General features: G+C 41.7%; 1 protein-coding gene across 1 annotated transcript; it reads left to right on the forward strand.

Annotated features, from left to right (window-relative positions):
- The first annotated feature begins 26,824 nt into the window (after window positions 1-26,824).
- LOC143410839 (CD226 antigen-like) lies at window positions 26,825-85,977 on the forward strand. Its single transcript, XM_076871579.1, has 6 exons — window positions 26,825-26,870; window positions 27,129-27,461; window positions 63,431-63,778; window positions 79,207-79,303; window positions 83,194-83,251; window positions 85,864-85,977. The coding sequence occupies exons 1-6, from the start codon at window positions 26,825-26,827 to the stop codon at window positions 85,975-85,977; spliced, it is 996 nt and encodes a 331-aa protein (XP_076727694.1).
- The last annotated feature ends 58,202 nt before the right edge of the window (window positions 85,978-144,179 follow it).

The following is a 144,179-nucleotide window of genomic DNA, read 5'->3' on the forward strand; positions in this document are numbered from 1 at the left end:
ATAGTTTCAGAATCATAAAATGAGAGCTACTATCAACTAGCTGGTACTGCTTTATACTAAGTTCAAGATTTAAAAAAATTACTGGTGCATAATAATAATAAATATAGTAGGGCTCATTATGCCATATTCATACATTCACAAAACATAATTTGATCTTTGTAATTATTTTGGTACTAAATTAACCATCAGAGAACTGTGGTCAAAAATAGGTTGAATTAATTTTTTTTCTGTACAATTATATATATATAATATATATACATATATATATTCAGTTTAATTTTTGTTTATAGTCTTAGTTTGATTTTTTTTGTTTTTTAAATTTTTTTCTTTTATCGTATAAGCAGTCTTATTTCTATCCAGACTTCCCCTCTACTTTTTATCAACCCCCCACTTAAATATTGTAATTAATTTATGATTCATCCTTTTTATATTTCTTTTTGCAAAAAAAAGTAAACATAAATATTCTGCATGTTTATCTTTTTACAAAAAGAGTGGCATGCTCTACACATTCTTTGTACTTCCTTCTTTACTTAAAATATATTACTCTCTAGAAGTTCACAGGGCGATACCTCATTCTTGGTACTCTGTTATATGAATATACCATAGTTTATCCAAACAGTTTCTCACGGATGGAAATTGTTTTTTCTAATGTTTTGCTCTTACAAATAATGCCACAGTTACCAAAAACTGATCCCTATGTTGTCGATGTAAATGGTGGTCATAGTTTGGTTTATACATTAAAAGCAATCTTTATATTTTTTATTCATGAATTTCTGTTCATTTACAAATTTCATATGAAAATGTATTATTTTTACAGACAAGAAATTTTAAAGGAAAAAAGTGAACGATTACTTATGGTTTGGAAACCTACAGAGGTTTATGTGCAGAGCAGACTCCTGGGGCCGAGTGGCTGGGTCACATCGTGTGTTCACCTGGAGCTCGTTTCAGTCTGTGCGAAGGCATTGCCTGCACTCCACTGCCCCAGGAGGACATGAGAAGCCTGTGCCCCACAGCTGCCAGAGGAGATATGGCTGTGCTGTGGCCCCCTTCTCTCAGCCTACCTGAGTTCCCCTGTAGCTGTGACAAGGGGTTCCCACCTTGAGCCCAGTGCCTCTCTTCTTATCCTGAAGGATAAGCAGAAGCTCTCTAGGTCCACCCAGGGGGCCCATTTCCATATAAAAGCACAAAAGTGGAAAGAGAGTGGTTTGAAGAATGGCATGAATTTTTTGCTTTGAATGTCACTAGAGTATATGCTTTGCCTTGTAGTGGCATGAAGGGCATCTCATGCCACTTTCAGGACACAAACTCAAATGTGAAGATCGACTGCCGTGTTGGGCATGTGTCTGGAGTCACGCCGTCCAGGGGAACTGCTTTGAGTTTCATGCATGTTTTTCTCTCTCTGAACTTCACTCAGCAAAGTTTATATTCCTAAAAATCAAGCCCATCCACATTCTTTTGTGCTCACCTATTTGGATTCAGGGCCGTTCAATGGATACTTAGAGTTTTAATTTTCATGTATTATGCTTTGTGCTACAATAGTAGATTATACATTATTTGGCTGTAGCACATATTAATCCATTCCATAAGTAATCATTCACTTTTTAAAAAAAATTTTTGTCTGATTGTAAAAATAATACATTTTCATATGAAATTTGTAAAATGAACAGAAATTCATAAATAAAAAATATAAAGACTGCTTTTAACGTATAAACCAAACTATAACCACTATTTACATTTTGTTAACATTTACATTTGTTTTTAATCTCTCAATAAAGTAATTTTCATGTGATAGGAAAATTCCAGATTCTTTTTAAAACATTTCCCTTTATCAGGGGCTAAAAACATGCAATGGAGGAAGGATAGCATCTTCAACAAATGGTGCTGGGAAAACTGGAAATCCATATGCAACAAAATGAAACTGAATCCCTTTCTCTCGCCATGCACCAAAGTTAACTCAAAATGGATCAAGGAGCTTGATATCAAATCAGAGACATGGCATCTGATAGAAGAAAAAGTTGGCTATGATCTACATACTGTGGGGTCGGGCTCCAAATTCCTCAATAGGACGCCCATAGCACAAGAGTTAATAACTAGAATCAACAAATGGGACTTACTCAAAATAAAAAGTTTTTTTCTCAGCAAAAGAAACAATAAGAGAGGTAAATAGAGAGCCTACATCCTGGGAACAAATCTTTACTCCTCACACTTCAGATAGAGCCCTACTATCCAGAGTATACAAAGAACTCAAAAAATTAGACAACAAGATAACAAATAACCCTATCAACAAATGGGCCAAGGACCTGAACAGACACTTCTCAGAGGAGGACATACAATCAATCAACAAGTACATGAAAAAATGCTCACCATCTCTAGCAGTCAGAGAAATGCAAATCAAAACCACCCTAAGATACCATCTCACTCCAGTAAGATTGGCAGCCATTATGAAGTCAAACAACAACAAGTGCTGGCGAGGATGTGGGGAAAAGGGTACACTTGTTCATTGTTGGTGGGACTGCAAATTGGTGCAGCCAATCTGGAAAGCAGTATGGAGATTTCTTGGAAAGCTGGGAATGGAACCACCATTTGACCCAGCTATTCCCCTTCTCGGTCTATTCCCTAAAGACCTAAAAAGAGCATGCTACAGGGACACTGCTACATCGATGTTCATAGCAGCACAATTCACAATAGCAAGACTGTGGAACCAACCTAGATGCCCTTCAATAGACGAATGGATAAAAAAAAAATGTGGCATTTATATACAACGGAGTATTACTCTGCATTAAAAAATGACAAAATCATAGAATTTGGAGGGAAATGGATGGCATTAGAGCAGATTATGCTAAGTGAAGCCAGCCAATCCCTTAAAAACAAATGCCAAATGTCTTCTTTGATATAAGGAGAGTAACTAAGAACAGAGTAGGGACGAAGAGCATGAGAAGAAGATTAACATTAAACAGGGATGAGAGGTGGGAGGGAAAGGGAGAGAGAAGGGAAATTGCTTGGAAATGGAAGGAGACCCTCAGGGTTATACAAAATTACATACAAGAGAAAGCGAGGGGAAAGGGAAAAATAATACAAGGGGGAGATATGAACTACAGTAGAGGGGGTAGAGAGAGAAGAGGGGAGGGGAGGGGAGGGGAGGGGAGGGGGGATAGTAAAGGATAGGAAAGGCAGCAGAATACAACAGACACTAGTATGGCAATATATAAATCAATGGAAGTGTAACTGATGTGATTCTGCAATCTGTATATGGGGTAAAAATGGGAGCTCATAACCCATTTGAATCAAAGTGTGAAATATGATATATCAAGAACTATGTAATGTTTTTTACAACCAACAATAAAAAAATAAATAAAAAGTAAAAAAAAAAAAAAAAAAAAAACATTTCCCTTTATCAACTAAAACTTTCTCATTATAAGAGAAAAACAAATATGGCTAATGTTATGTTGCCTAAGAAAATTTAGTGAATTTCTTCCTACTCATTTATTCTGTGCAGATGTATGCAAACTTTTGTGTTGTCAACCTTTGTGTGTATTATTTTAGTGCCTGTATAGTGTTTCATCATTACACTGTAATAAATCAGTACTAATGGAATGCGGTGGCAAGTAGCACTCCCGAAATGTAAAACTTTGAATCTAGATAAATAAGGTATTAGAAACAAATATTTTAACCCACCTGTATCTTTCATTGCACACAGTGAATTTTGTTCACAAAATATCCCTAGCATTAGAGACGTCCAGTTGGAAGTACAGAAACACCCAGTGAGCAGTGTTGGAATAGCAACACAGCAGGAGAAGAGACTCCCGAAGTAGAAGTACAGGGGGAGTTATCCACAGAGAGGGATATTTCTAGAACCCTTTCTAATGGGGTCAACAATGAGTTGAAGTAGTTTTGGACTGATATTTCTCTAAAATCTTTCACATAGAACAAGAATAACTGTGCTGCTTTCTATCCTAAAGAGCACAATTTGGCAATGATATCTGGTTACACGCTTCTTAAACCTGGATCCAGAAGAAGAAATCACTCAGCATTAATGCGTACACCTTTGCCAAATGTACCCTGTCTCCGTAGGATGAGTCTGAGCCAGACAAGCTGAATATCAGACCTTGGGTGATAAGAGAAGAAACTCAAACCTTCGCCACTGTGTTACACGCTCACATGACATCTGCCTTCCCTTCTTCTAACCAGGTTCTACTTAGCTTCCCAAAACAGCCTGGGCAATCTCCCACCTGTCCTAAAAGCTATGGAGTGAACTGCAATGTTTAGTAACTCCTGTGAGGCTTTCTGTCTGTTTCATGGGCAGCTGCAGGTGGGAGAGAGCAGGCAGTGTGGAGATCCCCAGAGCCCAAGATAAAGCCATTCCTGGTGGAGCTTACAGGTGACCAAACTCCCGTTCCAGCCTTGACAGGAGCTGCCTGACAGTGGACCAAAGGAACATAGAAGTTATGCTATGCTATTGCCTTCTCTCTCTCTCTCTCTCTCTCTTTTGAACATACATTTATTCAGAGTCATGATCAGACTATTACATTTAGCAACCAACAGCATGGGTTCAAAAAAAAAGTCTACATTGAAACCCTAGGTGGGAATGCTTTCCACTTTCCACAGAACAGAACTGAAATAACATGTAATCAATGTCACAAATACAGTTGTCAAGTATTTTTGGCTATGCACATGAGTATTATCTAAATTCATGTCTCTGAAATTATTGTGACTTGGATAATATGCATTTTCAAGAAATAATAGAGATTCTACATATCCTTAACCTCAGTTCCCCTACTGGTTACATCTTAAAAATACAGTACAATGTCACAGCCAGGATGTAGACATTGGTACAATTTACCATCTTATTCAGATTTTCCTGCTTTTACTCTCACTTATTTGTGTTGTATTAAGTAATATAAGATGCACATATATTGTATATAGAGAAAAACTATATTACTTGTATTACATCCTATACAATTTTATCACAGATTTTCTTTATAGATTTTACTTTTTATATTTTACATTTAAGTGTGATACATTTTGGGTTAATTTTGTAAAAGATGTTGGGAATAGGTCAGGGTTTTGTTTTTTTCCTCCTGTAGACCCAGTTGTTTCAGTACCATTTGTAGAAATGCTCTCCATCTCTTGAATTGCTTTGGCTTTAAAAACAAAATCCTGTAAAAACTCATTTGGTTATATTTGTGTAGGTTGATTTCTGAGTGTTCTATTCTGTTCTGTTAATTTGTGTCTGTTCTCCTGGCAATACACTGTCATAATGACTGTAATTATTTATTATTTATTAAGATTATTTTAGCTTCTCTAGGGCCTGTGCTTTTCTATATAAATTTTAGAATAAGCTTATTTGTGTCTCTACAAAATCTTGTTGGGATTTTAATAGAAACTGTATTGAGCCTATAGGTAAATCTGGGGAGAGTTGGTAGAGTTTGGATCTGGAGTGTCCCCATAGGCTCATGTGTTGAAGACGGGGTCCCCAGTGCATCAGGATTCAGATGCAGGGCTTTGGGAAGTGATTGGAACATGAGTGCTCTGACCTGGTGGATGGTGTAGTCCATTGAAGGATCCATAGTAAGGGCCTGGGGAAGGTAATGGAAACTCTAGGAGGTGGGACCTAGTTGGAGGGGGTGCATCCTCAGGAGCATGCCCTGGGGAGCTGTATGTTATCCATGCCCCTGCCCCTGCTTTCTGGCTGCCACAGGCCCAGAAGCAGGAGCTAAGTGGCCATGGACTGAGAACTCTGAATGCACGAGCCAACAATAAATCTTCCCTCCTTGTAAGCAGCTCTTCTTGGTGTTTCGACCTAGGGATAAAAAGCTGACTAACACAGTACCTTTGCTGTTTTGAGTCTTCCAGTCCGTGACCATAGCATACCTCTCCATTTATCCAGGTCTTAGATTTCTCTGTTGAAAATTTTCTAATGTTCATCATAAAGATCCTCTGTATGTATTAAATACACACAAGAACTTTAATTTATTTGGAGAGATTGTAAATGATCTTTCATTTTAAATTTTGGTTCCCTTACGTTGAAGGTTTTGTGTAGAAATGTGATTGATTTTGTAGGAGTGCATCTTATATACTGCAAACAGGCTAAGCTCACTTACTAGTTCTAAAAGTTCTTTTGTAAATGTCTAAGTTATTTTTTACGTAAACAATCGTGTCATCAGCAAAGAGTAAGACTTTCTTTCTTTCCATCTGCAGTCCTTTCCTCTTCTTGCCTTATTGCCACCTAGATCCATTTTGCATAGCAGTGGTAAGAGTGGACCTCTTTGCCTTCTTGCCAACCTTAGAGGAGGACATTCTGACTTTTCTAGCTATAGATTTTTTAGATTATTTTATCAAGTTGAAAAACCTGCCCTCTATGATCAGAGTTGTGAACTGGATGTTAGATTCTGTCAAATGATTATTTTGTGTCCACTGATATGGACACCGATAAACACATGATTTTTTTCTTCTTTAATCTGTTGATGTACTTATTGGAATGCATTGATTGATTTTCAAATGAGAAGTGATATTGAGTAGGTAACAAAAGGAATAGACTGTGTAAGACTTGGGAAAAAACTGTTTATATTTGAACTTATTGTTTAACATTTTCCAAAGTGTGCTCCATGGTAGGAGCTAATAATGGTACACTAAAAATGTAGTTCTGTGGTCAGGTTAGGTTGAGAGTCAGTGGGTTAGACTAAGTTCCATAAGTTTCTTTGCTGCTATACTTATCAGAACCTTAATATACAGTGTTAAGTGGTTTCTCTATCTCCAAATAGGAATGAATTATATAGAGTTTCTCAATATTGTTTATCCACAAAAACACACATTTCCAAAATGTCTTTGGCAATTGGAGGTTGGAATTTGGGAAACATTGCCATAGGGAATCATTTATTTTGCCAATTAACATTCCTGACCCATAGAAGAAAGGATGTTTGCTATGGTGGTGCTTACCATGGAACCATAGGAGGTCTTCTAACTTCTGATATGTTTGTTTAATTACCTACTGAATGGGGAAAAATCTGACTCCCTTGAGTGGACAGTAGGGTGTTGAGGTTTAAACCATAGGCTCTGCACTCAAGTATCTGAATTCAAATACTGGCTCTTCTACCTAGGAGTAGAGGGACATTGGGTAAGTTACATGAGAATGCTACTGATTCCCTCTTCAAGATTTTAAAAAGGATAAAATCAATCAAATATATGAAGCATTAGAGAAATATTTATCACATAGCAATAGTCCAGTGGTCATTGCCTAGGGTGCTGATAGTTGGAGGATTAAATGAGGAGATTAGCAAAGCACCTGACCATCTATATTGCTTCTCAGAAAGTAGACCTGAGGGCCATTGCATAATGAGCTAAGAGAAAGTGAATCTCTGGTCCCAGAGTGAATGTTTTGAGAGCCAGAAATGGCAAGAGTCAAGTGAGCAGCAAGAGGTTGCTCCTAGAGGTATTTCTATGGCTACTCTTCAGTGTTTGGTGGATGCATATGGGGACTCTAGAGGACAGCTCAAAGATGGCCTCAAGACAGCCTTGGCACTGGGGAAGAAGGATTTGCAGCTTCTGTGAATGAAGTGTATCCTGGATATCCACATTTATGGTAGATCTTTTAAGTTTTGGCTCAATAAGAGCAAATAAAATACCAAATTTTAGTCTGTTTATGCAAAAGCCTGCAACTTATTCAATGTGGGTAAAGGAACCGTCTGATCGTATAGTTGAGTTTTAGGAAAACTGCACCTGGTATGCAACTTTGAACCTGAGGACATCTCAGCTTTTTATTGATGGCACTGAAGTGGTGGAATAGCTCCTCTGAGAGGCCATTAAGAAGGAGAAAGGCATGCTGGTGCTCAGGATGGGGAAGGAAAACCATGCAAGGAGGAGGAATTGAAAAGGTCCCTAGAGAAATCAATATGCATAAATTAAAGAAGGAGAGAAAGGATAATGTGGTTGCAATAGCAGAGAAGATTTAAGTAAGTGGGAGACTTGGTACAAATGACTTAAAATAAGCCAGATGCATAAAATTTAACACACTCTGAATGCATAGTCATGGACTTCAGCTTGTGTTAGAATTTAGCCTGGTTTTATTTTCATCACCTCGTTTTCTTGTAATGTGCATTTCAATCCTAACTCTTAGGAATCCACAGGATCTTGGAATTCTATTATCAGAAAGAAATAGGTCTAAAAAGATTGGAGGAGGAAATAGTTTAACGACCTGGTATTTTTAGCTGATAGTGAATTAGATGCGTGTATGTGCAACTTAATTTTAGTTAACAATTTTCCTTCTATCTCTGATTTTTATGATTTTTTTTCCTTCAAATCATCTTTTCCAGAAGTTCTCAGGATAGCAAACCACAGGCTGAACACCAGGGATGACGGAGTTTTCTCAGATAGTTCTGTTATTTCTCTGCCAAGCTCTAGAGCTTTGAATAAACCAAAGTCCATGTTTGCAATGAAAAAGGAAATAAATTAACCTATTTATATTTGGTTGGTGTGGCAGGCAGAGTAATGATTCCCCAAAGATATCCACATCCTAATCCCTTGGAACCTGTGAGTGTGAGAGTTTTCATGCCAAAAGGGACCTCGCGGGTGTGATTAAAGTTAAGGACCTGGAGGTGGGAAGCTGGGGGTGGAAGGCGCTCCTAGTGGATGGTCTGAATGTACCCAGGGCCATCAGGGGAGTCCTTCAAAGTGCAAGAGGGGGCAGGGATGAGAATCAGAAAGATGCTAGTGAGAATGTGGTCAGAGAGAGGCCGCTTTGCTGACCCTGAAGCTGGAACAAGAGCTGGAAGACCACCCAGCAAAGAGGGCAGCCTCTGGAAGCTGGGAGAGGCAGGAAGACACATTGTCACCCAGAGACGCCAGAGAGGAGCTCACCCAGCTGGGGTTTGGATTTCAGCTCATTAAGACCCATGTTGGGCTCAGGTGTTGTAAGACTAGCTTTGCAGCAGTGTGTTACAATGGCAGGTAGGAAACAAGCACAGCAGCCCTGGGTACCCAAATAATGCTCTGACAGGAGGGGAGAGAGGATCTCAGAAACCACTCGATCACACAGAAGTGGGAAGAAGTGAAAGTCCTCAGCAGAAGAACTGCCTGCATTGCCAACCCAAAGAATGTGAGAAAGCCACTAATTTTGGAGGTAGGTTGTGATTTAACAAATAGATGGAATCCACGGCTGGCTGATAAGGCCTGCAGGGATCTGCTGTAAAGATCTTCCTCACCGCTAAGGGAACAGCAGGAGGCCTTTCCCTGAGGATGCTGTCCACAGCTGTGGTCTCCACTCCTCTCCTGGCCATGGGCTGTGACCCTTGGCAGCATCTTGGCTCCCTCATGGCCCAGGCTCCCCCTTTATAAGGTCAGTTAGCATTTCTCCCACTAGCAGCAGTGAACAAAATGTATTAGATCCAATGCACCCGTCAGGGATCAGTCAGGAAAATGGAAATAAATGTAGACGTTTAAGCAGGATGGAGTTGAAGACAGAGCAGTAGGCACCTGCAGGGCTGAAGTCCTGCAGGAATGGACCTGAAGGCTCTCCTGAATTGAGGTTGACGTTGAAGTTTTGAGAGTTGGAAGTTTCAGAACTGCAAGAACCCACCGTCCATCTGCAGCTGCCTCAGTGCACAGGCAGGGGGTCTTCAGGAAGATCCAGGTGGAGGCTGCTCCAAGCCTCCTAGGTGCTGCCCTCACAGCTGAAGAACAAGAAGCATGCCTTGACACAGTGGGAATCACGTGGCGTCAGTTTGACGGGACTTAGATCCTGCTTCTCTTCTGATGGCAGATCTTATGCCAGCGCCTTTTGTGGGCAAAATTTAACTTAGAATCTTGCTGGCAGGGGTTTTGGTACAGGCAGCATCCAGGGTTCTGGCTTCAGGGATACAAGGGAGAACACGGAAGGGAGACAAGCTGGCGCATCTCATCACCCTGCCACTCAACCTCCGGGATGGAGTGAGAACCCTGCAGGAGAAAGCCTTAACCCTCCCTTTGTGCCCACGCTTGCATCTGTCAAGCCATTTTACACCTCTTCCCCACGTCCTATTCTAAGAACAGATCTGCAAAATAAGAGTTAAGATTATAGTTATGCGACAGTTGTTTGCTGAGCACCTGCTTTATGCTGGACACTGTCGTTGGCATTGGTGACCCACTATTGGGGTTATCTCAGGACTTTCCTGGTGTTTACATGAATAATCCTGTGTCCTGGGAAGCTGCTAAGTCCCAAGCAGACCCAGATGTTGGTCACATTTGATACAGCAGGGAAGACAGCAGTCAGCCTTCTCGATTCATAAGCAAGTCAGATGCTGAGAGCCATAGCCCAGTCAGAATGACGCATTTTTGCCAGATGGAGTGGTTGAGAGGTGACGCCAGCAAGCCATTGAGATGATAATGATTATGTTAAGCTGTGTATTCAATTATAATATTAGACCACTGCTGTCCCCCTCGGCCTGCTACTTTGGAGTTCTCCCTGGGATTCCCAGAGAGTTCCCATTAGTTGGGGAAGTGAGGGGGGATTTCCAGTTGGGGGTTCCTGGAGGAGCCGCGTGGCTTTGGGGGAGTTCCCGGGACCGTGTGTGGAGTGTGCTGGTGGAGTTCAGAAATAAAGTTTGTTCCTGCTTCAGTGGCTCGTGATTTGTGCCCAGCCAGACTGCGGCAGTCAGAAGATTCAGAGACAAAAAACACGTTAAGACCAAAGGCACAGTTATACATAGAGTGCAGCGTCAGATCAGAAAGCATTCCAGGTATTCATGTCCTGGTTCACCTGATTATTTTGTAAAAGGGATGAAAGACAGGTTCACCTGATTATTTTGTGTGCATGGGATGAAAGACAGGTCCTCTTAGGGCCCAGCTCCTGTTCAGAAGGACCACGGTCACCTGCCCTGCGTGGGTAGCTCCTGTGAGCAGGTAAGCCTGCTTCTGTCTGCTCCCGCTTGCCCTTCCCAGGACCTAGCAGTCTTTGTGGAGAGGTAGGCAACTCTTCAAAGAGGCCAGGGGGGGACAGTGGGGACAGGCCCTGCTGTCTTGACTTTGGGCATTGTGAGTATCTCTGTGCTGGACCTGGGTAACCCTGACCAAGGGCTGAGTAGAGGGAGGGGCTCACCACCTCCCATAAGAGCTGACCAGAAGAAGGTGGGCTGGTCCCAAATGTCCTTGGTCCCTGCTCTAGCAAGGGTGACCACTGTCCTAGTTGGTTCAGGACCAAAGGGTTTCCTGGTCAAGGAACTTCAAGCCCACAACCCTCTAGATGGCTCCTGGGTGACCACAGAGTTTATCATCCAAATGAGGAAGATTTGAAAATGAAACAAGAGGCTATTAATACAGCAGTGCATCCGGGTGTGCATTGGGATCATGGTGGGGAGCCTGTGCAGCCTGAGCCCCACCACCCAGGCTACATCCACGCCCAACGCATGCTCAGGGAGCGGCAGCCCACTGGGCCACTGAGTCTGGAGACCACCCGCACTGAGCCACCTTGCTAAGGTGCTGAGCGTGGGGACAAGGACCGTGGTGTAAAAGCTCACTGAGTAGCTCAGTTGCAAATGGATCTAATTGCAGATGAAAATATTCTCTATGCTCAGGAAAAACAAGAAAGCAGCAAAAGTAACAAAAAGAGAATTCAGACATTTGCAGGAAAAGATATCGAGGGAGAATATATCTTCAATTCAACACACACAGATTTTCTGCCATTTGGGAAAATACAAATTTCTGTCAGTAACCTGGGATGCAGCAGTATTAAGAGCATGGTCGGCAAAATAAGCTTTCCCACATTAAGAGTGTTGAAGGTCCTCATGGTCCCTGCCAAGGGCAGAGCACACTTGGCCAAGGGTAATTCCAGGAGGGGCTCACCCACAGCCCAATAGTCCTCCCACCCTCCTGTGTACCAAGGACTGTAGGTCCCACAGGTGGCTGCCACACACTTGTTTTCAAGGATAGCAGCTGGTCCCCTCTCACTAAGTAGTCGCAATGAAGAGTGCAGTGTTATCAGGAATATGGAGGAGAGAAGAGTGAGCTGTGTCAGGGGACTGGGGCTGGGGGAAGGAGATAATGGATATCTACATGTCCCTGCATGTCCATAAGGCCATCTGGCTGCTGCTTCCTGATGTCTTTAGAAAAAATTTTCTCAGAACAACTTCACATTTACCCAGGTCTGATACTCAAGGTTTGGAGTCCCTGAACTGTGTCTCAAGTATTTATTTCTTTGAAACCTTGGTACCATCCAGAGAGCATAGAAGAAAGCAGAGGAAGAAGGACACTGGCCAAGGAGTTGTGGGAAAAGCGAGGTGGGCCCTTGGCAGTGCTGGGACCAGGTGAGAAGCAGGCAGGGGTGCCTCGCCCAGGAGCTTCTTGGGGCTTTGTTCATCGTCTCGTTTTTATGGGGAACATGTGTGCTGCAAAACATTCTGCACATGCAACATTGCATTCTGTCTCAACATAGATCTGTGTGACCATGACAGGGCAGCACAGTAGCCGTCATTTGGATTCATCACGACTAATTCAACTGCCCCACCAAAGACGGGCCTGCATTTCTCCAATTCTATTGATAAAAATGTGTTATAAGGATTTACATATTTTAGACATACTTTTTTTGCTAAATTTCATAAATTTACCCTTTTTTGGATAACATTTTGCTGGGCCTGAGGATTTGACAAGTGTATTTTTCATATATGTTGCTTAAAACCATGAACATACAGAATGTTTATGCCAGTTCACACTTTCACCTGCATTTGGCAAACTGTATTCTCGCTTGCTCTTTTTAACAATGGTCATCATTATTCTTTTTGTTTTTTGGGGATACCAGGGATTGAACTCAGGGGCACTCAACTACTAAGCCACATCCCCAGCCCTCTTTTGTATTTAGAGACAGGGTCTCACTAAGTTGCTAAAGGCCTTGCTAAACTGCTGAGACTGGCTTTGAACTTGCAATGCTCCTGGGTCCACCTCCTGAGCCCTTGGGATTACAGGCATGTGCCACAGTGCCTGGCCTCTTTTTGTTTTTATTTGCAAACTTGAGTGAAAATTGATATGTTGTTTTTTTTCTAAAATACTTATCTTTTAGTTGGACACAATATCATCTTTATTTTATTTATTTTTATGTGGTGCTGAGGATCGAACCCAGGACCTTGCACTAGGCGAGCACTCTAACCACAATCCCAGCCTAATATATTGTTTTAATTTTCCTTGATTACAACTGATGAGGGTAAATAGTTTTTTCTATTTTTTTCTTTTTTGTGATCTTTTGTAAATTGATGTTTAATATCCATTGTCTGTTGTTTATTGAGCTATTTGTGAATATTTTTAAAATCACTGATATGTAAATGTGTTATATTTAGAAAACATCACACTGATATTTCATGACTTTTGTGCATCCCTTTACAGACTCTCCTGGATTTCTGCTTTGTTTGTATGTGCTTGCAACATCAGAGTTCTAAGTTTTTTTATGGAAAGTCTTTTTAATATTTATAGTTTATACACATATATGCATGTGCATTAAAAATATATTCTATACATTTAAAAATACACATACATTTGGAAAACCTATCTTCATTTTTTAGGTTTATAAAACACATTTTTTAATTTTTTCAGAATGTATTTTTATTCAAATCGTAGTAAATCTGAAATTTATGCTGATGTAAAAGATGAATGTATTCATCAGGGTTCTTGGTCATCATGTTTCCAAGTCCACCGTGAGAAGGGGGTGACAGGCAAAGGATAGAGGATACCGTCTGACCAAAGGACATGAAAGTCTGTCTGTCAGGATGAATGAGTTTCGGGGTCTGTACAACATGGTGACTATAGTTAGCAACATTGTGATATTGCTGCACTCAAAAATTTTTGCTAAGATGGTGGATCCTATGCTAAAGGTTTTGCCATGAAATATAAATAAATTTTAAAAATTAAAAGAATAAAGGGGTTGAGGGACATTCTTAGAGGTGTAGGTGTTTAACACCGTCATTGTGGTACTGGTTCATGGTGCTCCATGGTTATCTTCACACTCAGTAGATTATTTGCTAAATAAGGAGGTTTTCTTTTTACTTCTTTTAATTTTGGTATCTCTGTTGTACGTCAGGTTGGTTTTTGAGAAGGATGTGGGATATGTGATTGGTCATAAAATAAATGCAGTGGTGAGAGCAGAAGTTGCCTGAGGCAAGCCAGCCCCGTCATCCCTGCCCTACCCCAGTGGCGTGGGGAGTACAGCCACTGCTTGCTGCAGACCCAGATGCCTGCTGCCGTCCCCTGGTGCCGGTGGACGATGTGTGGGGCTGTCTCTGGGTTGGATGGGGCTGCAGCCTCTGTAGCCCTCTGCCAGGATAGACTCTGTGGCACTGCTTCAAAACTTTGAGCTTCTGATTCAGATTTCAAGGGAATAAATGCATCAGGCAGAGGTGACATTCTGTGCCCTGACTCACACTGTGAGGGATGCTGGTGAAGGGAGCATCTGGCCCTGAGGTGCTCTGCAGAGATCCCACCGCCCAAGGGGTGGGCATTCTGGGTGGTGTGGGCGGAGCTGGCCTGGGGCTCTGAGTGGGAGTCGGTTTCCCTGAGGCTGTGTGTTAGAGACCAGTTCTTTCCCCACTGAACTGGAGCGTCACACTGACCAGGCACTGAAATCATGGGCTTTGCTATTCTTTCTGCATTTACATGGAGCACTTGCTAATTAGGGACATTTTCATTATGTGAGCATTTCCATAAACAGTGACAACAGCCTGAGGATCCAGCACCCTGCGTGACCTTTCAGGAGCCTCAGATGTCACTTGTGTAGCTAGCCAGTACCTCCCGAAGAGTCTGTCACAGCCTGAACTGTTCAAAGATGTGAGTGGTTGTAACATTTCAGGAAAATTTTAAAATATATATTTTTAATGTATTCTCAAAGTGGGTCTTGCCATAGAGGAACATAGCATGTACCTCCATTTATTCAAGATTTCCTTTATTATCATTCACAAATTTCTTTGTTTAATTTCTACAAGCCTCTGAGGTACACTCCTGTCTGTGCAAACACTATGCTTTTATATACATGCGTAAGCACAGTTTTGCTGTGCTTTAGGATGGGACATGAAGCCATTGGTTCATAAAATCATTGTTGCCTGACACCTAATTTATTTACATTTCTATTGGAGTCTGTGTCTTCTCTAGGTCAATCATGCACAAATAAGAAATTCTGAATAATTTTCTAGATTTATAGTTTCTATTCCTTTTTAAAAAATCTATTACACTTAATCAAAACTTCCAGAATATTTCAAAGATTATCCCTGTCTTGTTTAGGAATTGACTGGAGAGTCCTCTGGTCTGTCACTATCAAGTTTGCCTTTAGATTCTAGTCAATTTTCTTTATCCTGCTAAATAAATTCCAGAATCACCACGAGCCTTTATCAGGGAAGGATATTTAAAATCCCTGAGTGCCTTGTGGCATAGGCTGGATCCAGTGATATTTTCTTGTTAATCTTCATTGCTCTTTCTTCACTGAGGAAACCGGGACCTCTGTTCGGAGTAGCTCCTGCTCTCTGTGTTCAGTCACGGCTCTCTGTGTTGCCTCTTGCTTGCTTGCTCCTACAGGACCAGCTGCTCTGCAGGACTGGCAGCATGCCAGCTCAGCCACTGGAGAGGCTGGCCCCCTACATGGCCCCCTGACGTCTCTAGTGCCCTGAGTAGGGAAGCTGTGGTTGAGGGGGAACAGGTATTGCCTGGCAGCAATTCTTTGCTTGTGAAGTTCCCCATTCGCCCTTCACGGAATGATTTTAGCTTCTCTTAACAGTTGTCTTGATCTATTGTGTTGATCTTTTAATGGGGATTGTGAAATGATGATTTAAAAATTCATCCATGATTGTTCTTTTCTACTTAGCAGCTATAATTTTTCTGCGAAGACAATGTAGGGTCACACTGCAAAGAGTTTGTACGCTCAGGGAGGCTGCTTGGTTCTTCCCCTTCCTTACCCTTTGTTGAGACAATGAGTTGACACTATGGGACAGAGAATGAGGCAGCAAGAGTGGATGTGACGCTCCAGCCAGCAGTGTGATGACGTCTCCCGTGTCTCCTACTTCTGTTAATAAATGATAGCATTAAAGAGTAGTTTTGCTCTAAAACTGTAGAAAGAGCCCTTTGTAAGGGCCACTAAAATGTTATGGAGGGAGGAATCTTGTTCCTCTCTGTGAATCACGGATGGTCACTCTGCCTCCTTGACTTTCCACCAGGTCACCTCTGTTTGTTCTACTGGTTGGAACATTCAGAGTGACTATTTGCCAGATATGGGGCACTTTCATCTGTCTCAGGTTGCTTCTGTTATTGATCATTATTGATCAGGTCATCTTTTAGCATTTCTCCTACTTGCAGAGGGATATTATGTAGCCTCCTGTCCAGAGGACAAGTTTGGATCCCTGGGACTACCTCGGTCCTTTGGAAGGTACACAAAAAGTAATTGTCAGGTTCTTTACGTTACAAACATCCCAAATCCTCCAAGTAGAATCTACCAAATCTCCATGGCTGGTCCCCAGGAAGGCTGTCTCCCTGCTGTCTCACCGAACCAGAGCAGTGGCTGTATTATGAGATGTAGGTGATAGTGGAGGTGACAATAACAAATGTGTGTGTGTGTGTGTGTGTGTGTGTGCACATGGACACAGAATCAGGAAGTGATTACAAAAGACAGAGTCATTTGGGAAAAGTTCCTAGCCTATATAGACATGGTCTGTGTGAGTCGGAGAGAACAATGGACTTTCAACCCAAGGCCCCAGGGATGTAAGTATCATCTCTCCTACTGCAGGCTCTGACATTTATCTTGAATTGTGTGGGTAGACAGTAAGGATATACTAGAGGAGAAGTAGAGTGTAAGGGGCCCTTGGGTGAGAGCCCACCGTACCAGAGCATGGCCTTTAAAACAGAAAATATCTGGTGGGTCTCAAGTGTAGGCTAGGAGTGAGCAAAAGGTTGGTGAGGTGCTAGACCTGGGGAAATGGCAGGGATTAATCACGGCAGGCCTGTAGTCAGCAAGAAGTTTGAACAGTCTCCTGAGGACAGTGAGACATTGAAAGGAGTGACAGGAGTCCGCTGGTGTTTTGGAAAGCTACTTGTGGTCCACGGTACGTGCTCAATAAAGGACAGCTCTGCCTGTTCTAGCTTTCAGACAGACAGATGGTCCAGCAAAGAGGCCAGCAGAACTGACCGTACGGGGCAGGCTTGCCCCAGGCCTTCTCACCCACCTGCCCAGCGCTGTCCTTCCAGTAGCTCAATGAATTCCAGGAACTCAAGCCTCAGACGCAATCCTTAACCAATAGGGAGCCTCCATGATCTAGTAAAGCAAAGGAATAAAAAGCCAAGTTCACTGTTGTTGGGTACAGCTGTGACACAGTGGTGTTTCTAAGACACAAGCAGCTAAACATGGGAGACGGTTCTTCAGAAACACCAGCTTGTGCACTTTCTCACACTCTACTTCTCCTCTAGTATATCCTTACTGTCTACCCACACAATTCAAGATAAATGTCAGAGCCTGCAGTAGGAGAGATGATACTTACATCCCTGGGGCCTTGGGTTGAAAGTCCATTGTTCTCTCCGACTTACACAGACCATGTCTATATAGGCTAGGAACTTTTCCCAAATGACTCTGTCTTTTGTAATCACTTCCTGATTCTGTGTCCATGTACACACACACACACACACACACATACTTGTTATTGTCACCTCCACTATCACCTACATCTCATAGAGAATGAAAGGCAAAGGGGGGGGGAACTCTAGAAGATAGGACTGAAACATAGATAAAGGCAGAGATAAGAAAGCTTCCTGAATTTAAAAGACTGCTGAATATTCAGTGCTTTGATTGACAGAAAAAAAATGGGGAAGAAAAGGTAAAGAAACCAGCCTGAAGTCTTTGCATGTAGTTTCAATTTAGAGTCAGAGCAGAGGATGCGATGCACATCCTTTCAGCCTGTGGACTCTAAGGAGAAAGAAGAGGGACAGAAACGTAGCTGAGTCTGGAGTGAGTCCGGGGAGCTGAAATGGTAAAGATGCTTCCAGAAGCAGGGAAACTTCTTGACTTCAAAAAAGACAGCCTCATGAGATATTAATGCTTTGCTCGGCCGCTACCTGGAGAGGCTCTGGTGGAGAGAAGAGCTCAGGAGCAGGAGGAGCGGCAGCCTCAGTCGGACAAGCGCTCCCTGCTGATCCTGCCACCTGAAGAAGGGCCTGAGAACAGCAGGGGCCAGAGCCAATGCGGGTGAGCAGAGAGTGACCAGGCCAACTGGACCTTCCCAGGCACTGAGCAGGAGAGCTGCTGGGAGCACACTCACGTCTCGAGGTCAGTAGCCCCAGGAAATACTGGATGTCCAAGTTCACATGCTATAAATTAACAGTGGATAAAGGGGAGGGACTGCCAATAATACCATGTGACAAGTAGATGCAGCAGGGAGAGAGCCATGGGAGGAGACTGTAATGAGTTGAAGCTCTGTAAACCTGTGAGTTTAATGATGGGTGTAGTTTTTAGTAAAAGGATGCCATTTAAGTACTTTTCCTTAGTGTGTTCCCAGAAGAATTGTATTTAGCATAAATCCGATAGTGTCAGTTCTTGAGAATAAGACTGAGCTGGTTTTACCAGTGTCTGGGCCATTAGGCTGAGTCTTCTTTCTCTCCAGAAATACTAGGTGAGGATAAAATTAAATAATAAATGTCTGCTATCTCAGGATTAACTACACTATGCAAGCATTGGGAAACAATTTCTGTGAGAGGCAGATAGCTAAGTTAACTGTTTTGTAGTCCAAATGGCGTCTGTCCTGAATCAGCACCACCCGGCTCTACCATGGACACAGGAGCAGAACAGATCACCTGTGGACCAAGGAGGGTGCTTCGCTGTGTTATAGCTAAACTATTCACAGAAACCAGGCAGCAGCGGGATTCAGCCCATGGGCCATAATTTCTAGAACTCTGTTCTAGAGGACTCCTGCTGAAAGCAAACTGAAGATTCTAAGTTCAATGAAAGTGGGCTTTATTGCTCACTAACTCCTGGGGGCAGATCTGTGGGTTGCCTAAGTTCTAAGGGCATCATCGTCTGGAGGAGACCACATTTTCCTCATCAGATTTTCTTCACGCCAGTCAGCTGGGCAGGGAGCAGACACTTAAGCGGTAGCGCTCTGTGGAAACACGCTGGGAGCATGAGCCTCTTAACAATAGGGCACCCCAGCAGAAGAACCCAGCCAACCCCTTGCACCCAAAGGAGGAGAAACAGGACCTCACACCTGGAACCTTCCCAGCCAGCCATGTGTTCTCAGAGTGGCACGGGCGTTTCTCTTCCCAGCATATCAGCAGCTCTCTGAGCAAACACAGAAAGGTGTCAGTCAGGAACAGAATCCCCACCACACAGGCCAGGGGCTGTAGCATGAGCCTGGGACGGTGGGGTTGGGGCAATTCAGTAGGACGAGAATCCCCACATGGTGGAGACTGGTGGGGAAGCAGAACACAGTGCAGATGGCAGGAACATTGAAAGTGAGAGACAAGGCCTCTGCCTTGCACGTAGAACTCACTGTGCGTGAAGATGGTGCAGCAGGTCACCCAGGAGTCTGCACTTGGAGGCCAGCTCGTGAGATGCATTCAGACGCATGTGGTCAGCTGACGCGTTCTTAAATGGCAGAAGAATCCTGTAATATTTTGATTAATGGCTTCCTCGAGGACAAAGCTCTTTTATACAGACAGCTCTATTAGGAAAAAAAACTCAAGCCCAAACTCCTTCATAAATCATGCAAAAAATGGCTGTGGACACAACAAAAATAGCACAAGTGCAGTCTCTATTTGTCTTTGGTTAGATGTTGATAAATAGCGCTCTTCCTTGGCACACGGGTAACTGCTGAGCTGCTGTGTCAGCCCCAAGTCCTTCTGCACCTTCCGTGTAAATCTGTGACCTCTAGGTCCCTCGATTTCATAGTGCAAGTGCCCTAAGGTGGTTTTCATCTCTCAGCCACTTGGGCTTCAGAAGCCCAGGGAGGGAAGGAGTTATTATTGATTACTACCCTTTCTCAAAACTTCTCCCACACACCAATACCTTCTGCTAGGAGAGAAGGTTCCCTGAGGCTTTGGGAGCCCCTGAGAGTAGAAGATGCTTCATTATATTGCTTTCCTTCTGAGGTCCCTAGCAGAACACTGTCAAAGCTATTTGATTTGCCCTGTCCCTCTGGTCTTCTACCTGCACCTCTGCCACACTTTTCCCTATCCTGACCCCTGCTGCTTTTCTTTTGCGTGTGCACACACACACACACACACACACACACAGCCACATATGCATGTTTACAAGTTCATTTAAAAGCATTTAGGATTTTTTTTATTTCTTAATAATTTGTCTGACAACCCATTGTCTTTTGCATTATTTATTCTCAGCTGTCACCATGAAAGTGTGACATAATGTGTGCCACTGGGCTCGTAGAAGGCACTGTGAGGCTCAGTTGTACTTGTGGATCAGGATGAGTGTGGGATCAGGTGACATCAGTGAGTGAACAGCCAACAGCAAATGTGACCTCTGCTGGGTTTGTCCTTTTCCTATTCATTGGCAGTAAATTATTGTATTGAAGTGACAGTCACATAACACGAAACAACCAATTTAGAGTGCATGATCAGGTGATGTTTAGTACATTCACAAAGTTCTTTAAACTACCACCTTTTTGAGTTCAAAACATTTTCATCACTCCCAAAGAGAACCCTATACCCTAGGCCATCTCTCCCAGTCCCTCCTTCCACTATCTAGATTTCTGTAAGGATTTCATTGAATCTGTAGATTTCTATGAGAGGTATTTCCACCTTAACTATTAAAATTTCCAGTTCAGGAGCATGGTCTGGCTTTTAGACATACTTTCTAAGCACAAGTTTTTCATATTTAGGAAAAACCATGCATCTTTATTTTCTTTCAGCAATATTTTGTAATTTTTCAATGTAAAATCTTACACGTCCTTGATTAAATTTATTTATATGCATTGTATTGTTTGGGTGCTATTGTAAGTGGAATTCTTTTCTTAATTTAGATCTCACATTACTTACTGTTAGCATATAGAACAGATTTTCATGTGTTGATTTATCCTTCAACATTGTTGAACTTGTTTATTAGCTCAATAATTTCTGGTGGATTTTGCGGGGATGTTTATATATAAGATCATGTCATCAGTGAACAGAAAGAGTTTTAGTTCTTCTTTTGGTATTTGGATACCTTGTATTTCTTTTTCTTGCCTAATTGCTCTGGCTGAAGCCTTCAATACAGTATGAATAGCAGAGGTGAAAGCAGACATCCTTGTCTTCTTCCTGATCCCAGGGGCACATTCAACATTGAGTGTGATGTTAGCTGTGGGGTTTTCTCAAATACCTTTTATTAGCAATAACTTAAATTCTATGAGTATCAGTTTCCTTATCTGTCATTTGTCTTTTTCAATGAAAAATTCATTCCCTGGCCTGTTTCCATATCTCTTTAGGGGTTTCACCTCCTCCAAGATCCTAGCTTGAACCAGCAACCTCCACACTGGGTACTCCTGGCTCTCCCTGAATTCTACAAATGAATTCTTCTAATGTTCCTGTTTGACTTGTTTCCCCATCCCTGCTTGTTTTTAAATTTTTTCCTATCACTTTTCTAGTAGTTTCTCTTATGAAGTATCTCTGTTGTACCATTAGGAATTTTTCCTGACTGCAACCTGCCTAAGAAACACAAAGTTAAGGATGCCTATTGTTATATTTAAATATGAAAATAGGTCATCTCTGGAAGTAAGTTCATTTATTTTCATGTCCATGGAAATTATTCTAGTTCTAGCCATCATTCCTTTTCTTAGATATAGTAATGGTTTCCAAATAGTTTGATATTCCTTCTAGTTCCTTTCCAATCTTTTCTTCACCTAGCAGCCATAAAAAATCATACCATATCAGATGTATATGAAAACTTTCTAATTGGCTTTTAAGTCGAAAATTTTATTATATCAAACACTATGATCGCAGTCCAGAGGCGGTGGATCCTGTAGTTCCATGATGCCAACTGAGACCCAAGTTTATTTCCATTTCTCTGTCATTGTGTCTGTCCTCAAGCTGAGTTTCTTCAGATAGCTGCCTGTAGTGCCCGGAGTAAGAGTCTTCCTTGTTCACATTCATTGGAGGGGGCAGGGTAGGGGTGCATGGGAACTGTTGTCTTGGTATGGAATATAAATAATTTCTTTACTCTGATTGGGTCAATGTGGGCCATGGTTGGCTTCTCCAAGTCCTCAAATCAATCACAATCATCAGTGGAATAGCTTAGATTCATCATAATACCCCTGTGGTATGGGGAAATGAGTCGGCACCCAAGTAAAATCAAGTTCTTGTTAGAAGTATGGAGAGGGTGGTGGGTGATGGTCATTTACCTACTAAGGGTTTAAATCAGATTGGTCATGCTGGTGCTCTCATTTTCCCTGAGGACTCATATTAGGAGGTGCTGATTGGCAAAGCACTCTCACTCCATCTGATCACACAGTCAGATCTCCTGTCACTTTCTATTCCATTTCCCACAGAGTCTGCCTGGGTGCTCTTGCTCTCCTGTCCAGCTGAATTGCTGTGCTTGCTCCTGCTGCACCCTCATGTACCTAATGCCTCCCAGTTCTAGATGTCTCCATACGGAGTCCCTCCCTGAGAGAGCCTTACCCCACCCTGCCTAAAGAGGATCTGTGCTTGGTGGCCAACCCTAGTTGTTCTCTCCTATGCCAACACATTCTTATTCACTTTATAACATGAGAACTGTTTTTTTTTCCACATTTTTATTGGTTCACTACAGTGGTGTGTAATGATGGGATTTATTATTACATATTTATTCATGCACCCAATATAACAATATCATTTGGCCAATATCAGTCCCCAGCACTTCCCCGCTCCTTCCCCTGGGACCCTTTCCTCTACTGATCTCCTTTTGATTTTTAGGAGATCCACCCCCACCTTTTTTTTGCCTGTTTCTTCTCTAGCTTCCACATGAGAAAACATAGGACTCAACTTTAGGAGTTTGACTTATTTTGCTTAACATGAGAATCTCAAATTTCATCCATTTTCTTGCAAATGACATAATTTCATTTTTCTTTATTTCTGAGTAAAACTCCATTTTGTATATATGCCACATTTTCCTTATCCATTCATTCATTGATAGACACGTAGGCTGGTTCCATAGTTTGGCTATTGTGAACTGTGCTGCTGTAAACATGGGTATGCATGTATCACTGCAGTAAGATGACTTTAATTCTTCAGGGTAAATTCCAAGGAGTGGTGTAGCTGAGTCATGCGGTTGTTCCACGCCTAGTCTTTTGAGGAAGCTCCATACTGATTTCCATAGTGGTTGTAGTAATTTAGAATTCTACCAACAGTTTAAAAGTGTTCCTTTTAGCCCACATCCCTCCAGCATTTATTATTATGTATTCTTAATGACTGTCATTCTGGACTGATGTGAGATGAAATTTCAGTGTAGTTTTGATATGCATTTTCCTAATTGCTAATGATGTTGAACATTTCTCATATATTTGTCAGCCACTTGTATTTTTTCTTTTGAGAGTGTCTGTTTAATTCACTTGACCATTTGTTAGTTGTATTATTTGATTTTGGGTATAATGTTTTAACAATAACTTTATTTGTATGTCTGTTTGTCCAAAATCTGTCTTTCTACATAGACCAGGATTAGGAATTATTTTCTATAAAAGTTCATAAAGTGTATATATTTGGCTTCAGGGACCTCACTGTCTCTGTTACAAGATACCTCCTAGTAAAACATGTATGTGTGCATGGGAGTGTACTTATGAGTGTGAGCATGAGAATGTGTGTGTGTGTAAATATGTAGCTGTAAGCATGTGTGTGACTGTGTGTGACTGTGAGCATGTGAGTATATGACTATGAGCATTTTGTGCATGTGTGTGTACATGTGTGTGAATGTATGTGCATTATGTGAATGAGAATTTATGTGTACATGTATGTGTGAGCATATGAGTACATGTGTGTGTATGTGTGTGAGTGTACATATGCATGTATGCGAATGTGTATGACTGAGAATATGTGAATGTGTTTGACTTTTATGCCTGAGCATGTGTGTGCATGTGTGTATTGGAGGATGTGTGAGTGCATGAATATGTGTGCTAGTGTGAGTCAATGCGTAGGTGTGAACATGTGTGTAAGAATGTGTGAGTGCATGCATGTGGGAGTGTAAACATGTGAGTGCCAGCATGCGAGAGTGTGTATGTGGTGGGTGAAGTGACAAAGGTCTGAGGCAGGATGTGGTGGGTACAAGGGGACAGTTAGAAGGGTGCTTTCTTTAGCACTTGAGAATTCTTGGGCCTTGCTCTAACTCATATTTTGTAAGTCTTATCTTGGTTGGCACCTGTTAAAAGGAGATCTTATAAATAAGACTTGATGGATGAAATAAATTTTTCCAACTCAGACATATATTCTTGAGTCCTTGCCACTGCCAGTCCATTTTCCATGGTGACCTAAGTTATCTCACAAAATGTAAAATTGTCCAGATCAGCCACAAGAACAAGATTCTCAGTGGATCTGTTTCTTCCATAGATATGCTTACGCCACAGACCAACCCCTTTATGTGTGCCGTTGAAGACACTTATCTATCCAGATTTAACCTCATTTTTGGCCATTTCTTTACCTTTGAGACTATAATCACACCCCACAGTACAGTCACACCCCAAGACCATAGTCACATTCCCAAAGTATAGTCCTGTCTCTAGACTGTAGTCATATTTCCAGAGCATAGTCATGTCTCTGGGCTGTGATCACACCCTCAGACTGTGGTCACACCCCCAGACTCTGGTCACACCCCTGGGTTACAGTTTACACCTCTAGACTTTAGTTACATCTTTACCAGTCATGTCCTCAGATTGTAGATCCAGGTGGCAGTCACACCTTTACACTGTAGTCATACACTCCTAGGCTGTACAGATACCCCTATACTGTAGCTACACCCCTAGATAGTAGTCATACCCTTAGTCAGTAGCTATACCCCCATATATTATAGTCACATTCCTAGATTGGTAGTCACACCCCTAGACAGTTGTCACATTCCTAGATAGTAGTCACACCCCCATCTACTATATACGTACTCCTAGATTGTAGTCATACCCGTATAGTCTGAACCCCTAGATTGCAATTACGCTCCTAGATTATAGTCACATCCTTAGACCCATACCCTTTAGACTCTATTCACACCCCCTAGGCTAGAGTCACACCCCTAGACTGTAGTCTTAACCCCTAGACTGTAGTCACACCATTTCCTGAAAATGCCTTCCATGAACATATCTTTCTTCCACTTTTTTTTTCTGTGAAACCTTTCTAAAATCTGTTAAAATGAATGACTCCCTCTTTGGGCTGTCATAAAACTTAATCAGATAATTTGTATAGAAATTGTCATTCACTGTAGTCAATTGTTTTTTTGTCTTTCTGACCCACTGTGTCACCTGTGGCTGTGAGCATGGCCCTGATCTCCTCATGCTTGTTTTTCCAAGGACTAAGGGGGTAGCTGGCATCAAGGTCAGATTGGGGTGACTGTTGTGCTGAGTTACTTACAGAACAGAGATAACAGGTACCTCTTCCGACTGAAGTGCGTAGCGATACTGTGATTTCAGACGTGGGGGCTTTAGGGAAGGTAAAGGCTCTGAGTGCATCAAGGGGCCTGGTGCATAATACACGCACATGTTGAACTGATCGGGCTCTTAGACACTGCAAACTTCGTGATCTCTGAAACCGTCCCCACGTTGGCTGCCAGTGGCGCCTGTGGGACACCATAGATAAACTTCTGGGCATCAGGCCATCCTCAGTGACTGCCACTCACCCGCTATCGGTGCTGTCAATGGGCCAGATACTCCACAGCCCCTCTTCATAGAGACAGGATCTTTGTCCTGGCGTGTTAAGGTGTTCTTCACAGAGTCTCAGGGATTACAAGTGTTACTTGGAAGAAGAGGAAGAGCAGTGGTGCCCCTGGGCAGCCAGTCACATTCTGGGTATGGTCCTGTGGCCAGGTACCACACAGCCACTGGTCCACTGGGCAAAGTCGTGCAGAACTGCTCTGGCCGCCTCGCCAACTCTGGGAGATCTATGATCCTTTCAAAATAAAAAGTTGAATAAGGAAGTCAGGCAGAATGGTGGCTTTGTATGAGGTCTGGACATGGTTCTGTTGGGTATGGAGAGCCCTCCCTGGTCTGTCATCTCCACCTAAGCAAGTGCCTGAGGCCGGCTCTCAGGTGGAGGAGGAGGAAGGCTCTTATGCTGGATGGAGACTCTGTCCCCAAGACCTTGACGCACCTCCCCTTGACCTTTAGCCTCTGCTCCCATCTCCCCTTGTCACTGAGGAGTCCTTGGACCTTCCTGCTGAAAAGGAGACACTAGCTCCTGCCTGCCTCCCTTTCCTGCTGATGTTTTCTCCTGCACTTACCACCTCTGACTTGGTACACATATTTTTTACTTTGGGTTTTTTTGGTTTCTATCTCTTCCCACTAGAATGTGGGCACGGCAAGAAGCGTGTGTGTGTGTGTGTGTGTATGTGTGTGTGTGTGTGTGTGTGTGTGTGTGCACGTTGAGTCTGTCTATCCTCATGTCCTAGAACAGAGTTGGGCACCTAGAACACACTCAGCAAACGCTTGTTGAATGAATGACTTTCTGTAGAAAATGAGATCTTGAAAATAGCTGTTCCCCGAGAGAGAGATAGCTCAAATCTGCCCATCCTTGTACGAGAGCAAACCTGCCTTTGAAGCTAAGACCTTCTTCCTGTGTTCATACTTCAGAAAAAGAAGACGCTACTGATAACATCTGAAAGGAAGGAGACCGTCATTGTGCTGGGCCTGAGATGTAACGCCGTACAAATTGTTTTTTTTTTTTTATGCACCAGCCTCCCAAGCAGTTTCCAGAGATGGATTATCTTACTTTCCTTTTGGCTATTCTTCATGTACACAAAGGTAAAAAAAGAAAATCTTTTTGTCTTCATTTAACAAATTAACTCGATTTTTGGTATTTCAGTGTGATATGTGCAGGATTTCTTTGATGATTTCTCACTTGTTCCAAGGACTAGAGGAACTGCCAACATGAGCAGTAGAAAACGGCCAGTCTTCCCAAGATCTCAGCTTCCTTCCTTCCTCTTGTTAGAAAGCTGAAGGTATTTATTTGGTATTCCATTATCAAGTCTAACTGAATTTATGTCATGTTGTATATTTCAGCTCTATGTGAAGAGACATTTTGGGACACGACTATTAAATTTGCTGAGAATATGACTCTAGAATGTATGTACCCATCAGTGGACATTACCCAGGTGGAGTGGTTTAAGATCCACGATGTGCAGAAGTCCATAGGCTTGCTCCACCCCATTTACGGTGTGTTCATCCATGACCCCTATGTCAAGAAGGTTCACCTTTTGAACTCAACGACGGCTCCCAACACTGTGATCCTCTCCTTTTATAATGCCTCTGAGACCGATGTCGGCACCTATTCCTGCTCTTTCCTGACTTACACACATGGAACTTGGAAAAAGACAATCCGTGTGGTTCAGTCAGGTAAGGGCAAATTTCATTCTCCCTCTCCCCACCCCACAATATTGAATTCCACAATACTGAATTCTGTCAAGCCCAAGTGGAAGCTGCAAATGCTTTATCCTATTCTTGGGGCTTTCCCCAAACCCTTTTCTGCGCTGTATGATCTTACTGTTTCAAAGGAGTGATTCTGTGGACCAAATTCATTTCTTAGTGGGCTGTCATTTCCGCGTGGAAGTGGCTCATTGATTTCAATATGGAAGCAGAAAGCATGGGCTCTAGGTGTCTTCATGAGAACACGAGCCTAGATTCATGGATGAGGCCACACGTGAGTTCAGGAGCCGGCCCTTGGGCTAGGCACTCAGCACTGGCTTCAACCTCTGGATGGCTCCAGGTCCTTGTATCCGACGTCATCTGAGATTATTAGTGAATCCTGGCAGGGTTCAAACAGTGGCCTGTCTTCCGCCCCTTCCAAATTCACCTAGACAGGACTCTTCCTTCAGAAGTCACTAGCTATCATGTGAGAGTCTAATGATGTCTTGGGATATTTTTGCTCTGTCCCCCTGTGGTTGTGGTTTGGTCCTTCTGTAGTGGCCACATAGAGTGGATACGATTTACTGAGAAAGCTTGGGTGTTGTAGTCAGTACTTTTATATAAATTTGTATCAGTGGCACTCCCTCTCTCTCTTAATCTTGGGTTTCTGAAATGGTAAATTGAGTTAATAACAGCACTCTCTTTGTTGAATAGTTTAGGGAGACTATAAAGAACTTGGCCCATGGTCATCAGAGAATAGAAAGTATTACTACCATCATTACTACTAGCATTTCCTGTGTTTTTGATACAAAATGATTAATGTTGACATTTTCATATATAAGCGACAGTCTAATTTTGAAACCATGCATTTCTTACCTGGTGACTTTCAAATCACACTCCTTGAATATATAGAGGAGAACACTATATGATTTATTTTTAAGAGAGTCATGTTCTGTGCTTCAAACACACACACGTGTGCTTATTGCTTTGTGTGTGTGTGTGTGTGTGTGTGTGTGTGTGTGTGTGAATGTTGCAGATAACTGAAGCCAGAGCTGCTCACATGGCAGGCGAACACCCTGCTGTTGAGCTACAACTCCAGGCCAAGCAAACCATGTTCCAAAGCATAATTACAGTATTATATGAGGAATATAAGGTATTGCAAGGAAAGAATGTTTATGTGCATAGTTTCCCTTTCTCTTTATGTTTAACTCAGGACTAATTTTGTGTATATAGCTAGGACTTACAGAGTGTTAATTGGCAACACCACCTTAATTACACATTAATTTTTTGAAAGATTCCATCTTGCCATACAGAACCCATTTGCTACTGTGTGCAGACATCTGTTCAGTGCTGTTTGCAAGTATAGTCCCCTTCTGACCAGTCTTTCAAGTGAAGGTGTGGGTTGGTAAGGGTCTTGGGATTGCACATGGGGCCTGAGCCTCCAGGGCTGGAAGGAGATGGGCCCGTCTCCCTGCCATGCATGGTCCGGCCTCTGAAATTTTAGCAACAGGTCAGGTATTTCGATTTCTCTTACAAGGCAACCAATTGAAAACAGGCAGCCTGGCCTTTTCTAAATGTTTAGGATGCAGTATGGAGCTGAATTGTCAAGGTTATTGCTGTGCCACGGTAGGATTTTTAGCATCATGTGTGAACAGCTTTGGGAATAGTCCTCTATTCTTATCATCTAAATTTGTTGTTCTTATATTTTGAACAGGGTAAAAGAGAGCTTCCTGCCTGATGGGCTTTTTCATGATCAAGGGTGAAATATTCAGCTAGTTGCCAAAGAGGTACCAGTCCTCATCTGGCTCGATTCCTTGTGATGGTAGCTTTTTACATGTTGGTCTTGATCATTTTTATTTTTACAGAACAGTTGACATCGTGAACCAGTCAGGATCTTCCACCTCACTGGGAGATTTGAGGGCTTCCTTGTTTCAAACTGAGGATGATAGAGACTTTAAACTGAATATTAGTTGTATTTCAAAGTTTACGTTGAATATAACAAAGATTTTCCTTATGTGTTTTGTTCACAACATCCAGGATCTCTAATGATTGCGTTTTGGGGATAATGTCAAGGGGAACTGATTATCTATTTAACAAGAAAAAACTAAAACTTGGAATCTGAAAATTCTAATTTCTATAACAGATTATAAGAACTTCAAATGGATGAAGGAATCAAGTCCCTGCCCTCTAAGTGTGTTGACTTCTGCTACTTCTTGGTAGCTTTTCAGGTGTAGGGGATTGCACGTGTCAGTGTTACACAGATCTTCTCCCTTAGCCCCTATTACACACTTGAGTGTGGGCATTTCTTTGATTTTACAAATGAGGGCACTGAGGTCTAGTGGCCTTTCCAAGGCTTCAAGCTCTGCCTGGGTCCCACTGGGCAAAGTTGTAACTAGACATAAAGTGACAGCTTGGGGGACATGTTCCCCCACCTGGGCCCTTCCTGGGAATCATCAACCAGTGCCCACCTTGTACCTCCTCCTTCCCCTTACACTTTCTGCCTAGAGTTGGGCCAATTGAATATCTTATTCTGGATGAACAATACTGCTAATAAAAAAAAAATTCTTAAAAATGTGTGTTAGTTTAGGAATAGACATTTGTGAATTAGCAATGGATTTAGACTATTTTATAGTAATAACAGCTGCATGAATTTTAGTTAATTCATGGGGAAACCTGTTGAGGTGACTTAGGAGATAACATTTCAAAAGCAGCCCTTTTGTGCAAGAGTAGTGATGGAAGTAGGGTCCTGGGGAAAATTTCTGCCTCCCTGAAATCTCTGGCCTTACTGGTCAAAGTAAAAGAAAATGTAGTTTCTGTTAAAGAAAACATAATTCTGTTTATGAAACTTACCACCAAATGGGTGACCCACTCAAATATTATGCTACTTAACTTTCCCACGGTACCTACTTGGTATGAGGTATCCAAATGTCATCTCATTTAACATTTGAAAAATACCATGGAGTGATCATGTTTTCCATGTCATGACTGAGGGCACTGAGATTCAGGGTCGTTAACCAAGACGTGGCACAAGACGTGGTCTCAGGATGGGGAAGTGACTCTCTCCCTGCCCCATCAACAAATGGGCTCAGGTATTTTCTATATTAAAAAAGAAATTTAAGACTATGTGGGCAGCAGAATATTAGATATAAACCTGGAAAGTTACTGTGACCCAGATCTTGATGTGCTGAATGGAGTTTGAACCTCTCTAATCTAGACCTTGCTGAACATTTTTAGAGAGAGAGGGACACAGAAAAAAGACCAGTTTGTTTTTCACTTCCAGCAAGATTAAACTGGGTTCAGGTTAAGTCCCAAGCGATCTGCTGGGGTGCCTCCTCTTACTGGGGGAGGCCAGTCTTTTGTTGTATTCAGGTTTTCACTTGATTGGATGAGGCCCATCCACACGATGCAGGACCATCTGCTTACTCCTAAATCACTGATTTAAACATTAATCTTATCCAGAAACACTCTTCAAGTTTACTCAGAAAATTACTATCACGTCTATTTTGGAAAATCATATGGCATTAGTCAGGTTAAAGAATCACATATCCTATTATCCAATAATTCTACTTTTGATGTTTTAAAGATTGCTCGAATTGGGAGAAGTACCCAACAATATTTGCAATAGTGACCATAAGAGCAAAAAATTGGTAACAAGCCAAGTACCCATCCCCAATAGGATGGACAAAGACCTTGGCAGCATACATACAGCAGTGTACTCTGCATCCCTGAAAAGCACTGAAGTGTGACTCTGCTCACCAACAGGGATGAATCCCGGGAACAACGCGTTGACGAAAGCCAGCGTTACCGAAGGATACACAAGGCATGATTCCTTTCCTTTAAAGTTCAGAGACATGTAAAATCCAACAATATGTTATTTATGTGTGTCAAATGCAAATGGTGAAACTACAAAGAAAAGCACAGCTTAAAAGTGCGAGCGGGAAGGAGACAGAGTCAGGAGGGGCCACAGGTTTTCAAAGCTCATACTATTGGTTTACACTCACCTGGAGTGTTTTATTTCCCACTTGTCTCAAAAATATTCCATAACATTTCTTTCAGAACTACTGAATTCTGATAAAAATGTTGAAGAAAGATGTGATTCTGATTTTTGAGCAGTTCAAAAATAATTGTCTAAGTTAAGGATGAGATTCTCATTTGGATTTGGCCTACAGGTCAAAGAGAGGGAAGCTGCAAGAATGATTTTGAAATTTTATGATCCAAGGAAAGAAAAATGATAGTTTCAATTGAAAAGATGGGAAGTCAGGAGCCCACCACGGCTTGGAGGAAAGGAGAGATGTCAGCTCAGGAGCATTGAGTTGTCAAGTTGCCGCAGTCCGGCTGCAGCAAAATAACCGGGGGGTGACGAGCAACTTGTGTAGATTGATACAGCAGGAGTGGGAGCCGTTTATTGTAGGACAGGAGGGGTATTTATACATTCCACACAGCTTATCTTAATTAGCATAAACTAGATACAGCAGTCAACCAATAAGGAATCTCCACACTTAATGACTCGGTGGCGTTACTTCACAAACCACTCCCTCTGGCATTTTGCCAGGCGCCATCCAGACTTGTTTACAGACTCTAACATTTCTCTGGCAAAATGCCAGGCACCATCCTGACTTGTTTACAGACTCTAACATCAAGTAGCCTGTGATTGGCTGACAAAGGAACTATTGAACTAATAAATAGGAACTGGTATTGGAAATAAGTGGTTTTCCAGTCATTGGAGTGAGACTTGATGTTAAGAAAGAGGGTTGGTGAAGTCCTGTGGACCGAAGCTGCAATCCAAGTGGGGCTCGAGGAGGCTGGTGACCCTGAAGTGTGGAAGGGGTTTCTATAACACATAGAGGACACAGGGGAAGCAGGGAGAAAGCGGGGTAAGGAGAGCAGACGCGGAGCAGGTGTGCCACTGACTTGGAGCAGCGGACACGTTTAACTGGGGTTGCAGGGAGGTAGCCGTCTGTCCTGCTCCACACAGCAGGTGCTTGGTGTTGGCCATGTCAGTTTTCTGACCCTGTGAACTTGCCTGCAATCTGCTTGTCTCGACTGGGCACAGATGTTTCACCCTGTCTCCGTTTAAAGCTGCATTCTGTCCTGGGCTGGAGGAGGCTGTCTGTGTCACCCATGCTTGTTCTGAGAATGCCCCATCCCTACTCCCTAGGCCAGTGCTCACAGCCTGGGGGCCAGTCGCTCTGCTCGTGTGATCTCCTCCTGTGATCCTGCATACGTGTTTCTCCTTAGTGGCTCTTTAGTATCAAGGGCTCCAGAATAGATGGCAGGTCCGAGGAATCCCATGACAGAAGGGATTCTCCAGATTGTGCTGGCTTCCTGCTGGTTGGGGCCAGCACGGTCAGCCTTTTCCCCAACGTGGGTGTGTTGTCAGGGTGCAAAGATGGGATCTGGCTTGTATGCATGGGCTTGCTGATTTGGGGGACATAGACTCATTTATTAACTCACTCATCAAGACTTTACTAAAAACCTTTGACGTTCAAAGTAATATTTAGTGGTTGGAAGAAAGGGATAAAATTGTATATTGTAAATTACAATTTAAGGCAAATAGCAACAAGTATTACTGTGATTTATAGGACAGAATTCACTCTGTGTGTGTGTGTGTGTGTGTGTGTGTGGTGCTAGGGATTGAACCCAGGGCCTTGTGCCTGTGAGGCAAACACTCTACCAACTGAGCTATATCTCTAGCCCCAGAATTCACTTTTAATTAGAAATTCAGAAAAGATTCCCTGAAACAGTGGAATTGGAACTTAACCTCGAGGGAGGTAGGTCAGAATATTTGGACACTAAGATGGATGAAGTAACATTCCGAGAGAATTGCTTTAGAAAATCCTCTAGAAAAGAGATAGCTTTGGGTCTAGCTTAACCAACTCTGGAAGATTATTTTCATTTTTTAAAGAAGACTCTAACAATAACCCCAAACAGTGAAAACCTCTAAAATCAAATGAACACATAAGATGGATCAATAGATCAGTGAAGTTTCTTCTGGTTTACAATTCGTGGCTTGGTTTATTGCAATGTTGCTTCAGAAGGCATAGGAAGGCTGATGTATTTTGCACTTGTTTTTCACCATCTACTTTAAGATATTCGTGCGCTTTCCTTACTGCCTGGCTTGGCTTATCCCAAGTACAAAATGAAAGAAGAAAATGTACACAGATGACCTCCTTTGCCATTAGTGAAGGGGCAGCTGGGTCTGGAAGGTCTTTCCTGTCCAAAGTAGTTCCAATGGGAGACGAATGGGCCATGGAGGAGCCCCCGACTTTCCTGATATGGGGGTCACCAACAACACACTCCAGCTACACTTTTGACTTTACTTTTTATCATTTCTCTCTCTCCTCCCTTCCTTCCTTCCTTCCTTCCTTCCTTCCTTCCTTCCTTCCTTCCTTCCTTCCTTCCCTCCTCCCCTCCTCCCCTCCTTCAGGAATGAACCCAGGAGCACTTTACCACTGAGTTACATTCCCATCCTTGTTTTTTTGTTTGTTTTTGATTTTGAGAAAGGGTCTCACTAAAGTGCTGAGGCTGGACTTAAACTTGTGATCCTCCTGCCCCAGCCTCCTGAGTCTTTGGGATTAGAGGTGTGCATCACCACGCCCAGTTGTTTTTTGACATTTCTGGATGATGTTGCATTCTTTATTTTTATTATGCTTTTGTCTTTTTAATTTTATTTTTAGTTGACAGATATAATGGAATGTATTTATGGTGTATAGTTTGATGTTTCAACACATGTGTACATATGTTTTGTCCCAGTGTGGATTCATTGAGTTGTGACCATCCTAAGCATCTCTAGTGCTTTTAATTTTTTAAAAGTGGGATGGAATAATGAAAAAAATGCTCTAGATCTATGGTTTAAAGAATGAAATCATAAACCCTTCTTAAGGCCCATCCTAGCAAGCTCAGAAATAAGTCATAAAAGTTTTCCCTTTTCTATGTTTATGTGCTTGTGTTTATACATACATATATAAGACTAAAAAAGCGTGTGTTAAAGGATACATTTCAGTAGTTTTTCATTAAAAGACAAAGAGGAAAGGTATTTAATGGTGCCTATAAGTAATAGTCAACTGGTGAAACAGGAACACTTTAAAGGCTTGGGAATTGCAGGCCTTAATGAAATAAAATAGCGTATAGGAAGCCAGATAATAAAGAGCATTTTAAGACCCACAGAAAGCAAGGTTATGGTCCCTGAGCTTCTCAAGGGCACAGTAAATAGGAATCAGAGTGAGATGGTGACGATGTCCTGTGCCAACGCTGTTGTTATTGACTTGCTCTCCCTGTGCCCAGCCTGGGAGGAGACACTCCAGCAGACGTGTCACCCAGGGACACAACCCTCTGGCAGCTCTCTGGCCAAAAACCAAAGTGGGGAAAATTACAAGCTGACGTTGGTGATTGTAGCCGACACCTGAATCAATGTACATGCTCAGGTCCAGGTGTGGGTTTTGGAGTGACGTCTGTCTGGATTCTTCAGTTCTTGCTCCACTTTCTCTGTCTCTATGCTTATGAGAGAACCCCGACTTCTACACTCATTAGCGGTAGCAAAATACAGAAAGGAACTCATAATTTAGACTTGTTTGAATGCACCAAGGCCTCCTAGAGCAGGGGACGGAACTGGCTGTGATCTCTGCTTAAAACCCTTGTGTCCACTGTACAAGACCAAGCCTTGTTGACACATCTATTAGTCCCAGGATGGCCGTGGGGTAGGGCACACTGGGCAGAGTTGCTGGAGAAGGAGCCTCGGCCAGGGGGGTCTTGCCCAGCCCCCACATCCTCAGGGGCCCCTGAATGTTTCTCAGCTCAGGCGGAGGCTGTGCGGCTCTCGAGTTTTCTGCTTTTAACTCTCAGCGATCAAGACACCTCGCGCCTCTTGCACTGGTTTCCACCACAGCTGCTCTTCACCCAGCACCCAAAGGTACTGCCAACCACAATCTCTGGAAGGCGTTTCCTCTGCAGAGTAGGTGTCCGTGTGTGGGCGCTCTGCCTGAGGACGGTGGAAATGTGGCTTCGTGCCTGAGCAAGAGCTGGCGTCAGACAGTCGTGGGTGTCCACGCGGGTCACCGTGGAACATGTCCATCCCACGCCCAGTGCGACGGGTAGGCTTCCCTGCTCTCCACGATTCGTGTCATGGAAGCTTGAAAACTACAGAGGGTGGGCATCCATCTCTAGCACTTTCTCTCAGAAACTTCTCTGTAGGATGAGGAGCAGGTGTGAGTGGCCTTCGTAGAAACCTTAAAGGAATTTACAAATGGACACATATTTGTGACTGAAAGTTAAAGTTTGCATTTTACAAAATAAAGAGAGCTAGATTTTCGAATGTGCAAACAAACAAGAACATAAGTAGCTGAAGAAAGAGAGAAAGTAGAGTTTTCAGCTTACCCTGCTTGGGCTTCGGGGAATTTCCCTTAGAGCCAAAGCTGCCCCTGACAGTTGTTCAGCATCTATAAAGAGACTCGGCTCCTAAGCTCTGCTTTTGATGCAGGTCTTTGTCTTTCCTGGGTTTTATGGGGAGTGGAGGCTGCAGGCAGGATGACGCTCCCTTTCCTTCTAGAACATGGTAGGAGACTATTTGTGAAGACATTAGAGATTTTGAAGCTGTTAAGAATTTTAAGACCATCAAGTCAATCCTTCAGGGATCAATGCAAAATTACTCCCCCAGGCAACATCACTTCTACTTACTCTAGAACCTTTTAATTAAATAACTCAGCTGATGGGGCTGCTGGCACTTCCCTTGAGAGATTATTCGCAATCCAATAAATCTCAATGTGAGAAAATTTCCCCTGACTTGGGATATTTAAGCAACTTACATTAAAAAAAAAAAAAAAAAAAAAAAAAAAACCCTTCATCATCTTCCAAGAGAAAAACTCCAATGTTTCATAGAATATTGACAAAAGAAGGTTTCTGAGGACAGAGGTGCAGTATACAGCATTCATGGCACTGGCCCATAAATAGCTATGTGCATCTTACCTGCTGAATTCAGTGGTGTGCTGATTGTGGCCTGTAAGAATGAAGTCTGGTATGAGTTCTGTATGTGAATGCTCCATTTAACTAGCAGGATACGGAAGAAATGTAACATTGTCATTTCAGATGACTAGTGACTAGTTCCTAAGCACAAATTGTCCCATTTCTTGGCAGGTCACATGGATTCTTTATGCTACCAGCACTGTCATTTCAGAATAGCTTAGAGAAGGGTGTGTGTGTGCATGTGTGTGTGTGTATGCGTGCATTCTGGCGGGCTGGGAATTTCCTTCATTTATTAAATGAAGAGCATTTACTTAATTCAAGTCTATAGAAAACTTTAGATCCTATTCCTAATTTATTCCATGAATGCATAAATTCATTGTTCCTTACAAACTGGATGCTACAATTGGATATATACTCTTTTCATTTAAGAAACAGTCAGTAGATTCAATTATCATCTCTGAGACAGAGCTTGGGTATATTAGTGCATGTCCACAAATGAGACCATTTAGTGTGTCCCATTAGCTCGTGAGATCAGATTTCTTAAGATATCTCTTTATATTCTTTTAAGAAATAGAGTTGTCCATTTAAATTAAATAAAGGTCACTTATTTAACATAGGACTTGTAGCTTCCTTATTCTATTTTTATTAAGTCCTAGAAATGGTTTCTAAAAGAATGAGCATTTAATAAGATGGAAATATTTCCAACTACAGGCGTTAAATTTCTTTCAGCTGCCACAGTGTTTGAATTTTGATTCTTAACATAGTCTGACCATTATGATTTTAGTGAAAAAAGAAGAACTAATCTTAAGGGAAAATCATTAAGTCCTGTTCCTGAAATGATACTTTGGAGTATAGAATTCACTTTATTAGATGAATGTTGACAACAGTAATTGAAACACTTGTGTGAATTTTGTGAATCCTTTCTAAATTAATTAAAGAGACATTTATTTTATGCCATGAGGAAATGAAGAAAAAAGTAGAAAGGTCTCTGTTTTTGAGAAGTTTATAGTCTCAAAGGGGAAGTACCCACCTATATGCCATGTGAACTTGTGACCCAGGTGACCATATGGCTGGGTGGAAGCTGGTAGAGAGTACAAAACAAAGTTTGGGGAATTGAGAGGTGGCTGCGATTGCTCCTACTTTGTGGAACCATGACCTACAAATCGGGGTAAGTTTGCGTGGGTGGAGGTGAAGGATGGCAGGAAGAGGGGGGCTCCAACAGGAAGAAGCATTATCAGAAATATCACATACAAGGGAAATTCTCTGAACTTGGGGCATATGAAAAACACATGGGGTTAGAGGCCTGAGAGAAGGTTGATCGGTGGGAGATCTAAATTTTGGATTTCACCCAGTGGTTAGTGGCCAGGTTGGCCATGTCTGGAGTTCTTACCCTAGCCACAGCGCGTAGGATGATAAAAGGTGAGAAAGCAGAAATACCGGCAAGAATAGGGGGGGTCTGGAGTCCCCAGTGAAGCAGGGCCGTGTCCCGGGCGTGGCAGGTGATGCGACCTCCGCAGTGTCCTCACTCACCTTCCTCAGGAAGAAAGCTCTCCCCAACTTCCTCCTTTCCATTTTCCCTTCTCTTTCAGCAAATACTAATAGAATGTCTGTCAGGTTCTGGGGAGCTGTGTGAGGTTGGGGGCACTCAGAGCAATGTCCCAGCCCTGATCTCAGGCCTAAGGCCAATGACAAGGCCAGTCGTGCTTGTTGAATGACTGTGGAGGCACAGGACAGTTGATGGTGATGCTGGGGGTGGAGGTGGCTTGTGTGTGTGTGTGTGTGTGAGTGTGTGTGTGTGAGTGTGTGTGTGTGAGTGTGTGTGTGTGTGTGTGTGTGTGTGTGTGTGTCTTGGAAGGACGGTGCTGGGAGGAAGGAAGGGGCATTCAGGAAGCTTCAGAGACCCAAAGACTCTTGAGTTTACTCAAGAGAAAGGAGATTAGAACTTCCTGGGTTAAAGGGGGTTGTGCTGTCAGCCCGGGGGACAGTCCTGCTGGGTGGGGGACGTGAGCATGAAGGGCGACGGGAGTCTGGTGTGCTTGGAAACTGAGGCTTCAGAAAGCTTGAGTGGAAGTTTGTTTCGTGGTCATCGCTGCCAGGTAGTGACCTTGGAGGGGTAAATAGAAGAAATTTGGAAGAAGCTCCAAATTTTTGTTTGAAGAGGGGAGATTGAGAACCCTGGGTTTGGAACTGCGTGTGCATGGCAAGCCCACCTTCTTACTTAGCTGTGTTTCCTTTGCAGCAGAATGGGTGTGAACTCGGGTTCCCTCTAGTGACATTTTTTTGTGCCACAGCTGTTTTGACTTATTCTTTAGGCAGTGGGGTGCTATTAGGGAACTTGACTGGGCAAGTGAGTTGCGATTTGGAAAGCGTACTCAGGCAGGAGTCTAGAAGGGGGATCAGATGCAAAGGAGACAAAGGGAAATCGAGTCAGGAGGCTGTGGCGGGGGGTGAATTGTGTCCCCACAAAATCATATGTTGAAGTTCCAACTTGTTGTATTTCAGAATGTGACTTTTTGGAGGTAAGGTCTTAAAAGAGGTAATTAGGTTAAAATGAAGTCATTAGGGTGGGCCTAAGACAACTGCATGGCTGTCCTATGTCTCTGGGGCACAGAGAGAAAACCAGGAAGACGTGGAGAGGATGGTTTCCCGTGAGCCAAAGGGAAGCCCTCCAAGGAAAACAGTCCCAGGGAGCCTTGAGTTTGGGCTTCCAACCTCCAGGATTGTGGAAAAAGTAAGTGTGGAACCTTGTTACGACAGCCCTCTTCACTAACTCAGAAACTTGTTTTCTGGGCTTGATGCTATCAAATATGTCACACTCACTTGGTGGGGACAGTGCTTGACACTTCCAAGACACACTCAACAAAGCAGCAAGAGCCATGAGAATCATCAGCATCAACCCTGATGGGACCCGAGGAAGGTGCTGATTCCATTCGCACTGAGGTGGAACAGAGCAGCCTGCTGTGTGTATCTCCCAGGAGGCGAAAAGCATTCCCCCGAGGGGTAACCTGTGTTCAGCACATCACGTTTACAGAGGGGTTTTGAACATCAGGGGGATATCAGATTGATGGCCTTGCTCAATTGTGAACAAGATTGGAATACAGTCAGTGGGGAGGTGTCTATTTGAGAAATAAGGTAGGAGAGAAGATGATTTGGGCCAGGATGGAATGGTGGGGACAGAGTACATGTTTGAGAAAAAAAATTATAAATCAGATTGAAGGACCCCAAGACTGATTGGAGTAGCGGGTAAGGGAAGAGAAGTTCAGAATGACATCAGTTCCTCTACAGTGCCAAGAAATGGGAGGGAACCAGTCTGGAGAGGGAAATATGGCTTTGGATACCTGTGAGTAAAAGTTGGAGAAAAGTATCTGAAAATCTGAGGAATGTCGTGGGGTTCTCCTTTGCCGTCTCCAAGGAAATTCTAAGAAAGTGGTTAGGTGTTGTTTTTCCTTGCAAGATCGTGATGCACTCCCCAAACTGTATTGTATTCGAGATGTTCTGACTGCCAGAACATACCCCCAGTTTTCTAGATGAAGTGGGTGAAACTTTCTGGCCTGTCTAGAGCTCCCAATTGGATGGCACCCGTTGAAAAGATACTTGTTCTGAAACATGGTGTCTGTTTGCAAATCCCAGATGTGCCTCTTTCAAATAAACAGGAGGTTGCCTGTTTCTGGCAAGAGGATCTTGCCCATTTTCTAAGTTAGATCAAGGACTCCTCATTTCTTTCGAGCAATGTACGTTAGTGGTTCTAATGGGAATTTGGGGATTCTCTAATAGTTTCCTTCACAGAGAGGAGAACAAATAATTCACTAAGTGTCCTTGTCAGTCTCTCTTTATTCACTGAAACATTGCTGTGGTCTACACTGTTTTCAAAAGCTATCAAGTTTCTTTCACTCATTTTGTCTCCTTGATATGTGGGAAAACTCTTTTATCATTCACCTGAGTGTCTTTTATGGATATTTTTCAGATTCTCCTTTGGCTTGTTGCTCATTGGCAATTCTGGGCCTATGACTCTTCCCATTTGAACATTCTTTTGCAGTTTCTGGTGACACCGCCATCTCACTGTGGCACTTTGACTTTGCCATGTAGCCATGAAGGGTTTTATTTAAAGCACCCAGCCCTTTAAATCTGTTAGAAAATATGTCTCTGGACTTTCAAAATATGTTTTTCAGTATTCTGGGGGTTTCTTTGGGATTGTTTTGCCTTTTTAACTATACGTTTTATTGTTTAACCAGAATATTTGCATTTTATTATAGTTTCCATTTGTAACTTTGCAAAAATTTCCAATGAACTCTTTCGACTTTGCCTTCCTAGTCAGAGTTGCCTGTAGTCATTTGATGGCGGCAGGTACTTCAGAGGGTGTGATGTGTGTATTTGCTCCACTCCGTCATGTGTGTAAAATTCAACATGACTTTATTTCTGCGGGTTCAGTCACACAGTTACAAATGTAACCTAAATGGGGTGAGTCCCAGGCTATTTCAGAGAGGGATTCAAGGTAGAAGGTAGTAATTTAAGTAGCGTACAGTCTTTCCTCGTTTAATTCTTCTGTCTCCCCCATTTTACATAATACTTCTCTCCAGTCTTTTGGTTTGGGGTAGGTGGTCTGCAGTGTGTCACAGAGGCTAGTTTCCACTTCTTAAAGACTTTGAGGTTTTGTAGGAGCTGCTGCTTAGCTCTGAGCTGAGCTCTCCTCTCTAGGCGATGTCTGTGGTTTTGAATTCTGACAGCTCACTACTCTGTTGTTGAACTCTATTGACTGACCTTTCTGCATCTGAATTGGAGAAGTCATTTATACCAAAGCTGTCCCTTTCTGCAAGTGTCATGATCTTCAGGCCTCTGGTACTCATGAAGATAAAGTCATGAATTTCTGTCAGCCAGTTCTTGGATAAAAAGGCCAGAATGTTGGCATAAGGCAGGGATAAAAAGAGAAGGACTTTTTAGCAGCTGGTGCTGAGACTTGAAAAACTGTGAGTTGGGAAGAGGGATAAGTTCCAACCAGTCCAAGCCTCAGTCCTCCTGGCCCCCAGCCCCAACCTTGCCTTCCTGTAACCTGACCCTACTCTCCACATCGTACTGCACTTTACTCTTTTTAAAAACATTTTGAAGCTGTATCTGCCCTTCAAAACTGCTCTCGTGCCATTTTTCTCTGCTCTGGCCACTTCAGAGCTGTTTGAGGATGAGCTGGGTGGACTGTGAAAGGCCCCTTTGCCGTGAGTTGCTCTCAGCACTGACTGTCCTCAGAAAGGCCGGCCCACAGTTTCCTGGATGCTTAGGGTTAGTGGGGAGTTGAAGTCCACCCTGCACCTCCGGGGAGGCCGCAGGCCCCTCATCACTGATGTTCTGCGTAGCCTGACCCATTAGAGACCTCCAGCAATCGCCCAGGCCTCACTTCCCGACACTGAGGACTTTCCCCCTCTTATCCCAGGCCTATTATTAATGTTTGAAAACTAACAGCTATCCTTTTTACCAAGAACAAATCAAAATCTTGCAATGTATTTGCCACCTGTCCAATTCTATTCTAGACACCTTCTGTTTTGCTGCTTGGTGTGTGGCTCAGTGATTCATTTATTGAATGGTAACTGGTCATTTTTCATGGGTGGATTTCCTGTGTTTGAAGAAGCTGGTAACAATGGGTAATCAAAACAGTGAAGTTTTTTTTTATTATTATAAAGAAAAAAGGCTTATTTTGGTGTGGGGGTCTGGAGGTACCAGGTCTAGAGGCTGCCTCTGGCAATGACCTTCTTCAATGGCAGAGTCCCAAGGCAGCACAGAGACAGGGAGCAGGTGCCCATGTGTGTCCAACTCTGAAGATTTTTGGTGGTCCCTAAGTGTAGTGATCCAAAGATGGAAGTGGGAGTGTTTTTAATTTCTATGAAAACAAACAAACAACAATCCAGAAAAGCAACAGAATATCTCAAAGAAAAAATATCCAGACTAAAACAAAGCATAACAAAAGTCTGGAGGAAAGGAATCTCTAGGGTAAAAAGCCTAAGAATAAGTAACAATACCCCAGAGACAACTTTCGCCAAATGGCACTGGAGAACATTCAGAGTGTGTAGATTTGCATCCTTGACTTTGATGTATAGTTACTTAAATTGGGTGACGACAGGCAAGGCACCTTGGTCATGTTCCCAGAGTGACGGGACCCAGGAAGCGCCCGTGAGTCCCCCCCAGGCACACGCTGCTTTTCCTGGGTGCACACTGTGTAGGCAGGGACATCCCCTTTCTGATGGCATAAGGGCAGTAGAAAGCAGGGTGTCCTTCTTTGATTCAGAAGCCACCCTTCCAGGAGCCACCCACAGTCGGGTGGCACAGAAGATATGTCCTTCTGACAGATGGCCGCGAAGCGAGAAGGTGAGGATTGCGCCCTCAGAGGAGGCAGCGCCGGTCACTTGCGAGCAGGTTTCAGGGTGAACAGGGGTTTTGAGAGGCTTGGCAGAGAGGACATCGGCACCAAGGCACAGGGCAGCGGGGGAGGCCCACACAGGAGCCCAGCCGCCTCAAGGGATGGTGATCTCCGCATGGGCGGCAGGACAGGAGGCCCCGAGGCTCTAGCCCACTGGGCTGTGCGCAGCGGGACTGAAGTGCAGGTTGGCAGCCAGAGTCACGGGGGGTGGACCTCCTTCTGGAGGAGAGACTGATCCAAGCTTCCTAAAACGACTGAGCGTTTGCTCTGCCCCAGTGAGGGCCACTGGTATGGAGGTGAAAAGGGAGGCGCCCACCAGGGTGACCCACATGCCCCCAGGTCTCGAGTCTGTGGCTGTCCGTTCAGGAGCCATGGTGTGCCCTGTGACAGACACTGCATCCTGGGATAGAATGAGCCTCTTGCTCTTTCTGTTAAGGGATGGAGTCAAAGTCTTGGATTCAAATACTGACGGTAACTTCACGAGCCCATGACTTTTTCTTTTTTACAATAGTTTTAAAATGAGAATAACTTATCGATCAGAGTGCCCAAGATGTAGGGTGATTTTTGGATTACAAAAACCTTCCCTGGAGAGTGTTGGTCACATCTTATATCACATTGTAATACTTCGTATATTTTAAAAATTATTATTTTGAATTAGCCAATAATAATAATAATAATATAATAATAATAATAATAATAATAATAATAATAATAATAATAAAGACAAAGAGAAATGCAGCAAGGTTTTCTACAGTACTAAGGTTTGAACCCATGGTGCTCTCCCACTGACCTACATCCCCAGCCCTTTTTATTTTTGAGACTGTACACTGCCTGGGCTGGTCTCGAACTTGAGATCCTCCTGCCCCAGCCTCCCAAGTCGCTGGGATTACAGGCGTGTGCCACAGTGCCTGGTGAAGTCTGGTTTTCTTTTGAAGAAGAATCATGAGTAATAATGGGAAAAGGAGACATACAGATGACAGACCTGTCATGAAAGTAAAAAGAAGAGTTGAGATTTCTCAAATGATATGAAAACAAAGGGACGTGTTGGCCAGACAAGATGTGATTGTGTATCATACGCTGCTGCATTGAGTCTCCCCTTTACCTCGCATCTGAATGGACATTTGTAGGTAGCAGGGGAAATTCTCTGTGGGAAATGCCTATGTTTCAAAACACATGCCGTGCTGCTATGATCATTGATGTGGCAGTATCCCTGTAGTACGCTCTTTTAAGGTCTTCAGGGAATAGTCCGAGAAGGGCGAAAGCTGGTCAAATGGTGGTTCCATTCCCAGCTTTCCCAGGAATCTCCATACTGCTTTCCATATTGGCCGCACCAATTTGCACTGCAATTTGTATTTGGGGTAAAAATGGGAGTTCAATACCCACTTGAATCAAATGTATGAAAGATGATATGTCATGAGCTTTGTAATGTTTTGAACAACCAATAAAAAAAATTATATATATATATATATATATATATATATATATATATATATATATATATAAAACAACATGCCATGGGGGCTCATCGAGTGAAGAGTAGAGACCGCCGGGTGGCTTCCCTCAGGGTGAAGGCAGGAGAGGAACAGGCTGGGGGGTGGGGGGTAGCTTCCCCACGGTGGGCAAATAGCCGCTGCCTTCTTCCGTTTCCCCATTCCCAGTGTTGGTTTGTAGAAAGAGGAAGAACAGAAGTAGAGGAAGATAAGCTGGTGCCCACGTTCCTTGAAGTAGCTGATTGACTCTTTTTATGAGATAATCTCATTGTTTAAATCCTCATTCAGTAATTGTGCTGTTCAGTAAGCCACCATCTTCTTACTAGTCGTCATGAATCGGCCGTGACCAACTGTCTGTCCTCCCAGACTCCCTCCTGCCCTGCGCTGCTCAGCAGAAGGTGGACGGCGCCTTGCCCAGGGCCTTTCCTTCCCCACTGAGATGATATGCTTTCTGGGGAGGGAGCTCCGGGGTGGGGCACTGCTTCCGCGCTCAGTCCCAGGCTCTGAAAAAAGAGTTAATGCACTTTCTTAAAATTTAGATGATCTTGTTTTCAGTTCTTTAAAAAATACCATTATTAGCTTTCGTTGGCTACTGCACGTTGTTAGGTTTTATCTACCTCCAGATGATCCTTCAGATACTATGGTGACAGTAAAGTGCTCTATCTCATGTGGCCACACTCCCAGTGCAAGGCCTATTTCCTGGCACCTTCAACATTCCTTTTCACAGTAGTAAAGGTCTTTTGTTGTTGCTCTTTTCTTTTTCCGTTCTCTCCTCTGTTTGAAGAAAGCCCCCTGAGAGTTTTTCTGGAATCATGAAGCTGCCCAAGTTTGTCCAGTATATTTCCTTGCCTTGCGCATAGAAGGAACAGAGAGCCCACAGGCAGTTTTGGGTCATCCTTGAGAAATGAAGTGGCGGGTTAGCTGGGATCATACCCAGCACTGGTTGATGCAGCGGTTAAAGCCACGGTTATGCACACATCTTCTGCGGTCAGTCTTAACACTTCTCTGTTTGACGTTTCTCTCTCTGGATCTTTCCTCTTGCTTTGGCTCCCACCTCTTCCAGTAATGACAGCATTTCCTGACCATGTCTAACCTCCCCACTTCTGGGCATGGGTGGGCATTCCAGTGTCTTGTGCCTCTCTGCTTGTGCCCTATGCCTGTCCACACGGTGCACCCTTCCCAGATGGTCACCATCCTGCCCAAACCTCCCCTCTGGAATCAAGACCCATCCATTGACCAGTGGGGCAGGCCTTCTTTTCATCAGTCCCCAAGTCCTGTGGACACTCCATTTCTCTGTCCATGCTGGGATGTCCCAGGCGGTTCCCAGTAGCCTCCAGCCGTGCCCCAGCTCATGGCTCTGCTCTGCTTGGCTTATCACTCCTCTCAGTTCCCCCACAGAACCCACTGCACAGCTTTGGCTGTGGTCTTTGGCCTCCCTTTATGGCCTCCTCACACATTCCCGAGTCCTGCGTAAACAGGGATCACGTCTGTCTCACTGTCTACTCTGTCCTTAGCATCTCCTTCATCCCTTCCCTTGGATGAGGCCCTTACTGAATCAGTGATGGCTCCATCACAGTGGGGCTACGTAGGTCTTGCTCATCTTTAGAGCCCATGAATGTTGCCTCACAGCCTTTTCACAGTAGACCCCTAGGGTTGAGTTGTTTAATTGGGATTAACTCACCTTGGTGTGAAAACTAAACCGCTGGGGTGTAGGGGCAGCCTTGGGTTGGGTGCACCCTTCCCTGTGCTGGGATTGTCTGGGAGCATCGCAAGGTCACCTGGCATTGTCTGGTTCATCAGGCTGACAGTCCTGACTCGGTTTCAGGTTTGAGTGCACAGCTTCTTGGAACGTCTGCAGAGTGAATCTGAACGACTCCTGTCTTCCTTCCCCAGCCTTCCCCTGGCTCCCTTAAATGGAGGGAAATCAGTGGATTAATTATTAGGCTGGAGACTCCATTTTTGATATTTTTCAATGATTCTCCCTCCAAAAAAGTTGTATGAGGAATTAAATATAAATTATGATCATTAAAAATAAGTTACACTGATTTCAGGGAATATCTGATGTTTTGGATGATGAAAGAGAGATGAAAGTAACATTCTTGGAAAAGTGAGCTCAGACGAGAGAAATTAAAATTGGGCAGGAAAGCATGTACCTTCTGCTTCATTAAAAGCATCCACAAGTCTATGGAATGCCTACCCCCAGTAGGAGACCGCTGTGAAGGAAGAGGAAATCCAGGTTAAGGTAGGAGCTCAGAGCGGGGTGTGGGGGTGTGCGGCGTCTGGAGGAGCTGTCTGAGAGTCCTAAGGGACTCCACAGGGCAAGGACGATCAGCAGGATGGGGGGCATGGAGGAAGGGGTACCAGGAGGGGGTTCAGAGGCCTGGAGAAAAGTGTGTCTCCTGGGAGGATCTGAGAGTAAGCCCAGGGGCCTGGTGAGCATGAGCCAAAACTGAAGTGGGGAGAAGCTGGGCCCTTAGGACTCAGGGCACATGCTGGATCCTGTCCTGAACGTTCTCGGGATGCACCGGATCTTAAGCTAAAGACTTACAGGATCAGGTTCATTTTGTTGGAATTTCCCTGGCTGTGTTATGGAGACAGGTGGAAGTGAGGTGCTCATGCACGGGGAGAATAGTGGTCTCCCTGGGGAGAGGTGGTGGTGAGATCTGCTCAAGGGGAAGAGCAGAGCAGCAGGAGATGGGAGGTTACTAGGAGGGATGAAGAAGAGACCTACAACTCAGAGTTGAGTTAAAGGAAGGAGTGGTCAAGGAAAGAGTGAAGACCAAGTTTTGATCTTGGTGGCAGGGCCTCTGGGATGCTGCTTGCCATGACAGAGATGGCCACAAGGATACCATGTCACTGAGTTCAGAAGGCCACATTATTATTTCAACATCCCTTAAAGCAAAGTTGAGAATAGGTGAATGCTCACCAAGCACCCATAGGAAGAAGAAGAACCTCCTGTGTTCTTACATACGAAAGAACAGAGGTAGGGTTCAGGGGCTGGGCTTGTAACTCACGGGTAGAGCACTTTCCTAGCATGCATGAGGCCCTGGGTTTGATCCCCTAAATAAAAAAGAGTTAGAAAAATAAAGAAATTGATAAAAAGTTTGGTTTCTCTACTTAGTGGATTTATATTCTAGCTAATGAATGTTTTTTTTCCACAATAAAAGATGAGGATAAGGTCTTTAGTACAATGACTCATCAGAAAGTATTATTCTGTGGTTCAGCTCTTGTCTAAACATTAAGAAAACATCCTTTTTGTATTACTCTATGAATCAAACACATCATCGTTTCTTGCTTAGATGATAAATGTTTGGAGTCATAGCTTTCTGGAAAACATTTTATTTCATACAGATTAGTCTGACAGCTTATTTTTTACTTTTTATTTTCAATTTTTTAAGGAAGACATATTTCATTTTCAGGGTCCAAACTATATTTCGGGAAAGAGAAAGTGGGCATGAACAGATGGTGCACGTCATACTAAATTATTCCCTAGGGCTGGCATGCTCTTAAATTCTATTATTTAACATTGGCTTTGTTTTGTTTATCTTACGTGATTTTTAAAGTAGCTATGTGCCAAATTAATCCTTTCTTCTAACATACAGCCAGGCTTGTAGTTTTGTGAGTGTATTTTGCAAGGAAATCACCAATCACCATCTTGGTGTTATCCCTGCTTGTTGGAGCCACGGGTGATTTATTTCTATGCATCACTTAGATACCTAATTTAGACCAGTGAGTAAATTGTTTTTGCTGTTGAATACAATTGCAAAGATCCTTTGTTCTCCTATTATTCTATAGCAATAAGCTTCTGCACTGGAACGGCCTACTGTGATAAACCTCACCTTGATTGAAGCACGTCAGGGTGTATTTGTAATTGCCGGACTGGCTGGACACATCCTGTGATTAGGCTCAAATCCCCCAATTTTATGGCTTTTTGTTTTGCTTTGCTTTTAAAAGGCAAACCCATAAATGTGATAAATGTAATTCCAAGATAATGGAGTTAGGAAGCCATTACTGAAGGCAATTTTAGAGGAAAACAGAGAGTGTAAAATGATGACTTTAAAATATTTAAAATTATGGAGGTGGACATTAAATTGCAGACTTTGAAGGGAAGTGTGGACGGTGGAAAGGAAATGGAAGTCATTCCTAATTCAAAGAAAGAATTTATAATGAGATAAAAGAGCCAGGGAGAATGGAAAACACTGAGTTTAAATATTCAAAAGGAACCATTTCAATTAGTTTCTTCATTTAAAAAAATGGCATGTAGCCATAGATAGGACTTATTGATTCATAGGAGGCAGATTTGTCTAGCTCTGACTAACTGTAATCTCGGGGAAAAAAAATCTGTAGCTTTTATTTATTTCTTCTTTGCTTCTACTGTTTACAATTTTAATGTGGCTCTTAGATGGGTTCTAGCAAAGGGAAAGCCACAGCACCACAAAAAGGACCCAGGGATTTTGGGTTAGTTGCATTACCATTGGATTCATTCATCGGATTAAAAATACATTATATGGACTTTTTGATCAATTACTAAAATGTCCACGCATTTCTGTATATTTTAGCTTTTTCTACTAATAAATTAAAAGCAAGTGGTAGCAGTTCTCAACCCTATCAGATCCAGTTCTCTTTCATGATAACTATTGTGTAAGTCCCCTTAACTGTTTTGAACTCCTATTCATAGGGAAGAAAACTAGCTACTCACATAATTTCAAAAGAGTAAGTATGTGATCTAAGCATGATATAAAGAAGAGATAAGAAGGCAGCCACTTGTGTTGAGATGGTTTGTATTTTAATGTGTCAATGTCAGCACTGGTACATGAGAAGGCAAAACGAAGAGGAAAAGTTGTCCACCTCAGGATCCCTGTGAACCAACCACCCAGCTGGAGACCCCGACGCCTTGAAGGGTGTCATCACAAATGACGCTCTTTCTGAAATGAACCGCTCCTGGTGGCAAGTGCCAGTTCTGCAGAGTGAAATCTTCCCTTGATTTAAACTGAACAGGAGAATTCCTGGAATGGTCAGGATATGTGAATACCGTTTAAAAGCATTTTGTGGACTTTTTCTCATATCATTTTCTTTCAGATGAGTCAGGACCTTTTTTCATTATTATTTATACTTCCTTTGAGGGCTGTTAGATTTGGCTCAGAACTCAGACTATTATCATAAATAGCGCAGGCCTTCAGTTGGTGGTGTGATGGTTTCCTCAGAGCAGGGAGTTTCTGTTTTGTTGGGAGAGACAGAGTGACAGCTGAATGCACCTGAAATGGTTTTGGTTGTCATCCTCAATTAGAAGAAGGGCCAGAAGTCAGCTCTGTCTTGCCCTTTCTTCTTTTTCCAATTTCTTCCAGTAGAAATGCTTTTGTAAGAGAGCAATCTTCAGGACTTGGCAAAAAACACTGAACTCTGTAGCTCTTCAGTGAGAAAATTGGAATCTGGCAGAGCCTTAGCAAGGAACTGCCAACCACAGGTTCAAGTCAACTCTGAAAAGAAATATTCTCCCCCTGGCCCAAGATCACAGTGGATTTACTGGCATAGGGGATACATTATAAGTTTCTTTCCTGGTGGTGCTAAAAAACTTGAGTGAAGTCTCCCCTGTTCTTCCTCAAATGGCCAATGGACGCAATCAAAGAAGCTCTCAGAAAACTCAGAACTTGCTAAGGGTCCCAGGGCTGTTTTGCATGCATCACAAGAAATATTGTATAGAAAAGTAGAATATCAGACCCAGAGATCCTCATTTCCTGATGTAATATATAAAAACCAAATTCTTAGATAGTATTGCAAATACTGAACATTTTAGATGATTGCTCTGGAAAAAAAAAGTGCTAATATTGATCATAAAGACGTTACTTTCCAACCTTTACAAATATTTGTGGGAGATCGGATGCATGTCCCCTGCTCACTTCATGTCCATAAGGCTCGTTAGGAGCAATGGAAATGATGGAGAAGACTGGGGTCCAGCATTTCCTCCATGCTTCTCTAAGAAATGTCTTTCTTTTGCTCTTTCGTTTGTGGTGGTCTGTAATTTTCCAGTTCTTCTAGCCTGTCTGAGGTTTCTCCCATCTCTCTTTGGCTGTCCCTTGCTTGATAGCATGCACACTGGACGTGGATTAGGACACCTGAGCCCTGAGTAGATTCTCTACCCACAGCAGCTGCTGCCTGCCCGTGAGCTCTTGTTTGCAAAATGACCTCCACCACCTTTCCTCAACTGCCCCTGGTGCTTAATCCATGGTCAGAATTTAAATGGTGGATGCAATCTGCCTTAATAGATTTACTAAGTTTGCTCTAAAGCTTTGTGCTTTAAACAACGATTCACACTCTACTGCATAAACGTAGATTAATGAAACTCTGGAGTTGCTTTTGGCAGTTCTTGCTTTGATAAAAGTACCACATTTTAGAAAGTAAAGTGTTTATTTTGTTTTCCCTCTGTGGCCAAACCAGTCCTTTCCCACAGTGAGAAATGAGCAACAGAAATTGCCAAATCATCCTGTCTGTGATCTGTGACAGTAACAAATCCCTTAGGAGCATTTATCTCCTCAATTAAGGACTTGCTTTGTTTTCCAAGCCCTGACAGCCCGTTTTCTAAAGCATCCCATGATCCTTCTTCCCCCCTAGCTATCCCTGATACTCTCAGGATGCCTCTCCTCCTCCCCTGTCTTCATGAAGGTCGGGGTAGAGCCAGGGAAGATGCCCAGCAGGTCCAGGGGAGAGGCTGCTGGTGGCTGCCTGCAGGCCAGTTGGGAGCGAGGAGGATGGCATGCTCCACCCTCCTTGGATCTCCATCTGCTGCTGGTGCCGGAGGCAGCCCCCCCCCCCGCAGGGTGGTCTTTCCTGCTGCCTCTATTTATAACAAGAGAAGCAACATTTAAGTCTGGGATAACCTCACTCTAATTAGGAAGAACCAACCAACAAATCCAACTGTCCCCTAAATGCCCTCTAGCTCCCAGCTGCTTGTGCTACGTCCCACCTGGGGTTTGGGGGACATAGCCAGAGACTGCGTTTCTCACCAGTGGCTAGGGGCACAGTCTGAGTCTTCTCTGGCCTGTTTCATAAAATGATGTGACAATGTAAGTGTCCATGTTAAAATAGCACCTGCAGAGTGTGCGCTCAGTAACAGATAGTGAGTACCATCAGGTGAGGATCCTGTCTCTTACAGAGTGTGGGAGCTGAGACCTCAGCAATGGGATGACAAGCATTCCAGCCCTTGGGGGGAGGAGCTTTATGTCCAAAAATTTAAAGAAGTTCATGATCTAGACATTTCGGTCACAAAATTTATGCAGTTTTATTTACCCTGTCTTGGATTACAGAGGAAGAAGATGTGCTTATAAATACACAGAAAGACAGAGGAAGAAGATGTGCTTATAAATACACAGAAAGCCCGGAATGGGTTGCATTGGAAAAGAGGCTGGCCACTCTCTTCAGCATCACTGATTTTGTCTCTAGATTTGGACAACATCCTTCCCATAATAGGGCTTCACCATTTTATGTTAAAGTGAAGAAATTAAGAAGCACTTTGAGTGGCTTCAAGAAAACGAAGAGTTTGTTGAACTCAGTTGAACAAAAAGTCAAGGTCACAGCCCAAATAGGATTAGACACATCTTTTGGTGGGCAAAGGTTCTTAGTTTAATATAATTATGACCTATCTCTCTAGCTGTATGGGCAGATCTGATTATATATTAAAGAGTGTAAAAATTAAGTGACAATGTTTCGGACTCCCTTCTATGTCATTTCCCATTCAATTCTTATTCAGAGGCACACATATTTTGGCATTAGGCAAAGCATAGATACCATGGATAATTTTTTCTGTATATTATATCATAAAAATTCCCAATGTTGACACACTGACATCTTTATTCCTCATAATTCACTTAACCTTATTACATTGCTGGACATTTAGATTATTTCCAGTATTCACTATTTCAACTAATGCTTGATAGCTATCTTCACATATATAATGCTTTATTGAAAAGTATTGCTTCCTAGGATTGATTTGTAGACCTTTCCTCTAATGTATAAAGAACAGAAATTGAATGCTGACTAAACATATTATTTCCTTTTATTTTACTTCTGTCCTCCCCATCTCTCTCTCTCTCTCTGTCACACACACACACACACACACACACACACACACACACACACAATGTCCTTTTAAACTAAGGACAAGAGACATGGACACTCCTGCTTGCTTGTTTCTTCTTGCTGCTCTTTCCTTGATCGCTTCCCTGCTGGACAGATTGATGATCATAGCTATCCCTACCATGGTCACATTCACACTAGTTTTTCAATATTGTTGTATTTTTCATTTTAACTTCATTATAGCTTGAACTAAATAACTTCAGCCTCTCCTCCCTCCGAGAGTTGTGAGAAATATTGTCCATCTTTCTGTGGTTTGAACAGCACCTGGAGCTTTTGTAGAGAAGGTATTAAAGCCATAAATACTGTGGTGCTGGTTGGTGCTCCAAGGGAGGCGGTATCAGGAGGGACAGTTTCTGGGTGTGTTTCCCTGTGGAAAACCTGGGAATGAAGCTCTGAACTCCTGCAGAACCTGGTCTCACCCACTGAACTCGATATGATGTCCTCTTGGGAGGTGATTCCTCCACCATCTTTCCACAAAACTGAAAGTGCTTGGTATTGCTAAGAGTGGGCGTGCTGCCCCCAGGGACTCAATATCCAAGGCCAAGGAGAAATGGCAACAAATAAAACATTTATTTGTAGCAGGTCTAGAAGTAAAACAGAGGAGGGAGTAGTTAGCCTACCTTGGGATGAGTAATAGAATATTCGTCCACGGAGGTGCAATCACAGTTGAGTTTACAGATAAAGAGAAATCTTCCTGGAGCAAGAACACAGGAGTACAGGAGGGCTCTTGGCAGAGGGAAACTGCAGTACATGGTAGCTTCTAGTAGGAGACAAGACTGGCAAAAAGGAAGGAGGAGAAGCATGGAACGTTTTTGCTAAAGAACACGTGCTTTGTCCTGGAGTAGCAGCGGGGAGCAAGGAACTTTTAAATAAAGATGTGTCAGGATCTGATGCACATTTCAACCATATAGTTTGGGTTGCAATGTGGATTGGAGGGGGAAAGGGCTAGAATCAGAGCATTCATTTAGATAACCATTTCAATCGTCCTTAAAAAAAACGGCTTACAACTCTCATGTTTTCATTCCTTTTGGTTTAGAAGTCATACTTTCTCCTCTGCAGATCTCTCTGATACTGCTTTTAACTCCTGCAGATGAAATAAATGGAGTTAGCAAGTTGTTATTGATCATAACCTATACGCAAAGGTTAACGTAAGCTTTTTCCTGAGGTTAAAAGAAGCACAATTTACGGCATGACCACATGGAATCCTTCAGAACATGGTGAAGTATCAACCAACAAACGCATATTTTAGAAATTATTTTTGTTTGCAAAAAGCTCATGATAATTAAGAAAAACAAAAAAATCTACAAAAATTTAGACAACACAGCAGTTTATAGTTTGCAAGTGTGGTCGTTTCTTACACAACGGTTATTGAAAAGTGTGAAAAGAAAATTAAGGCTATTGGGCTCAGTGGCAGAGAAATGGCTCTGGGCAGGGCCAGGGAGAGAACTGAGAGCAGCAAGGCCTTGGAGACTAATGGGGTCAGACAGAGTCAAAGAGGGAGATCTCAGCTGACTCAACCGTGTTATCCTGAAGGTGACTGGAAGGCCTTGGGGGCCTCCCCTCCAGGTCTGACAGTAAGGCATGGTGCAGTGCTCAGTTCCAGGTAAAACTGGAGGAGTTCCAGCACTGTGTCTGCCTTGAACTGCATTCTCCAGAAACGGGGCTTTGTAGGACAAACGGGGAAAATATGTTTTAGGGAGTATTCTCAGGAAAATCCACGAGGGTCACCAGTAGAAAGGGAAGGAGATGGGGCCGGGCCTGGAATTCAGCCAAGTTCAGGTTGGTGAACTTCAGCCTGATGGGGGTTCAGGCAGAGGACTCTGAGAGTGTCCTGATGAGCGGAGGGAACCCTGCTCCTGCCAGTTGCGGGGTCAGGTCTCTGTGGGTTTGTAGATGACTGGGAAAGATGGGTTCCTTCAGCCTCAGGGGGCCTTCCAACAGACACGGCAGGTGCTAGCAGTTGGGAGAGAGCAACAGAAGTTGGGGTGCCAGAGAAGGATGAAGGGATCCCAGGGTGTCCAGGTAGCCCTGGGAGCACCTGCTCAGTGTTCCCATGAAGCCCAGCCTCTTTTGGTGCAGGGTATTTGGGGGCTCATTAGGAAACCCCAAGCTAGGTTCTAGCCTTCCAATTCTTCCCATTCATCATTTCTTTTTCCTCTACAAGGAGCACACATGTTATATGGAAAGCTAAGCCCCCAAGAAATCCTGGCCTTTCCTACCTCTGGCCTGTTTAGCACCAAATGCTTTGCTAAGTGAAGTGGGCACCTATCCATATGTTCAGGGAGAGCTCTCCAAGGGTGAATTTTTAGCTTGCTTTTCACTAAGTGTTCTCTGTATTACTGACTGGAGATCTATGCAATGCTCAGTGAGACCAGAGGGTCTTATGCTCCCTTTCTTTAAAGAAAGTGTCTTGTATTTCTTGTATGTTCTTTTTGCAGAATTTTTCAGAAATTGTTGCAGAAATTTCAGGAAAAATTAGTTTAACTCAGTGTTAATTTTGAGTAAAAGTAATTAGTTAGCAATCAGATTGGAAAGATTCATGAATCCTGGAGAACAGTGTGATAACTTTACGAAATCATTTGTTTCCATGGAAGCTGACATGTGCAAGCCCACACCTATGTGTGTGCACACCTTATGGATAGGTGTGTCATTTCTTTGTTTTCTCATTTTAACATCATACTGATGCCTTCATCATTTTTCAAATTTCATCAGAAATGCTACCTATTTGTTCTCTGTTTGTTCTCTCTTGTATTTCCAAGTGGAAATATGAAATAAATATGATAAAGTAGTTATAAAATGAACAGTGACATGGGCAGGAAATGTGCAAAGAGGAAGGGAATTGAACTTGGACTGGATGTGCTCGATGCACATAGGTAATCGGGTGTCTTGAGTTCAGGGACCTAAGCAGAGTTGTTTCTGGAAAATACTTCCATTTGGCCAGAGAACCTTTGCTAGTGTTGGTGAGCCCTGGTCAGCATGGCCACCCTGCGGAACTCACAGAAGCCCATTCTGGGGTCTCTGTGGACTCCAGCACCTCTGCTAGGAAGTCCTGGAAGCTCGGTGGTGCTCCTGCCACTTCATTCTTCTGGAAATTGTCATCTTTATCCCAACCACCACACTGGGGTCTCTTCCCTAACTCAGAATTTTTTCCTGATTTTTCTTTATTTCAATAACTGCTGTGATCTTTGGGAATGAATGAATGTGTGAATGTGGAAGGAAAGAAAGAGGAAGCCAAGAGATGAGATTTCACTGCTGCTGCTTGTGATCCATCCTCCTGCATGAGTCTCCCCACCCAGGTCACAGGCACACCCAGCTTGTCAGCCTGTTGCCCTGCGCACACTCACCGGGAGGCTTCCTGTCCTTCCACTTGGAAAACAGTCAAATGGACGACATCACACAAATGTGTTGGTGCCTGCCTGGAACGGAAATTGTTGTGTGCATTCCAGCAAGAACAAGGACAGAAAGCAGTTTCTAAGTATAGGATTTAGGTTATCAGAACATAAGATACCTAGGAACTGGGGCTTCCTTGGGGACTAGTTTGCTTCTGTGAAATCCAGCCCCACTGCAGGGGAAAAGAAACCTCTGGGTCTGTCTCAGCCGCTTTGTGGGTGTCAATGATGACAGGACTGGTTCCTGTGGCCCTGCAACCCCCTGCCTAGTGTGAACATCTCTGCCATTCACCAGCTGGTGACTGATCTGTGGAGATCAGTTGGGGTAGCACATGTCATGCTGGCTCATAGTAAGGATTAATTTCAAAGTTTGTTTTACTTTTAAAATACATTGAAAGTGTCTTCTAAGTGTCTGAGATAACCTGCTTAATGTAGTCTTCAGGGACATAATCTACCCTCTTGTGGGGATGGTTAGAGACTCTTACTCAATGTATCTTTTTCCATTAAGAACTTACTATGAAGAAAGTCTGCATTATCTGGGGGCCCTGCTGGTAAGAATTTGGTAGGAAAAAAAATCAATAGTCTTGGGCGGTATTGTCATCTTTTAGCTTTATAAGACCTCAGAAATATACTATTTAAAATTTGTACGTCCGATTCATTAGTTGTTTTTTTGGTTGGGAAAACCTCAGAATTGCTCAAAAGTCAGACTTTTTTTCATGGGCTTTAGCAACTTTATGGTACTGGCTTAAATGAAAAGCGTTGCTCTAATTGTGTCAGGGCAGAAAGACCAAAACTTACTTTTGCACAATTAGAACCTGAACAGAAGTTACAGTGAGAGGATCCCAAGTGTCGGGAGCCCCCAGGGAGCTGGCTTGGGAAACAGCCTGGGCAGTGCCCTGGAGTGGCAGGTGCCGGGAATCATGAATCTGCCCAGGCTGCGTGCGAGTCTCTTGCTCTTTTGTGCGTAGACAGGTGTGTGGCGTTGTGGACTTACTGCACATCTCCACTGTGTACGCAGGTTTGGGGCTGAGTCTCTCTCTGCGTCCAGGACGGCCCTCCTGATTCTAGTTACTTTCTTTCATTTAGACAAATGTCCCTGCCTGGCCTGCCCTTGTGGCAGCTTCGTCAGGCTACTTTATCTCTAGACTGTGCTTTCATCCTTCCAGGTTTATCTGTGCCTTTCAGGCAAGCAACGCTTTAGCTGTTTTATCTTGTTTAGTTCCTTTACCTTTTATCTGCACTCTACATGAAGGATGGGGACAGCAGCACATGACAGGGGGCTGCTGATTCTCCTAGCAGGGCGGACTTGCTGCTGCTGATTGGAGCCCCCAGACATCCTGAAACGTGAACCTGGACCATCCTCGGAGGGTGAGGTCCTGACGCCTGGATTGCCGTTACAAGGCGTCACCATCTAGGTGGTGCACACAGCAGAGATGCACTGTCCGGCAGTTAAGGAGGCTGAGAGAGAGTCAAGGGGAAGGTTGTCTCAGGCCTTTCTCTGTTTCTTCCAGGTGCTGGTAATGTTTGGCATTTGCTAAATGTAGACAGAAGCACCCCTAGTCTCTACCTTCATCTTCTCTTGGCCTTTTCCCTGTGCCCTGCCCCTGTGCTTTTTTTTTTTTTTGGAACTGAGAATTGAACCCAGGGTGCTCAATCACTGAGCCACGTCCCAGACCTTTTTAAAAAATACATATTTTATTTAGATCCAGGGTCTTGCTGAGTTGGTAAGTGCCTCACTAAGTTGCTGACGCTGGCTTAAAATTCACAACCCTTCTGTCTTAACCTCCCAATCTGCTGGGATTACAAGTGTGTGCTTCTGTGCTCAGCTGAAGTTTCCCTTTGTACAAGGAGATCAGGCACCTATGCCAGCATGACCTCATCTTAACAATTGCAACAGCCCTATTTTCAGATTAGGTCACATTCCCAGAAACTGGGGTGTGCCATGTGTATGTGGGGACATGTTCAACTCATCCCCCAATCTGGTCATCATGGAACGCTGCAGCTTTTTAGAGAAGTGTCATCCATTGTGTATCTATGCCCCCTTTTCTTATCCACTCATCTGCTGATGGACACCTAGCCATCTGACACTATCTCTGCCTCCTGTGTTTAGCATGAGCGCGTCACAGGGAGTTCTTAGCAGTTGGCACGTGTGTGGCTCGGCTTCCTGGTCACGAGCCAACCTACTGAAGGTTACAGGCTCTGATTTGTTCCCATTTTGTTCTGCTTGGTGCTGCCGCTGACTTCTTCACTTTCGGCTGTCATAGGCAGAACTCTGAGGGAGTCAAACAATTCTGGAAAAATTTAGGCTGCCCTCAGCACAGCCTCCGTACTGCATGCCCTGTGAGCTCCAGAAGTGCCCCTTCTCCACGCTCTGGACCTTGCTTGTAACTGCTTTATTTGCCTGCTTATTTTTGAGAGCTCTGTCACAGGTCATTTTAGAATGCTTCCTTAATCATTATGCATTATAATTAATCACTATGCAGTCAACATTTTATTATGCATTTATATGGGTCATTCTTAAGAGTTTTTGGAAAGGTTCTCAACTGAGCATCTTCATCCTCTGGGCACGGCTGGGAACACGTGAAGCCTCTGTTATCATTATCACTCCAACTGGGCTGGTACAGTAACAGCGCTCCCACAGAAGGCTTAGGGCAATTCTGAGCTGTTCCACTTGTAGTCTGGTTTGAACTTCATAAGAACATGTTCTTGTTCTTGTTTCAGAAGCTCTGGAGAGGCCTGTCAGAGAGGGAATTAGAGATTTGCACTTCACCTGCACAGGATAAGTGGTTGACAAGTGAAAGTAGATAGGGTCACCCAAGGATGGTGTGTGGAGGGGGAGGGCAAGGTGACCCTGGGGCATGGCCACATTGAAAAGGACCAATCAAGGAAGTACTCAAGAGGCAGTACAGGGAGGCCAGAGGAGGGGAGAGGGACAGGAAAGCCTATGTCACCAAAACCAAGGGTGGGTGGACTGTTTTCAGGAGGGCCACACAGCTGGTGCTCAGGGCCAAGGACTTGGTGACATTTGCAGTGTTGACGAATGGTCAGATGGGTGCTAGATTGCATGAGGTCCTCGTGCGAAACCAGGGGGCAGAGCCAGGAGAAGAACCCACTCCTTCCAGAAAGTCAATGAAAAGGGGAGGAGAAAGAGGGGTGGATGGCACCATAGGGTCTCTCAGGGCTGGAGAGAGACCCTACTCAGAGGTGAAGAAGCATCAGTCCACTAGGAGGTAGAGGCTAAAGACAATGGGAGGCTTCCACAGGGGCTGGGGTTCTGGCGTGGAAACCCCGTAGGGCTCTGAAACCCAATGTTTTCCTCTGGTTTTGGGTTCTGCTATTTGCCAGTACTGCACCTTGGAAAAGTTAAAGTTCTATTTTCCACCCGTGAACCAGTCCCTTATTTTGTTTTCCACCCGTGAACCAGTTCCTTATTTTGTTTTGTTCCTGGTAGTGCTGGGGATTGAACCCAAGGCTTTGGGCATGCGAGGTAAGCACTCTACCAACTGAGCCATATCCCCAGCCCTCCAGTCCCATCCTATATCACCTGATTATATTGTTTTGAGCATGAGCCGTGGTCATGGGTGAAGGTGTGTACAATAGCTTAGTCTCCGTCTTCCCAGACCTCATGGTGCAGCTATTACATCTTTTATTATGGAAATGACAATCATACACCAATGGGGAAAGAAGAGCATCGTGAACTCCGTGCGCCATCTAGGTGAACCGTCAAGTTGGGACCCATGTGATTGCCTGTATCTCAAACCTCCTCTTACTCAGTTCTTATTACATACTGAACCTCCACCTCACAGCGTCCGTTTTTCAACTCCATGCACTGGAACTGGTAGATACGTCTCTCCCCTTTAGTTCCCCCCCTCCTTTCTCCCTCATCTTTTGTTTAGGGTTTTCATATCCCATGCACTGCTTTCCCATGGGTCATTCTGCATGTTTCTCTGCTCTCTGTAAACTGGTAGTTAGACTTCAGGACTTGATCAGCATGCAGTTGGATTATGTTGGGGAGACTGCTCCTTACAGGGTGGCTCTGTGGAAACATGGGTGTCTTTTTCTGAATCTACACATACTGGTGACCTCTGTTTGGAACATAGCCATGAATTCACTCTGGCATTGCAAATACCATTTAAAACACAATTTTAATATTTATAGTTATTCTGGATGTAAATACCCTCGATCCACCCAAAGATACAGAATACTGCCTACAGAGTGAAAGTGCAAATTAATTCTTTATTCAAAAAATATTGAGTTCTTGGGGCTGGGGATGTGACTCAAGTGGTAGCGCGCTAGCCTGGCATGCGTGCGGCCCGGGTTCAATCCTCAGCACCACATACAAACAAAGATGTTGTGTTCACCAAAAACTAAAAAAAAAAATATTAAAATTCTCTCTCTCTCTCTTTAAAGAAAAAAATATTGAGTTCTCCTCTACTCCAGGTGAAGCATGGCTCTCAGCGTTAAGAAAAGAGAACTGTAAAAAGGCCTGGCTAGGCCCGGCACAGGGGTATGTCTCTGTAATTCCAGAGATTCAGGAGTCTGAGGCAGCAGGATTACAGGTGCACGAGGGCTGAGGCATGAGGCACAGGTGTGACCAGGAATGTGTGGACTCCTAGGACTGAGTGGTGCTTGAGAAAGGGGACGAAGCACTGAAATGACTTTAGGAATGATCGACTGTCATGCCAGAAAAGTCACATGCAAGGTACAGAGTGCTTCAGGATGTCGCCCCGCAATAAACTCATGTAAAAATAACCCAGTCCACACAGCTGAATGTAGGTGTGGAGTAAACTGGAGCTGTTACTTTCATTTCTGTTTTCGGCATGACATTAGAATCCACCTCCTCCTTCCCTCTTCAGTAGGATAGTTGGGTCCCTGATTTGGATGGACTCACTTTTGAACTCCCAGTGTGTCAGGGTGATGGTCTTGTTTGTGGGGGGGGCTTCCTGGTTGTTATGTTCGGTGTCATCCTTGGGTATCCTTCCATCTGGCCACGCAGGAGGGCCAGGTCACCCGAGAAGCCACAAGCCACATCTGAGGCAAGGCAGATTCTGCAGGCCTCCGTGGGTCTTGCTCTTCATCTGCCACCACCACTTAGTCACTCAGGTCATCCGGAAGGGACCATGGGGACCATTCTGTTCTTCCAAACCCACTGCCTGTCCTGGGTCTTCAAGCTCTAGTGTGGGTCTGTGAATATGTGGGCCTGGGTCCTTATACAGAGCCTGTGCTGTGACCTCCCTGCACCCTGCTCTCACAGGGCCACCTCCATCTGTGTCCCCAAGGCCTGGGTCTGTGTCACTGGGGATTCCCCCCTTACTTAATGGATCTATCCTCTGTGAAAATGCAGATATTCCTGAGGAGGACCCCCACTTTGTACCTGAGTCAACAGGTGTGGGTAGCTTCGTGGGAGCAGGTTTGTGGGAGCAGGTTTGTGGGAGAGAGGCGGGTGAAGATGGCTCCTGCGTAGGAAGAGAGAAGCATCCAGAGGGAAGAAGAAAAGCAGTTGTGAGAGAGAGCCCTGAAGTCAAACAGCAAATCCACACCGAGGACCTGTGGGCCGCTTACTCCCAGGCTCCTGCGGGGCTTGCGGACACCCCGCCATTTCCTGTGTGTCCTCTTATTCCCCAGCACGGGGTGCTGCTGTCCAACTCAGCTCGTCTTCCTGTGGCCCCTCATTTCTTCCATTTCTCTCCTCTTTCTTTCCCATCTTAATTTTCATTTCCCTTTTCCTTTCTTTGAGCTTTAATTTCCTTATTCTTTTCCCCATTTTTAAATAAATTTTCTCCCTCTCCACCTTTTCCTTCCCTTTTCTTGTGTTGGTTTAAAATTTCAGAAGAAGCGTTTCGATGTGCTTGTCATGTGGGTGAAGTGTTAACTTGGGTGCACAGTTGCATGGTCACAGACTGAAAAACCGAGGGTTGTGGCTTCTCTTGACGTTCTGACACCTGAACCACTGGCTGAAGCTGACTCTCAGTGGGGATTGAACTGTGGTACGCAGTTAGCGTAAAGATAGTGAAGTGTCAGATAGTCAGTCTTACTGTGTGTCAGACATTCCTTCTCCGAGGCTCTCACATGGCGGCCCCGTGGCCCATGCCTGGGATCCCAGCCACTCCAGTCCGGGGCGGCAGGAGGGGAGACCACATCTCTAACTGTGCTCTGTCTTTTTCTTCTTCTCTTCCTTTTTATCTCCTTCCACCCATGGCTCCTCGGTTGTTGTCACTGTGGTTCCTGTTGTAAGTCAGAGGCTTCTGGCCACACGATGACACAGATGATGGACACCTTCCCCTCAGTGTTTCCTCTGTTGCCCATGAGCTCCACGACCTCACCCCTGCTCAGGCCTCCTTCCCCTTGAGATGTCAGGTCAAAACCCTGGGCCGCAGCAGTAGCCATCAGAGGAAGGAAGGTGTGATCCCTGCAAACAGGTACACCTGCTGCTGCTCTGCCTACCAGAACTTTGAGAAATCATTCCTTCAGTTCATTCTCTCCATTAGGTTCACAAACTTCTTGGTCTCAGGACCCGTTTATACTCTTCGAAATTAGTGAGGCACGCACCCAAAAAGCATTTGCTTACACAGGCTGTAGCTATCACACTACAGTGCTAGAGGTTGATGCTGAGCACAATTCCAAACACATGCATGTTCAAGCACACATCCATGGGCTGTCAGAGCCTCTGGCCGAGTCTGCCGTATACTTGGGAGAGATCAAGAGTGAAGAGAGTCCATTACATCTTAACATTACTTTGAAAATAAGTTTGACTTTGCAGATTTCCAAAAGGAACACAGGGATACCCCATGGGTACATAGAACACACTAGGACCTGTTCCTTCAGGTATTTAGGGCAGTTCCTGAATGCTTGTGCTGGAAATTCCAGAAATGGTATTGGGAGTGGGAAGAATATTGGAGAACTTCATGGTACCAGGAATTCACTCCATGTGTAGTCTCTATCAATATTCTCCCTCTCTTGTATTGAGGCACAATATAAGCATATATGTCTAAAAAATGATTTTATGCATATATTCAATGAAAATGATTTAGTACCTTTTTAAAAAAATGTTTGTAGTTGTAGATGGATAGAATGCCTTTATTTGTTTATTTTTATGTGGTGCTAGGGATCAAATCCAGTGCTTCACATATGCTAGGCAAGTACTCTGCCGCTGAGCTACAGCCCCAGCCTCTAGTACCTTTTTTATAACCACTAAAAGCCTAGTTGGTATGACTCTAATCTGGAAATTTTGATACTCACAGTGGATCCTGAGTCACTGGCTCAGCATGACTGCAGGAGTGTTGTGAAGTTCAGACTCATGATAAAATCACTAAAGAGAAAAGTGCCAGGGGTTTTGGTTATATTTCTCATTATCTGGTTAACCAAGAAACACTGCAAGACTATGTGTGAATGTCGAGTCCTCTTTTCTGACTACCAGCATTTAAGAAGTTCCTTTCTCTTGCAAAAATGCATATAAAGTCATCACTTACCAAGGGTGAAACTCCATTAAATAACATCGCCAACCATTTTGATAGAACTTTCTGGGTGGTTTCCACCTCTGAGTCCAACAATGTGACTACCTAAGTCTAATCACTTGCTGTTTCTTTTCAGATAGTTTTGAGACAGATGCACCATTGAATTACCACATCGTCTCAGAATCTGGAAAAAATGTCACATTCAACTATCAGCTTCAGATGGATGGGCTGGTGCATCAAGTCACCTGGGAAAAGATCCAGCCCTATCAGATAGACCTCCTAACCTGCTGCAACTTGTCCCAAGGGAGGAGTTACACCTCAAAGTTCCCCAGGCAAATCCGTAGCAACTGCAGCCAGGGCAGCAGGAGCAGCTGGATCCTCATCCCGAACGCCACCACCTCGGACTCGGGGCTGTACCGCTGCCGCTTCTCTGCCCGCTCTGGAGAAAATGAAACCTTCGTGGCAAAACTGACCATCACTGACGGTGAGTGGGCCGTGTTTTCCAGGGGCAAAATGGGAAAAAGCCAACCACTGAGGATGGGTTGCTGCTGTTCTTTCTGTGGTGCCTGCATTCATTTAATGAGATGCTACTGTTCAATCATGTTCTTAATGGTTTAGTTCAGGCACATTTATCATTATTCTAGGATTCAGGATCTTTTTATCTCACTAATCCGTTCAGCACAAATTGTACAATAAAAAAAAAAAAACATTTTCTATTTTTTTCATCTTCAATGTTCCTGAAATCAAGGAAATCAAAACCAAAAGCGTGATGTTACGGGCCCTGTGTTTCAATCTCATTACTCCTACCTCGCCAGATTCTATTGATATTTTTGTTGCAGGTGATAGGGTGGTATTATCCCTCGGTAACCCCAGCAGTAACGACACAGTGCTAGGTCACGTGTAAGTTGGTCTCGGGGTGACTGGAGGCACGAGCTAGGGGATCATGCGGTTGCTGCTGGGCCAGAGCAGAGTCTCTTTTCAGTTGGTTTCAGACCTGAACACAGAAGCACCCTGACCTTGAGGCTCCCTGAGCTGACTTTCAGGGTCTGCATCTGAGTGGTCCCTTGCTTTCTTTAAAACCTGTGCTTTTGGCCAGTTTCTTGATCTTGGCTTATGTTTGGACATTTGGAGCCAAGGCTCCCTAGGTTTTGGCTACGCCTTTGGCCTCAGATGACACTGTAGGCTGATAGTCCTTCCTGAAATGGAACTGAAGGAGAAAGGCTATTAACCACAGCCTCAGCCACTGCACCTGCTGAGGCCCTTGCAATGAGGAAATGGCTGGAGGAGAGGGGATTTCCATATGCAGACACTCTGTTTATTTATTTATTTATTTGTACTAATCAGTTATACCTGACAGCAGAATGCTTTTCAATTCATTGTACACAAATGGAGCACAATTTCTCACTTCTCTGGTTGTACACAAAGTAGGGTCACACCATTTGTGCAATCAGTCATACGTGTACCAAGGGTAATGAAGACCATCCCATTCCACCATCTTTCCTATCCCCTTGCCCTTTCCCCTCCCCACCCATCCCTTTGTTCAATTCAATTTCTCCACTTGTCCCATGCCCCACCCCCATGTGAATTAGCATCCACGTATCAGAGAAAACATCCGGCCTTTGATTTTTTGGGATTGGCTTACTTTGCTTAGCATGGCATTCTCCAACTCCATCCATTTATCTGCAAATGCCATAATTTTATTGCTGAGTAATATTCCATTGTGTATATATACCACAGTTTCTTTATCCATTCATCTATTAAGAGGCAGCACACCAGCCTCCTCTGTCCATCTCGAGGATGGTGGAAGCCTGGCATGAGATACACATTGAACTTAGAACTTAATGTCAAAGAACGGTGTTAGAATATTTTGGAGAGGGAAAATGAGCAGAGTTTCCACATTTTAAATGTTGATCGTATTTCTGTAGACATAGAAAATAGTTCTTACTTAAAAAAATCTTGCATTACAGAAATAGTTTTTGAACCTGGCCAGGAAAAAAAAAGTGAAAACAGATACTAACTTTTTCTTAAAGACTAAAGAAAGAAAATGTTCTATTCAGAAAAAAAAAAGTCAAATTCATTAAAAAAAATTGGAAATAAGGCCTTGTCCATTGTGGGCTGAAAAAGTAATTAGAAACATCTTAAATCACAGAGAAAATGAAGGTAAGAGATTTTTAGGAGATAGTTATTTAACTTTTACTAATTAATAAACCTGTCTTTGATTTGTCCAAATATGACTAAGATTCTTGCAGAAAACTCTTTTTGTGTGTGTAAATTATAAACAATTTCAAAAATCTGCCAATGAAATAAAGGTGACAGTGTAATGATGGGTCCTGTAAGGGCCCATGAGTTTTGAACAGCTGCAAAATGGCTTTTTGACATCCAATTGACAGATTGCAAGAAAAACAACTGGACTTATATCCATTAGTAGAAAAGTAAAATTGATGAAGATGACAGCTATTGACTGTATGTTTTGGCTTAATTCTTTTTTCAATTATTATAAGTAAAGACCGAATCTAAAAAAACCAGTCTGAAAGCAAAATAGGTCATTTGTGTTTTGTCTGGTGCAATTTGATTATTTCAAGTCCTGAGGCTGTTTGGTCAAAAATCAATGTAGAGATTAAACCAGAAAGACAGGTATAAGATTTGGAACAGATTTAATTTATTTCAACTGTCCAGGGAAAGGTGATTGTGACACAAATTTTATAAAGTGCCATACATTCTTTTGTTAGTTCCCATCAACTTCTTTTATAGGACGTACTATTGGATCCAAAAGAGAGATTTTTAAGACTTAAATTTACACACACACACACACAAATATATACATACTCCCCTGACTGCTGCCTGCCTGTGTTTATCAGACAAGGAATCATTTAGTCAGAGGTTGCCCAAAAGATTTTGTATAATCCCCAACCAATAACTATATAATTGCCAACCAATACGTCCTATATCCAGGCCTTCCTGTGATTTGTGCAGAGGAGGAAGATGGCAAGGCGTGAATTGACTTGCCTTCGACTTCCTTCTCTGAGTGGAAGGAAATGCCAACGTCTTAGCAACACCACTCAGGGGCTGGAAATGTATGCAGTAGTTCCAGATTGACCTTTCTGAACTTGAAACTTGACCAGAAGGGTAAGGGAAGGGGGAGAAAATGTGGGTTTACTGACAACAAACCAAAATTATTTTTGGTCTTTGATAGCCTCCAGATTTTTAGTAGTCATGAGAGAGGTGTTTCAGGTAACTCCAAAAGAAATTATGGAATCAGGCTATTATTGTTTAAATTGAGCTTATTAAGTATAAAAAGATTGAGGATAAAATAAATGAAATTGGCTACCACTGAAGGTTTCAAGAGGAGACTAGTTTTGAATAAACTTCAGTTCACATACTTACTCACATACTTCTGTGATCTTCTTCCACCTATGAGGCCATGTGACCAAGCCACCATGTGTCAAATGAGGTGTGTGGTGAGTGGAGCTGATGAGGGAGGATATGCCGATCATGGAGGGGTGAGGGGTGAATAGGGAGAGGGGGCCGTGTGGGTGATGGCAATCAGATGAACAAATTGGCAGAGAGTCCAAGTTCTGGGTCAGTGTAGGATGAGGTAGGTTAAATGACATATTGACTTGGTGAAATTCTGGATTTGTGGAATAGTCAAGGAAAACCTTTGCTGGTTCTTGAGCAAAGATGGCAGAATAGCTTCAAGGAAGAGTGGGTTGTCTCTAAGTTTCAGAGTAGAAGACTTCCACCCCTTTGGTTAGGTTTAATCCTAAGTATTATTTTATTTTTGTTATTATTGTAAATGGATTATTTTCTTCATTTCTTTTTTTGTATTATTTGTTGTATACAGAAATATAATGGTTTTCTATTTCTAACCTGCTGCTTTCCTGAATCGTTTATCAGTTCTAAATGTTGTATATGTGTGGTCTCCAGAATTTTATACAGTTGTGATTATGTCATCTGCAAATTGCTCGTTTTACTTCACCTTTCCTATTCAGATGCATTCCCCCTACCCCCCATGTCTAATTGCTATGGCTAACTCGGGCCTCTAAGTTTTCATTGAGTACAAGAGCTGAGACTGGGCACTCTTGTCTTATTCCTGATCTTAGAGGAAAGGTTCAGCTTTTCACTGTAGAGTCCTTTCACATGGGGCCTTTATTATTTTGGGGTAAGTTTCTTCTACACCTAGTATAAGAGTTTTTGTCATGAAAAGATATTAAATTTTATCAAATGCTTTTTCTACTTCTTGGCTATGGATGGCTTGGTGAATACTACTGAGTCTAAGACTCTGTCCTCTTGAGTTGAACTATGAGAATGTTGAAGAAGAAATAAATTTCATTTCTTCTTTTATTTTGTTTATTTCTTTGGTCTTTAATTTCTGCTAAACTTGACCCAATTTGCTCCCTGTTGATTTGGATTCTAGAGCAGTTTCAGGTTAGAGGTAAGTTAATTTTTTTTTGAATTTTTAGGATTTTGTTAATTCACAGCCTTCTTTCCTATTCCTATAAATTTAGAATTTAGAATTTAGAATAGAGCTGCTATACACTGAGCTGATGGACACATCCATTTCCATGGTACAGTGTGATGAATTTCAGCCTTTTATAATCTTTACCTATATGGAAAATAAAACATCCACAGCAGTTAATTTATATGATAGGACCACACAACCAGAATCCCATAGCAGCAGTGACACTACTCATAATTAGAATAGCTTCTACTGAAACAGATCTGTCACAAATTTCAGCCCAATTTAGTTTGCTTTTAAAATTCTGGATGATGACTGGGTATCCAGATATAACATACTGTTTTCAACATCACAAGTGAGTTGATTCCTCAATTATGGCCTATTAGGTCATTGTACCTTTCAGTTGCCTCTGCCCAAAGCAGGGTTTTTATAAGGCATTGCATTTAAAAAAATGCAACTGGTCAGTTAATTTTCTTTATAAGCCCTACATACGGATTTATTTTTTCAAATGCACAATTCCATGGAATGTTTGTCTATAGTCATTTCTTATACGTACCCTATTTGTAGAGATAAATAAGATATTGAATTGAATAATAGTGACAAGTTAATATCAGAGAGAAGAAATTTCTGAAAGGTCACACATTAAATTGATTTGATAAGTAACACTGTTGAGTATATATAGTAATGTGTACACTAGGAATTGCTATTCTATAAGTGGGTCTTTGTCTTTAGATTGAATATCAATCTGTTTTCATGAAATTTTCTTCTCTCTTACAAGTTTTACAGGTAGAAATTTAAATTCACACAAACATACTAATTTTCTGTCCCCTTAAAATCTGTGCATGGCCACAGTTATTCAAGAGCCTTTCTAATGACTCCAACTGCAAAATTACCATTTATACTTTTTTTGTAATGCATGGAATTTTCATTCTAAAAACTCCAGGGAATTGTTAATAGCCTGTGACTGTCCCTTAGAGCTTTATTAGAAACTGAACGTGGGCGAGTGAGTAGTTTTCTCCAAAGGCAAGAAGAAAATTACTTAACATGTTTTGAAATTGATTCTTCATATAAGATTAATGGCATTTTCATCTTAACAAAAATTTTCATTGTATAAATTCTAATTCATTTAATCAGATGAAGATTGCTAACTCCATCTGAAGCATTTCAAAAATTCTTGACTTGATCCTGAAAAATATTCAAAGGCAACATAATGGTTTTGTAGAGGACTATGTTATTTAAAAGATAAGGACATGAAGAATAAGCATGGATCTGTCGTTCTTAGAATTATGTCTTTGAACCTCAATTTGTATCTTTTAAAACTATAATTTACACTGAAATGATTCAGTGATTCCTAAAAGTATTTACTCAACAGAGAAATATGTTTTCCTTTAAAGCTTTTATAAAATAAATATTTTGCCATCCTCATTGACCACTCTTAAATTTATTTCCAGAATAAATTCAGTGCACTTCACTATTTTTTAGAACTCTGAAGTGGCCATGGTGCTCAGTGATTTATTTGTCATAGTGACTTTTTATTTTATTAACTCACAAGAAATTATTCCTTTCAAAAGTACAGAGTTGGAATGTTAATGTTCTCCCTGGGTTGGTGGAAAGGTAAACAGTGTTAGCAATATTAAAATTGAGAAAAATGAAAAAACACCTTGTCATCATGATGATGGGCGTGGGCAAGGGAAGAGCAGATGTGGTTGTCAAGACCACATTAGCAAAGGATGCTCAAGGATCCAATGTGCCCATGACCCCAACTCTGAGCTAGGTAGAGAGTGAATTTGTGCATATAGAAAAAGGCAGCTCACAAAGTATAGGTGTTTGATGTTAATGGGCCTCAGTTTCTTCCATCTCATCTGGTACAGTTAGATAGACTCTTTATTCTTCATTCATGTGTGTGTGTGTGAGTGTGTGGGTGTGTGCACTCGCACACACACACATGCACACGTGTATGAATTAATAAATCTGTGAACATTTGTTAGAAGGAGCAACAGACTCATTATTCAACCTGCTGTGGTAAACAGTCAATCAATACGTGTGATTTACACCCATACTTAACACATGCATATATGCCAACTCTAAAATACTTTCATCATTTTATTTTGCTTTTAGGTTGACTGCTGTTTTGCTTCCTAATCCAATCAAGGAAGGTATCATTTTTGAAATCTCATCATGAGGTTTCTTTTAAAATCATTGGCTCTTTTATAAGACAAAAGATCAAAGGGGAAACTGGACTCTGGTGTATAAAGCTTCAGATTTAAATCATTACCAGACATCTTGTTTATTGTCAGGTATTGGTTTGTATATAGTTTTTTTAAAAGCAACTCGGTTAACTTTTTTTTTTTTTTTACAACTGCTTAAAGTTGGATAGAAATAGAACATTCAGAGGTAACGTTCGTTCAGTCCAGTGCTTTCTGTGTATTTCATGTTCTGAAAATATCTGTATAACATTCACAACAGGCTTACACACAGGTGTTTATGGTGGCATAGCTACAGTTTGGATCTTGAACTTCCCCCTCAGTCCCATGTGTTAACAGCCTGGTCCCTGGTTAGTGCGACTTGGAGGTGACAGGACCTTTGTGAGGCAGGCCAGTGGGAAGCAGTTAGATTATCAGGGGACAGCCACTGAGGGGAGTGGTGGGATCCCAGCCCCCTTCTTCCCCTCTCTTATTCCCTGTTCATGCAGTGAACACTTTTGTTCCACCATGCACTCCCCGCCATGCCCTGCTCCCTCTTCATAGGTCCCAAAGCAAGGGTGCCACTTGATCATGGGCTGGAACCTCCCAAACTGTGAGTCACAACCACCTTTTCCGCTTCACAAGTTGGTCATCTCACATATTTGTGTCAGTGATGGGAAGGTCACAAGAGCCGTGTGGTTTGAATTTTGATGTTTTCTAAGGACACCCCAAAACAGTTATAACTAGCAGCTGCAAGAATTGTCCTGGGGCTGTGTCTTGGCCACGACTTGATGAACATATGTGTTGTACTTCTATGTGTGCCAGTGGCTATTCTAAGAATTTGTGCATAATTGCTTCCTGACCTGTCACAACAACTCTGATGTATCCATGTTTCACAGATGAGGAGGTGAGATCCCGGAGAGTTCAGGCAATTGATCCAAGCTTACCGCCAGGGAGTAGAGGGGCTGGGATTCAGAGCTGTGAGACTGGCTACAGGGTCCCTGTCCTTAGCCACAGATCTGTACTTCTACTCCAAGCAGAAGAAAACTGTCATCACTGTCAGCAGCTGGTGCCTGGAGGGTCACAGAGCCTCGTGCCCTCCTTCCAGGAGGTCTGTGCCCAGGTTTCAAGCTGGGCCGACACAGAGCAAGTGCGGGCCCCGCAATGGGGCTCCGTCTCCCTCGGTTTTCTTCCTGCACAGGGGCTTCAGCTCACTCTGGTCCGCAGCCTCAGGCTCAGGCGCTGTGTGGGGAGCTGTTCTCCAGACCCTGCTGTTCTTTATTCCACGGGTTTCATGGATGTCAGGGAGTCAGATCACATGGGATAGGCTTTCCACATGGTCTACAAGTGACTCAGACAGCTTGGGTCTATGGAGCAGGTGCTGGTGCTGGTGAAGTCAAGTCCATGCCAAGAACAGATTAGGAAATCCTGTGGTTTAAATGTGTCACTCCATGTTCAAATGTTGGAAACCCAATCCCAGTTGACAGATAGGACTCTCTCTCTCTCTCTGTCTCTCTCTCTGTCTCTCTCTCTCTCTCTCTCTCTCTCTCTCTATATATATATATATATATATATATATATATATATATATATATATATTAGTCATACATGGACACAGTATCTTTATTTTGTTTGTTTATTTTTATGTGGTACTGAGGATGGAACCCAGTGCCTCACATGGTTGAGACAATCGCTCTGTCACTGAGCCCCAGCCCCAGCCAGACAGATAGGACCTTGAAGAGGCAAGGAGGTCAGGAGGGAGGTCTTCATTGAAGGATGAATGCCCTTATGGTGGAGTGGAGTTAACATGGAGTGCGTTCCTGAGAAAAGGATGAGTCTACCGCTTCCTTCTCTCTCACTCTTGCCCTTTCTTGCCCTCCCACCACCCAAGGGAGGGCGGTGCAGCACAAAGGCCCTGGCTGGACTCCAGCCACCCTGGTGTTGGACCTCAAGAAACATGGTATTAGTAGCTTAAGAAGGACTGGGACAGGGAACTCTAGGAGGAGCCTCTGGGCATCAGGAGAGTGGTGAAGTCTCAGCCCCGACATGACTTCTGGGCATTGTGAAGCACCTGTGCACCCCTTCACCGGAGCCCCCACTAGATTCTTCCCCTATGGAAAAATCTGCTCCCTTCAGCGAATGCCAGGAGTCTGCTACAGGTTCCCTCACATGCCCCTCCTTCCCTCTTCAGCTCCTCTTTCCTTCTTTCCTTAAACCCTGCTCTCCCTTTGCACTTGTACAGTAGACCTTGATTACTTAATGACTACTGCAGCCAGAGCTGGAGCGTGTGGCTCCGCAGGATAGTGAAGTCTTAAGTGTAAAACCTTCCAAGACAAACCAGAGTTTACTTCCTGTAATAACATATTCTGACCATTTGTATTCTCTCCCATTTATATAACTTCATATTCTTCAGCTAAATGTGTCAGTAGTATGGTTGCCTATTGGGTGTCTTATTGCAACTTGCAGGTGGCAGGTTGTTTATCTTGATAGCATCAGAACGTTTGAAAATTTCCTGTTGTATCCTTGAGGAGAAGCATAATAGTAACATTGTAGTATAGAGTTAGCCTGGCTAAACAACAGGGATATTAAACCATATGCTGCGGAAATAGAATCAGAAACAAAATCTACTCCCTACGAAAGAGGAAAAACTACTCCACAAGGTAGAAGGGAAAGAAAACAGTTTTATTATTGAATAAAAAAACATTGAACCAGAATGTTACCTACATCCCAGGAAGTCTACTAAGAGATTACAGGGATGGAAAGAAATCTCACTGTTTTTATAGACAAGCAAGTAGAGCCCCGTGCATGCATGTCCTAAAGGTAAATAGTAAGCAGGCTTCAGGAAAGGGACTTGAGGGCACCATTTGTCACGCACAGTTCATCCTGGGCTCACCTGGTAATGGGGGTGGCCACCTGTGTTAGCTGAATGGCTTTACCCACAGGGAATCCAAACATCTCAGTCTTCCTGAAGGAGTGGTTGCCATTCGGGGGCAGAGCCAGTGGAATCCAGCCTCCCTCCTTCCCTCCCACAGAGACTGGGATGATTCCATTTCACAGGGATGGCTCCCAAGTCCTTGAGAAAGATTCTTTTCCATTACAAAGTTGATGAGAACGTCCCTTCCATTTTAAAAAGATTTACATGCATTTCAAAGAGTTGAAGAGACCAAAACAGATTTGAGTTTTCTAAAATTAAGGCTACAGAAAAGGAAAGAGTGGAGAAATCAGCAGAGGAAAAGGGGTCAGCTGCCAGAGCCCCTCTGGAAGGTGCTTTAGACTGCAGCAGTGTTTCCCAAAGCCAGTTCTGTGGTCACTGCTGTGGAATGTTCTGGAGTGCCTCCTGAAAAACAGATTCCCAGACCTTGTCTCCGAGTCTGCAGATGAGAGTGATGTACGCGGTTGATTCCACATGATCATCAACACTTTACACTGAGTCTTGACCTGAGTGGGAGACTTGTGGAGTCTATTCCTGTGCACTTTTATTTCTAGTATTTTAATGTGCAATTATCTGAACATGCCTTGGCAAAAATCAGGAATTAGAAATTAGACAAATATATAAAAAGAGAAAAGGAAGTAGACGCAACCCGACCTGTTCTTGGTCCACCAAGGAGAATGCCTCTTGTGGGAACTCTCATCTTTGGCTCAAAACCTCCCTCAGTCCTGATCAGGATTATTTGCCCTTGGGAATCTGGCTTTCTGTTAAAATAACTTAACAATAAACTCAGAAAATTGACAAAGAAAGAAATCCCCTGTTTAGTAAGGTAAAGAAATATGTTATCCAGAATGAAATTACTTCATATTGCTCCTATAAACAAGGTATATGTATCATGTGTATATATATATATATATATATATATATATATATATATATATATATATATATATATGTTTATATATAAAAACTATATTATAAGTAACATAGATGCATAACGTATGTGTTCTTACAGTAATGTAATGAAAGTGTTGCTTTAAGAAAGGTCATTGGTATCAAGAAACAATGAAAATATGACTTCTCAGTTGGGTTTGGGTCCTCGAGGCCCTCCCTTGTGGGTCTGGAACTTGCTAGGAGGATTCACAGGACCCAGCACTGGTGGATTTCAGCAAAAGGATCCAAAGTCAGTGAAGGAGAAAGATGCACAGGGCCAAACGGGAAGGATTGACTGATACCCCAGAAGAAAAGCACGTGCTTAGCATACACCAGACTGACGTGGAGACCCTCTAAGCACAATGAGCTCCATCAGTCCAGCAGTGGTAGGAAGACACGATGAAGCCGGGTTCCCACATGCCAGCCAAGGACCAGGCTTGTGAACAGGCTCTTCTGGGGACCGTACTCTGGGGCCGCTATAGGAAGTCTTCTATGGGTGCTGACTCACTAATGAAGTGGGCAAGACATGCCCAGTTCTTGACATTCTGACTTATGGTACATTTGAACAATGTGTGTTTACAAGCAACGAGGCGAGTGTGCAGAAAGCGTAAGACTAAGATGTACTTGGGCAAGAAGGTGAGACATCTCATATAATAGACTCAGTCATGAAATTTTTCTCAATAAATATACAAAATCAAAGATGTTTACCCTGCTTTTGTCCACGTGCTGACTTGAGCACCCTCGCCATATGCCAGTCACCATGGAGCACCCATCTCATGGTACAGCGTGGTGACATGGATGGAGCCAAGATCGCTAATGCAGTCCTGCTGCCTTGTGGAGGTACAGCGTGGGCCATTCTAGACTATGTGCTTCTCGGCTGGCAGAGTTCCAAAGTGCTTAAGCTGGTTGGGAAATTGTTTTACAGCAAGAGAGGCAAACTGTTAAGAGAAATTGCACTTTAGGTTAGAAACCTGCTCCCTTTGGGTTGTTCAGTAATTATCAGATAATTATTTAGAGTCTCTGTTTCTTATGTTCCCCAGTTAAAATCTGACAACATTTTTCTTTTGGGAAAGAATATTTGTTATTTACTCAGAAGAAAGATTGGAGGTTGATGTCATGGTTTCTGAAAATCATTTATTCCCTACAACCTTCTTGCTATAAAACAGGCTAAAGTTTCTGAAATACAAAAAGCATATAACTGATTTACACAAAGACAAGTGACCTTTGAAAACTTGGGATATCACCAGGCCCATATTCATCTGATGCATATTTCATTTTTGATGCAACGAACTTTGGGCTTTCGTTATTTCTAGTCTAAGATTGTTTTATGTTCATTGATGGACACTATCTCTTTCCTTCCCCAAGACCTGAATCTTACTGCAGGAACAAGCATCCTCCATTACATGACTAGTTCAACACAACATCTCAACACAAAACAAACGAAATTATTTATTTAACTCTAATTGGGAATGTGTTCATAGAAAATGTAAGTGTATATGTAATGTACACTATTAATAGTTTATGTTATGTGCTGTTTAAAATATTTAAAGGACGTCTGTGTGTTTTAGTTCAGTCCCCTAGTGACCCTTGGGTTTTATTTCATCATCATCTCACAACTGCAAAGATAAAGAGACTGAATGTCCTTCAATGAGATCTTCCAAGGAAAGAATTAGAAGACAGGACAAGGCCCCATCGCTTCCCTCCTCTGTGTCTGTGTTTCCAGCCAACCGAAGTCTAACGGAGATGAGTTTGGGTATTTTTCTGCATCATCCAGAGAGTTAGACTGGGAATGACCTTCTCCTGCACACTCTGTCAGCTCACACCTCTCCAACCTGCGCCTGCATCGCTGGGTGCATTCCATCTGGACAGAGAATGAGAGCTAACATTTCTTTCTCTTCTTAATGAGGCAAGAAAAGAGTAGTTGTAACTGATATTTTCCAGGACTTATCAGGGCTGGTTAGAGCCTTGGAATGCATGAGTTCTTCTGGCTTGTTTTCTGGTCCAGTTATTTAGGGTATTAGTTACTCAGTGTCTTCACTCCCTAACCCACCCGTCTCCAATAAAGGAGGAACCCCAGGCATTAGGGCTGCTCTGCCCGCCTGGCTCTGCAGGAAGGGCCCGGCAGCATTTCTATCATGAACCATTTCTAAGGTTTATAACTCAGCCATAAATACTTGTCACCAACAGAAACTTAGCCTGGAGGGTCACAGGCCTGGAGTAAATTATTCATTTATAAATTTCACTGACTTGCTTTAAATTGTTTTAACTGTATTTATCTTTTGTGATGGGAGGAGAAATAATGGCTTTATGGTTCAAGACATTTTTGTCCCCCTATGAATCAACGAGCGTTGGGATGTAAGCAAAAAGTCAGCAAAAATGTGGCCACTGGAAACAGACAATGATTCTCCTTTCTTCAGAGAAGGGCTTGAGGGCCAACATCATTCAACCAAAGCTCTATTAACAGAACTTGGGGGAGAAAGTGAACGCTATGAGCTATTAACTCCCCAAAGCATCCCTTCCTATTTGCTTTTTCTTCTTCCACATGAGGACCAGCAAGCTGCATGGTCACCAGAGTCTGACAGGGCAGGCAGGGGTGGGAAATGGCTCTGCCTCGGATGGTCCATGTTCCCGCTCTGAGGGGCTGAATCTGCACCACTCCTCCATGCTTTTACATTTATTTCTTAAGGGTAAATACTAGTTCCATGCTTTTTTAAGTCACATAGGACTTTTCAAAATAATATAAATTTCATTCTCTATCGGTATTACCAGTTAATACGCCTTGAAATAGCATCCATGTAAATACTGAATGAATAAATGATCTGACTCCAGTGGTCACACATTGCTAGAAACAGTTAAAAATAGGAAACATTTCAAATTGAAACATTTGAAATTTGGATTTATAACTGACCAGTTGTGATACAAATGGTCACACTTTCAAGTGGATTCTACTTCTGAATTCATATAACTTAAAGCTTAATTAAAAATATTGTCTGCATTCTTAAGCATTCTGTCTACTTCTAAGGAGTTCTACATCCTGCTCTATTAAAAACAGTCACTAAAGTTTGGTAGAATGTTCTGTTTTACACTCAGACCTTTAAAATTTTGTCCTGATTTTTCCTGATTAAAAAAGCAAGATACCTTTTAGAAAAATTTGGAAATACCATAAAGCCTAAAGAAAACAATTGCTTTAAAGTTTTTAAAAATTGTCAAAGATTAAATATAGTAAAGGTGTATAACATAATGGCTTGATCCATGTCAATATTGTGTAATGATTACCATAATTTAATTAGCATATCTCTTACCACCCAAAAAAAATGCTGCACACTGCGTCCCCTCAACTTGCTCATCTTACCACTGAACGTCTGTACCCTCTAACATTTCCACCATCTCTGCACCCTCAGCTCCTGGAAACCACTGTTTTCCTATTATTGTTTTGAAAATTCTAGATGACACTACAGGTGAGATCATGTGGCATTTGTCTTTCTATGTCTGGCTTATGTCACTTAGCATAATGTCCTCTAAGTCCATATATGTTGTCACAAGTCTCAGGATTTCATTGTCAAAAAACACAAATAATCCAAATGAAAAAAAATGGGCACTAGACCTGAAAAAAAAAAAAGAAGACATAACACTGGCAATTAGATACATGAAAAAATGGTCAAGATCACTACTCATCAGGGAAAAGCAAATCAAAGCCACAGTGAGATAGATACCACCTCATCCGGTTAGGAGAGCTGCGATCAACAAGACCAGAGATCATCAATGTTGGTGAGAGTGTGGAAGAAAAGGAAGCCATCTACCTTGCTGGTGGGAATTTAAAGTGCGATACCATTATGGAACATGGTATGGAGGGGCCTCAATAAAAATAGAACTACCGTATCACCAGAGCAATCGCTCTGTTGGGTGTAGCCACAAAGGAACACTGTCAGTGTCTTGAAGAGACATCTGTATCCCATGTTCATGCAGCATAATTCATGATGGTCAGCTAGTGGGTATAGCCTCTGTGCCCATCTACAGACAGTGGATGAAGAACACATGGTTTATAGACACAATGAATAATATTCAGCTTATAGAAGAAGGAAATCCTGTCCTTGCAGCAACACTGATTAACCTGGAGGATATATGCCAAGTGAAGTGAGCCAGGCACAGAGAGAAAAATACTGCATGGTCGATCTTTTTTCCATGTAGAATCTAGGTTAAACAAATTTAAATCATAAAAAAGTTTATTATTTGTCATTGTAGTAAAGCTCCTAGATGACTGAGGGGGTCTAGACAGTGAGTTCTTGTCATGGAAAAACCTTTAGGTACATGGTGGCGTAGGAGGGAAGAGGTGGTCTGAGGACAGGATGGGCGAGAGTTGGTGGAGAAGCATGATTTTCCACTTGTGCTGGGTCCAGACCCCTGCAGTCACAGTCACAAGTCTTCCACTTTCCGTCTCAAGAGGGAGGGAAGCTGTTCTGTGCTCTAGCCCACGCCCTTCCTGTGTGGCAAGATGGGCAAATCTGCTGTCCCAAAGAAAGACCCAGTCTGCACATCAGTCCCATTCCCGCCAGCCATGGGGACTGATGGGCTTCTCCTCAGGGGAGGTGCCCCACAGGTGTTCTGTGGGTGGCGATGGGTGGGGTGTGCTGGGCCAGGAGGACCGGGCAGAAGGCTGAAATGGTATTTGACCTGTGTGGGCTCACGCTCCAGAGGTGACGTAGCTGTAGGATTAGTTCTGCATGCTTTGGAACGTCAGCTCATTAGAGTCCTACCACAGCCCCATGGTGTCATCAGAACCAGGTCATCGCCACCACTGGAATAAAGAGAGAGGCCCATGCAGGGAAGGTAAAGGACGCCTCTGCTGGAGGCCCTCAGCTTCACCGTGACAGGCCCAGAACGAGGCTCCAGACTCCTGCGCCACTTCAGTCCATTTCTGGGAAACTTGGAGTCGGAGTAACATGCTTTTCCTGACTTTTATCATCAACTCAAATGTAGTTGAAAATATTTTTAAACAAAATTCTGTGGGTTAACATTAAAGTTACATACTGTTGGGTGTTGAGCGTAATGAACACGTCAAACATAAAAATTGGCCTCCCTAAGTAGGCTATTTCAGTAGCTATTTTCTTCTACAAAAGCTTTTGTGCATGTGATTGGGAGCTTTTGGGAGTGTGTGTTCTACAGATTCTATTTCTTATGTTGTCGAATCCAGCTTAACAAGGAACAGAGACAAACCTGTGAGGAGTCAGAAATATTAAGGAGGCTTTAAAAGAAAATTGTTTTTTTTTTCCCTCAATCCAACCTATTTTTACTGTATTCTCTGTTCTTAATATTCCATCCTGATTGATATGCTCTTTCTTCATTTTCCAACCTTCCTTTTGTGGCATTAGTTGGGTCCCTAATTTCTACTGTAATTTTGTTTTTTCTCTTAGGTAAAGCTGATAACCAATATCTCCTCTTTGTGGCTGGAGGGGTAGTTCTGTTGTTTGTTGTGGCAATCATCACCATCACCATCTTTTCTTGTAACAGGTGAGTAGAACAAGTACCCCAATCTGGTTTGCCCTGAGTCCCTGCGTTGTTACAGGTTCTCTATTAATAACCCCACAATTTGTAAAATGGTCTCAGCATCCACATGTATTTCTTTGAGTAAGGCTCTTACTCAAGGGAGGAGGCGTTAACATCTGAAGCCAAAGCCAGAAAGTCACTCCCTGAGGGATGGGTGGAGCCGGAAGCCTGCCTGTTCCCCACCTCTCGTCCCCTCCTCCAAGGAAATAGCTGCCAGTGAAGGGGTGTGTGTGTGTGTGTGTGTGTGTGTGTGTGTGTGTGTGTGTAAGAAAGAGAGGATAATGCCTTAACTTAAGCATTCATCAGATATCTATTGTGCAAAGTGGTGAACGAGATGTAGGGAAGCTCCCGTTCTAATAAGCTGACAGTATAACTTAAAGTGGTAGCATACTTTCTGAACAGTGGTCTAGATGCTACTGTTAAGAATTACTGAGGAAGAAGAGCGGGAGGCTCACCCCAGAGTCAGTGGGCAGCCATCCTTAATCAGCAGCAGCTTCCTGGTACTCATGATGTGGCGCAGGGGATTTTCTTAGCCAGCCCTTTCTTCTCCAGACTCTCCGTGTCTGCCGACCCATTTGCCTAGCACTGGTTGTCCTTCTAGAATCACACTGGGTTGGAATTATTCCTTATACTGTGGGCCAACAACAGTGGTTGGAGTGTGTGTTCTACAGATTCTACAGGAGTCTGTGGGCCAGGCTTGCTGAGGGATAAAGGGACCATGCTTTGCACATCTCTCTCTCTCTCACACACAGGTCTGTAATGGCACAGATGTGCTTGTTGCTGTGCACATTTACATCTCTGCTTCACTCCCACGTCATGTGCAGCTCCTTAACAGGGTCTCCAGGAGGTTTCTGCATCTCCTCTGCGTGTCCTTGACCTTTGCCTCTTCTGCCACGCCCCTGCCCTCTCCAACCTGCCCTCCTATTCTCAGACCAGTCTCTCTAAACCATTCCTAGTTCCTCTTTTGTCCTCCTCCTGATTAACACTTTATTACCCTCCCAAAGCAACCAGAGTAGTCTTAACCTCATCAGCCCAGTCACTGAAGGTGCTCTGCTCTCTGACTGCAACTTAATTTTTGTTCATAGTTTCTACCTTCTTTACTTTCTCTAAAATTCACAAATTTTTATTAAAACTATGACATTTATTCTTCAAGCACACCCACTCTCTTTCATTTGCTAGGCTCGCCAAATACAGTTTCCCTGTATTTGCCCTTAATCTTGTGCATTATAACAGGCAAGACACCAGTCCCCTCTGCGAGGGCTGATTTGAATCTCTGTCCTTGGGATAGACATGATGTCACCATCCAGAATCATCTTGCACTCCTATCTGCTACTCCTCACATCCTGCTTTGTATTTTAATTGTATTCGGGCTTGTCTTCCCTACTGTGGTATTCATAATGGCAGGACTGTGTTTTGTTTATGTTTTAGTGTTTGATAGCATTCAGCAGCTAATCTTCCCAAGCAGTGGAGGGTCAGTGATCATCTGCCTAATTAAAGGGGAACAGGGCCAGTCCTTTCACCTTTCTCTGCATCGTGGCTGCCCTGAGTCTTTCCCTGACCAGAAATTAGCAAGTGGAGGCAGGGCCCGGGGTTAGTGTCCTAGAGGGTTTCTCTACTGCCTCACCTTGGCTGATGAAAATGCAGACAGGGCAGAGGGAGTCTGGGGGGAATAGGCAGCGTGACTGAGAGAACACGGGGTGGACAGACCTCTGCAGGGTCACAGATGTTGGACAGGACAGGCTTTGCTTCATGAAAACACTTTGCTTTCACATGAGTAGTTAAACTGAACTGTGGAGTATACTGTCCCTCTTGGGTCAAGGCGATGGGAAGATTAGTGGACGCGAGTGTCTAATCAAGGGTGACCTCCACAAAGGAAAGGGCACGGTTCTTCCTGCCTTGTCTGGTCTCCCTTTGTGGCTGTTACTTTGGTTGGAAATGTTTTGGAAAATGACCCAAATGTTTCACCAATGACCCCTGGACCCTGTCTGACCAACCATTTGAGATAATGCCTCAGCCTCAGATGTGCAAGTCTGACTTCAGAGGGGATGCCCAGTCACCTGCTCCACGGGCACTGGAAACGGTTCCTCTGTCCTGGGTTGGTAGGGGTCAGAACAGCAACAGTAAGAATGGAGCATGCTGGGGGTGCGCAGTGCGGGTGAGCACCAGGAGAGCCAGCTTGTGCTCTGGGCACGGACACCTGTGTCCTGGGAAGAGCTTGAACCCTTAGGGAAACGTCAGGCACGTCTCTGCAGATTGCTGTCAGTGCTATGCTTATGATGAAGGTGGCATCTGGTTTTCCTGCTTTTCCTGCCACCTTCCTGGTTTCAGCATTTCATCCCAAGGAGAAGCCTTAGTCCCCGGCAAATGGGAACAGCTGGTCAACTTAGATCAAATGGTGGTGTTTACTACCTTTATTTTACAGACAGAGGACTGATCTTTTGAGATGCAAAACACTCAGCCACTAGATAGCAGAGCACAAGTTACACAGAGTCTGATTCCAAGCCCAACCTTCTCTTTCATTCATCATGTTGCATGCTCCAGGCTTATTTCAACACACAGACACAGCGATCCGTCTGGGAAAGTTAGCTGTGTGTTACGGGATAGACTTGTGCACCATGGTTTAATTAAAGATCAAAGGTCCTAGACCTGTGCCTTGGCTTTCTCATCTGTAAACAAAAGGTAATAATAGTAGCCTTATGATAGATTCCTTTGAGGAATAAATCATGTAATTTATACAAAACACTTAGAAATGAAGTTTGCATGTTGTGAATTTACACAGAGAGTAAGTAAATTAAAGAATAATCAACATAAATAAGGATAATAATAAGTAAATTAATGTCTATAGAATAAGATGAAGACTGTTAACATAGTAGAATTTCCAAATTACTAGAAGAGATCATTAGAATCAATATCCACTTCTGAATAACCTTTCCTTGAAGAGTGACTATCATGTTTTCAAGATTTTTAATAAGGAATTGAGATCTCATCTTATGAAACACAGAACAAAATAAACCTCTATATTTTTGCATGGAATCCACCTCTTCCATTGTTCAACAGGAATCTTTGCTTTAGGGAGATGGAACAGAGGTTGACTTTCCCCAGAATAACTGTCTTCACACTTGGATATGTTATTTCTCCTTTGTTCAACTACAGTAGCCTCTTCTTTCCTTCTCTTGTGTTTGCTCTTTTAAGATTTCTCCAGAAGTTAGGTTTCATAAGCGTCATTGGAACTGTGGAGAGTTTGTGGAGTACTGTGGTTGCAGATGGTTGCTGGCCACATCAAAGTGACTCTGAGAGAAGGGAAGCCTCAGAGTTGGGTGGGAGGGTTGAGGGCTGATGCTACCTGTAACCAGCCATGTGACTCTGGGCAAGTCACCCTTTCTCTCTGCACCTCAGTTTCCTAAACTGTTAAGTTTAGAATTTTGATGAGATCTGAAGAAAATCATCCATACAGGTTATATAGAATAACACCTGGAAGATTTTATAACACTGAGCTCTGTTAGTGCAGTCACCTAAGAAGTTTCACTGTTGGCTTTCAAACATGTTTTAATCATGAAAATCTCTAAGTCCAAGATTCCATGGAGAAGGGTGGAAGCCCTTCTTACGTGGGTTATCAAGGAGAGTAATTACCATGGACACTGCTGGACAGCTATGGAGTTGTGTGCACCCTCCAGGGAATGTGGGAGAGGTGTGCAAAGTGAGTGTCAGTCACTAGAATGCTGGACAGATATGTGTGGAGCACCTGTGGCTGGTCACAAGCACATATTCAGTAGTGCACGTGGGCTGGGGACACGCCGAGGGGTACCATGCTGGATTGCAGCATCTTGATGTTTCCTGTTGACTGTGTGTTTTAGAAGGAGGAGGAGACAGAAGTCCACCCCATTTAAAGAGTCCTGGGATACAAAGAGTAAGGTGAGTTCACCTGGAATTGTCATTTTCCTCCTCTTTTATGCTTTATAAATATCTTGTAAAGTCCGCCTATTTTGCAGTTATGGATCTTATTTTTTGTTTTATTTTTAATAACCTGGCAATGCAGTTGATAATTCAAATATTGATAATTCAAGTATCAGCTTATTTGAGGAAGCACTTACTCTCTGTGCTACTCTATTAATACCTTTTGACACTAAGTTTTTTTTTATATATCAATATGAATAAAGGAGCAATTACACTGACACAGTAAGAATCAACCCTGTGCATTACCGAAATCCGCACTAGTTTTCTAGGGCTACTATTACAAAGTACACAAGCTGGATAGTTTGAAACAGCACACACTTATTCCCTCATGACTCTGGAGGGTTGAAGTCCAGAAAGAGGTGTGTGAAGACTGGTTCCTTCCTGGGGTGAGATGGTTCCAAGCTTTTCTCCCAGCACCTCCTGGTGGTTGCCTGCAATCACTGGCTGTCCATGGCTTGTATACACATCCGATTCTGCCGGTCTTCACCTGGGGTCTCCCCTGTGTGTGTCTGTGCCTCTCCTCTTATAAAGAAACCAGTCATCTCGGAGTAAGGGGCAGCCTCCTACCCCAGTGCATCCTGATGTTCACGTCACTAATTTTATCTGCAAGTATCTTCTTTCCAAAGAAGGCCACATAATGATGTTTGCAGAAGGATGTGAGTTTCAGGGGGACCCTATTCAAACCAATAAAGAGCATAACATTATTTTGATGTCATAAAGATATTGTGATGATTAAATTAATCTAACCTACATTCAAGGCTCAGAAGCAAAGTGTGCATATAAAAGGACATAATATATGATATTTGTTACTATTATTACCTTTAATTAATTATGAATTAATGAATGCTCAAATTACATTATAAACCTAAAGAACTTTCTTGTAGGTTTCAGGAGTCTGATGAACTATTAAATTTTCCATCTCGCTCTACTTTGCTACTGCGCATATTGTTTGGTTAAAGTAATAGAAACTTTGGAGTTTGTAGATAACAGCGATGCTTAATTTCATGTTCATTGCCTCCAGCGTATGTCAGATATTGCTCTCTTGTGCACATATTATTCTGTTTATTAAAACTCACAATCCAGTGCTTGTGTTAGGGTTTCACACACAGCATGAGGGTCTGATAAGGTAGGGCCTTGGGGAGGTTATTCATGGGTGGAATCAGTGCCCTTGTAAGAAGAGAGGCCGGAGCTCGCTTCCTCCTCTCTGCTTTCTGCACAAAAAGCCTGGACACAAGGAGAAGATGGCCACCCACAGATCAAGTAGGCAGCCCTCGCCACACATTTGGTTTCGGATTTCACAGCTCCAGAACTGCGAGAAATAAATGCTTGTTGTTTAAGACATTTAGTCTGTGCTGTTCTATTACAGCTTGCCTGAGTTGACAAAGGCAAACATTTTGTCAAGTGCTATCCAAAATCACATTGATTTCTTTTTGCTTTAATTATTTGCACTCGAATTCAACACGGCTAAAAAGTCAAGTACTTAAGCACCCAATATGGGTGCTTCAGACTTCTTAATAATCTGTCAACTTAAAATTTTCTGTTATTAAGCAGTTACTCTTTGCAAGTCAGATGTGTCTTTCTGACTGACTCACAGCTGGCTTCTTGGCACCAAATGCAGGCTCCAGTGGCGCGGCTCCTCCAGCTGTTGCTTGGCACACAGTGGACGCTGCCCGGCCAGGTCCACTTAGTGGCTTCTTTCTCTTGTTCCTAGCTATTTGCCTGCTAAAGTCAATCCAAAGGAATATTTATTGTTATGAATTTTGAAGAAAGGAGGATGCTTTGGGACTATGTTAGGTATCCAGTTCTTCTAGGCTTTAGAATAATGGTATTTATTATATTGAGGACAATTTAAAACTTTGATAGTAAGAGGGACTGTGAGAGAAGAAGAAGATAGACCTATTTGATTATTTTGCTATTCCTCACAGGTGATGTAAGTAACAAGGCACCTGGATTTTCCTTCTGCTTTCTTCTTGCAAACACCAAAATCATTCTAACTTTTGAAACCACTCACCAGAAGATCTCTCTTGCTTCTCTTTTCTCTCTCTCAATTTTGCTCTTTCTCACACCTGTATATTTTGTCACATGTGCACATTCATCTTGTCACATTTGCACATCACTTGATTAAAGTAGAGAATATTATTGGTTATGTACCATCAGCTTGAAGGAGAAAATTTGTTGCCTAGTTCTTTCATTGTGTTCAGTTGATTATTGTTAAAGCTAGGACACTGTGTACTCTAAGAATAGTGATTAATTAAGGCATCATTCAGTAGACATTGATGGATGCCAACTATAGGGAAATACCAACCTACTTTTGCATCTAAAAAGGAAATTCATAGCACAATACAGCATTAAAGATCTGGATTATGTTTATGCTTCATCGTATTCGGAATCCTATAAAACAAGAAAGTGATTTCTAACAGAAGTTCTATACAATGGAGGGAGTGTTTTAGAAATTACTTGTAGTGGAATTTTGGCCTACATTATGGTTCAATTGAGAGATTTATGTTGAATATCTTTACTAGCTGATGAAACATACTGAATGATTGATACCATTACTGTTTATTTTGTAGGCGGCCAACAACTACAGAAGACCCATCTCCACCACTCAACCCATGGAAGACACAAGAGAAGACATTTATGTCAACTATCCTACCTTCTCTCGAAGACCAAAACCTAGAGTCTAAGCTTTTCTCTTGATATCAGCTAACTAATGATGACTATTAAATACATGGATCTTTATAATTTCTTCCTACCACCCAATGACTGTCTTGATTCCAGTTGACTAAACTTCTTTCATTGGTAGAGAAAACACTGCATGACCTAGAGAACATCCTGAACAGGAGTGCTTCAGGACACCTGAGTCATGTTAGCTCATACATAAGGGAAACTTGCTGGATCACGCAACAGAGGAGCAGGGGAGACCAGACTTGAGTGAGCTTTACTTACCAGGGCTCTAATGTTGTGTCTAGATTTAGACATGGCCCTAAGCTGGTTCAGATCCCCTCCCACAGCAGTAGATGCACTTGTCTGGCTTTGGCCTAACTCCCATGCTGGCTTTTCTGTGTGCTTTCAAGATGGCAGCCAACCACTGAAGTCATTTGTGACCCTGTTTGCATTGGATGAAGTGTTTGTTTTTTTAACACAGCAAACATATTTGATTATTTGCCTATCATTAAGCAGGCATTGTGGTCATTAAGGTGAGATAGCTTACCTTAATTAAGGGATCACCTGTGAGAGCTGGAGGTGGGGACAAAGCGCATGAAGGGGCAATTCAGGGTATTAAAGAAGGAAAGGAACCAGGAAGCTGTGGTTGTTACTAAATGTTGACTGCAATGACATTTCACTAAAAAGTGAAACCAGATTAGTTCTCTCTTTCTCCTCTCTTCTAGAATCTTCTCTATCATCCATAGTCCAGAAAAATACCTGGCAGCAGAATGACTGAAGTCAGAGAAAGATAATGTGACAGGGTTACCATTTTCTTTTTTAATAGAAAATGAATTTATCTCTGAATCCATGTAGAATTCTTACCACCATCCTGGGCCTAGCCTAATGAGCAAGTGTGATAGAGGGTCCAAGAATAAATAATGTAAATATTTTTAATATTGATTTTTTTTTCTTTTTGCTACCTTTGAGAATTATTTTTAATATGCAAATTCTCTCAAAATGGCCAGGAACCTAGGCATTAAGTTCTCTAAAAATAATTTTGTGTGAAACTTGAATACATGAAGAGAGAACATGGTTGGAAGTGGTGCTATAAGGTTGTAGGGTAGAAATTTGAGCCTGGAGTCGGGAGAGTATGGAGAGGAAACAGGAAAGGAGGGAAAGTCATCGGGGAATGAAGTACAAAGGGAAATGTGGGCTTCACCGTTTGGACATTTACCCTCGTTTTTATTATCACTGCTTTAGAACTTCATATTTGGATTCATGAACCATTTCCATGAGTTTATCAGCATAACCCAGTGGAAAGGCCGTTCACCAGAAAACACTCTAGCATCATATTTATCCAAGATGCTAGGGCCAAATCCCTGAGTTCACATTGTGAACCAATTTAGCACCATTTATAAAATAAGCTGTTTCTTTTTCTCAAAAAGTTTAAAATGATCTGGAAGATTCTAATAACCAAATTCTCATTGATTAATACAGGTGAGAAGTAAAATATTTCTACAGTCTTAACATGAAGGACTATAAATCCCTTCAAAAGAAAATAGCTACTGGAGTGACAGGCTTTCATGATGAACCACTTATGTGTGCTAGCCCCCAGGATATCTGAAACTCATCTCTGTCTCCCTATTTTTTAATTTTTTAAAAATATCACACTCAAAATATTTATAGGCAATATTTGCTTTCCTTTAAATTTTCTATTGCTGTGATCCAATGAACTTCTAGAATCTACTGCAGTGCTTCTGAGGGAAATTTCATATCTTCAGGGTTGGTTTACATATTATATTTTTCTAGATTCAAAGCACTAACTATGTTGTAAGATGCTGTTAGAAAAAGTCTCATTTGGGGTGGTAATCCCAATCCCAAATCAGGGACGATCCTGCCTATTGTTCTTGTTTGATGAAGTTATATGGTTACCTTAATTAGAACACTGTTTCCAGTTATTTCAGATTTTCCATTTGTTGGCCATGCAAATGTTTGCCTTCATTTATTGTATTTTGTTGTTCTGAATGAATAAAATGTAGTGCACCATGATCATCAGTTTCATTTGCTATCAAAGAAGAGTAGGGAAAAATATTTCTACAGAATAAAATTAACCTTCAGAGTAAAAAATGCAGAAATGAAGTTTTTATATTCTGAACAGTTTGTAACATCTATCTCAAAGCAACATTCTGTGTGTTTTATATGCAGTGGACCAAAGAACTATAGGAAGTTTTTTTTTTTTAATCCCTTTTCTCTCTCCTTCTTTATGGCTTGATAAACCTCCATTGTGTACACATAGGACATTTTCTTTATCCAATCATCTGCAGGCGCGCACCAACACTGGTTCCGTTGATTGGCTTTTCTGATTCTTGCTGCTATAAACACTGTGATGCATGCACAGCTGCAGTGTGCTGCTACCTTATACAAAGGAGTGGGATAGCAGGGTCAAATGGTCATTTCATTCCCAGTCTTTTGAGGAATTTCTATAGAACTAGAAATATTCATAAAATTCATATGGAAAAACAGAAGACCAGAATTGCCAAACTAATACTGGCTATAATGGAGATGCTGGAGGCACCACAAAACTGATCTCAAGTTATGGTTCAGATCTATAGTAACAAAAGTAGCATGGTGTAGGTATAAAAACAGCCATTAAAACCAACGGACTAGAACAGAAGACACAGAGACAAATTCATATAGATACAGTTCCATGACAGGTGCCAAAAACATACACTGGAGAAAAGACAGCTTTTTAAACAAATGGTGCTGGGAACACTGGATATGCACATGAAGAAGAGTGAAACTGGATCCCTGCCTCTCAACCTGCATGAAAGTAAAAAAAAGTGCATCAGTGACGTAGGAATTAATGCAGAAACACTAAAACTGCTAGAAGAAAAAGGGTCAACACTCCAACATATTGGGGAAGGCACTGACTTCCTTACAAAGATTCCTAAATCTCAAGAAATAATACCAGGAATCAATAAGTGAGGTAGCATCAAATTAAAAAGCTTTTATATGCAAAATAAACCAGAGTGTAAAGAGAGAGCCTACAGAATAGGAGAAAATCCTTGATAGCTACTCTTCAGTAGGGGATTAAGATCCAAAATAAATAAAGAACTAAGAAACTTAACACAAACAGCAATCCTCCCCCAAATAACCCAATCAATAAATAGACAAATGACCTCAAAAGACATTCTTCAGAAGAAAAAGTACAAATGGCCAACAAATATATGGAAAAATGTTCAACACCTCAGCAATCAGGGAACAGCCCATTCAGACTGCACTGAGATTTCGTCTCTCTCCAGTTACGAAGGAAGCCGTCAACACAAACAATAATCAATGCTGTCAGATGTGTGGAGAAAAGGAATGTTCTTTCAATGTCGGTGGATGGCGTGTTAGGACCACCTTGGAATGGCTCAGGTATTGGACACTCTGTTCAGGACACACACTTTCAGGGCTGATATGTCCCATGAGATAACCAACACCTTGCCACACGTATGTTCCTTTTCATGCTTGTTAAGCTCCTTGTTCTGGATCTCTGCCTTTTTATGAAAACAACACAACTATTTCCTTTGGCTCATATTGATAGGGTATGTGTTTCTGCCACCCTTTAGTTTTAAATTATGTGAGTCTTGCTGCAGTCTGGCTGGGCACAAATCACGAGCCACTGAAGCAAGAAAAACTTTATTTCTGAACTCCACCAGCACACTCCACACATGTTCCCTGGGAACTCTCCCGAATGCCATGCAGCTCTTCCAGGAACCACCAACCGGAAATCCCTCCTCTGGCACTTCCCCAACCAATGCGAACTCTCCAGGAATCCCCACGAGAACTCCAAAGTAGCGCAAGAACTCCAAAGTAGCAGGCTGAGGCGGACACCAGGGATCTAATATACACAGCTTAAAATAACCATTATCATCTCAATGGCTTGCTGGTGTAACCTCTCAATACTCCATTCTGGCAAAAATGCCATGCGTCATTCGGACTCAACTATGGCTCTCAGCATCTCCCCCCTTCTGTTTAATTAAGCACCAAGCATGTGGCTTAGGGACCATGCCTGTTAGGCTGTCCAATACTACATATGGTTCTTACCCGTCATCAGATGAGCTGACCTAAAGGTGTCAGTCTCCTGTCTTAGGTTGGTACCACTGCAATTGAAACTTACCCGTCACTGACTACCGGTCCAGCCTACAGCCATACTTGTGGATAGGCCTTTGCACCAGTGGGGGGGTGAGGTTCTTTGTCTCACCTCTGTTGGCCCCCAAATTTTAGACCATCACTAGCAGAAGGGAGGAGGATGCAAAAATGCCAAGACACCAAGCCAACTGTCGGCTCCTTTGGAAAAATTGTACCACCAGTGACGCCATCAGCAAAGATACCCCAGCACTACCACAATTTGCTGCACCAACAGATAGTTCACAATGCATACAAGTGATACATAGTCCAGGCAAGTTCTGTAAGCAGTTTAAAGCAGAGGAATCTATCAATTTGTCCTTTCCTCCCAAAGTAAATCGACTCCTTGATTGAGCATCACTTGTTGAGTTACATTATTCATTGATGCATCAGTTTATACAGTTTGTTGTGATATCTATCGAAGAAGCTGTAATTTGGTTTTATCTTTGTCTTCACCGGCACTGGGATGAAGATAGGAATTCTGGCAATGATGGCTAAAAAAAAATTATGTAACATTCCAGCAGGTACTAAGAAAACAATTTTCTGAACATACATTATCCTGAACAGAATTATTAAATATAATGAAAAGGAAAGGTGAAAGTAAACAAACAGATCTGTTAACCTCCTTATTTGTTCACATATTAAAATAATCCTCAACAGCTGTTTACCCAATTTAAATTAAAACATTTAAATCATGTGAATAAAAAAATTCAGATCCATTTTTTCATGAGCGCTCCTCATATATGATATATGATAATATGCACATACAGACATACAACACAAAACAGAAGTTTGTGCACACATAACACAATAATACAAACATAACATAATATTAAAGGCCTTGTAGCTTTTCATAGGTGAAATCTCCATTGCAATGTTTAAAAACGCCACAGTCAAAAAATAGAACTGATCAGAAAACATTAACCTAGGTCTGTACGAGCTCAAAAAATAAAATAGAACCTTATGATTTGGGAAAAGGCAATAATAAAATAGATATTGAAAAAAAGCATCCTGGTTACCACCTGGGTTTGACTCTTCTTTGGATATCCCATCCTTTTTCCTGTAACTTGCATATGGGTCTGAAGGTATTCCCACAAGCAAGCCTCAAGGTTTTTTATATTTGAAATAGGCTTTAATGGTGTTCATTATTCATTAGCCTTCAGGTGTGGGAGAACCACTGTTGCAGATGTAAGAATAGCCAAGCTGGAGCTCTGGATATCAGCTGTTATAGATTTGAGTCAAATCATCTTCTTTTTGGTCTGTAGAAATTGCTTTGGTTAGTCTCTCTGGAATCCAAATTGGCTGCTATTCTCCCTGTGGAAACACACAAACAGAACCCCAACTCCAGAAAATCACTGGGTCAGGACCTTTCCATTGTCCTTTAGAATATCCTTCCAAAGTACCTTAGGCTTATGTACATTTTTTGGATACATATGCCTTTCCGCAGCACTAAGCCCTGATGAATCCAAATTTAAAAAGTTTAGAGTAAAAGGGTTATTTTAAGTTTATCTTTGGGGGATATATACCCCTTTCCAATTCCCTCTTTTTGTTTTAATAAGTACATTTTAATAGTTTGATGAGCTCTTTCAACTATGCCTTGTCCCTGTGGATTGTATGGGATTCCTGTTATGTGAGTAATGCCAAATGATGAGCAAAATTGTTTCAAAGAGGTAGAAGTATAACCAGGACCATTATCTGTTTTTAACTGTTTTGGAACACCCACAGTGGCAAAATTTTGTAAGCAATGAGCTATAATATCTTTAGTTTTTTCTCCGGCATGAAGAGAGCCCATCAAAAATCTGGAAAAACTATCAACTGTAACATGCAAATATTTTAATTTTCCAAATTGTGGCAAGTGTGTGACGTCCATCTGCCAAATGTGGTTAGGTATCAGTCCTCTAGGATTGACTCCAAGATTAACTTGTGGTAAAAAGGTCACACAATTTTGACATTGTTTTATTATTTGTCTAGCTTGTTCCTTAGTTATTTTAAAATGCTTTTGTAAAGTATTAGCATTGACATGGAACCTTTTATGAAAATTCGTAGCTTCTTCTAGTGTAGAGAAAATATGTATGTCATGTGTAGTTTTATCGGCTAAATCATTGCCCAGACTAAGGGATCCAGGCAATCCTGTATTTACCCTGATATGCCCTATAAAGAATGGATCTTTTCTGTCCCAGGTTAGGCTTTGTATGGTGGAAAACAAAGAGAAAACAGTAGAGAAAGGGGAAATCCTACCAGCATCTTCAAGGGATACTATAACATTAACTATATACTGACTATCAGAAAATAAATTAAATATAGAATCTTTAACCATCACATAGCTTGTAATACTGCATTAAGCTCTACCTTCTGAGCTGATTGTTTGGGTACTAAAAATGTAAAAGTTTGATCAGGGGTAAATACTGCTGCTGTAACATTATTTGACCCATCAGTGAATATATTTGGAGCATTCATGATAGGTGTTTTTCTTGTCATTTTTGGAAAAACTACAGGATGTGAAGACCAAAAAGACAATAAAGGATTAGATGGTAAGTGATTATCAAATGAAACATTAGATTTACACATGATTATTGCCCAAGTATGTAACTTATTAGCTAACTCATCAATTTGGTCCATAGTATATGGAGTAATAATTTTATAGGGAGAAATTCCAAACACTCCCTTCGCTGCTTTTATTCCTTTGAGTATTAATTGTCCTACAGCCTCAGGATACCTAGTAAGAATAGTGTTAGGAGAATAAGATAAATATATCCACAATAATGGACCTTCTTGCCAAAATACTCCTGTAGGAATATTTTTTGTTGGTATTACAATAAATAATAAAGGCAAACTTATATCAATTCTATCCAAATGCATATTTTCCATATATGGTTCAATAATTTTTAATGCCTTTCTTGCTTCAGGCGTTAACATTCGGGGTGAATTTAGATCTGACAGACCTTTTAGGATATCAAATAAAGGTCCCAACTCTCCTGTTGGTATGCCTAGATACGGCCTTATCCAATTTATGTCTCCTAATAACTTTTGAAAGTCATTAAGTGATTTGAGTTGATCTACTCGTATTTGAATTTTTGGTGGATGGACCATGGTTGAGGATAATAAAATTCCTAAATAATTAATTGGAAAATTTAATTTTACTTTATCTATTGCTATCTCTAGATTATAATTTTTTAATAAATTTGTAAGTGTGGCATAACATTCTAGCAATGTGTTTATATCTTTGTGTGCTAACAATACATCATCCATATAGTGAAATATTTGTAGTTCAGGAATTTGATTTCTAAGTGGCTGGATTGCTTTGTTAACATAAATTTGACACATAGTTGGGCTGTTAGCCATCCCTTGAGGGAATACGTTCCATTCATATCTCTGATTGGGACCTTCATGATTTAGTGCAGGGACAGTAAATGCAAAACATGGACTATACTCAGGATGAATTGGAATTGAAGAAAAAACAATCTTTAATATCTATAGCTAAAACATACCAGGTTTTTGGCAAAGCAGACAATTGAGGAATCCCTGATTGAGCAGGTCCCATAATAACCATCTCCTTATTAATGGCTTTTAAATCTTGCAATAATCTCCATTTACCAGATTTCTTTTTGATGACAAAAATGGGAGTATTATACGGAGATACAGAAGGTTGTATATGTCCCTCTGCTAATTGTTGTTTGACCAGGTCATGGGCTGCTTGTATCTTTTCTTTAGTCAGGGGCCACTGAGGAACCCATACTGGTCTTTCCGATTTCCAAGTAATTTTTATTGTCTCAGTGACCCCTTCTGAAAACCCAATCTATGTCTATTTATTCCTTGATCTATTTGAATTGGTGCTGCTATACCTTGTTCTTGTTCTCCTAATCTTTTTTCTATCCTAAAACTGTGTCTAGTCCTAATAGTGGGTGTATTTGGATTGATGTTATTTGTTAATGTTAAACCTAATTGATGTAGGACATCTCGTCCCCATAAATTTAGAGGAAGATGATCCAATACATATGACTGTATAGTTCCTTCACATCCTTCAGGATCCTTCCAATCTAATTCCATTGCACTTCTATGGGGATTAGTTGCTACTCCTAGGCCTCAAAGCGTTTGAGTGGCCTGTTGTAATGGCCAATGTTTTGGCCATTCTTGACGAGATATGATGCTAAGGTCTGCACCTGTATCCAGTAGCCCATTAAATTCATGTCCTTGAATATTTAGTTTTAGCATTGCGCAAGAATCTAAATTTAAAGACAGCATAGCCCAATCTACACCTGTGGAGCCTAATCCCCTGGAACCTCTTTCTATAATACTACTGGAAAATTTATCATGTAGGCTGGGTATTATTAATAACTGTGCTATTCTATCTCCTGGTGACATTACTGATATACCCTTTGGAGAACTAGCTATAATTTTTATTTCACCTTCATAATTGGGATCAATTACCCCAGGACTTATCATAAGTCCTTTTGGAGTAGAAGAACTGCATCCTAACAATAAGCCTACTGTTTCTTGGGGAAGAGGTCCTTTTACTCCTGTGGGAATGATTTGAACTCCCATCTCTGGAGTTAGTGCTGCTCTGGTGGAGGCGCAGATGTCCAACCCTGTGCTCCCTCTGGTTCGTCTGATGAGAGATCTCATGGAAATAATGTGTTCTGGGCACTACCCTGATGGTGTTGCTGGGTTCCTCCATGGTGTTTCTGGGTTCCTCCAGTGCCCCGTATTTTTGTGGTCATGGGCCCTGGAGCATTGGGCCCCCCTGTCCGTTTTTTGGCAATGGAGCTCGATGCCTTTCACCACGATATCATGGGTAAACACCTGGTCCTTGTCCATTTTTTGATAATGGAGTACTCTCTATGGTGGTTTGAGAATGGCATTAATTAGCCCAATGTCTCCCTCTAGGACATCGTGGGAAAATACCCGGTATTCTATTCCTTTGATACCTAGCTTTGTTAAACCCTCCTTCTATGGGGCAATTCCTTTTAAAATGTCCTGTTTGTTCACAATTGTAGCATGTTTTTTGCCTGGCATCTAAAGCCTGTTGTACTGCAGCTGCCAAGATTTGCCCTTGTTCATTAATATCTCTATATAATTTAATATATGTGTTTAAATCTCCATGTTTCCATGGTCTAATGACCTCTCTGCACCAACGATTTGCTTGCTCAAAAGCCAGTTGTTTTATTAATGGCATTGCTTGTTCTGTATCCCCCCAAACTCTGGCTGTTTGAATAAGCCTATCTACAAATTCAGCATAAGGTTCATTAGCTCCCTGTATTACCTTAGATAATTGTAAATCTCCATGTCCTTGTAAAGTCTTCCATGCCCTAACTGCATCTGCAGCAATTTGTGGGTATACAGCAGGATCATATCTAATTTGTTGCTGCTGATCCTCATAAAGTCCTTTTCCTAACAACCATATCTAGATTTCTCTGAGGATAACTGGCTGCTGCATATTGCCTAGCCATCTCCGTGCAAAATTCCTCATTGGCTATCTTCCATAACAAATATTGTCCTCCATTTAGCACAGATTTACACATGGTAGCCCAGTCTGCTGGCGTCATGTCCAAGTTGGTAATGGATTCGACCATGCTTACAGTGAAGTGTGCTTGAGGACCATAGGTTGTTATAGCCTCCTTTAACTGCTTCACCGTTTTGAAGTCTAAAGCACGGTGAATTCGCTACCCTCCTGCCTTCTTACGTACAGGGCATGCTAATCTTTGAGGTCCTGTCTCAGGATCCCTTCTATCAACTACAGGGGTTGAGGGCCACTCAGCTGTCTCCATAGGTGGAGCTGTTGTTGAATTCCACCCTCTGGTGATAGAATGGTTTTAGTAGCAGCCTCCTGTTGTAGCTTTTTCCCTATTAGCCCCTTTTCCTTTAAATTTTCTTCTGTCTGACTAGCTCAAGAGACCTTCTCTTTTGCTTGATCTAAAATGTCTTTCTCCATGGTCTGAACCTCTAACAATTTACTTAACACTCTTTCGGTTTGTTTTCCGAACTCCACCAGCACACTCCACACAAGTTCCCCGGGAACTCTCCTGAACGCCACACGGCTCTTCCAGGAACCACCAACCAGAAATCCCTCCTCCGGCACTTCCCCAACCAATGTGAACTCTCCAGGAATCCCCGCAAGATCTCCAAAGTAGCAGGCCGAGGGGGAAAGCAAGGGTCTAATATACACAGCTTAACATAACCATTGTCATCTCAATGGCTTGTTGGCATCACCTCTCAACCACTCCATTCTGGCAAAAATGCCATGCATCATTTGGACTCAGCTATGGCTCTCAGCAGTGTCTTTCTATGTAAAATGAATTTCTTATGGACAACCTATAGTTGAATCTTTTTTTAAAAAAATCCACAGAAACAATCTGTCTTCTAATTAGTTAATAGTTAGACCATTCAACTATAAGTGATTATTAACATAGCTGGATAATGTCTACCATGTTTGTGACTGTTTTCGATGATCACACCTATTCTTTGAATTTATATCTTCCCTTCTGTTTTCTTCCTTCCATAGTTTTAATTGTCCCCCCCCCCCGCATGTAACTCTATTTTAGTGTCTGTCATTAATTTTGGCAAGTCTGTAGACACTATTATTTCAAATATTGTCTTCCTACATTCTCTTTTTATTCTCTCTCTGGGATCTGATTATGTGCTCGTTTTGAAATTATTCCATCGTTCTTGGATGATCTTTCTCTTTTCCTGCTTACCTTTTACTTTCAGAAGTTTATAGTGACCAGTCACAATCGCTGATCCCTTTTGTCAGCTGTGCCAGGTCTAGTGATGATCCCAATGAAGGCAGGGTTTGTTTCTGTCACTGTGCTTTCATTTCGAGCAGTTGATTCTTATTTCTTCTTAGAATCCCTTTCTCTAGCTACGCTACCCATCTGTTCTTGCTGATTGACTAGCTCCTCCACAGAGCCCTTAACATGTTAAGGATAATTTCCTTGTCATCACCTCTCTGGTTCGGTACTGGCTTTGTTTCCTCACATCGTAGCTTGTCTTGCCTGTTGAGCATGCTTCACAGTTTTTTCCTTGAAAGCCAGACCTACTGTATGGCATATTGGGAACCAAGGTGGATAAGACTTTAGTTTGCAGACTTACCTTAACCTGACCGGATGCTGGACTGAGTGGAAGTCCATCACAGCTATAGGTGCTAAATACTTTCATGTCCCTCTAGTGTCCTTGTGGCTTTTGTTTATGTGCTTGGTTTCTTTTCTCTCTCTCTCTTTTTCTCTTTCCCTTTCTCTTCTGGCTTCCCAACCTACTCCCTGCTCAGAGAGACTTTCTGTTCCAGTGCCTTCCTCTGTAATTCTCTGCTGTTGTCCTGGGACCCTGTGGCCGTTTGGTGAGTCACCAAAGTGGAAGGAGAGCTTCTCTAATCTCATAATCAAGAATCAGGCTGTCAGTGGGCCTGAGACTGCAAGTTCTCTTGTGCTGTAGCTTCCACCTGCCCTTCACTTGCATTCCAGTGCATTCCCGTGAAAGCCTAACCCGTTGACTTATGATTTTTTTTTTAATTTTATTTTTTCTTTCTTAGGTGGCACAGGAGAGCTGCAGGGTCCAGGACTTGGTGTGTGAATGGGTGAAGATCTTTTCCCTGGTGGTAGGCCTTTGTTACTGAGAAGCCGCTTGGCTTATTTCCTGAAGCTTCCCCTTCCTCTGCCAGAGCTGCGAGATTTGCCCTGGAGCCTTGTAGTGAGAACCTGGTGGGTGTCCTGGAGGGGAAGCTCATGCAAGTGGGGAGACCCTTCAAGTCTCTAGAGTTCACAAGAGGTTTTACTCATACTCATGACCAAATGGCAGCGGTTCAGCTGACTTTACTGGTAGGAAGCGTGGGTGTGCTCTCTTGGTTCCTGAGCAGTCTCATTGCCCTGACTTCTTGACACTGCACTAGGATGGCTGGACCCTGTCCCATTGACTTTCTAGTCTGTGTTGCTCCTTGGCCCATTTTTATGAATGGGCATATTATTTATGGTATATACAAATCAGGTACATATTTATTTAAAAAATAAGTACAAAATGAAATATAGGAGACAATCTAAAGATTAGCATGGGATCATACTCAGTTTTCCTGATTATGTTTAGGTCAATATTTTTATTATAAAATTTTCTGAGTCCAAAAAGAAGCAAAGGTAATAAAAAAGAAATTTGTCAAACGTCACAAAATAAAATATGTCTAGGGAATACAATCAACAAAAAGTAAAGCAGATGTAGTCAGTAAAGCTCACTCACCACTGAGCACCAGATTTCAGGAACTGTTTTTAGAATTCTACTAAAACAAAACAAACAAAAATGAAAGTCATATTGCAGCATTTTACTGTATTTGATATTAATTTATTTTAAGGTTTAGTTACACAAAAAATAAATAAGCATTTGAAGACTTCATGATAGAAGGCAAAGAAGTGAGAGCATGGTCCAGAGTCATCCTAGTTTTCTCACTACATATGGCTGCATAACATAATACTGCAAAACTTTACAGACTGATCATTGAATGATTTCTCCTGAAACTATACCCTACTTAATGGGAGTAGTGTTAAAGTTGAACATTCCTATTAGTGTCAACTAATAAACCACCAGAAAACCTAGTGCCCAAAATATGTCACATCTCTTCCAGATTAGGAAAAAGCATGAATAATAACAAGCAGTAAGAATCACATCATGCAAGCTTCAGGGAAATGTGGTGTCCGTGGAGGAGCACAAAAAGACAAGTGTGATCTACTCTTGTCTTGGGTTCTACTCAAGAGTCAATAGCGACGATCTGAACTAAGAGATGTCATAGTATTCTGATATACTAAAAATAACATTCTAACCCCAACTCACTAACCCACTGAAACATGGTCAAATATAGCTTCCACTGGGATTGTTTGTTTCCAATGTCCAACACCATGCTCTAATGTCTCTAGGCTGTAATGTCTTTTAGGTCCCTCTGCATATTGCATCTGGGCTGAAGGGGTCGGAGGCACAATGTCCCATGAAGCCGGGAGTCACGTTCTGCTGGTGAGTAGAGTGCGCATTGTGTCCTCTGTGTAATGTAATGCATGTTTCACCTGAGATACCAACTCTCACCCCAAAGCAGTCTAGGTTGTGCACATATTGAAGACATCAGTGAGTATTCCTTACCACTGAATTCCTAGTCATGTCATCTGTAAATTCTAAACTTAAGACAGCCTCCTTCACTTTCTTTTCCCAGTCTAATCGTGCCCTTTTAAATGGAGAAAGCTGTCCCCTTCCATTGCTCAGAAAGAGGGTCAATTAGGTATGGGGAGCAGGGGCCCTACGGGAGGGTGCCGAGTAGAAGATTTTAGATATATTACTTATCACGTTTTATTTATATTATACTTCGGAGAGTGAGGTGACTGGTTAGAATGAAGTGGGTTATTTCTAGGCAGCAGCCTTAATATTTATTTTTTTTAGTGGAAAGTGTATCAAACTTCTTCACTCAGCTCTTCACTCAGCTCCCTGAATTGTAATTAGATTTGTTTTTAAAAAATAGACACCTTGAAAACAGCACCTAAAAATAACATTTCATAGATACTGGAACAAGAAAGGAATTTATTAAGCCAAGTGGTCCTCAAAGGACATTCAATGAACAGGACTAGGTTACATATACCTCTCCACAGGGTGAGCTCCTTAAGGGAGGGATCAAATCTTACTTTTGGATCCCTGCGGCACAAAGATTAAATTAATGCTCTTCAAATTGAATTTTGAAATAGTATTTCCTCCTTTGACCGCCTCACAATGGAAGTTTGATTTATTCAGAAGAGTATTCTGTATTTGGAATCAGCCTCTGTAATTCACATGTGTGTAGGAAGTGGCATGAGTGAGAATATCCATATGTATATTGGTCTTACATGTAAGTTTGTGTTAAAAGAGGAAAAGAGGATTTTTTAAAACAATGATTAAAAAATGTATAGCATTCAAACAGCAAGAGATGATTGGGAATTTCATTAGACTATACTGTGTAATAATTTTCTGTGATTAAAACCAGTCTATTCAGTGGAGGAGAGGAGGAGAAATTCAGAGAGAGCTCTGAGAAGTGCATCAGGAAGCTGGTGTGACAGTGTCTCCGGCCTTCCTCACGTCCCGTCTCTAGCCATCTCTGTGTCTCCTGGGGCAGCCACATGCCCTTCGCCTCAGAACTACTCTTGATATTGAAGTATGTCAAAAGGAATTAAGGGAGGAAAGGACACAGACTGAGAGAGGTGGTAGATGCTTATTCCATGTACTGAAGATGACAAGAACTCAGTAAACAGCGACTGGCCCTTGAAATCAGCGCCTGATAGCCTCAAATACCTACATATTGGGATAATTCATGTTTCCACGAGTGTTTAAATATTCAATCCAGTTCTTGTTCCACATTTATTTTAATAATTCATCATATGGATACCAAAATAAGATAAACTTTTCTAGCTTGGAAAAGAGAGAGCTGATTTTTTTTGTACATTGCAAAAATAGCAGAGTAATTGCTTTGGGGCTGTGCCCTGTGACATGTATTTATTAAATATCTCCTTTGATGTCAGCTCTAAGCCTGTATAGACTTTTACACTCTTTTCAAAGACACATTTTTCAGTAAATATAGTCCTTGTAATTTTAATAGTGACAAAAGGGAAAAGAAAATCCACCAAGTCCATATCACCAATTTGTTACAAATGTGGCATAAAAGTTCATATTCAGAATAAACTGTATTTTATTTGGCATCAGGAAAGCAGGGCTATTTTCATTCTCGTTGCTACTCCTGGGTATTTTATAAACTTCTTCTGGCTCAGGGGATGGAAAAACCCATACATTGTTCATGACTTTGGTTGGACCCACCCACAGGAGGACACGTTAACAGGACCGAGTGCCGGATCCAGGGTGCAAAACTGAGAAATCCATTGTCTAGTGTTAGAGGGGTCCCCACTGTCTTTAAAGGCTTGAATCTCTAGGAGGAAAGAAACTTGTAAAACAAATTCATCTAATAAAGTAATCAGGAAACCCAGCCAATGCTGTTTGAGAAATGGATTTTGTAAATGTACTTCTAGGCAGGTCTAAATCCCAGGGACCATGGTTGATCACAGGATAGAACATAATAAGGGAAGCCACATATTGCTAAATCAGTGTCTAATTGCATGCATTTACCAAATATTTATTTTCAATATTTTTCTTTGGTTATTAAAGAGTGAGTAGAGTGTTGGAAGCAAACCCATTACCTAGTTGTATCCCAAAATAAAAGTCACTTACATTCTCTGGCTATCTCTTCACTAGACAATAATGTGTTGATCTCTAATGTCACCTTCAACGTAATATGCTATGATTCCACCAAACCAGATTCAACATAAGAGAAGTTAAATTACATTATAAGATAGGGTTGGGAAAACACTGGAAATACATAATAAATTCTCAGTAACCTTACATTTAATAAAGGGCTTTCTTTTACTTTATTTTGAAAATAGCAAGCTAATAAGTGAAGGAATGAGTAACATTTTAAAGGTCAGCAGAGTATGATTGTCAGAATTCTGTTTAATTACATAGTTACATGTCATCACATAATAACAGAAATGTAAGAAAATCATTTAATATTATAGTGCTAGCAATATTAAATAACCCATGGGTTTTGTAAAACCACCAATTTAGTTGTTCAAGGTCTCAACCATGCAAAATGTTGGTGTAAAGTAATATTTGGAACTGCTTTATCTTTTTTTTAAAGTGGTGAAGCAAATTTTGATATTGAACAACTATAAATTTTTCTCCTTGTTTCAATATCATTTGTAAATTTCTTGGAATTATATAAGAATATAAGACATTGAGAACAATAGATTAGGTTTATCAATTAAGGACTGATATATGTATATAGGTATATACATATATATGTATACTATAAATTCAGAAGAATGTAATTCTTCAACTATGTATTTCATGTATTTTAATCAAGGGGAAAAATCACACAGACATATTTAAAAATAATTGAATTTCCTAATTTTATTATTGCCTCATTATTATTTTCTGTTCTGCCAGAAATTCACACTTAGGTTCCAGGGACAGCTATTCCTTTGCATTTCATTCCAAAAAAAGTGGCTCAACTAGTATTTAAGTACAGAGTTCCCCCAGCTGTCATTTATTTGGAATAAATTAAAACTGAAAAGAAAGTGTGCCCGATCATATATTTTCCAACAGAAGAAAATTTGTAATGGGCATTTTATTTCTTGATAAAGGCTTAATTTCCAATGCCATTTTAATCAAAATGATCATCAATATTTAGCCAACCACAAATGACATCCCTTTATAATGTACAATATACTATTTCACAAAGTATACATAAATTAATTAAATAGAGCTTTACAGAAAGCAAACATATATAACTTAATACAGTTTGGAGATTCCTAGAGATAAAAATTTTGCCAAGATAAGGTAATTCTATGTGGATCTAAAAAGAAAAAAGATAACTACAGTGGAACATAAGAGTGGGTCAAAAGCAAAATGTGTGTGTGTGTGTGTGTGTGTGTGTGCGTGTGTGTGTGTGTGTGTGTGAGAGAGAGAGAGAGAGAGAGAGAGAGAGAGAGAGAGAGAGAGAGAGAAAGCTGGGGTGCAGGGTGCTGAGGTGAAGCAGCCACTGCAGATCCGGGGAGGTCTCCTGTCCTCTGTAGTGATGACATCACTGGCCTCCATGTCAGGGAGCGGACTGACTCTAATGTACCGCCTGGTGTAACGGAAAGATAGAGTGGCTCCCAACTGGAAAGAACCATACACTCCATTACATGGGGCTCCTCCCAAATGTGGAGCTGCAGCCCCCCTCCTTCCATTCTTCACACACACACACACACACACACACACACACACACACTTTTGGCAAGTGTTAAGCATTGTTTCTTGAGCTACGCAATGGATTTGTGAATCTGAATTTGAATCCCTGAATTACTATTTCTTATTGCCCTGGATTATCTGCTTCTGATTCGTATTTACTCTCAAGGGTACTCCTATCTTTTAGTTCTTCCTTTTACTCCCTTTTCAGCACCTCTGTCAAAGAGTCAGTGGTTGGGACCACCACAGAAACCCTCTCAAGGTGTTTTCTTAGAGAGAAATTCTACAGGGACTTTGAAAGATTAAGTCATATCTCAATCTTCTTCTTTGCCTGAATTCAAGTTTTTAAACTTCAGCTGTGTGGTAAGAAGCAATGCTTTTGAGACCGTGGGTCTCTGGGGGGAATTAGGATTAAGTTCCAAGGATGGCACCCTGCAGAATGCCGCGAGCCGCCCTGCTCTGCTGGGTGCAAGGTTCTGCTTCTACAGAAAGGGTGGGTTTCATGCTCAGTCCCTCATCACACCATAGGTGGGAAACAGAAAGGAAGTTAATTGTAATAGCTACTAAAAGTGGGCCCCAAATAATGATTAAAAAGCTTATATCCAGTTATTCTCCTGACAACCAGGATGTGGAATACAGACTTGGGAAATAAACATAGAAGATACATTAAAAGAAATCTTTAGTATGTAAATGGAATTATTAAAAGGAATATTTCTATAATAAATGAATTTTTTCCTTTCCATCAAGTATTTACAAGATATTAAAACCTTAAATCAGGGGAATATGTCTGAAAATTACAAGTTAAATATGTTTTCATGTTATTTAGTAAGTAAACTAATTTTAACATAGTTCTTATTTATACAAACTTCAGTTAATTTAAATAATTGCTTAGTGAAGTTTATAAGGAAAATTTGATGTGTAAGGTATTTTTTTGTGTGTAAGGTATTTGTAAAAAAATTCATCTTTCAAACTTCTTTTGAGAATGAAATATTGTGAAGTTCTCATGAAAAAATGTAGCCCTGATTCATCAATTGTCTAACAAAATTATGATAAATATCATAAATAATGACATCCTAAAGTGCTGTGGAGGGATAAATATGGCAAATAATAATCATAATTAAAATATGAAGAATTCGTAGGACTGAGAAATACACACTCCTATTTAATTTTTTTTTAGTTAAACTATTACTTTAGGATAAACCAGAAGAGAGAGAAGAAAGGAGGTCACAAAAGGGTGTAGGAGGTATTGAGGAGTGAAGCTGATCAAATTATATTTTTATATATGACTAATATGCCACAGTGAAACCCATAATTTTGTATAATTGATATGCACCAAAATATCATATATTGATCTGCGAAAAATAAGTTTGAATGTTAAATAAATAACTGGATAACAATTTGAAAGTAATAAAGCTTATGCCAGTCATTCACAACCTACAAGGTTAACGTAATGTTCCAGAAATTCTCTTTAGGGATATAGCTGGTAGTATGTTCAAAAAGAACAAGAACAACTCAAAGACTTAAAAGGACAAGGCTTATTTATTATGAGACCTCGTGGCATTTCTCAACTCCCACTATGTCTAAATGGGAGACAAGCTGGGGCCGAGGAAACATTTTTGGACCTGGAGCTTGGACCTAGGTTGTTTAATTTTTTGGCACTGAACAAATTATGGGTTTCAACTCTCTCTTGAGGGAAACATAAAATGAGACCTTTATGCTGCATCACCTTTAAGATGGCCTTAAGAACTGGCTAACATTCCACCTGTTTCAAGAATGTGTCCAGCATCTCATGATACTTCCACGAGTGTATACACACTATCTAAAGCTTCTTCTTTCAGAATGATGGTACAAATGGTACAAGGTAATAGTCTTAATTGAGAAAGTAGGATTTGCCCAGTTCCACAGATTTAAAGGTGGGTAATCTTGAGTATGTTTATGAAGATTGCACCCATGAGGTTGCTGATGTCTTCCCACATGTTTAGACTCTCACCAGGCTCACTGATAATGTATCTTCACAAGCTACCCAATGAGGTTGTCCAAGGAGAAGGTTTTCCATGGGGACCCATTCTTTTGTGTTAAATTTTTTTCACAAATGGAAAGAGGCATATTGGCTGGCAAATTGCTTGACCACCTCCCTGTGGTCAAGGTGTAATGCAGCAGCCATGTCTTCTTTCAGCAGCACACTTAGCAGCAGATGGCACTAGAAAAGAAGGCCACACCATGACATGAAGCTAGGTGAGAATGCTAGGAAAGTAGGGTCCAAGTGTTACTCTGGACGTTTCAATGGACTCTTTATTGTTTTGTTTTACCAAAATTGTCCTCCTGAATAGTGACCACCCTCGTTATTCCTTCCACAGGAAGTTTCATAGCCTGCAGATACATTTTTTATACATTTCATAGGCTAAAAATTCACTTGTGTGGCATATCACCCATTGTCATAACTACTAATGCATACCCAGAGGCAAATTTTTACTTATTTTTGAGAAGGTGGTGTTCCAGAACTTATTTAATTAATGATTGATAAAGTAAATAGAAATTCCAAGATATTGATAGACATGTTAGTAGAATTGGGGAAAATTCATAATCTTCACTTTGGACAGTTTTTAATGTAATTTTTTTGTGTGAAACATGAAGTATTACAAGGCCTAAAGCTCACCCCCATTGAATATTGCCTGCTGATTGTGCTGTTATGATGGTCAAATCTGGACTATGTTATAAGAATATAATCACTGTAGCTTGTTTTCACTATAGCAATAAAGGCTGGCTTTTGTAAAGGTTCCAATAATCAAGGGAGTAAGGTACTCATGCTTTTTTACAAAGTTTTCTGAGGTATTGACCAAAGACTGGGGCTAGACGTCAACCTTTATGAAATATTTTTAATATCTACTATAAAGATACCACATGCAATAAACTGGATCAGTAGAAAGCACTACTAACAGTGTTAAGTTGTTTATCAGTCCATTGTGTCTATGTTGGACAGAAGATATAAGTGACTGGCCATTTTATTGGTGATAAATGATTTTCAAACATAATTGCCTGATGAAGACACAGAAGAATTATACAAGATACCAGGACTAGTACTTTAGATACTGTTTGGTGAAAGAAGTTTGGCTTAGTTTTAATAAATAGATTTCACTTTATTTTACATGCTCTATCAAACGGCATCTTCCCTAATATATAGTAAATATATATTTCATATTTTGTCAAATTCAAATTGTAGCAGTGGTCAAAACATTGATTCATAAATATTTCCAACCTGCATAAATAAATTAGCTCTGAGTGCCTATCGTTTGTTCAATAAGTAAGTGAAAGATCTGTTTTATTCTCCCCTTTCCCCAGAATAATGAACCATGGGGTCAAGGTCATTTTGTTCTATTCTGCATTTTAAATGGAATGTCATGTGTTGGCCATGTGTACTTTATAATCAGAAGAAAAAAAAACTAGGAACATAAAAACAAATCCCCTCATCTAATCCTTCTGTGAACTGTGTAGGTATGCTTCTAGTCTTTCTCTGCCATTAGAAGAGACTTCACTATGTACCCTGAATTCCTTCATCATTGGTCTTTTCCAACCAGGTGTAAAAATGGTGCCAGCTTCACTCATCTGTACAGATCTGGGAGAAACCCCAACTGAGTCACTTTCAAAAGGAGCCCAAAGATGTCTTTGGTTCATAGCAATCCCTCTCTTGTAACAAAAAGCCGCATGTATATTAAAGATACAGTATCTAAAAGGAGAAAGACCTTGAAAAATTCAGTGGCATCTTCATTCACAAATGTATGAGCTCAGTGGAATTGAGCACACGTCCATGGGCATTCTGTCACTCCAGTGGAACTGATTCTATGAAAGTCCAAGAGACCAGTACAAGCATCTTGCCATCTTTGGTTTTGTAGATGATTTATCGGCTTGTCATTTGTATTTCAATGACAGTGCCTTACATCAAGTGTATTAGGTTACTGCAAATTCTCTCTCCATAGCAGTTTTGACTTCACTGTAATTGTAAATATATTTTGAGGAGGATGCTAGAATAAAGCTCTAAAAAAGTATTGTGAGGAATTTTATAGCATTATTCTCATTGTGATGACATTGTGCTAAAGATTTGGGAAGCCAATTTCTCTTTCACAAACTCTTTTGGTGACATTATTTTCAGAAAAAAATGGCCCAAGGTTGCGCCTGATCTTTGGTGCCTTTTACTTAATGCTTACTGGCAACGATCAGAACCAAACTGTGTTCCTGAAGGAACTTCATGCCGATGTTTGTCTCCCACCAAAGAGACACAAGAGCAGACTCGTGTAATTAGCAGAATCCCCCTGGACTCGCTGTCTGTGCTTCTGCCACATTAGTAAAGCTGAGACATGATCCAGGACCCCTGAGGGCCTTTCCCCATAAGTCCCTTGTAGAAACTTGTGGTTGTCTGAGCAACAGCTCGACTGAGTGAGCCGGCCAGAGCCCCTGTGTGTTGGCCGCACTAGGAACTGTGCTGAAGTGGTCTCAGCTGGGAGCTGCTCTGGTGGATTTGACCAACCGGCATTTCTAAGGCAAATGCCATGTGCTAAAGAAATTCAGAGATGTTAACCCCGAAGGCTGGAATTTCAGGAAGGCCGTATCCTTGAAAGAAACCGGTCATCTGCTCCTCTGCTGTATCAGCAAAATTCGCAGTGCGGGGTGTTTGGGTAATATTTTTCTCTCCCTGAAAGCGTAGTGCAATTATTTTTTGCAGCCACATTAACTCTTATGATTAGCATCTTGATGGGGTTTTCATACCTAGTGACTGATTCAGAATCTAGGTAGTGGCTTAAGTGCACGTTTATCAAGGAGGAATGAAGACCATTTTTACTCAGTAATGATTCATTGAAATGAATTGCCAATCAGCTCTTAAGCTATGTTTAGGGATAAAAAAGATTCTAGCAGAGATTAGCAAAAATGTACCCTTTCTACACAGATAAACCTCGATAGTTTAACATATTTTACTATTAAGAAAAATAATCAAGTTTTCATCTTGCCTAATTGGACTTGCCAGTTTTTTAAACCCACCCAGGAGTCCTTGAGAAATAACCATCTTAGAAACATAGCGTCTGATGACTCGGGCAGAATAATTGCTCTTTTTACTTTAAGACTCAGGACAGATATACCAATGTCGATCTGAATTAGCCAAACTTCCTCAATTCACACAAAAATCGCCACTTTCCTTTAAACCTTACAAGTCTATTTAATGCAGGGCTTAAACATTTGTATGTGATCCACTTTCTCTTATAATTTCAGACAAACCTTGTCCAGCCCAAGAAAAAACAAAGCCCAGTCAGTGCTGGTCACACAATAAGTTACAAGCCCCCAGTGGCTGTGGATCGTCATCTACAAAATTTTAGATCTCAGTATCTGCAATCCAGGACCTGTTGTACTCTTGACCACAAAACAGCTGAGTTCTTTTTTAAGTGTTTTCGTTTCTTTCTCGAACAGTTTCTCACGTGGAGACTCCTTGGTCCTCTGAGGGTAAATGGAAGCTGGTCAGTGATCACACCGACTCTTCCTCGCATGGCTCAGGTGGACAGCAGAGGGGAGAAACATCGAGAACAGCAAGGCCACATGGACCAGACGGCGAGACGCCGCCAGGGGTGGGACAGCTGGGCTGGTTCTCCTGCTTCCCAAAGCATTTCCCTTCCACATTTACACCTGCCTGTCTCACAGGAGCAGACTGGACTACCTAAATACTGTTGCTAAGGAGAAGCTGTGTTTAAATAACACTATTTTAGAAATAGCTATTCAATATAACGATCTGAGTTTTAATGCAACGAATTGTAGTTTTCAACAATTTAAGTGAGCATACCTGTCACCCCCAGCATGTTGTATATATACTTGTGGTAGATAGATGGATATAGTGATATCCATATCTATATTTGTCTACACACACACACACACACACACACATGAGCTACAGGGCCCTGCTCAAGAGAGAGTGCTCTCATTTCATCTTCCCTTAATTGTCATTGGTCCTAGTTCTGTGTTAACTTTGAGTTAAGATGCCACTTGTGGAGCTCACTGGATTTGTCCCTGTCACAGAGTGGGTCATGGCTATGTCCAAGGACAGACCCTGTGCTCAGACAGGAGGACTGAACCAGGCACTGGAGGGGCCCGTTCCCAGGCACAGCCCAGTGCGGGCGATGTCCCCCAGTGACCAGGCTTCCGCTACTATCAGACCCAAAGAATTTTGCTTAAATGACTGTTCATACAATTTGGATTCTATTTTTGTAAAACACAGATTCCCCCATAGAAATTCAATAAATAAAGGACTTAACCACTGAATCAAGGAAGCGAACTCCAGTTTTTAACCTTCCCGTGGGATTGGGCGAGACCTGGCCCGCGTCAATTGGTACTGCAGGTGGTCTTCCAGGAGGCGGAGGGTGCAGTGACCCTCAGGCAGGTCCAGGGCAGACTGTCACCGTGGCCGCTGGGTGTCATTGGATGAGGCTGGCGCTGTAGCTGAAGCCATAGCTGCTGGACCGCGACAAGGGCTGCTGGGTCTCCTCGCTCTGTTCAGGGGCATAGCTGGGAAACGTCTGGGCATGCGACATCTTGGAGGCACCAAAGCCATGACCTAGAAGGCAGGAAAGGAGAGCCGTGCTGAGAAGCAGATTCAGCAGAGCAAGGGATACTGCAAAAGCCAATCACATAGCAAGACTCCAGATCCATGGAGATGAGCTACCCGTGTGGAAGCCGGTGAGACTCTGGAGACCTCTGTGTCTCCATCTTTCATGAGTTAAAAGTCTTGTAGTCAGGGAACAGGGTTTCCCCAAGTGTATCCCTCTGAGAGTTCTGGATGCCAGACAACTAGGTACATTCTGTAGGGATCTCAAACTTCTGTCCATTAACTTTTGAAAGAAAAGTGGGAAAGCTTTTCCCCCCAAGGCTGCTTTTGATGGAGAGCCTGTTAGGGGTTTTCTTGGTTGGGTTGTCCCTGTCACTGAAGCATGGTTCACCAAAATGATAAGCCTTGATGGTCACTAAAATGGCCTAACACTTGGATCTTATGCAAGTATATTTAAAAAGGCTTGGACTGTTCAGAGATAGCTTTGTGATGAGAACATGTCAACTGCAAACCCAAGTGAAAGTGGTCCCTGAAAACGTGTCACAAGGTCAAAATGTGTGGAGAGAGTGTGCATGAGGACGTTCCCATGTACTTCCCAGTGGCTGCCTCATCCTTTCTGAGCCAGTAATTATTCTTCATGCTTGAGGATGATTTGTGCTACTGGAAACATTGATCTAGCAAGGCAGAGTTTAGATTATACTCAAAGGAAGAGGTGTCTTCCATTTGATTTGTATGTTCTCCGATCTCTAGAGTGAGAAACGCAGAGAAGACAATCTGTTCGCTCAGGAACATGGAATGTCTCATTGTGGATTCAGTGTCTCTGTCTTCTGCAATGTCATAGGCTTGAAGCCACTGTCATGTGTGTTGATTCCTCAAGAATATCCTTGCTGCATGGGGAACTTGGGATTCAGGGAGGACACCAAGGGAATTGGGTAACAAAGGGCTAATTAAAACTGGTAGAAAGAACGGCCTAAATGTTAACGTTGTGAGAGAGAGAACTCTTTCCTTCTGGATAAAAACATTTTAGCTTCACTGTTTGCTGACCCTCTTGCTGACCCTCTTGCTGACTGAGCAGGGAAATCACAACAGACAGTCACTGGCAGATCTGGGGGAGGAGAGGGTGGGGGCAGTTCCTCCTTCCCCTCCTGGCTCACACCTCCTGCAGTGTCTTCTGAGCTTCCAGTACCTTCTGCCTCTTCGGCTCCTGCACTTTCTCTCGGTCTCCTAGGGTCCTGAAGCCCCTTTTCCTCCCTGGGACCCTCAGGTCTGATGGTGGCCAGGCCTCCCACTGTGAGTCCCTCACAATTCCCCAGGTTTCCTGGACTTTGCCCACAGCTCTCCAAAAGTCCTTTCTTAAACTCTCTTCGCATCTCCACTGAGTGTGTATTCCCTCTCCTGCAGGACCTTGGTGCCACAGTGAAGGAAGAACAACAGGGCAGGGGTGGACAGGGCGAGAGAGGGCCTGGAGGGCTGGTAAGGGAAGCTTTAGGGGTGCGAGGGCTGGCGTGGGGACAGGATCAGAGGGGTTAGACCAGGAGAAGTCAGGTCAGGATGCCTGGGGCTTTGACACCAGGAGCATCTGGGGCCTCTTGTACTGTGTGGCTGGCAGCTGACTGTAAGGTACTCACTTCTCTTTGGGTTTCTCAGTTTCCTTATCTGCAAATTCTAGATGCTAATAAAGCCACTTAGTTTGTATGACCTTTAGACTATTAAACCAGAGAGTTGATCCATGCTAAGTACTGCCATTCTGCTGAAGGGATCCAACACCATGGTGGTCTCCATACTGCCCTCCAGGGCAGCTGGGGATGGCCTCTCTCAGGAAGTGGCATTTGGCATGACTTTATATGGACAAGTTCTGATACACTGATTTGATGGGGGAAGAGGCATCAACATTTTAGTGATTTTATCCCCATATCTTAACATTTATATTCATAACCAGTGATATTCCATAGTTTCTCTAAGTGGGAATCCTGGTATTTATCAGCCTAAAGCAGCTAGACAGTATGATATTAAAACTATATTCCTGGCCTTGGTTCTTATTTATTTATTCTTATTCCTATTATTTTTAAAGTTTTAGAAATATCTTTAACTCACATTACTTTGTGGGCTGAAAGCTAAAAATTCGATAATTCACTTCACCAATGAACACGTTTTTTTTTTTATCCTAGAATGTTGAGACTAACAGGTGCATCATGCAACTAACAGTCACCAATCATGGACAACATCGTACCAGACCCTGTGGGAAAGGCCCCCTGTGGAGAGAAGGCACCTGCCTCTCTGGTTGGCAGGCTGCTGGGGAATGAGGGTCAGACCAAGAGCAAGAGACTGCACCAAACCAAGAGTCCACAGGGCTTCCCTGGCGATTCCCAGGAGGAAGCTGGCGGAGCTTACGGGAGCTGCGTCCCAGAACCACTCAGGTCACGAGGACAACCAGAAGGACTTCCTTCCTCAGAGTGCACACTTCCCCACCACTGCCCACACAGCCTGAGTTCTGCTGTGCGGCTCTGGGCCTCGTGGTCCTGATGGGAAGAGCACCCTCTCCAGAGGAGAGCCACAGCGTGTAGGAAGACCTGGGGCAGCCCGGCTGCATCCAAAGTTGGTTCTCCTCCTCCTTCCGCAGAGTGGGACCATCTTCCCGTCACTCCTTCTGCCCCCCAATACGCCCCCAACCCCCTGCCGGCTTCCTCCACCATCTCCCTGTGCTGTCTCTCACTGGTGTCTTTCAAATGTCATTCTGTTTCAAGGTCAACCTTGTCCTCTTCACCTCTTCTGTGAGTCATTTCTAGTCTAATTGGAAATGAATTCATGATTTTTCTCTCTTCAACTGTTTATTTACAGACAACTTACAAATTATGCTATTTAATGCTTATCACAAAAACAACACACCTCAATCAGAACAGAATACATAAAGGCTTTACAAATGGTGCTTGATTTTGGCAGAGTAAGTGTGCGAACAAAAGAGAGAAATAATTAAGCATTTTCTCAACATTCATTTGAATTCTGCCCTGAGGCACTATTGATGAAATGGAAACAAAAATCCACTCCCCAAGCTTAAATCAACAACGTGAGGAAACAACTTTGTTCGTCTGTGATGCCGAGATAGCAGCAATTGCTTCCTGAACTTTCCCCTCCAGTCCCCCTTAAAGACAAATGGTTGAATCTGGACCCCACGGGAATCTGAGGGGAGAAAATTTGTAATGGATTGTTCTATTTCTTAATAAGGGCTAATTTCCAATGCTGTTTTTATTAAAATGATCATAAGTATTTAGCCAACCACAAATGACATTTGTTAACAATCATGACTCTATTTTAAAAGTCCTCTTGAATTTTGATTTTGATTCCATTGTGTATTCATGTTTGTTTTAATAGAAAATAACATTTTCTACTATATTTTCAGGTAATGTTGACAAACTGGGAAAAAAAAAACAAACACAATGTCTTTACCTGGTGGTTTCTTTGAAACATACCCCAGCCTGCCAGCTTCTCCATATAGTACGTACGCAGGCCCCAGAAACATAATCCCATTCCATAAATAAGGAAATCTACTGGATACAGAGTCTTTTGAAACATTCACTTTATTGTAATAGAATTATAGGAAATCACCCCAACCCAAGTCTGGGAACTCAAGAGTGTCATACAAGAAGGGCAAAACCACCCAGCCTCGGAGGAGGGAAGGTGCCCTGCTGTGCTGTAAAGCATCCAAAGTGGTAATGCAATTGGAGAGTTGCAAATGTGGTAGAAAAGAGCAGCTGCACTCTGTGCAGAGAAAACAATCAGGCAACCCATGAAACAGTCTCCCTCCAGAGGAGTAGGGAGGTCCTGGGCCAAACAGAGGCCTCACTGAGCAGGGCATTCTGGTGGGTTCTGGTTTTTTCTACTCTTTCTTCACATGTCATCTAAGGAAAATACTCTTTGTAGGAAGTCAGGGGATCCAAGACATAGAATATGTGGCCATAATTGGTAAAGGCAGTGGACCAAGTAGAGGTGCTGCATAATTCTCTGTGTGTCTTATTAATTTGCTAGGTCTGGGGATGATGAAAGTGTGCTGTTCCCTTGAATAATAAAATATAATGAAAACACAAAGTGCAAAATAAACAGGAAGAAATGATCCTCAGAAGGAAGGGAAGTGCCGAGCGTGAGAGCGCTGGCCACCACTGGTCCTGGAAGGTGACAGCAGAGACTGGGTTCCTTCTTGACCAAGAGCTCTGGCCACCAGCAGGACTGGAGCAGGCCTGGACAGGGAGGAGGCAGCAGCAGGAGGGTCTCTGGGGTTCTTGCTGTAGTGTGTTGGGGGCAGTGTGGTGTCCATGGAGCACTGAGCACTTGCATGCTAACCTTGCAGCTTGGAGAAAGCTGAAGTGAGACCAGGGGTAGCAGCAGTGCAGGGCTGGCCACAGTGTCTGAGCAGACTTGCCCCGTATTAATTACATGTAGAAACACCAGGCACACTGCCCACATCCCTCTGTAACTGTATTTGAATTTTACTCAGTTTTTTTCAAGCTCTAACTCCTGCTAGACTCTGTTTTCTTTTGGTCATGGTGCTCTCCTCTCATGCTTCTGAACTCCCCTGGGGATTCCAGAGGTCAGTGGCTTTGTGACCTTGAATACTTGTGTTGGGGTGTCCAGGTTCATTTCAGTACACTGGAACCAAAGAGGAGCTACGATCACTGGTTTCAGTCTACACAGGGAATGATTTGTAGAGTCACAATATAACAACCACTATTCACTGAGCACATATTTTGGTCTAGATTCTGTGCCAGGTACCTTAGAAATACTATTTTCAGAAATCATCTCAACCCCAGCAGGTGAGATTGCATTCTATGTGCCAACGGGACTGGGTTCAGGAAAGCCCTGATGGCAGGTAAAACATGATTATGAGTGTGTCCATGATGGTGCTTTTGTTCAATGTAAGTGCTGTAATCAGTGGGCCAAATAAAAAATAAAAAAAAAACCCTGTCTCATTGAGGGTGGGCATCATCCAAGCCTTCTGGACAGAACAGAGAGGAGGGGGAAGGCAAGTCCTCTTTCTGAGCTGGGACATCTGTCTCTGGCCTTGGATGCAGAGCTCCTGGTCCTCTGGCCTCCACTGACTTAGAGCACCGGCTGTCCCGAGCCTCCAGCTTGCCGTGGGCAGGTTATCAAATGGGGCCTCCATAACCACATATGCCCATTCCTATAATAAAATGCCTCATCTACCCACTGTGTCCTGTGGGCTCCACTTCCCAGGTGAACTCCGACTAGCCCTCAGCGTCTTGGTTTATATGAGGGAAAAGCAAAAGGAAGACCTAGGGGTGCTTCACAGCAGGCCGAACCAGGTGGGAAGGCACCTCTGGGTCCCGCATGCAGAGGTGGACACGCTGCCCTGGACAGCGGCTCAGTCACCAAAGACACATGCTTTAAACACAGGTCTCACTGCACAATTCACAGGGGAAGAAGTGGCAGCTTTCACAACCCAATCCCTAAAGACTTGACCGGAGTACCTCTGAAAAAGTGAGGTGGTTGAAAAAGAACAAAAGCCATTCAAAGGAGCAAAGCTATCTTGGTTTGCTAGGGCTGTCCTACAAAACACCGCAGGCGGCCACTCAACAGGGAACACTTATTTTCTCACAAGTCTGGAGGTCACAAGTCAGGGGTGGTCAGGGGAGTTTCCCTGAGGCCTGTGAGTGAGGTTTCTCTTTGGGTTGCAGGTGGCTGTGGGCGTCCTCAGGCCTGCCCTTCTGTGTGAGCAGGCCGGTGTCCTCCTCTCCTTTCTGAGAACTCTGGTGTGTTGGAGGTTAACCTGCCCCATGATCTAATTCTACCTCAGTTAACTCTTTAAGGGTCATGTCTCCAAACACTCACTCTGGCAATTCAACCTATGTGTTTTAGGGGGACACAATTTAGAGTCCATAACAATCTATAAAAGATAGAGTTGGGAATATAGCTCAGAGCTAGAGTATGGATAGGCTTAGCACATGTGAGGCCCTGGGTTCAATCCCCAGAACCATGAAAAAAAATTAACAGTGGTTTTATGTTACAAGGTTTCTAATATAAAGTGTCAAATTGCATTGTACCATACATTTTTCTACCTAGTAGATGTAAAAGAACTTACTCTCAGTGTTAGATTGATCTGAATATTATTGGATTTTTAAAAATATTTTTTCTCAAGTTGAAATATGAACAACTGCATCTTGTTTAGTTAATTTCCTTTTGCTGCATATTTTTTTCTGGTAGTAAAATCTTAGTATGTTCTGGGCTTTATGTCTTGATATCAAGTTTTCATTGCAAAAATATTAAAAATTTCTTATACTGTCACAATTTTTTTCCTGCTACCTTTAGCTCTTTAATTAAACTTGTTTAATGTCCTATGCAGTGCAGATGTGCTGGGAACAGGGCGGGTCCCTTGATATCTGTGTGCATGGGTACACACACACACACACACACACACACACACACACACACACACAGTAATACCCACCACAAATCTCGTCCATGTAATCTGCCTTTGTCCTTTTTAGAATTTTTAGGCAGTTCTCTTTTCCTAGTGTTGAAAAGTTCATGATAATATTTCTTGGTGTATTTGTTTTCCAAAAACTTTATAAATTTTTTTTCCAATCAAAGAACAGATGTCTTTCATTTGTAGGAAATATTTCTAAATTATTATAATTTTCTATTAATTATTTAACTTCTATTTTCTCTGTTCTCTCTTCCACCTCTGTTTTCTTTTTCTGGGTCATATATTTATATGTTCAAAAGGTGTATTGATCTTATAATTTTCTAATCTTGTTGTTTTTCACTTTCTTTTTAATGTTTTTATTAGAAAATTATAGTCATGCATAATATCATGGGTCATTTTGACGTGACCAGGCTGCATGGGATATAGACGGCTCCACTTCAATCCCCTCACATTCTCCCTCCCCCGTTCTCCTTCCTCTGCTCTATGGATCATTCTTCTATCTATTTGTAGTTTTTTAAAATTAGTGCTTTATAGATATACCTAAAGGTGAAACGCACTGGGGCATATGCACACATGCACAGAGCCTAACTCCGTCAGTTCCATCCCACTGTCCCTCCCTTTTCCTGATCCTCCTCCCTCCCCATCAATCCCCTTCCTCTCCCCCACTGATCTCCCTGCACTGACCCCCTCTGTCAGTTCTTTTTTTCCCCATTCACTGTCTTTTTCTGCAGCTTTATTTTGGGGAGATTTGTAATTTGCTCAGACTTACAGAAATAAAATTCTACCACTCTTTGATTTGCAAGAGCTCTTCTTTCTCTTCTCATTTTCTTCCTACTTTCTCTTTTCTTTAATTTACTAGCAGAGTAAAAAATTTGCTAATTTTTTAGCAGACATAAATTGCATACATATATCTATTAATAATGGGACTTCTACCTACCCAGAGACCTTTGTTTATCTCATAAGTGGACATCTAAGTATTCTTTCTCATATCCTTAAACAGAAAATTTTTGCAGGAAAATACTGCACATCATTCAATTTTATGCAGTGCTCAGACCACAGATATAAAGAGACTGGTGGTTTAAAAACACTAAAAAGTATCAGATAATGATGTAGCTTATTATACTTTGATTTGTTTTAAAGATGGTTTAATTTGAATCAATGAAATTACGTTTTAATACTCATTTATAAGTTCTCCAGAATAAAAAGAGTCTTATATCTATTATTCTGGTTGAAGTAACTTTCATTCATTCCTGTTGCCTGCATTTAATTTTTCTTATAATCTTATAATTATCTACTGGGATATTAATTTTGTACCTCTGAGCTCTCTTTATAAAATTTAGCTGAACTCTTTACTATTAGCAGATATAGAATTCATTTGAGTATCTGTAGAATTTATAAACAACCCGTGACAGCCAGTAAAATGGCAGATATTAAATAGAATCATCTGAATTAAAACAACATAGACAGAGAATACATGAATGAACATCCACTAATTGATTAGCAAAGGGAATGGGAAAATATTCTATAATGAAAAGTGCAGGTATCTAATTTTAAAATTATAAATACTAAGTTGCCATTCTCAAAAGTTCAGCTATAAAATTTGAATATGGTGCTAATAAAAGTAAAAATATCTACTGATTTATCTTTGTTCCCATTTTTGAATCTATTATTAGACAGTTTCAGCAACCAAGGAGTTAGTTGGGATTATAAAGTACAGAATTCCCAGATCTGAGGTATAAACTGAGCTATATAACAAATTTACCTCAATATCACCTTAATGTCCTATAAATTGATAATAGGAAGGATACATATCAACTGATAGTTCTTAAGATTATATATTTAGATAAGAAGTTCTTATCTAAAAGCTTAAACTAATGTAAGATAAAACATTTTTGCATGACAGTAGGACTTCCTTATGTAATATATTCTCTTTTCACATTTTTATTGGTGCATTGTAATTGTGCATAATGCTGGGATTTGTTGATGCACACAATATAACAATATAATTTGGCCAATATTACTCCCCAGCACTTTCCCCTCCTCCCCCCACCCCACCCCTGTCCTTTTTCTCTATTTATCTCCCTTTGATTTTCATGAGATCCACCCCCATCTTTCTTTTTCTTTTTCCTTTCTAGCTTCCACACAAGAGAGAAAACCAAAGACCCTTTACCTTCTGAGTCTGATTCATTTTGCTTAACATAATTGTCTCCAAGTTCATCCATTTTCCTGTAAATGACATCACTTCATTTTTCTTTATGGAAGAATAAAACTCCATTGTGTATATATGCCACATTTTCTTTTTTTTTCATTTTTAATGTTTATTTTTTAGTTGTAGTTGGACACAATGCCTTTATTTATGTATTTTTATGTTGTGCTGAGGATTGAACCCAGGGCCTCGCACATGCGAGTGTTCTACCGCTGAGCCACAACCCCAGCTCATACCACATTTTCTTTATCTATTGGTCTGTTGATGAACACTAGGCTGGTTCCATAGTTTGGGTATTGTGAATTGTGCTGCTGTACACATGGCTATGCATGTAGCACTGAAGTAAATGACTTCAATTCTTTAGGATAAATACTGAGCAGTGGTTTAGCTGGGTTATATGGGATTCCAAGCCTGGTGTTTTGGGGAACCTCCATACTGATTTCCATAGTGGCTATACTATTTGCAGTCCCACCAACAATGTAAAAGTGTTCCTTTTTCTCCACAACTTCTCTAGTACTTATTTACATAATATATACATAGAGAAATTATAGATGAAATCATTGAATGTTAAATAAATTTACACAGGAGACATTTTTTATGAAGTTCAGAATGAACATGAAGAATATCATGAAATGGTTTAAAATTTCCTATCGGGTTTTCATATAATGTAGCACAGTTTTATTCTGAAATAGATGTAAGATTATGCTTGCATTTACCCTAGGAACTTCTGAAATAACTTTGATGATATGTGTCAAAATTTTTTTTTAATTTGACAAAGGTCTGAGTCTCCATCTCACTTTCTAGAAGCTCAACATATGCTTCCCAAGTTGTAAAAGTTGGCCTGGGGTTTTCCCTTTCAATAAGTAATTAGACTGCTTTTTCCAGAGATCTAGGAAGTGTTATGATCACCACAGACAAAATTCTGCCTTATATTTGCAAATATTTAATGTGCATAATAGATTCATAAGTGGTTCCTTGGCTAGACTTCTGAGGTCACAAGGCCTGTAATAGTTATGACTTTCAAATTCTTTATATTTCACCACTATGAATTTGGCCCTCATTATGTTAGTAATGAAACATGAAAACCCTATTGGTGAGCAGTAGCAGACAAGATGGGGAGATAGAGAGGAGACAAGTCACAGATATTTCATTCTATTCTAAGAAGAGTAGATTTTTTTTTTCTTGGAAATGACCAGAAGCTTTTGAACGAGTTTAAGAAAGTTGAGTAGATTGTATTGGAGCTGACGTCTGAAGTCTCTCTCTGTGATATATACAAAGAGGCTGTTCCACTTCCTTCCCACCAAACAGTATCTGATGGATAGAATCTCCCCCAGATAGAACCACCTCTGACAAGACTCTACAGAGATAAAAGGAAGCATCTGGATTTACAGGCATTTCCTGGCCCTTACTGCCAATTCTTCCCTCTGCTCCACAACTCATCTGCCATCCTCCAGCATCAAATAAGAGGGGACAGAATTGCTAGTAGTGGTATGGACAAGGATGGGCCAGCGGAGTTGGGTGTGGTGGAGTGTTGAGCGAGTTCGTCTTCACTGAGAAAGCTCTGTAGGTATTGATCATTGGATTCACTGGTCTAAGTTCTGAATCGCACAATTAATAGATGACAGAAGAATTCCAGAGCTTAGAATTCTGAAACTCAGTTTTCCAGCTGGTCGCACTCACTCCAGAGTGAATATTTCAATATGTCTTTACTAGTGTTGTAAACACCAAATAAGACAAGTGACCTGCGAGTCATGAAAATGGAGTCCAGGAGGGTAGGACAAAGGAGGAATTCTTCTAAAATTTCTTAGTTTTTATGCTTATGCTCTTCTAGGCAAGTTGAACAATTCTTATTTGGCAAGATTCCATTGCATCTAGCCCACAACAGTGAAAGTCATTTTCTTGACCATTTGCCAGTCATTTATTATTATTATTATTATTATTATTATTATTATTAAATGCAGGGTTTCACTAAGTTGCTGAGGAACTTGCAATCCTGGTGCCTCAGCCTTCCTAATAGTTGGTTTTACAGGTGTGCACCGCCATGCCTGACTACTCTTTAATTTTTAGTTAACTACTTTTATTTTACTGTTATTGTAGTGGAGAACATATTCACAATATATTTTTTGATTATTTTTCATAGTAAGTATTAATGTGAAAGCCTAATAAATGTATATTCAAAATAACTGCCACTTTACAACATCATGTTATCTGTACCTATGTTACCTGCTCTGAGCACCTGCAGAATAGGAAAGAGATGAAAAATACAGACCCCGAGGCCTGTCCTCACACTCGCCAGGACACTTGGGTCATATGTAATCATATATCGAGTAGCAGAGTCCCATGCACATGATGTTGCTCATCATTAAAACTGATTAGCACCAACAGTGCACCAGGAAGTGTCAGACATTTCACTTACGTTGATTTATTTAATCTCCCTGATACCCCTACAGGATACCATGAAAGTTATGGTCAATAAACCAACTGCATTATTCCTGGAGTTTTGTATGACAATAAATTGGCTAGTGCTGCAGAGTCACTCTCTGTTCACTGCTACAGTGGAAGGGAAGAATATTTTGGTGGAAGCCATTTATTTATGTTTACCTAATTAATAATATGTACTTAATGAAAACTGGTAAATCATAAAAACTAAATTTTTATAAATTTTAACTAAGTCAAGGACAGAAGCAGTTTGTTTGCTTGAGTTTTTTTTGCCTCTATGTCTGCACACAGTCTCTATCAAGTTTTCGTTGTTAACAATAGCCACCTGACTATGCCATTAGGTACCAGAATTTGTGGTTCCTGTCTAATTTTGTACCCATCTCCGCATTCCCCCCTTAAAAATTCTGGTACTGGGAAGTTTGGCTAGTCCTGCTGGGAAATGTGTCATGTCCTGGAAATGTCCCTTTCCATCCTGAGAGCCAGGCCAAGTCGAGGAAACAATGGAGGGCCTGAACCAGAATGTCCAGGTAAGTACTATCTTGAAGAAAACTCTCTCTCTCTCTCTCTCTCTCTCTCTCTCTCTCTCTCTCTCTCTCTCATGCACTGGAGACTAGAGCAACTGGTGTTTTCTATGGAAATGACTTCCCTGCATGTATGCTAAGTTCCTTGGAATGCTGGTCACAATGGGATTGAAAAAAAGCTCTTAATGTTACTGCTTCTGAAACCTGACCTATACGTACCCCTTCCCTGCAGTAACTGTCACCCCTGATCCTTCCCTGTGAGCGGTTTTCAGTAACCTTATGTCACGTGCCATCTCTGGTTGTCCTCTTTGTCTCTCAGCCATCTCTGCTGCCCTAGCACACTGGGCTGTACGTGGGACAGGGACATGTAAGGGTTTATGATCTTACCTATACTATATATGAGAATAAGTGACAGAAACCTGGAGAAAGAGTACATTCAGTATTCTTGAGCTTATTATATTTTCAAGTATATGTTTAATAGTCCTGAGAAAATTAAGTGGCAGTGTAAGTCATTCGGACGAGCCCACACTAGCAGCTTTGAAGTCAAATGGGCTTTTTTGTTTGTTTTGGTGCTGGGGATTGAATTCAGGGGTGCTTCACCACTGAGCTACATCTCTAGCCCTTTCTATTGTTTATTTTGAGACAGAGTCTCAATAAGTTGCTGAGGCAGATCTTGAATTTGAAATCCTCCTGCCTCAGCCTCCTGAGTGGCTGGGATTCCAGATGTGCCAAGTGCTTCTGGTTTGAAGGGTAGTCTCAAGCATTCTCTAGCTGTGTGTCCCATGGCAAGTTCCTCTGTCACACGAAACTTCAGTTTCCTCTTCTACAAAATGACTTGTGAGAGTGTAATGAGATGGTGTTTAAAGTTTCTAGTACAAGCTATTGTATTTAGTGGTTGCTTATTAAGTGGATTATTATTATTATATGAGTATGACCTTATTTCCTCCAAGCATGCGGGACTAAAAATGTGATACTTAGCAATGAAAATCAAAGAGAGAAGTTTGGGTGCAGTTGTGAAGGAAGTGTCTGCCCGACCTGAGACGGGACCTTTGGTGCTGCTGCCACTGCCAGGCTCACAGACCACACAGCCTGCAGACCCCGGCTGAGTCATAATATGGAAAGTTGAAATGGTTCCCAGCAGGGTGAGAAATACAACTGAAGTAGAGAAAGCGATTCAGAGCACACTTTGGAGTGTGACAAACTCAGGATTGAGTCCTGACTGTGTAACTTGGGCCTTTTGTTCCCCTTTATCTGTACAATGAGAACAAACTGTAATTGTCCCAAACCTTGAAGATTAAGGGAGTATGTGATTGAACCAAGAGAAAGAGTAAAACCCAACATATTGTATTAAAAACTCCCACTTTCTTACTTTTTATTAGAAAATTTTGTCTGAATGTTTAATTTACTAAACAATGAGGTCTGGATAAATTGAAGAATTTCTCCCCCCCCCCCTCCAAACATAAGTGAGGTGCAAAGGTGAACTTTTTTGGAGATCTGGGCTGGGAAAGCCTGCTTTAGTCAGAATTTTTACCCCCATGACCAAAAGACCCGACAAGAACAATTAGAAGAGGAAGAGTTTATTTGCTGCTCATAGTTCTAGGGGTCTCAGTCCATAGAGGGTTAGCTCCATATCTCTGAGCCTGAGATGAGGAAAGACATCAGGGTAGAAGAGACAAAAGTGGCTTGGGACACGGCAATCAGGAAGCAAAGAGATTAAGCTCTGCTCCCCAGGGACAAAATATAGACCCCCAAAGCATTCCCTTAGGGACCAATCTCCTCCAGCCATACCACACTTGCCCACAGTTATCACCCAGTTAATCCCTGCCAGTGAATCCACACACTGATTAGATTCAGGCTTTCAAAACCCAGTCACTTCACCTCTAAAATTTCTTGCACTGTATCACACACGAGCTTTTGGGGAACACCTCCATAACAAAGTCCAACAGCTGGAAATCTTACAATTGCAAGTTTCTCAATCACCCATTGACAGTGAATAAAGGGGATTCTGAAATGAACAAACCTGTGCTTCTCCAACTTGGCATTTTCCATTTGAATAGGAAAGAAGGAGCAAGAAATGAAATCTTGGCTGTTACTGAGAAATGGTGTTTCACAAAAGAACACATCATTCTCTTCATTCATATTTGCTATTTGGGGAATGGCACCCACCAACCTAACAGAACAAAGAACTGGACACATCTATTCCCCATGCTTCCCATCATTGTTTCTTTCCCCTGCCGTCCGTCATCATATTCTGGAGAGTCTACCTCCTTAACAACTCTTGGATCCATCTCTCTGATTCACAACCTCTACCTGGACTTTCTCAGTAAGTTCATGGCTGCAGACATCTAACTGGTTGTTCTGCCAGAGTTCTCACCTTCTTCTAATCTGTTCTTTGCTAAAGTGATTAGGAAAAATGCAAGCTCCCTTACTTAGTACTTAAGGTTTTTAATGGTGGTGCCAAGAGTGGAATTTTGGGGTCCTTTAGTTAACACCTATGTTCAGGCCATCAGTTTCACTCCTTTTTAGCCAAAATCTATATAGAAATACAGCTTATGTTGTGCACATAGTGGCACTTCACAAATCTCCCAGGGTTTCCTTCCAACCAGATTTTTACCCTTAACCAACTCTTTCACGTATTCATACATATATTTCACATGTGTGGACATTTCAACTAAGGACCCTTTATGGACTGAAATGTGTTTACTTTATAGCCCCCTTTCTTTCTGCTCTCTTCCTCAGATCCTTTTCTCTATAGCTCCATATGAAACCACATGTAGTTCTCAGAAGAAGCAGGTTTTTTTCCTATAGCAGGGCTGCCTGAGTTACCAAGGAATGTCTACCCTCACGCTCACACTCACCTGGGCTTCCATGGTTACAGGTGGATCCTTATATTTTGCTTAAGAATTCCTCAAGGAATCCAGGGTCACCCCTCCCTACCAGCCTCCCCAGCTCGGGCCTGGAGCACTGAAATGTGTTCTCTTAGGACCCCTGCAAACACTGTCTTATCTCTTTACTTTTGTATTTCCTCCATGAGACTCCACTGAACTTGAAGAGAGAAAGCTTATTTACCTTTGTGTCTTTGGAGCCTTGTAAAATTCCAGGCACCCAGCAGGCACTCAATAAATATTAATGAATAAAACTATGAAAAATGTATGCAGCTGCTCACTCCTGTGTGCATAGACACAGAGTCAAACACAGAGAGACCACAGCTGTCTCAGCTCTGGTCTTGAACATCTGTGATCATCATGAGTTACCTGTTGAGTCAAAGTAATTTAATTATATGACCTGCTCCTGACTAATGAAAAATGACACTCCTTTAAAATATGAAAATCTAAATAATAAAAAGTTTAATGTGATTGTCAAATGCATGTTCTTGGTGTAAATATAACAATAAGGAAATGATTATTTCTAGCTTCATTATAATACACTGTTCAAACCAAGTGCAACAATTTAGAAGATTTAAAAAAAACTACACAGATGTGCATTTAATGAGAAAATGAGGAAACAAGACCTATGCTGTGAATTGGTTAATAGACAATTATCCACAAGACTTTTGCATATCTGCATGATTTTTGTGTGCAAAGTACTCATTGTCTTTGTTCTGAGTTATCTTTTCAAGGATATTTATAGGACTATAGGATTCAAAATTGTTTAGTGCAGTACAAGGAAGATAATGTCTCTCTCTAGGGCAAAGATTAGGTTGGATTATTTCCTATATAAAATGTCAGTGTTTCCTAAACTTGTTGCTCTCCTGCAATACATGTACAGTGCTATCTGACCCTCTTTGTTCCATGTGGTAGTAATTATGAATCAGAAATCCATTCCAAATGCTGATACTCTGGTTAGTGCTGTTGCTGTGAGTAGTAAACTGTTATTGTCTCTGATTCAGGAGTCTCATGTACTCTACTAGCATCCATGGCATGGTGGCAAGCTAACTTACTAACCTGCATGTGGAGTAAAATCTCAGACCCTTCACAGTTCTTGACAATGTTAGTAAATAGTGATAGTCAATGATTGTCATGCTAGTAGTATTGCCTTTCAATTTTTTTTGGATTTTACATTTATTAATTAGTAAGACTCTGCTAAACTTTAGTAAATCTTTTCTTGATCTGAAATATACATTGTCTTTATGAGATAATTTACACAGTGAATAGTGGAAAACTATCCACTCAGATAGTTTCATGTAGAGAGGTGAATAACTTCAGGATACAAGACAAAGAGAGTGAATATGGACATTGTTGTGTTCCCCAGAGAACAGAAGACTCGGTAGGTGACCCACCTTACTTAAATTTATAGGATTGAAAAAGACTATTAATTCCTTAATTTCAAGTCAAGACAGTTCAATCACCTGAGAAGAGTTTTTCAATTTATTTCTAATAAGGCAAAAGGGTTTTTATTGTGCTATTGTCTTGGTGGAGAGAACTTTTTTTCAGTGATTAAAAAAAAAAAAACAGTAACATGCTGTCAACATATAGATAAAATCATAAAAATATCAGAGGGCCTATTTGACTTTCACAGCAAAGAAGGAAACAGGAAACATTTATTTTAGAACAAACACAAAGCAGAGAAGATGAATGATACCTGTGGTTTGAGAATCAAGCTTTTATCCTGTTAGAACCATTGTTGAAAAGAGCACATTTTAATTCTGAATATGGAAAATTGTTCTTGAAAATTTGCTGCCCCTCAAAATATCTCTGAGAAGTTGTTGTCCTTTTAGAGATGGAAAATAAAGAGCTTACAGGGTAAATAGCCTACAACTCAGAATGGCTGACTTTCAGAGAAGATTCATTGGTGAGTCTCTCTCTCATCAGAGTTCTTTTGTTAAGGTAGTTTCTTTTTGTGCCCTGTAACAGTTGAACTGAACTGAAAAGATGCAGGCATCTTGCATCTTGGAGTATCCTGCCCCGGGCTATCAGAATGTGGAGGAAAGATGTGGCTCACATAGGACGTGTGAAGGAGGCGGGGGCCTGAGCAGCAGGCTGAGAATCAGACCTTCCTGCCACACCCCATGACTCAATTACCAACTCACCTCATGCTTGTAGACTGTCTCCACCACAGTGTGCATTTCCACGGTGTGGCTGACACATAATTCAAAAGACAACTGTGGCAGTGTAATAAATGAGTAGCCACTGTTTCTGTTATTCTGATTTTTAGAAAATTTTGAATGATTTCGCTTTTTAGTTTAATAACAATTGATTCTGGTGATGTTTAAACATTGCATCTAAATGTTTAAGTTTTTAATTTAACACTAAATTTCTAAAGGGAAAGAAACATGGTACAGAACCAGTGAATTGAATGCTAAAGGTCTCTCCTACTCCCCACTCTTCCTGCTAATCAATCCATGCATCTCCTTTTGGAGGAAATCTCCTGCAGAGAGGTAACACTGTTCTCTTTTGAAATGAACTGAAGTGTGTATTATGGGTAAAATTCATCAGTGACTTGAAAAACTGTGCACGGTATTTGGCCTTTTACTTTCTACTGACCATTAGTATTTTAGGAAGGTTCAAATAAGGTCTGCATGTTTAAAAATCTAGGTAGCAGAAACATCGAAGCATGATCACTTTTATTCATTCCCAGGATATTCCTGTGGGAATTAGTGCCGGATATTAGGCGGTGGTTTAGACCACTGCATGAATATTGTCCCCAGAAGCCAAGACATGGAAACAATCTAAATGTCCATCAACAGATGAAAGGATAAAGGAAATGCAGGTGCACTGGATATACACAGAGCAGAATATTATTCAACCTTATAAAAGTAGGAAATCCTGCCATTTGCTACAACATGGTTGAGCAGATTATGCTTCCAGAAATGAGCTAGACATTGAAGGCAAATATTGCATAATTCCACTGATATGAGACTTGTAAGAAAATAAAAACAGAGTGTAAAATTCATCTTGTCAGAAGCTTCGGAGAAAGAGAACTGGACATTCCCTGGTCGACCAGTATAAAATTTCAGGTTTGCAACTTGAATATGTTCTGGAAATCTTTTGTAAACACTTAACAATACTGTGTTGTGCTCATAGAAATTTGTTAAGAGGCTGGGACTCATGTTAAGTGTTCTTACAATAATAATAATAATGATAATAATAATAATAATAATAATAATAATAATAGTAATAATAATAGACCACTGTCTGAAATCTCATGAAATCTCAGGAACTCTATATGGTGAATGGATCTGGAGAAGGGATACTGCCTAATATCTGTGAGTACTTGTAGAAATATTCCTTTGCTCTAAATAAATAGCAAACATTCCTTAATATCAATAACAATGATAGGAAATAAACTCCCCACTATAAATTCATAAGTTTGGTTTTCAATGTATTTGTTTCAATTCACCCTAAGAGTCCCGTAAGGACAAGGACAGATTTGCTAGTTTTGCCTGGGGCCCATGTCACTGTTGGTGGTTGAGCCAGATCCCAGACTCTAGCTCTTTTCTCTCCATGGGGGTCCTTTAACACTCTGGCCTTGAGGTGGCTCTAGGCTTTGTCTTGGTTTTGGGGAGCCCTCAGTAGTGTAAAGGGGATATTTTTAGGCAGAGATGGTCCCTTGATGTGTGAACTAGGCAAAGCTACAGCTCTCAGTTATTCAACACTAACACAGATATTGCTCTGGAGGTGTTTTGCAGGTAAGTAAAGTCTATAATTAGAGAGATTACTCTAGGTAATCTGCCTGGCTCTGATTCAGTTAGTTGATAAGTCCTAAGAGTGGTGTGAAGACTCTCCTGGGAAGAAGTTCTGCAGCCCAGGTTCTGCTCTGACATCCCAGCCTGTCCTCCCGACAGCCTACCTTGTGGGTTTCAAGCTCCTCCACTGAGCCCACGCACTCATACGGGCCAAAACTTATCTCCTGTTCTCAATGCTTCTCTGCCTGGATGCTCTCTGATGTACAGTGGTGTCCACTGCCACCCGACACACTCACCAGAGCCGTCCCTCCCCAGGAGGCACTGGAACTGCCTTGGAGCAGGAGGCAAGCAGAGTGGTTCTGCGAGAACTGCGGCTGCAGGGTGGCCCTGTTCATGGGCCAAGAGGGCCCGAATCTAGGTGGAGTGCCAGGAGACGGGGGTTTTAGGTGCTCCTGGTTCAGGGACTCTAAACTCAAGGGAATCCTGCAGAAGGCATCTGGGGGAAGGTGCTGATGGTTTTTGTTTGTTTATTTGTTTTGTGTCAACAGGACTCTTTCTGACTTTTCCAGCTTTCTAAGAATGTTCCAAACCTCAGAATTTTGATTTGGAAAACTTTAAGCCTAGCTAGTCAGTCTCCGAGATGGTGGCATTCAAGTAGCCAGAGGATGCTTGCATTGCACCTAGCAGGTGGCTACAGGGAGCCTGGACTGAACCCGGCTGTTATAAGACTGAATTTCATCCTTCCCAAAATTCACATAGAAGCCCAGTCCCTTAATGTGGCATTTAGAAAGAGGGTTTAAGAAAGGAACTTAAAGTCAAATTGAGTCATGAGGATGGGGTCACAATCTGTAGGACTAGTGGCTTTATTGAAAGGGACAGATTTATTTCACTGAGCACTCACAACAGAAAGGCCATATGTGGACACAGTGAGAAGGTGACTGTCCCCAAGCCAGGAAGAAAGTCCTGACCAGAGCCAGACCACTCTGGCTCCCCGATCTCAGACCTCTAGCCTCTTGAAATGTGACAAAGTTAATTTTTGTTATTTAAGGGACTCAGTCTCTGGTAATTTGTTGTGATGTTAGGACAGCCTGAGTAGGTCAAGTCAAAAGTTGACTTTGGTAAATAAGGGGAGCCATTGCCACTGATTTTAGGGCCAAAGACCCTGAAGGATTATTTTTATTATTGTCTTCTTTTTTTTTAAAGAGAGAGTGAGAGAGAGGAGAGAGAGAGAGAGAGAGAGAGAGAGAGAGAGAGAGAGAGAGAGAGAGAGAATTTTTAATATTTATTTTTTAGTTATAGGCAGATACAATATCTTTGTCTGTATGTGGTGCTCAGGATAGAACCCGGGCCGCACGCATGCCAGGCGAGCGCGCTACCGCTTGAGCCACATCCCCAGCCCTATTATTGTCTTTTTATAATGATGAAGAAACATAGAACTTTTTCACTAAATACAGGTAGAGCACATCTGGAATTATGGACAGTATGGTCACCTGAACAGTCAGCCCAAGATAAACATTTATTGAACAGCTACCACACTGTTCTTCATGAAAGAATAGCAAAGAAAGATGAATTGGGCTGGAAAATCACAGAACTAAAACCAACTATGCAAGAAAAGGTAGGAGGGAGCACCTGTGATAGTTTAATATGATTATTTTTTAGTGTTCACTGAAATTATGAGTCTACTTACTACTTATAAGGGTCAAAGTGCATTCTGTTCTGTGTACGTGAAGCACCAAATGCAGAATATTTTCCTTTGGAGTTTTCTATGGATAGCTACTGATAGACACTGCTGTGAGTTTTTGCTTAAAGACTTTTCTGAAGTTACTGCTGGAAGACTGCAGTGATTTGGGTTTTTTCTTTTCCTGGGTCCTACACCTGCCTTGGATTCAATAGTAAAGAAAGTGTTTTTAAAAACAAGGAATAATAGCCACCTTACCTTTTAGGTTAGGCACCGGCATCTTTACACGGGCAATGTGGGGCATTCTTTGTACAGCATTTACTCTGGCAAATGTTCCATACATACCAGTTGTTCATATTCAGGAAGGCATCCTGAAGTAACCAACCTTGGACCTTGCTGGTCATAAAACACAACCCTTTGCTGCAGATCTGCTGTAAGATTGTGTAGCTAATCTGCCAAATTTTTTTCCCCACAGGCACTGTGGTCTCTTTACAATTATATGTATGCTCACAACTTATGTTATGCACAGTTCCTTTTATTTGGAAGAGGAACAAACTGCATGAGAGATACAAAAGGGCACGTTCTATTGGCAGCGAGAAGCCCAGGAGCATCTGCTGTCTTTACACTGTCCAGCAGATCAGGAGTTTGGAAAGGCGCCTGGCAACACCACAGGCCTTTCGTGTCTGGAATTTGATTCTCCAACAGTACAAATTAGGAGCAGTGGGGTGGGCACAGCCTCCTCATGGGTCATGAGCCTGCATTAAGTTTTGAAAAGCATTACTCAGTGGAGGATGAATCAAGATACTTTGCAGGTTTCTTACATTGTCATTGGTAGAAATAGATCTGCTTCTACTCCTTTTCTCTTAAGGTCACAGTGTTTTAGTTTCTGAAAACAGCCATATGGACAAAAAGTAGTATTTCTGTAAATCCTAGAGGATATTAGAATGTAGGATAGATAATGCAATTGGATAGGGTTACAGTATAAAGCTTATTTTTTAGGTGAGTAAATGTATTTAATAAATGAAATGGAAAATGAAACCAAAACACAAAAAAAATTAGTCAAATGTCTAAAGCCTCAAATTAAATATACATGTGTTATCTGTTTGTGGTTGTCTATTTGTCTATCTGGGCATAAAGATAAGATTGAACCCATGAAATTACAGTTTTAGAGTTCACAACTGAAAAATATTAGAAATTTCATGGCATTCAATCAAAAATACACACACAGAGACAAAAATACGGTCATTATTAGGATTTCTGTCACCTGTAACTTCCTTTGCTTTTATTTAAGTGATATATTCCTGCAGCTGTATTCTTATCTCAAAGGATGACCTTCACCCAGATAGAGTTAAAACACGCCTCGGATTAACTTTCAGGTGTGTCAGACCTTATCAGTAACCCAGTGAATTGCTTCAACACAGATTTCAGCACGTACCTCCATCATCTGGTATTGCTTCTTACTTACTGTTTTTTCCCCCTCTGAAGAGGTTAAAATCACACAAGCGGCACAGATTTGTGCAACAAGTGACATATTACAGGATAAAAGCAGTTACTCTGCGGTCCCACCTTGTAACCCGCCTCCTTTCCGGGCATCCCCCCGGCCGCAGGCTGGATCTGGCCTCCGCCCTGCTTTCTCCCCTGGGGGGGGGGACTCTCACGTCCTTTCCCCAGGGGCGAGCCCTCGGGGGACTCACCACACAGCACGTCTTCACTGGTCGGGTTAGGGTGGACACTGAGACGGCTCGGTGCCCCTTTCCTTCTCGTGGGTGTTGGGTTTGACCACAGCGATTTCATAAAAATATTAGAGAAGAAGAAGCGCCTGCCCGTCCCTCGGTTGTCCCTTTGGCTCCCGGGCCGCTCAAATCCGGCTCTTGCGCGCCCCCTGGAGGCCCTCGCGTTCTAGACCACCGCGCTGTTCGCCTGGGGCTCCCTTCAGGTGGCCCATGTGATAAGATGTGTTGATTACATTGCTTTTAGGCTTCATGATGTTTTCACATATAATTGCTTCATTTACTTATAAAAATAGCATTGGGAAATAAGAATGAGTTTGTTCCTATGTAGCACTTGGAAAAGCTTGAACCTGGAGTGACGGGCCTGACTGTCCTAGGATTGTCAGCTTCCTGTGAGGCTCAAGACCCAGGTGGCCCGATCCCTGGCTGAGTCACCTCCCTGCATCCAGGCTGAGTGTCTGACGGCTCTGCTGCACACCGCAGGCCCTAAGCCCTACAAACAAAGCTCTCCTGAAGTTCACCGTCACGCCATTCAAGCCCAAGATGAGGCCCAATGTAAAAGAGATGCAGTCTTATCTAGAAGTCATCTTCAACTGATTAATAAGTATAGAAATGTCAGGAGCAGCTCCTAGATATCCCCAAGGCGCTGGAGGGTGGCTGCCCAGCCTTCTCAGAGCTTTTTCTTAATCATGGTTCCTAAGATCCCCAGGAGGACTTCAGGACGCATACACACCCCCCACCACCACCCCAACCCCAGCACAGCTCTCAGTTAATCACATCTCCATTCCCCAGCAATTGGATATGCAATTGGATAAGCCTATTTTTTTTTTATGTGAGTAAATCTGTTCAGTGAATCACATTCCCATTCCCCTGTTACGGTCCCTCCACTGCCACCTAAACAATGATCGACCTGAGGACCACGAATCTTGGAACTTCCCAAGCCACTTCACGTCTCTCAGGCTTCTGTTGCTTCAGGATCTGGAATAAAATAGTGCCCTCAGCACAGGTACAAGTTCTGAAATCATGTCAGCCTGAGGCCGAATCCCGGCCTTGTCATGGTGTACCTGGTAAGACAAGGCACCTCTCCTGTCACTCAAGCTTAGCTTATTTCCTGGGCTGCCATCTTGCAAGTTACTCCTGCATGTTCCACGGTTAGACCAAGGGTATGGAATACTTCGGGGATTATCCTGGTTAGTTATTCAAACTGGGTGGTGTTACCTCCATCCACACAGTCCTTCTAATGGCAGATGTTCTGAAGAGTTGTCCATCAAATAACATCTGGACTTTGCCACCCGACCCTTGAGAGCTGACAGCCAGTTTGCTGTCAATATCTCCATCAGTGCTGTTGACAGCTATCTCATCTAGGAAGCTTGAAGATTCTTAAAATTTGCTTGATATTTCACTCTTAAAATTTTTTTCAAAGATATACTAAATGTGATATGATGTATGATCACCCCAAAAGGGTCTGTGACGGAGGAAAAAAGCTAGTACCACCACTGTCTTCCCTATAAGTTGGGGCACACCTAATCAATGGCACCACCGTGCAGGGTGAGAGAAGTGTTCGCAGCGGATGGAGTTACGCAAGATACAGAATGAATTCATTTTTCTTTTACTCTGCTTAGTTTTCCTTTGCAGCATCATTCCTCTTTGACGTTCTATTCAACATACTCTAGTACATATACACTTTTTTCATTTGTTTCTCTTTTCCTCTTTGTGAAAGTGTGCTTCATGAAGACAGAAACTTTGTGTAATATACAGGAGATTTTCAATGAATATTTATTTTATTTCAAGGTGTAGCATAGTTGAGGCAATTTCAAGGGCAGGAGGATCTTAGGAAAGTCAGGAAATCTGTGCTTCCTTGTGACTTTGCTGCCCAGTAATGAGATTCTTGTCACTCACAAATTTGGCAAAAATAAGGACTAGTTGTCTGGGATTCAGGCATGCATGGTAATCATCCTAAGAGTTTCCAAAATGCAGACTCATGGGCTTTCTCCTGGTAGTTCTGATTCAGTAGGTCTGGATGGAGGTCCAAGGACTTGCATTTCTCACAAGTTCCCTGGCAATGCTGGTGCTACTAATCTTGAAAGCACATTTTAAGAACTACTGCCTAGAAAATGTCTAAATGCTATAAGCTCTAATAGTTTGTGATTGAGAATAACAGTGGTCATTATCAATACACTGCCAGCAAAACTAGGTAACTCGGCACTTCTGATAATGAACAAGTGTGCCCATGATGTATCCATCAGCATCTTTTGACCAGGTCTGCATAAAGTTTTATGTGAATTCAATATTGATCCTATTTTCTATTTGAATACATGATGGACTTCAATGGCTAGTGTTTACATTTTAGAAATTTATAGAGCTATAATGGCAAATGGATTCCTGAATAAGCTTGTTATTTGATATAATGACTATATAGAATAACCAGCCCAGTGGTGTGTGAGTCTCTGATTAATTGAACCAAAATGCATTTGACTCATGTAGCTTATTTCTAGTTAGGGTATCAGTTGCAAAATTTATGTTTTTTATCTATTATTCTGCTGGACCCATGCGTTCTAAAGGAAATAATCTTATTTTCCTTCTTAATAAATATGGGGTAAGCTCATTAATCACATTGAGATTGATGTGGCATTGAGTGCAGTCACTCCAAAGCATGTTCACACTGAATGTTTGACTGTTTCACATCATTAAAAGTCTAGATGGTGCAAAATTTAACATACATCCCAAACCCAATTATAGAAATAACATGTTTCTGAAAAAAATTTAAGTATTTCATTCAGTTGCATTCCAATTAGAATTTCTAGGTAGCAAAGCCAACTAAGGTAACATAAATAAAACTATTTCTCTAAATTGTGTAGATATCATTAATGACATAATTTATTCTACTAGCTATAAATACAACAGATAATTATCTTTGGCTGGGGTTTCACCAGGCTTGAAGACTTAAAAGAGCCCAAATATGGTAGATGTTTAACTGTATATAATAGAAATTTTGGTTTTAAACCTGGAAAGAGGCATGAAGAATTATGAATAAAAAGTAAGCAGTAAAACACAAACCTATTTTTTTTTTCTTTTAAGTATAAACATATGAACACATATGTTTAGCTTCAAAAACCAAATAAATAATATTAAATATAAATTGCTATGGTATTTTCCCCTTACTAATGAGGTGAAAAGCTCGTTTGTAAGGACTGACCATTCAAATCACTTTTTTTTATGGTTTATTCACATTTTTGGACCCTTAAAATTTTTAGCTAAACCTGCAAACCTGTAGTCAAATTTTCAAGAGAAAGTGTATTGCCTATTAACTGACCATTCTCAAACATTATCATATGGTTCCTTTGAACTCTGTGGGATTTGTTTGGGAGAGGATTGGTTCAGACGCACATGGCCCATTTGGCTGTTTTCTTTTCAGGCTAAGGTTTATGGAACACTGAATGAAGAACATGCAGAAACAGGTTCAGTCAAAATTATGGCACCATCTATTTTGCATGCAACTCTGTATATTTCAAAGAGGACACGTCTAATTCGTACTGCAAAGGCTGTACCTCTTGAATCATAACACCTCATTGCTCATGTCTGTCTTGCCACCTCTCTGTGGCTGTCGGGAGCACCTTCCTACCCTTGACCTTCCGTCTCCACCCTCCATGAAAGCATACACAGGGAATAAAGCCACCCCGGTAAGTTCTCATGCACTTTCTCCCCCTGAGATGAAAATACTTCCCGGGTGAGGAGTTGATATCTCAACAGTATATATGCTTCCATTGTAAGCTGCGGGGCAGGAACGGTGGTTCTTTATGTGCTGTGCAACTCCTGACTCACCGGGGCACTTAATCATCATAAATTGTTAGTGAGTGGGTTTCGAGCTCTGCATAAGCCTCCGTTTCTGCATGAAATTGTATGAAGCACAGTTTGCTCAGAAGTGCTGCCCTTGTTTCGGCAGTGCAAGGACTCCACCTTCTTTTCTGGGCAGAAACTTATCTCAACTCTTCCCCTATTGCTAACTCCCTGTTTAATTTTCATGTGGTCCCGCAGATGCTCCCTTAGGTGGACACACTTTCCAAAGACAGAGTCAGAGCACACTTGACACAGCCCCAGGAAACATTGACAGTCCTCGGTACCAACACCTGCAGAGCAAGCAAATCTGGGTGTTCCTAGGAGGAATCCAATCTGGGATTTCCTGAGAAAGGCCAAGAAGTAGTGTGGGGTACTAAGAAGTAGTGGAGGGAGGTTGAAGTGGTTTGGTGCTGAACCTCATTCTCTAAGGCCACATTTGGGCCAAAAGTGAAGGCAGAGGTAGCAGTAACGAGGATCTTGTCCCAAAGTGTTCACAAGAGCATACATGAACTCAGATGAAGAACAATTTTGTGAGCATACATTGCTAATTTTCTAGTGTATAGACTTAAAAACTGTAGACATTCATACATGTTTAATAATTTTCATAGAATCTCTTTAAAAAGTCTGTTTTCATCTAAAATCAGAATTAAAAGGAATAACTGAATTACAGGTCTATCGTCATGTCAGGAAATGGAAGAACTTCACCATTTGTTAATATAATTAAAAGGAAATTTTCTAAATCTCAACCAAAAAAAAAAATCTCATTTGCTTGAGTAATTGATCTGCTTGGAAATCATAAGTGCATTTTGGGATAACACACTAGGATTTAGAAGTCTTACACTCATTCCTTGTCTGGATGAAAGCAATCTCTAAATCAGATGCCCCCAAGTCCCTTCATCCCCCAAGCGGAGACAGTGGAAAACAACATCTGGCCCAGGTCCTTCTTCTCTTTGGATGGTTCTTTTTTGGGATCTTCCACTCCAGAAAAACAACCTCAAAATTTTGGGGTATTTTATGGGAAAACAGTTCCTTTTTCTGGAACTGTTAGGTTGAGTTAGAGCTGTTTTCAGTTAGCCACATGACTTTTGTTTTATATGCAAGCCAAATTCATGTGAGATAAATAAACAAGGTGCAGTCTGTGTAATTTGCTGTAGGTCCCTCCGCTAACTGTTGTTTGACCAGGTCATGGGCTGCTTGTATCTTTTCTTTAGTCAGGGGCCACTGAGGAACCCATACTGGTCTTTCTGATTTCCAAGTAATTTTTATTACCTCAATGACCCCTTCTGAAAACCCAATCCATGTCTATTTATTCCTTGATCTATTTGAATTGGTGCTGCTATACCTTGTTCTTGTTCTCCTAATCTTTTATATTTCCTGAAACCTTGTCTAGCCCTAATAGTGGGTGCATTTGGATTGATGTTATTTGTTAATGTCAAACCTAATTGATGTAGGACATCTCGTCCCCATAAATATATAGGAAGATGATCCACTACGTATGATTGTATAGTTCCTTCAAATCCTTCAGGATCCTTCCAATCTAATACCATTGCACTTCTATGGGGATTAGTTGCCACTCCTAGGCCTCAAAGCATTTGAGTGGCTTATTGTAATGGCCAATGTTTTGGCCATTCTTGACGAGATATGATGCTAAGGTCTGCACCTGTATCCAGTAGCCCATTAAATTCATGTCCTTGAATATTTAGTTTTAGCATTGGGCGAGAATCTAAATTTAAAGACAGCATAGGCCAATCTACACCTGTGGAGCCTAATCCCCTGGAACCTCTTTCTATAATACCACTGGAAAATTTATCATGTAGGCTGGGTATTATTAATAACTGTGCTATTCTATCTCCTGGTGAAATTACTGATGTACCCTTTGGAGAACTAGCTATAATTTTTATTTCACCTTCATAATTGGGATCAATTACCCCAGGACTTATCATGAGTCCTTTTAGAGTAGAAGAACTGTGTCCCAATAATAAGCCTACTGTTCCTTGGGGAAGAGGTCCTTTTACTCCTGTGGGAATGATTTGAACTCCCATCTCTGGAGTTAGTACTGCTCTGGAAGAGGCGCAGATGTCCAACCCTGCACTCCCTCTGGTTCGTCTGATGAGAGATCTGATGGATATTACCAAAAGTTCTCTATAGGTTTAATGCAATGCCAATCAAAATCCCACCGGCATTTCTTGTAGAAATAGAGAAAGCAATCATGAAATTCATATGGAAAAATAAAAAGACCCAGAATAGCAAAAACAATTGTAAGCAGGAAGTATGAATCAGGCAGTATAGTGATACCAGACTTCAAACTATACTATAGAGCAATAGTAACAAAAACAGCATGGTACTGGTACCAAAACAGGCGGGTGGACCAATGGTACAGAATAGAGGACACAGAAACCAATCCAAAAAACTATAACTATCTTATATTTGATAAAGGAGCTAAAAGCATGCAATGGAGGAAGGATAGCATCTTCAACAAATGGTGCTGGGAAAACTGGAAATCCATATGCAACAAAATGAAACTGAATCTCTTTCTTTCGCCATGCACAAAAGTTAACTCAAAATGGATCAAGGAGCTTGATATCAAATCAGAGACACGGCATCTGATAGAAGAAAAAGTTGGCTATGATCTACATACTGTGGGGTCGGGCTCCAAATTCCTCAATAGGACACCCATAGCACAAGAGTTAATAACTAGAATCAACAAATGGGACTTACTCAAACTAAAAAGTTTTTTCTCAGCAAAAGAAACAATAAGAGAGGTAAATAGGGAGCCTACATCCTGGGAACAAATCTTTACTCCTCACACTTCAGACAGAGCCCTAATATCCAGAGTATACAAAGAACTAAAAAAATTAGACAATACGATAACAAATAACCCAATCAACAAATGGGCCAAGGACCTGAACAGACACTTCTCAGAGGAGGACATACAATCAATCAAAAGATACAAGCAGCCCATGACCTGGTCAAACAACAATTAGTGGAGGGACATATACAACCTTCTGTATCTCCCTATAATACTCCCATTTTTGTCATTAAAAAGAAATATGGTAAATGGAGATTATTGCAAGATTTAAGAGCCATTAATAAGGAGATGGTTATTATGGGACCTGCTCAATCAGGGATTCCTCAATTGTCTGCTTTGCCAAAAACCTGGTATGTTTTAGCTATAGATATTAAAGATTGTTTTTTTTTCAATTCCAATTCATCCTGAGGATAGTCCACGTTTTGCATTTACTATCCCTGCACTGAATCATGAAGGTCCTGATCAGAGATATGAATGGATAGTACTCCCTCAAGGGATGGCTAACAGCCCAACTATGTGTCAAATTTATGTAAACAAAGCAATCCAGCCACTTAGAAATAAAAAATTCTGAACTACAAATATTTCACTATATGGATGATGTATTGTTAGCACACAAAGATAAAAACACATTGCTAGAATGTTATGCCACACTTACAAATTTATTAAAAAATTATAATCTAGAGATAGCAATAGATAAAGTACAATTAAATATTCTAATTAATTATTTAGGAGTTCTATTATCCTCAACCACGATCCCTCCACCAAAAATTCAAATATGAGTAGATCAACTCAAATCACTTAACGACTTTCAAAAGTTATTAGGAGACATAAATTGGATAAGGCCTTATCTAGGCATACCAACAGGAGTGTTGGGACCTTTATTTGATATCCTAAAAGGTCCATCAGATCCAAATTCACCCCACACGTTAACGCCTGAAGCAAGAAAGGCATAAAAATTATTGAAACATAAATGAAAAATATGCATTTGGATAGAATTGATATAACTTTGCCTTTATCATTTATTGTAATACCAACAAAAAATATTCCTACAGGAGTATTTTGGCAAGAAGGTCCATTATTGTGGATACATTTATCTTATTCTCCTAACACTATTCTTACTAGGTATCCTGAGGTTGTAGGACAATTAATACTCAAAGGAATAAAAGCAGCAAAGGGAGTGTTTGGAATTTCTCCCAATAAAATTATTACTCCATATACTATGGATCAAATTGATGAGTTAGCTAATGAGTTAAATACTTGGGCAATAATCATGTGTAAATCTAATGTTTCATTTGATAATCACTTACCATCTAATCCTTTATTGTCTTTTTGGTCTTTGTATCCTGTAGTTTTTCCAAAAATGACAAGAAAAACACCTATCATGAATGCTCCAAATGTATTCACTGATGGGTCAAATCAAACTTTTACATTTTTAGTACCCAAACAATCAGCTCAAAAGGTAGAGCTTAATGCAGTTTTACAAGCTTTTGTGATGTTTAAAGATTCTGTATTTAATTTATTTTCTGATAGTCAGTATGTAGTTAATGCTATAGGATCTCTTGAAGATGCTGGTAGGATTTCCCCTTCTTCTACTGTTTTCTCTTTGTTTTCCACTATACAAAGTCTAATCTGGGACAGAAAAGATCCATTCTTTATAGGACATATTAGGGCACATACAGGATTGCCTGGAGCCCTTACTTTCGGCAATGATTTAGCAGATAAAACTACACATGACATACATATTTTCTCTACACTAGAAGAAGCTACAAATTTTCATAAAAGATTCCATGTTAATGCTAATACTTTACAAAAGCATTTTAAAGTATCTAAGGAACAAGCCAGACATACAATAAAACAATGTCAAAATTGTGTGACCTTTTTACCACAAGTTAATCTTGGAGTCAATCCTAGAGGACTGATACCTAACCATATTTGGCAGATGGACGTCACACACTTGCTAGAATTTGGAAAATTAAAATATTTGCATGTTACAGTTGATACTTCTTCTGGATTTTTGATGGGCTCCCTTCATGCCGGAGGAAAAAACTAAAGATATTATAGCTCATTGCTTACAAAATTTTGCCTCTGTGGTTGTTCCAAAACAGTTAAAAACAGATAATTGTCCTGGTTATACTTCTACCTCTTTGAAACAATTTTGCTCATCATTTGGCATTACTCACATAACAGGAATCCCATACAATCCACAGGGACAAGGCATAGTTGAAAGAGCTCATCAAACTATTAAAATGTACTTATTAAAAAAAAAGAGGGAATTGAAAAGGGGTATATATCCCCCAAAGATAAACTTAAAAAACCCTGTTTACTCTAAACTTTTTAAATTTGGATTCATCAGGGCTTAGTGCTGCTGAAAGGCATATGTATCCAAAAAAATGTACATAAGCCTAAGGTACTTTGGAAGGATATTCTAAAGGACAATTGAAAGGTCCTGACCCAGTGATTTTCTGGAGTCGGGGTTCTGTTTGTGTGTTTCCACAAGGAGAATAGCAGCCGATTTGGATTCCAGAGAGATTAACCAAAGCAATTTCTACAGACCAAAAAGAAGATGATTTGACTCAAATCCATAACAGCTGATATCCAGAGCTCCAGCTTGGCTATTCTTACATCTGCGACAGTGATTAACCAGGATGGTTTCTTCAATATCTATTTTATTATTGCCTTTTACCACATCATAAAGTTCCATTTTATTTTTTGAGCTCATACAGACCTAGGTTAATGTTTTTCTGATCAGTTTTATTTTTTTACTGTGGAGTTTTTAAACATTGCAATGGAGATTTCACCTGTGTAAAGCTACAAGGCCTTTACTATTATCTTATGTGTTGTATGTTTGTGTGCACACTTGTGTTTTGTGTTGTATGTCTGTGTGTGCGTATGTCCATATATCATATATGAGGAGCACTCATGAAAAAATGGATCTGAATTTTTTTTTATTCACGTGATTTTAATGGTTTAATTTAAATTGGGTAAACAGCTGTTGAGGATCATTTTAATATGTGAACAAATAAGGAGGTTAACAGATCTGTTTGTTTATTTTCACCTTTCCTTTTCATTATATTTAATAATCCTGTTCAGGATAATGTAAATTGTTCAGAAAATTGTTTTCTTAGTACCTGTTGGAATGTTACATAATTTTTTTTTTAGCATCATTGCCAGAATTCCTATCTTCATCCCAGTGCCAGTGAAGACAAAGATAAAACCAAATTACAGCTTCTTCGATAGTTATCACAACAAACTGTATAAACTGATGCATCAATGAATAATTACTCAACAAGTAATGCTCAATCAAGGAGTCGATTTACTTTGGGAGGAAATGGACATATTGATGGATTCCTCTGCTTTGAACTGCTTGCAGAACTTGCCTGGACTATATCACTTGTATGCATTGTGAACTATCTGTTGGTGCAGTGAATTGTGGTAGTGCTGGCGTATCTTTGCTGATGGTCTCACCGGTGATACAATTTTTCCAAAGGAGCCGTCAATTGGCTTGGTGTCTTGGCATTTCTGTATCCTCCTCCCTTCTGCTAGTGATGGTCTAAAATTTGGGGGCCCACAGAGGTGAGGCAAAGAACCTCACCCCCGCACTGGTGCAAAGGCCTATCCACAAGTATGGCTGTATGCTGGACTGGTAGTCAGTGACGGGTATGATCTAATTGCAGTGGTACCAACCTAAGACAGGAGGCTGATGCCTAGAGGTCAGCTCATCCAATGATGGGTAAGAATCATGTGTAGTATTGGACAGCCTAACAGGCATGGTCCCTAAGCCACATTGCTTGTTTTTTAATGAAACAGAAGGGGGGAGATGTTGAGGGCCACAGCCGAATCGGCATGACGCATGCATTTTTGTCAGAAGAAGTGGTTGAGAGGTGATGCCAGCGAGTTCTCGCGGAGTTCCCGTTGAGTTCCAGTTGAGCTCTTGCGGGGATTCCCGGAGAGTTCCCATTGGTTGGGGAAGTGCCAGAGGAGGAATATTTCCGGTTGTTGGTTCCTGGAGGAGTGGTGTGGCATTCGGAAAAATTCCTGGGGAGTGTGTGTGGAGTGTGCTGGTGGATTTCAGAAATAAAGTTTGTTCTTGTTTCAGTGGCTCATGATTTGTGCCCAGACAGACTGCGGCAGCAACTAAAATACTGAAAATACCTGTTTGCAAAGAATCAAAGGTAGGTGCCAGGTGGCGCATGTCTGAACGAACCCAGGGACTTGGAAGATGAGACAGGAGCCAGCCTCAGCCACTTAGCAAAACCCAGTCTCAAAAAAAGAAGTGCCCCTAGGTTTAGTCCTTAGTACCAAAAAACACAAAACAATGGTAAAACTTAAGTGGACTTTCTCAAACTAGTAATGAATATGTTTTGATAAAAACAAAAACAAAACCCCCACCATGTAACTCCTAACATCCACTTAATGAGAGCTTACTATTCCCCAGTACAGAGGTGAGCCCACAGGTGGGAGTCCACCCATGAGGCCAGCATCGGTAGCGGGGGAACCAGAAATGAGCCAGTAATTCTGGAAATTTCAGTCTTGAGGTGGATTAATCTCATATTGTTATTTATCAAATTATCACAAACTCAGTCTTAAGATGAATTTATTGTGTTGTCACTGCCGAGGCAGAAGATAGAGTGGTCTCTCTGGACAGAAGTCCAGGTCTCAGCCCAGCTGTGCTGAAGAATCTGCCCCTTGCCTGGCCTGCTCTGGAGACTGTTCTCAGTTGCTGGCTTACAGTCCGTCCCATGGCTTCTCACTTCTGCGTCCACATTATCCTCTCTCATTATTGTAGGACTTCTTTTAGGGCCACTTATGAGTTTATCTGGGGCCCCCTTGGGTGATTCAGGATCGTCTCATAATCCCGATATCCTTGAATTAGTCATGTCTGCAAGGTTCCTCTTGCCATGTAAGGAGTGTATATGGAGATTCCAGAGATCAGGGTGTGCATTTCTTTGGGGGTGTAATCCACCCTACCACCATAGCTTTAGGAATGAAAGAAAAATAGTGCTGAAACATTGAATTTACACTGGTCTCCTTCCCACCCAGGATGGAAATAAATGCATTTTGACCTGATAGGAAAACTCCAATGATGTTTCTGTGGCCACAAAACCAATAAGACAGTCATCTCAAAAGTCACGAACTGAGCTCCTTAGAAAGAACCTAGTGTAGGAAAATGTCCCATATATCTTGAACAGATTTCGTCGCAATGATGCTGAAGGCTGACTGGGCCCCATCCATTCTCAAGGCCCCAGCAGGCACCCCGCCACCCCTCTTCTGTTGAAAGGGAAACGCAGATGTCTGCCATTTGAGGGAGAGTTGGGCTAAGGTGTGCCTGTTTCCAGAGGAGGCTGGTGTGCGCCCTGCAAGCTGAGTGGAGAAGGCTCCCCCTTGGCGTGGGTGGGCACCAGCAGGTCAGACAGGAACTGGATAGAGCAGGGTGGTGGGAAGGGGAACTGTGACTCTCCACATCTCCTCCGTCACAGTCAGAACTCTGGGCTGTAGGGCCTGTGGACTTGGGGCGTGTGCCAGTGACCCCTGGGCTCTGGATTCTTCAGCCTCAGATGGAGAGGCCCACCACTGCCTTCCTGATGTTTTGGGGGCCTTTGGACTTGAGCAAGGGCACCAGCACCCCTGGTTCTCCAGCTATCAGGTGGCTGATTGTGGGACTTGTCAGCCTCCTCGACTAGTGAGTCACCACTCCTTACATTTCTCCTCTCTCTCTCTCTCTCTCTCTCTCTCACTCTCTGAGTGTATCTGTATGTATGTATGTATGTATGTATGTATGTATCTATCTATCTATCTATCTATCTATCTATCTATCTATCTCTTATTATTCCTGATCCTCTCTCTGGCAACCCTGACTCAACTATGATAGTGACATTTCTAAACTAGGTGGAGAATTCAAGGGCTCAGGGCCTGATTCAGAGAGGCCAGTTTAAAGGATGGGCATGTGATATGAATCACTGTAAAATAAGAGGTCTCATGCTTTTCAGAGGTCACTTATATAAATTTATAAGAAAATAAAAGCTATCATTCTGAAACTGTTATAGAATCAAAACAGAAAATGTCTGGAGCAAATCTGCACATGAACAAAACTTCCTTCCAAAATTACCAGTTTCGACAAAATCATGGAGCACGGCTTTCTGCCCACTAGATATGTATACAGATGGAGTACACTGAGTGAATCATGTTTAATAATAGTACTTAATATCTTTCCCAGAAACATAATGGGTAATTTCTGAAGCATAAGTGATTTCTGAAAAGAGGAACTAAACAGAAGCAAAATGAATGTAGAATGATTTGGCTTCTTTGTTAAAAGCAATTTGGAAATACAGTCAGGAAGAGCAGAAACTCTAATTGTGATTTAGAAAAAAATTTAAATCCCATTTAGTGAGAAGCCATTTGGTAAGTAGAGTATCTAAAAGAAAATGTTAAAATACTTTGAAATTGAGG

Source organism: Callospermophilus lateralis, chromosome 11, assembly GCF_048772815.1.
Source record: "Callospermophilus lateralis isolate mCalLat2 chromosome 11, mCalLat2.hap1, whole genome shotgun sequence".
In the NCBI taxonomy this organism is placed as follows: domain Eukaryota; kingdom Metazoa; phylum Chordata; class Mammalia; order Rodentia; family Sciuridae; genus Callospermophilus; species Callospermophilus lateralis.

Excerpts from the sequence above, each read along its gene's own strand:
- LOC143410839 (XM_076871579.1), top strand. The coding sequence starts at position 26,825 with ATGGATTATCTTACTTTCCTTTTGGCTATTCTTCATGTACACAAAG. Across the intron at positions 63,779-79,206 it reads AAAACTGACCATCACTGACG|GTAAAGCTGATAACCAATAT; the intron begins GTGAGTGGGCCG and ends TTTTTCTCTTAG. Across the intron at positions 83,252-85,863 it reads CCTGGGATACAAAGAGTAAG|GCGGCCAACAACTACAGAAG; the intron begins GTGAGTTCACCT and ends TTTATTTTGTAG.